The sequence below is a fragment of the Castor canadensis genome, chromosome 1 (assembly GCF_047511655.1).
Source record: "Castor canadensis chromosome 1, mCasCan1.hap1v2, whole genome shotgun sequence".
Classification (NCBI taxonomy): domain Eukaryota; kingdom Metazoa; phylum Chordata; class Mammalia; order Rodentia; family Castoridae; genus Castor; species Castor canadensis.
The window spans coordinates 197785690-197916630 of NC_133386.1; the positions used below are offsets into that span (position 1 = coordinate 197785690).

General features: G+C 49.1%; 7 protein-coding genes across 9 annotated transcripts; 4 read left to right on the top strand and 3 right to left on the bottom strand.

Moving 5' to 3' along the window:
- The first annotated feature begins 18741 nt into the window (after positions 1-18741).
- Ccdc86 (coiled-coil domain containing 86) lies at positions 18742-26024 on the top strand. The gene is made up of 4 exons (XM_020176185.2): positions 18742-20298; positions 23066-23195; positions 25057-25131; positions 25336-26024. The coding sequence occupies exons 1-4, from the start codon at positions 18914-18916 to the stop codon at positions 25453-25455; spliced, it is 1710 nt and encodes a 569-aa protein (XP_020031774.2). The 5' UTR covers positions 18742-18913; the 3' UTR covers positions 25456-26024.
- Positions 25929-30758, bottom strand: Ptgdr2 (prostaglandin D2 receptor 2). The gene is made up of 2 exons (XM_020176184.2): positions 30645-30758; positions 25929-28441 (listed from the first exon to the last, which is right to left on the bottom strand). The coding sequence occupies exon 2, from the start codon at positions 28430-28432 to the stop codon at positions 27221-27223; it is 1212 nt and encodes a 403-aa protein (XP_020031773.1). The 5' UTR covers positions 28433-28441; positions 30645-30758; the 3' UTR covers positions 25929-27220.
- Positions 30759-42167: 11409 nt separating this feature from the next.
- Zp1 (zona pellucida glycoprotein 1) lies at positions 42168-49487 on the top strand. The gene is made up of 12 exons (XM_020176187.2): positions 42168-42360; positions 43404-43525; positions 43765-44125; positions 44218-44361; positions 44846-45033; positions 45104-45201; positions 47090-47217; positions 47305-47494; positions 47591-47735; positions 48793-48874; positions 48968-49075; positions 49309-49487. Exons 1-12 carry the CDS (start codon positions 42189-42191, stop codon positions 49449-49451), a joined length of 1881 nt encoding a protein of 626 aa, XP_020031776.2. The 5' UTR covers positions 42168-42188; the 3' UTR covers positions 49452-49487.
- A 4068-nt stretch (positions 49488-53555) lies between these two features.
- Positions 53556-70388, bottom strand: Prpf19 (pre-mRNA processing factor 19). The gene is made up of 16 exons (XM_020176180.2): positions 70135-70388; positions 67620-67769; positions 67360-67436; positions 66421-66562; positions 66264-66337; positions 66083-66145; positions 65156-65197; positions 64951-65025; positions 64539-64614; positions 64296-64405; positions 62630-62785; positions 62460-62529; positions 62159-62244; positions 61709-61879; positions 61459-61564; positions 53556-59664 (listed from the first exon to the last, which is right to left on the bottom strand). Exons 1-16 carry the CDS (start codon positions 70151-70153, stop codon positions 59567-59569), a joined length of 1515 nt encoding a protein of 504 aa, XP_020031769.1. The 5' UTR covers positions 70154-70388; the 3' UTR covers positions 53556-59566.
- An 8305-nt stretch (positions 70389-78693) lies between these two features.
- Positions 78694-88577, top strand: Tmem109 (transmembrane protein 109). The gene is made up of 4 exons (XM_020176179.2): positions 78694-78851; positions 85345-85589; positions 86453-86555; positions 86980-88577. Exons 2-4 carry the CDS (start codon positions 85353-85355, stop codon positions 87369-87371), a joined length of 732 nt encoding a protein of 243 aa, XP_020031768.2. The 5' UTR covers positions 78694-78851; positions 85345-85352; the 3' UTR covers positions 87372-88577.
- A 938-nt stretch (positions 88578-89515) lies between these two features.
- Tmem132a (transmembrane protein 132A) lies at positions 89516-101043 on the top strand. Of its 2 annotated transcripts, none has more exons than XM_074046552.1 (11): positions 89516-89762; positions 92514-92728; positions 92847-93065; positions 93755-94086; positions 95385-95534; positions 95859-96057; positions 96147-96290; positions 97342-97544; positions 98425-98701; positions 99102-99293; positions 99724-101043. In XM_074046552.1, exons 1-11 carry the CDS (start codon positions 89663-89665, stop codon positions 100750-100752), a joined length of 3060 nt encoding a protein of 1019 aa, XP_073902653.1. In that variant the 5' UTR covers positions 89516-89662; the 3' UTR covers positions 100753-101043. The 2 variants fall into 2 exon arrangements, with proteins under 2 accessions (XP_073902653.1, XP_073902659.1); XM_074046558.1 differs by having other exon boundaries at positions 95862-96057.
- Positions 100984-113450, bottom strand: Slc15a3 (solute carrier family 15 member 3). 2 transcript variants are annotated; one of them, XM_020176178.2, is made up of 8 exons: positions 112238-113448; positions 109272-109561; positions 107300-107447; positions 105679-105789; positions 104700-104868; positions 103104-103262; positions 101691-101846; positions 100984-101258 (listed from the first exon to the last, which is right to left on the bottom strand). In XM_020176178.2, exons 1-8 carry the CDS (start codon positions 112793-112795, stop codon positions 101104-101106), a joined length of 1746 nt encoding a protein of 581 aa, XP_020031767.2. In that variant the 5' UTR covers positions 112796-113448; the 3' UTR covers positions 100984-101103. The 2 variants fall into 2 exon arrangements, with proteins under 2 accessions (XP_020031767.2, XP_073902665.1); XM_074046564.1 differs by lacking the exon at positions 103104-103262 and having other exon boundaries at positions 112238-113450.
- Positions 113451-130941: the final 17491 nt, after the last annotated feature.

Below are 130941 nucleotides of genomic sequence, written 5' to 3' on the forward strand. Positions count from 1 at the left end.
TTGGGAAGAGCAACGAAGAATGACACAATACCCAGGACCTCCAACTCAAGGGAACTGTTACCACTCCTAAGCCTGAAGAATCAAGGAGAGAGGAGAATTATCAAAACCCAGAGCAAGCTGTACAGAGAGGGTCCCCTGCCAGGAGCTGTGGCCCTTAAGAGGATGCAGCTGATCCACAATGACCTGGGAGAGAGGGAAGGAAGATGGAGTCTATACCTCAGCCTTGCTGTCCTCCCTCCTCTGAGATCTCCTTCCAGTATTTTCATTGGCTGAAACCACTGGCTGCAGTCCAAATGCATCAACCCTTTCCAGTCCAAGTGACTGGTTTTGAGCTCATCCGTTCTTTTCCAGGACCACTCAAAGAATTACAAGCCAAGAGCACAGGTGAGTGGCAAGGAAGAAAAGTTTATTGAAGTAAAGAAAGACAGACTGAACCATTGGACTCAGATGGAACAGTGACAACTGCATTGTCTAGGAGATTTTAATCTACTTTTTAGCACTCTTTTGAGGCAGACTTTGCAAGCCACTAGAGACAGCTTTCTGATAGATGGGCTCTTAGGGGGCCTTTATTCCCTCCTTATCCGGAGCCCACATTCATGTTTCAGGGCTGTCTGTGCTATCTCTGACTCTTGCCTAACATGTTTCTTGCTTACTTTAACTGCTTCTTTGTGGCCTCCAGCCCTGCCTAAGATCAAGCAAACTCCTAACACTAGTTCTGTAGGAGAATGGAGAAGGTAAAAGAGTGTATGACCCTCTGTGTGAGGGGCACACAGAGAATATGCAGCACAGACCCTCACATGGTGGCCTGGCTGTCAGCACACCAGCTGCCCAGATCACCTGCAGATTCTTCCCTTTGCTCTGGGAGGACCAGGCTCTCCACTCCTGCCAGTCCTGTGGTCTCTTATCATCAGTTAGGCCTGCCCAATCCTGTACCTTAATCCCCCAAGCTCCAGTTCAAAGAATCATAGACTGTGTGAGCCAGCAGGGACCTCAGATATCAGCTAGTCTACCTCCCTTTTATGCAGCACAGGAAACTGAGGCCAACAGAAATGACCAGGCTGAGGATTAGAAGGTCACTAAGAGGAAAAACTTAAACTATCCCTCAGGCTGCACACATGTGGCCCCAGCCATAACATCCTGCCAGCAGGCAGGACAAAGTGGACAAGCATCCATATTTTAGCAGCAAAACTTTGATAGCAAAATAATAAGACTAAAAGGAGTTTATTATTAGAAGTGTATTTTACAAGTTCAATTTTACAGCATGTATCTATTGTACAGTGAGTTAATAAGAACAATGAGGCAGTTTCAATGAACACAAAATTTAAAACATTACTTCTGAATTTGATTTGATTGCAGTGTCAAGAACAGCCCGAATCAAACAGACAAGTAATTGCAAATGATAATGTTTTTACCAGCCTGCCTGACAATCTTAGGGCACTGAGTTGACAAGAGAAATCTTTTCCTTTTTTTCTTTTTTTTTTTTTTGTTTGCAGTACTGGGATTTGAACTCAGGACCTACACCTTCAGCCATTTCATCAGCCCTTTTTTCTGGTGGTTTTTTCAAGATAGAGTCTCACAAACTATTTGCCTGGCCTGGCTTGGAACCGTGATCCTCCTGATCTCTGCCTCCTGAATAGCTAGGATTACAGGCATGAGCCACCAGCATCTGACTGACAAGAGAAATCTTAAGTCAGTCATTACAGGAGTGGGATGAACAAGTAGCTCAAATAAATACATTAATAGATCCCAACAGTCACATGTAGGATGCGACATATCTTTGAGTATTGCCTTTTTTAAAAGCCCAGACTAGAAGGGGAAAATCAGTCAAGTTGTCATTGCTCTGCCATTAGCTTGTTTTGTGACCTTGGGAATGGGGTGTTACAGTAGGAAGGGAGAACTTTTCTCTGGCTATAATTTCTCCCTCAATAAAATGAATAAACTGAATTAAAATACAATTTGTCAAAATCTGTGGAATATAGCTAAAGCAGTACTTGAAGGGAAATTTATAGCCTTAGATAATAAAGAAGCACTTAGAGAGAAATCTATAGCCTCAGAAACACGAGTAATCACAAATCAAAATGAGTAATTCTCCAATTCCTTCCCTCTATAAACCAAAATAGTCCCAGCATCATACAAGTGTAACTCCTGACTGGCCATAGTATACCAATCATCTAGCCTATGGCTTTTTACAGATGGGGAAACTGAGACCCAGGATGGCCCAACATCACAGGGAATGTCAGGACAGCTCCAGGATTTGAACTTCAGACCTATTATCACTTCTCCAACAAGTTCTTAAAGATCAGCGACTAGGGCTTATCTCCATGTATCACTGGGATGACACAGGAAGGAAACCCCAACAACTCTTTATTTGTAAACTTTTCTCAGCAAAGAAAGAATATTTTAGGTCGCCTCTCCAAACACTCCATCATGGTCCATTTCCTCATGCTGGATCCATGGAGGCATTCCCTCACAGTGCTCAGCTGTGCCCTGAGACCCCCCAAGATTCTCCACCCTATTTATTAATCACCTTTTGGAACTAATCCTTTCCTAAAATGTCCCTGGTTGGACAACCCCTTCCTTAAGCTGAGTCTGGTCAGTTTCTGCTATGTATGTGTGAATGCTGCTAGACTGAGACACTTGTAGAGTTCTTTTCCTGCTTCATAAACCCAGCAGGTGATAAATACATGCTGGAATTAAAATGGCATGGCTAATTTTGTCCTTCTCTTGGCATGTGGCTGGGAAGGACCCTAAAGGAAAAAACAGCCCTCTGGCTGGGGTCGAACTTGAACTCCCACTCCCCAACTAGGATGGACAAAGGAAGACAGTGGGCGAGACTTTACCAGACTCTGATTAGATCAAGAGGCTCCCACTGGAGGTCAGCGTGCTCAGGAGCCCAGACTCGCAGTCCTGCTATCTGCTCCCCCTTCACCGTGAAAAGTCCCTGCTGTCCTTGGCCTTGCAGTCTTCCCAATGCCCACGTTTCCCATATTCCATTAGAGGAGCACCTTGTTAGGAAGACAGTCTTTTTGTTTTTTGCACAATACTGAGGATTGAACTCAGAGTCTTGCTCCCTACCACTTGGGCTACGCCCCCAGCTGTAAGATGATCTTTACACCAGTATCAACAAAGGAAGAACTAGAGTCAAGGCAAGATCCCAGGCTGGAGCAGATCAGGCTGCACTTAATTGTCAAAGCAATTCAGCCTTGTTCCCTAGCCTGGCTTTGGCAATGGGGATAAGACGACATCTCTCAGTGGTTGTTTCCAGGATTAAATGGTGTGGGAGACCAGTAACTAAATAGACTGAGAAGAAACCTTGACAGGAGCAAGGTCACATCAAGGTCCTTTGTGCTGAGAAGGCAAGGCCCGGGCATGAAGGAAGTGAGCAAGGTTCAGCACAGCTGCCTTGCAAGAGGGGAGACTGAGGCAGTGGAAATAGACCTTGACATGAGCACAGCTATGTCAAGAGCCTCTTGGCTGATAGGCACTGGACCCAGCCAAGGGGAGGTAAGGTTCAACTAGGACACACTGACCTAGTCAGGATAGTCTGTACTAAATAACAACATACCACAGCTGCTCTGTTCCTGCCGCCTATGTGACTGGACCCATGAGAACTCAACCTGCTTTTCACCCCACTTTCCATACTTGCTGTATAAATAAGTGCACTTGGAGATGGAGGGGGTCACTGGCATCTCTCATCAGGAGGGTTGGATCCACCTGACCCCAGATTTCTCTATATCTGTGTTTGTGTCTTTTTCTTAATCCCAGTTGCTCCCAGTCAAGTCAAGGATACCTGCTCATGCTGGACATGAGAAAATGGTACATAAAAAAGCAGGTGCTGGTTCTTGGACCCACCCCTGGCTTCCCTCCTCTGTTGGCCTCCAGGCACTCACCTGTGTGTGGCCTCTGCTGGCACAGATCCTGAGGCTGGCACACAGTGAGCTGGCCAGATTTACCCCTGTGCTTATCTTCATCTTCTGGGAAGACCAGAGCACCACCACCGCCCAGCCAGCAGGGCAGGTGCTGGCTTCACATGCCATGTGCACTCCAGGCTTCCTTCATGGGCTTTAGATGGGGGAGGAACCTCCAGCCTGTTCCAGGCTATGGGAACCAATGACTGGACTTGAGAAGATAGCTCTATTCCAACTGCTGGAGCCCATGAGCCATGGAAGCTAAGGTAGCATCAAGAGCCAGAAGATGGGTCTGTGACAGTAGCCCAGACAGCACACATGTGGCCACTGCTGTCTCCTGTGCCCATGGCAGACAACATTAATCAACTTCAGAATCCATCAGAGTCAGCATTGATATACTTACTCTCTTTTAAGGATTGAGTTGGATTACCTCCAAAAGACGTGTTGCTACCCTAACCTCTTGTACCTATAAATGGGACCTATTTGGAAACAGGGTCTTTGCAGATGCAATCTAGTTAAGATGAGATGAAACTGGATTCTGATTGGTGTCCCTATCAGACGAGGGACACACAGGGAAGATGTCCTGTGACAATGGAGTAAAGTGTCTACTAGTCAAGGGATACCAAGGATTGCCTATAGCCATAGGCAACTGGGAAGCAGAAGGAAGGAGCCACTTCTAAGAGCCTTTAGAGAGAATGTGATCCTGCTAACACCTTGATTTTGGGCTTCTATTTCCAGGATCGTAGACTATGTTTCTGTTGCTTTAAGCCATCCAGTTTGTGGTCATTTGTACAGTAGCCTAGGAAATGAATACAATTCCCAGTTTCTAGATTAAACAAGAAGATGGCTCTGCCAGGGCTGCTCAGGTACTAAACAGATCCCCTTCTGAAGGTCTGACCCAGAAGGCCCAGCAAGGTCAATGCCACTTGGGTCTGCATCCCACCTATCTGGCTGGGGGCAACATGGTGGCCCCAGGAAGGTGTAGGCCTGGATGACAATGGGATTCAGGTAACTGTGGAAGGAAAATGAGGGGGCAGTGGAGGATGCTGGCTGATGCCTGTCACCTAGCATGCAATAGCAGAGGGTGGTTCAGAGGCTCACTTCAGCAAGGGGCTTCCTAAGCTCATTCCCTGATCCTCCAGACAGGCCGGGGAGGCAGAGATTGTGACACCCCCACATCACAGATGAGACCCATAGAACCAAGGTAACCTGCCCCAATCTGGCTCTAAATCCAGGTTTGTCTCCTGGACACCTTCTCCTCAGGGAAGTCATGGCTACAAGAAGGATTCAGCCCAAAGCATAGGGTCTGAGGCTCAAACCTCCACTCCCTGTTCAGCAAATAGGTATGGGCAAGTGGGGAGCCAGAGTCCCCAGGGAAAGCAGGAACTAGAAAATTCTGAAAGGATCATGGGATCCTGTGGGCTCCTGAGCTACCCAAGGCAGATCACCTGGCTCTTCCTTCCTCTCCCACCTCCAGTACCTGAACCCAGCAGTGTTCCTGCACATGGTGTCCCAAGAGCTCAGGACCAAGAGTGCAGAGGCCCCATCACCATCTGCTGCTCCTGAGACATGCATGCTTCCCCAGGTCTCTCCAGGACTCTGCTGTCTTCCCACTCCGGTCTTCACAGCCTCCACAGTTGGCCCTCTCTTTGTTACACACAGCTCTGTAGACCACTAATTCCCTCTCCCCCATGCACATGCACACACCCCAGCATGGAGATGGATCTGCTCTTTGTGTCTGAGAAATGTCCCTCGATGTGACTGTTTTCCTGTCAATGAAATCTTGGGTCACCAATTCTAACAATTATGCACAGTACTTTTAGAGCTAAGTTTCTATTACTAAATTTGCATTCCTGATTAGCCATCACTGTATTTTGTGATTTTATGTTATAATTTTTCATTGTTATAATTAATGTTCAACAAACCCATTCCTTATCTTAAAAAAATCTTGGGTCACATCTGTTTGGCTCCGGTCACATATGTCTGGATTTAGTGACTACAATTACATATTTATACGCATGCATGACCGGGGACCCTGGACATACCATATCCACAAGTGCAGCTAGATAAATGGGCAGAAGTTAAATAACAGTATTTTCATGAACATGAGTGGGGAAAGTTAGGATGCATTCCACCCATCCTGTCCCAAGGTACCCAAGCCACTTCCAGGGAGAAGAACGCTCAATGAGAGAAGTGTGTAGGGAGCGCGCGATGTTACTAAACAATGTTACTAAGCCAGAATCATTTCATTACATTCACAAGGGGGGATGTGTCAGGGAGGAAGTCCTTCCTTGGAAGGTTTGTTCCTTTTTTACCACCAGTTTTTGAACAGCCAGGGAGAGTTTCAAGCTTCCCTAAAAGTTCCAACACAGAAGCATTTAAAGCAAAGTGAAGGCTAAACTCCAGAACTGTTGGGCATGGGCCATAGTAGCACAGATGCCTGTGGGAAAGGACCATCCTGGAATCCACCTTAGGTTCTATTCCTTCCTGCCAGTGTGCCTGTCTTCTCCTCTGAAATGCAGCAGAGCAGAACCAGGTAGTCTTAACAGTCTCTTCAATTTGCACTACATGCATTCATTCACTCACTCATTCACACACTTGCTCATTCATTCATTCAATAAGTATAACTCAAGTGAGTGCTGGGATCCACCGAAAGGTCTGATTCTAAGACAGCTGAGGAATGAGGGAGTCTTCACTATGGGTTTTCTTAAGGGGACACCTCTAGGATTTCGCCCAGCTCTCCATGCAGAAAGCACCTAGAAACCTTCTGGGGGCCTCATCACCTCTCCCCAGTGTTTCACATCCACTAAATCCACCAAAGCACCCTGCTCCTGTTCCATTCAGGCTCCTACCTTGTGAGGCTTCTGTAACCCAACCCATCCTAGGCTGCCAGGAAACAGGGACCCCCTCCCTCAGCAGACCTCCACCATAGCTGTGGATACCCCAAAGTCCATCCTGGAGAGAAAGAAGAGACAGCTGACCCAACCCATCCTAGGCTGCCAGGAAACAGGGACCCCCTCCCTCAGCAGACCTCCACCATAGCTGTGGATACCCTAAAGTCCATCCTGGAGAGAAAGAAGAGACAGCAGGCAGCACTTCCCCTGACTGGTCCCTCCCTATCCTTTGGTAAAGCCAACCCAAAGTTGCCTGGGTTGTCCTGTTTTGTGACTGAAGGTACACTTGAAGGATGAGGAAACAAGTGTGTGCTGATGATGGGAACTTTGTATGGAGCCACTGACATCAGCAGTGTCACTGATGAAGCTGATGGCAATCTTGCTGACACTGCGTGCCTGTGTCCAATTTTTTTTGGTGGACTGGATTTTGAACTCGGGACTTTGCGCTTAAGCCACATCTCCAGTCCATTTTGTTCTGGTTATTCTTGGAGATGGGGGGGGTCTCATGAACTATTTGCCTGGGCCAGCCTCAAACCATGATCCTCCTGATCTCAACCTCCCAAATGGCTAGGACTACAGGTGTGAGCAACCTGGCTATACCAAAGTCTTTATGTGCAGATTTCAGTCTATCCCCAGGGCACAGCTGGAGCACAGCAGATATTGACAAAAGTCATCTGATGGAGGCTGGTACCACATCTCCCTGACTCCTGAAACATCCTCCCATCACCCTCTGATTCCTTTACCCTGGCCCCTGCAGGGTGAAATCCACACATGGAAGCATGGGGAACACTAAACACTCCAGGGCACTTACACAGGAAGAGCCTTCCAGGGCTACTTGTCTGCGGGGAGAGGGAGGGAAAGAAAAGGCTTACTATCTCCCTCCCTTGCAGCCCTTCCTCCCCCACCCACCAGAGAGGACCACCTCATCCACACCCTCAGCCCTAGAGGTGCACCATGGCCTGGAGAGACAGCAATTCCTCTGCCTCTCATTCACCCACTCACTCTACACCCCATCTCAGGCACTGGACACAGAGGATGCAGAGATCAGCCCAGACCGCCCTGCAAGTTTTGTACTAGTGGTTTGTGGAGTTTGCTTGAAACAGAGAGACTCTTTGTTAAAATGAAGTCTTACTCAGAAACCCAAACAATATTGGCTGGCAAACCAGTCATGCTCTCACCTATTAAAAGATGTGGAGGTCAGAGCTCTTCCTTGCTGCCAGGTGGCTGCACAGGCTGTGCACTGCACACCACAGGCAGCAGTTTTCACAGGCAGACAATATGAATGGTGTCCCCTTGAGTTGAACCATCAGCTCCCCTCAATTCATCCTAACCCCAGTCCTTGAAAGTTCCCCTGAGTAAGTTTTAACCATGGGAGACTGGTGTGGAAAACTCCCCACAAACAAACCCTGTGTGGCTTGAGGTGGGCAGAGACTGGCAATGGTTTTGGTGGAAGAGTGGAAACATCAGGGCCCCAGAAAGGACAGGACTTCACTTCCTCAGGGGTCTTCCTCATGTCACCCCCACCCTCAGGCCTGCCGGGCCCCTGGGACAAGTGTGCGCCACTTCACAAGTGTCCTGTCCCCTAGCACACAGTGCTAAATCCATTTCATCGCAGAACCTCTACAGCGTGCCTACCATGTAAGTGCTGCCCTCTCCATCCATACCTGCAGAAACCAAAGCCATGTGACCTCCCCCCAGACTTCCTACTAGTACGTCAACATAGGAGCCGAGTCCACAGCTGGCTTCCCCAGAGCCTGCCAGAGCCCTCCCCAGCCTTGCTACATCTTCACTTCCTTTCTGATGTTCACATTGAACACCTGGCACCCACACATGGTCCAGTGATGGCAGCAGAGGTAACACTGCAGCTCACAGATCACTCAGGTGGACCGGGTGCCCTGTGCAGCACTGGATAAATATGGCTTCAAATCCTTACAGTGTCCCCACAAGCTCTGTTTATATTACATTGATCTCATGTATGAGGAAACTGAGTCCCAGAAGCCAATTTCATATGATGGCTAAGGGCACAGACCGGTGCCCACTATCTAAGGCAATTCTCAGCTCTTCACTTCCCTGGCTGTGTGATCTTGAGCACGTTACTTAGCCTCTCTTCCTCATACGTAACATGGGGATGATCATTCCCACTTCACAGGGTTATGGTGACAACCATATGAGTATGTACACATGAATGAAGCACAGCTTTAGAACAGTCACTGCTTCTAGAAGGCACTGTGAAAGTGCTGCCTTGTTTGGTGTCCAGAGCGTCCCTGTAGTAAGAAGTGGACAATGCTATAACCCAGACGCCTCACCCTGGGGAAGGAAGGGTGCTACTGATCCCCTGATGGACAGGTGCCTCCCACACCTACCTCCATCACCTGAGCAGTGTGCAGAAGGCACATCTCAGCAGCTGGGAGACACCAAAACCAAGTGAACACATATTCCTGGCGTAGACCTTGTTTTCCTCTGTTGTCCCACTACACAGTCTAGGCAGAAGCTCTCATTTGGGAGCTTGTAAGATCACTGCAGACCATGGGAAAGTTGCTCTCTACACAGCCCCAGAGGCCAGCAGGGGGTGGTGTGGCATCAGACACTGAATTTGGTCCCCTGTCTTGGATCCCCAGGCTTCAACATGCCCGTGAATAGCTGAGACTGGTACCTGTCTGGCCAGGGGGGCTCATGAACTGCCCAGCAGGACCTGCCCTACTTAAGACTGCACCCACAACGGAAGTGATTTGCACAATGGAACAGAACTGGTGAAGGAGGGGATGTCCTGGGTTAGCGATGCCAAGCCTGTGTTTTAGTCTTCCACTGACACTCCACCCGTGTGTCACCCTGCACCCCTCACTCCAGGCACTAACTGTGATCTTTTGAGACAATTCTAAAATTATTCCATGAGTTCTTAGAATGTGACCTTCCAAGTTACTAAGCTTCCCCATATGTATCTAATGTTAGCTGAGTGAGGATGCAGAGAAACCATTTTTCCATTAACAAAAACCGTAGTCCTCGCTCTTTCTGTTCCACATGGGGCCACATCCCATGAGCCCACAGAGCACTTCCAGAATCGTCTTTCCTCTCCTGGTTCTTCCTGCCCCCCACCCTCAACTCATAAACCACAGAGATGAGGTACTGAGAGCAATAACAAGTCTTAGCCTGAAGATATTCATCACTTGTTTTCAGGTGCTGTGGTTTACTTTTCTTAGTTGCTATTCGGCTTTCTTTCTTTTGCTGCCAGACAACTTTTTAGATCTTTTAAAGGCCTATGTGGTGCATCTTTTGGTTTCAGGATCAGGACCGCCCAGCAAGGCAGCCCAGGCCAGAGGCTGCACACTAACTGGGCTCAGAGCCCAGCAGACCAGAATGCAGCGCCCATCACAAAAGGTAAACCCACAGAGGTAGACTGGTGCAGGAGTGCGGTTCCTCTTCCTATGTAAGGGAATTACCTACTCTGATAAAAATTTGTATGCTAATTAATATCCCTTTTAAAAAGGGCATGAATTTGCTTTCCAATGGCTGTGTTAGCTATGCAGGTTGTAACTGGGGTCACAGGGAACAAGTGTCTGGTGAATCCCTGTGGCTTTCTGAGATTCCTTGGGTTCAGCGGCTGAGTAAGCTGTTCCACCTCAACAGCCTATCAGTTCCTTCACCTTGCCTCTTCTTGGAGTGTCTCCAAGACACCAGGGGTTTCACCCTCTGGCCTTGCTTCTTTCCTGGGCTGGCTGACACAGACTTCAGCCTTCTCTCTCCAGTTGGACACACAATACATGCCAGCAACAAAGGTAAGTTTGCTTGAACTATTCTTATTTATTGACAATGCTAAATTCTTTTAGAGTGTCCAGGGACCAATTATTTGACCAAAATCCTTAGCACAGTTTTTTATTTTTAAAAAACAAAGAGGGAAGCAGATGTGGTGGCTAATGCATATAATCCCAGCTACTCAGGAGGCAGAGATCCAGAGGACTACAGCTCGAGGACAGCCCAGGCAAAAAAGTTACCAAGACCCAATTTCAACAAATAAGCCAGGTGTGGTGGTATGTGTATATAATCACAACTAAGCAGGAGGCGTAGATAGGAGGATCAAGGACCCAGGCTGGCCCAGGCAAAAACAAAAGACCCTATCTGAAAAGTAACCTAAAGTAAAAAAAGGGCTGGAGTTGTGGTTCAAGGGGTAGAGCAGTTGCCTAGCAAGTGCAAACCCAAGTGCAACCCCCCAGTACTTCCATAAAAAAAGTTGGGATTTTAACTGTTACTCTCAAGAAATCCCCACCACCATGTGAACTTGTCATTGTCCAGGAAGTAACTTTATATTAGTTTACAACTAGAACATGGTAATGTTAATAAAATTCTCCTGGGGGATCATTTTTAAGAACTCCCACCTATGTAATGTTTCATCTCTATCATTCAAAAAGTGTTCATTGAGTAATTATTAATTACCAAGTAAGAGTTTGGGTTTGGGAAACACAACAATAAAGAAAACAAAAAAACTACCCATAGCACTGACATTCTAGCCAGTGGGAAACAGATAATAAACAAAGAAGTGAGTAGAAGATGTTGATGTATTGTGACCAAAGAACAGGGAAGGGCTTGCCCATCCAGTGTGCCTCTGATAAAATAAAAGAGCCATGAGGGGATCATATTTACCCCCAAAAAGGGTACAAAAAGGCCACAGACTTTCCTCCTGGAAGTAGAGACAACTGATGGTAACCAATACCTTCTGTAACAGTTAGTACTGCTGCATAAAAAAAACACCCCATGAGTTTTGTGGCACAGAACTTGGACAGAGAGAGATTATCTCTGGTTCACAATTTCTGGGACTTCTGCTGATCCCAGACTCAAAGCTGGGAGTGACCTGATAAGTGAGGGGCTAGAACCATCTGCAAGCATCTTCACTCCTGCCTGGCAGAGTATCCACAGCCTCAGCTGGGCTGTCAGAGACCTCTCCACATGGTCTCTCCATGTGGGGCCATTTAGACTTCCTCAAAACATGGTGGCTGAGTTCCAAGAGCCAGCATCTGGGGAGAACCAAGCAGAAGTGCTTGGCATTCTTACAATCTGGCCTCGAGAGTCACACCATAATCATTCTGCCAGATTTGGCTAAGGGAACCATGAAGGTCCATCCAGTTTGTGGTGGGGAGGACATAAGAGAGGGGTGTCCAAGTCACAGAGAAAGAAGAACACATGGATGGGACTCACCATTAAGGTCAGCTTTGGGAAATACAATCTTCTACACCTCCTGTATCTAATATCCTAAAAAGTGAGGTTCTCGAGCTACCCAGCATCATCTTGAAAGCAGAGAACTGAAACCACTCATGCAGAAGTGATAAAATCTGGGCATTGTGCAATATCTTATCTTGAGTAAAAAACAAAGGAGAATAGCACCTCGGTTGATCAGTCCCTGTCCTGTATGATAGGTGCTCCAAATCATCTCAAATTTCTGGCTTATTTTCAAAAAAATCTTGATTCTGTATCAGGTGCCTAAAACACAGAGGCAGAGAAAGATGGGTGAAATTGCACACATTTCTAAAGGAGCAAGTTCTGGATTCAAACCTTCACTGTGCCACGTGCCAGCCACCTGTCCCTGGACAAGCTTCTGCACCTCTAAAAAAACAGGGCTACCATGTGCATCAAATGAGATAACACCTGCAAACACCCTTCAGATTTGGTAGCTACTCTGAACAGAATCCTGATCGTTAAAACTACCAGTGGAACTGGTACATTTTTATGGCTTTTTAAACCACTGCAGTAAGTCATGTTATCAATATCACTTGCCATCTTAGGTCCTGAAAATGAATCATACATGATATGCTTTTCAATCTTTAAGCATATAAATGGTGCTTTGAGAGGAAATGACCTGCTTGTTTCTGTAACCGTTCTTTGGTAGAGGAAGCCAAGGCATCTGAGATCCAAAAGATGGAGCCTCACTGAGCCAGTGGGTTTCTGGGGCAGCTGCTCCTCCTGCACCTTGGGCATTTGACGTTTGAGGCTCTGTGAAAACAGAGAAGCAAGACTCTGAACTAAGGGAAAAGTGCAGCTCACCCACCCAACATCATACATGCCAGCTGAGTCAGATCTGAGGCTGGCTTAAGTCACCACTCCAATGGGAGTTCGTGGAGAAAGAGAGATTCCCCCAACACAAGGTCAACAGATTCCCACCATTAAACCAAGATCAGGTTAGTCTGTGGTTTGGGGAAGGGGATCTCATAATTTGCCCCAGGATGCTCTTCTTTGGTCACCAAGACAAAGCCTTCAGGAGTGGCCGTGGAGATGAGGCCGCCATATTGATTGGAAGGACAACCATCTCTAAGGACCAAAGCTGTAGAGAAGCCAAATGTAGAGGAAATGAGATGGCAGGGATAAGTAACAGAGAGAGGGAAGGGGAAGTAAGTCATTATGAAACTCCATCATTGGCCAGGTCTTAGGAACTGAGAGTCTGTGTGTGTGTGGAGTGTGTGGACATGTTTACTGGTCTGTCTCTGTCAAGCTCTCCTCCCATCCACAAATATGAAGCCCTCAGCTGTCACCATCTGATGACATCTGTGCAGGATCTGCAGCTCTCCCATCTCAATCCAACTCCATGCATCTGAGGTGACTCTCAGTCCCCTAGGAGATGGGGACCAGATCTTTAGCAAAGGAGTCCTGAGTTGGAGTCCTGCCACTTCACACTTAGGTGACTTTCAGCAACTCCCATTAACTTCTCTGAAGTGCCATTTCCTGCCCTGGGAATTAGGGGAATCAATTCTGCACAAATGACATTGAGGGGCAATTGGGATAATGGTAAACTCAGCCCCTGCTCTTGTGGAAGGCAAAGAAAGGTCTTAGGAACCGAGAGTCATGTGTTGCTCATCCCTTCTTCCAGAGCACTAGTCTGCAGAGTGTGGTCCATGGACCAGCAGCATGCAGCAGCTTGTGAGAAATGCAAATCCATGGCCTCCCCTAACTTCTGGGCTTGGGGCTTGAACACACCCTCCATATGACTCCAATGCACAGTGAAGTTGGAGAAGCATTGCTGTTGAATACATTGGGGTGAGGTGGGGTGGGGTATGAGATACCCACCTCCTTCCTGGGGTCCCTATGCTCAGGTGTTCATTTCCCACCCCACCCTCTCCTTCCTTGGCCTGCTCAGGACAGGGAATGTAATGTGGAGGACGTCAGGGGCCTGAGAGAGAGAAGAGGGCTTGTCTCACACCCAAGCACCCCTGCCATCGGTGGAGGGGCAGATGTGCCCCCTTCTGTTTCAGCAAAACCTGCAGATGCTATGAGAAACAGGAGATAAGCTCTGCTCTCCTCAGCCCTAAGCAGAGGCAGGAATGTGTGAGCTTTGCAAAGGGCTCTTTCCTGTCCAAGTAGCTTCTCTGCATCTTGGTGATGCCCCATGGGGACACCTGGAAGACCTCACGACTGGGTCCCAGGGACTCCTATCCTTCTCCTCTACCCTCACCTTTTGCTGAGGTCTCCTCCCCACTTCTTCCAAGGATCTGATGCTCACAGGGAGCTGGTTCTAACACACAGCAAAGATGAGCTGTGTTCAGGATAAGAACTGGCAGATCAGCTGGGCATGGTGCATACCTGTAATCCCAGCACTCAGGAGGCTGAGGCAGGAGGATGGTGAATTCCAGGCCGGTCTATGCTACATAGCGAGTCCCTTTCTCTAAAGAAGAAAGAAAAAAACTGGCAGATCTCACTCTCCCTTCCTTTGTCTTGCTCCTCATTCTCACAAGGCCTGATACTAGGAAGCTGGAAGCAGCTGATCACACCTGCAAAACAGGAAAGCAAGTGTCAAAGGAGGGGAGCTGGACTCCCAGAGATGTCAAAACAAAATTCCACCAGCCAGGTGACAAATTCTGCTCTCTCCATAAAAGCAACAGCTCAGGTCCAAGGTCAGGAGGAACAGCATTGTAGCAGACTGAGGGTTTCCACTCAAGTCCACAGGAAAGAGGATGGAGGCCTGGCCACACCATTAGGAACTGTGAATCAGGGAGGTGACAAATCCACTGGGCTGAGGGCAGTCAAGCCTGGGGGTAAGAGGGAAGCCTGGGAACCACATCTGGAAGTGTCAAAAATGGACCTTTTAGGGTTGGTGGAGTGGCTACTTGAGCCAAGGTAGAGTGCCTGCCTTGCAAGTGTGAGACCCTGAGTTCAAACCCCAGTACCACCAAAAAAAAATAAAAATAAAAGAATGGGCGTCTTTTATTGTGTTGACATGGGAGGGACAGCTGGAGGAACAGGAGAGTACAGCCTGCTAAAGAACCATTCTGGAAAAGCTACAGGAAAACTGTGTCAATACATAAGATATTTCTGGATGGAAGAGAAAGCAGCCAGCCATCAAGTACCCTGTGTTAAACTCATTTACTCTCCACACCCACACCACGAGGCAGCTGTTATTACTACCATTTTACAGAATCAGAGGCACAGAGAGGCTAGGACACTGGTAAAGCTCACACAGCATGTAAGTGCTGAAGGTGGGATTCATGTCTGGGCTGCCTGACTCCAGAGCTACACCTCCTAACCATAAAACTCCTTGTTGTTGCCCAAAAGGAAACTAAGACATGGAAAGGCTACGGTGCTCGCTCAAAGTAAGAGAGCAACACAGCAAGGGACTAGGATTACAGTTCCAGTGCTGGCACGCTTAGCTGGCTGGCAGCTGCCCCTGCCCTAGGTCTTGTTTGCTTGCCCCCTGACTGCCCCAGTCCTTGCACTGGAGGTACTGGGTGTCGCCTACGCTGTGCAGTGCTGACTTGGCAACATCCGGCTTATTTATGTAACGTGAGATCTGCTGACTGAAGGAAACCAGCGCCCACAGATAGTCCCAAGATAGAGATCAGGTGTTCTTCTCTGAGCCATCCATCCTCCCCACTAGCCAAGGGGTGCTACAGCTTTGAGGGTATGAAAATTCTCAGGTGTCAAGGACCTCTACAGCCCTCTCTCAGCCCCAAAGTCAGAGATGAGCAGGGAGAAGTGGGCAGGGAGAGGCCCTAGCCATCACCAGCAGCACCAACAGCACATGGTACGTACTAGGCCCCTCCTGGAGCTCTTTCAGTCCCCTAGAGTGCCAGGCCAGGAGGGCGATTTTCAGCCCCGGCTCAGGGCTCCATAAATATTCTTTGAATGACAGATCCTCATCAGGAGTCCTCTGGGCAATTATTATCACCCCAACCAGGAAATCCAAGGCCCCCAGAGATTGTGATGTGATAACAGGTGACATGAGGACAGATGCAGGGTGAAGTCTGGAACTCGGGGCTTTCTGACTCCAAACCCAAACTCTTACCCTCCACATCCATGGGGCCCAGGGCTGGGGTCTGAGGGTGTGTAAGGACCTGCTCGGTTGCAGTGTCTCTGGAAACTGGGGCATTTCTGAGTGTAGCTGGGGAGAGGGCAGGAAAATGAGGCAGAGTGCCACCGGCCACACTGTGCTGCATCACAGTTCAGTCCTGCTGGCCATGGTGTTTTCGGCTGCTTCCTCCAGAAGCTGCCTCTGCAATAAGGATTTAAGAGCAAATAGTCTGTTTGGAAAATGACCTCAGTCTATAAACACCTATAAGCAGGTAGGAAAGTAAGACAGGGATGCCAGTGAGGGCATGAGTGACCAGGTTCCCTTCATGGCAGTTAGGACACACCCCTGCCAGGTGTCTTTGGGGGACTCAGAGAAACTTCTCTTTATCCTCCCACCTGATGCAAGGAAGCTGTGCAGCAGAAAGCAAAGGAGATAGGTGACTGCTACACACCAGCCTCCCCTGCAAACTTCAGGATCCTCCCCCCAGGCCCCTGAACATATGACAACGAAAAGCTGAGCTCCAGTGGGAGTAGGGCTTCAGGGTCAGAGCTCACCTGGTGCTGGGGTTGATTAAACATCTACACATGCACCAGAGTGACACCCAAAGACCTCCATCCAAAAACCACCTCCCTCTCTCACACCACTCTGGTGGGGGGACCTGAGATTACCTCTGAAGCCTTTTAAGCAGGACTGGGATATGATCCAATCAGCATTTGTAAGTGCTCCCTCTAGCTGGGGACAAGAGTCAGAAGGCAAGATAAGGGGGCCTGGAGGGCAGACATGCGTTCTCCTCCAGAAACCCTGGTAATCCACTATGGAGTATTGGACCATTTGGGTCTCCAGGCAGGAGCAGGAGCCCAGTCTTCTGAGAGTTGAGGGACTGGAAGAGGTGAATGAAGCTGAGTGAGTGGGCTGCAGGGAAGGCCTCCCTTCAGGGCTCTCCTTGGCTCAGGAACCCCAGGGCTCTGAGCCCACAGGCAGAGCATCTGCGAAAGGCCTAGCAGGCAGGAACTGACATGTGATTACTGCACAAGGGTGCAGCAGTTTCTGTAACATGGGGGAACATGGAGAAGCTGTGCCATTTTCCTCCCCTTAGAGAGGACCAGGCTGAATTCATTAGGATGCATTTGGGATGATGTGTGGCACTGGTAGTGGGGTAACAGGTCTTCAAAGATGCTTGATCCACTTTTCCATCCTCCCGCACCCTCTGTCTGGATGCTTTTCTTCCCTGCCATTCCTGACAAGACACCCTGGGTCCCAGTTGAACTTTAGTCCTGCTCCATTGTTGACAGAGTGGCTCAGCAAGTGGGGGGTATGCTTGGTGCTGAGCCCCCAGGGGCTGTCTGCCCTGGCCTTAATCCTCTAACCCCTGAGTATCCATGAAACTTCCCAGGCCTTCTGTCTCTCACACACATATACACCAGCTGGAGAAACAATGGTTTCTAAAAGAAGATACTAGAATGTGCTGGGCAGGGACCCTGGGATCCCTGAGGGCCATTCCCAGACAATTCAAAGACTAATACTGAAAAGAGCTGGGATGCACTTGGACTACTTCCAAGATCTTCTTCCTAAGCAGCAGCATGTTGTGAGTCACCAGAGCCCCCACTCCTGGGTCTCAATCAAAGTGACCCCAAGAAAGTCTTCTCTAGGCACTGGGAGGTCCAGAAGGTAATGCATGTGCACTGGTAAGGCCCTGAAGCTTAGTGAATAAAACCATTTACAAATAAGTGCAAAGGGAAGAGAGGGGCAGCAGGTCCTCACACAGGAAAATCTACTGTCTTGCCAGAGAGAAAGATTCCAGATGATCCAATCTGGTTCTAGAACAGAGACAAGAGGGGGACCCAAGAGAGTATGCAGCATGGCCATGGTCCAGGTGTGCCATAGGACAAAGGTGCATCCTACTGGTACTTCAACTTCATTTAGGAATGTTGAGAACGCTGAAAAAGGAGAACCACTGATTGCATACTTAAACACAGGATGGGACAAGAGTCAGCAAGAGTGTTAATATTTAACACAGGACTCAAGACTTAGATTTCCCACTGGGTGGAGGTGGGCCCTCAGGACCATCTATCTATATGCACTAAGCTAGCGCAAAATTAGCACATTACAAATGAGAAAAACTAAGGCCCTAGAGGGCAGGCCACCTGCCCAGCTGCACAGGAGTAAGTTAGTGAGTTTCCATCCAGCCCTGCCTATGGGCTCCCAGATCTTTTTCCAATCCTTTTCTCTCCAGAAAATAGGTTTCCCCTTTTCTCCTTTGCATACACAACTCTCTCCCAGGAAAAGATGTTTTACAAGAAAGGCAAATGGAAGGGCTGGGGGCCTGGCTCAAGTGGTAGAGTGCCTGCCTAGCAAGCCCTCAGTTCAAACCCCAGTGTCACCAAAAGAGTCTTTGTTCGAGGCCAGCCTGGTCAAAAAAAACCCCAGCTCTAGGAAAGAAATTAAAAAAAAAAAAACAAAAAACTGGGCGTGGTGTGGCGCACAAGTCATCTCGGCTCGATACAGGCCTGCCTGGGCAAAAAACGCGAGGCTGTACCTGAAAAATAAATAAAGCAAAAAGGGCTAGGGGTGTAGCTCAAGTAGTAGTACGTTAGACAAAAAAGAAGTAAAAGTCGATCCCGGGAGAAATCGCTCATCGATCGCACGTCACTGAGCCCACGCGCCTTGCGCATGCGTCTACTAAGCCCAGCCCCCGCCTTTCTGCCCCTCACCAACATGGCCGCCTCGGCAACTACCTTCCCTACGGATTAGAATGCGGCCACGTCTGACGTCATAAGGAGGCGCCGGTGTCTATTAGGTGGAGGGGTCGCACGTGTGCTGGGAATTGGACACTTTCAGGCTGCGCCATGAATACACCGCTAAGGCGCAGCAGGCGGCTGGAAGGCCTGAATCCAGAAACCGCAGAGAACGTCCCGGCTGCTTCGCAGGCGAGACGGGCCCTTGTGGAGTTCAAGCCTGGCACAGAAGAAACGAGGGAGCCCGGGTCCCCTGTGAGTGTGCGGCAACATGACCTAGGGTTTCCTTCATGTCAACCGGACTTAAGCCCGGGATCACCCACTCTGCGGCAGGATGCAGACTTGGAGTCCCCCCGAAGGCAGCCAGAGCAGAACCCAAAGTCCCTCCAGCGTCAGCAAGATCCACGCCTGGAGTTACTTCCAAGACAACCCGAGCCGAGTCCCGAGGCCCCCCGACGTGCGGAGTCACCAAAACTGTCCCAGGACCAAGAGCAACTGGACTCGGAGGGGGCCCAGGGTAAGGAGGAGCTGACCCCAGGGTCTCCCCAGAGTCACCAAGATGCAGGTTTGGAGTCACCTCCAGGACAGCCAGAGCTGAGTTCTGTTTCCCTCCTACGTGCGGAGTCACCAAAACTGTCCCAGGACCAAGAGCAACTGGACTCGGAAGGGGCCCTGGGTAAGGAGGAGCTGGCCCCAGGGTCTCCCCAGCGTCACCAAGATGCAGGCTTGGAGTCACCTCCAGGACAGCCAGAGCCGAGTTCTGTTTCCCTCCTACGTGCGGAGTCACCAAAACTGTCCCAGGACCAAGGAGAACTGGACTCGGAAGGGGCCTTGGGTAAGGAGGAGCTGGCCCCAGGGTCTCCCCAGCGTCACCAAGATGCAGGCTTGGAGTCACCTCCAGGACAGCCAGAGCCGAGTTCTGTTTCCCTCCTACGTGCGGAGTCACCAAAACTGTCCCAGGACCAAGGAGAACTGGACTCGGAAGGGGCCCTGGGTAAGGAGGAGCTGGCCCCAGGGTCTCCCCAGCATCAGCAAGATCCAGGCTTGGAGTCACCTCCAAGACAGCCAGAGCCGAGTTCTGTGGCCCCCCAGCGTGCGGAGTCACCAAAGCTCTCCCAGGATGAGGGAGAACTGGACCCTGAGAGGGCCCCGGGTAAGGAGGAGCTGACCCCGGAGTCTCCCCAGCGTCATTTGCAACCGGGCCCAGAATCCCCAGAGCCTCATCCAGTTCATCAAGCTCCGAGTCCCCAGCCCTCGAAACCACCAGAGGAGCTGACACCCCAGGCTCCCGGCTCCCCCGGGCGCCAGCAGGACCATAGCAAGACATCTAAGGCCAGGAAGACAGAGACAGGCAGCCTCTGTGCAAAGAGGCACAATGCATCTTCAACCCAGGCCCCACCGTCCAAGAAGTTAAAGAAGGAGGAAGAGAAGCTTCCTGAAATCCCTAAGGGAAAGCCCAAATCTGGACGTGTATGGAAGGACCGCTCCAAGAAAAGGTGAAGGGGGGCACAGTATGGCAGGGGTGGGGTTCTCTATGTGTTTGTATGCTGCCATTGTTTGGGTGCAGCTCTAGGGTTGGATGGAGCTCACTTTAGTGAGGGTGTCAGCCAACAGGTGATCATGGTCAGAATGGTAAAATGCCCTGGGATCCCAGAAGGAGGCCCCCAAAGGTCATTTTCTTGATGCTGGTCCACATGGACCTCCCCTCTATCACCTTAGGCCCTATTTAGTCAAAAAGCCTTTTACAGGCTCCTCTACTGAGAAGTAATGGCAAATAAATAAGCCATTGCTTGACAAAAACAAAGGTCTTCGCCCAGTATTATCTGTTACAGTTATTTGTCTTTATGATAAAAAGTATAGAACACTGATTATATGGAACACTTAAGTAAAGGACAGGCTGGAAAGAGAGCTGTTATATTTAATCTGCACCCCAACCTATGGAGCAGGTGTTAATGTTATTCCTGTTTCACATCTGAGGAAAACTAGGTTAAAGAAGGATGGGTGTGGTGGTGCATGCCTGTAATGCCAGCTACTCTGAGGCAGAAGTGGAAGGATCTTGAGTTTGAGGCAGCTCAGGCAAAGGTATCAAGACCCTATCTACTAAAGGAGGAAGAGGATCGAAGTACACTACATAGATAGGAAGGTTGTTGGATGACTGATAAATCGATAGGCAGCATAATGAAACCCAAACACTTTTTTAAGGGGGGAGGAGAAGGAAAATGGGAATATAATTGAGGGGGTGAACTTGTTCAAATTATCCTATATGCATGTATGGAATTACCACAATGCAACCCCCTCCTACTACTAATGAATTCTAATTCAAAGACAAAATTTAATTATAAAATAAAAACAAAAGGGTTGAGAGAGTGGCTCAAGTGATGGAGCACCTGCCTTACAAGCCCTTGTTGCCCCAAGGCTCACAAGCTGCCTTGCCCAAGGTCACACAGGCATTAGGTGATAGGCTCAAGACCTAGCACCTAGGCCTGTCTTCTCTCTCAGGTAGGACCAGCACTGCAGAACTGTGCTGCTTCAGTACTTTAGCCACGTGTGACTAATTAAAATTAAATTTAGATGAAATTTCTCATCACCAGTCACATTTCAAGTGGCCCCTGTGAGCATTGGGTCCCTTATGGGACAGCATGGATGTAGAGTATGTCCACCATCACAGAAAATTGTCTCAACACCACTGCTCTGGAAAGACATGGTATGGTGTCCTGTGACTGTAGGGAGACTTGGCATTGTGTCCTGTGACTCTAGTGCTCCAGGCTCCTGCTACACCATCCCTTCAGTGTTCTCACATCCCAGTTTGGGAAGCCTGGCTTGAAGGATGGAGAGTAAGTCCATGCAGCACCCACTCTTCTGTTTTTAGAAGGCTAGGTCTTCAGCAGGCCCTTGGGAACAGTGGCTAAAGGGGCGTGCTGAGATCAGAGGCCTACAGTTTGGTGGAGAGGGGCAGAACCAGCTGCCAATGGTGAGCCTGGGGTTATATTCCAGACTGTATGCCAGACACCCAGGAAGAGGTACAGAAGGGGCAGGAGGGGGCTCTGCCAGCATGACACAGACCTTCAGAGGCTGGGATGGTGGGATAAACAGACTGGGACATCTGTTTGGAAGTCAAGCCCCTGGCCTGGAGAGCACAGTGGCCACTGTAAGAATCTGCTGAGGAACCTGGCTTATAGGGAGATAAACAGAAAAAGAGCAGGCTTAAGGGAGCCTGTTGGGTTTGGCTGCTGACAGGACACAGTCTGAAGTGAGAGGCTTGCTTTCATTTTGTTTTGTTTTGCAGTACTGGGGATTGAACCCAGGACCCCACTCTTGGCCAGGCAAGCCTTCTACCACTTGAGCCACAATCTGAACCCTGTTTTTACTTTTGATTACAAAACAGAAAAGGAAAGAGCAGAAATTAATAAGCCCCACATTCCCACCACCAGATTCCATAGTTCTCAACATCTTACTGGCCTAGCTTCACTGTTGGTCCTTGGCATTTTTTTTTCCCCCAGTACTGGAGCTTCAACTCAGGATCTGCATCTTGAGTCACATCACCAGCCTTTTTTTGTGAAGGATTGTTTCCAGATAGGGTCTCATGGAACTGTTTGCCTGGGTTGGCTTCAATCCACAATCCTTCTGATCTCTGCCTCCTAAGTAGCTAGGATTACAGGCATGAGGCCACCGGGGCCCTTTTTTTCCTGGAATATTTTAAAGTGCATCGCAGATATATCATCCCACCCATAAATCCTTGCAGGATGCCTTTTTACAGAGGTCACCTCAATCCTGTAAGCCTGAAAGCATTGCCACTCCTCAAAATCCAGACATCCCTGCAATCCCTCCTGTCTACCCCACCTTCCCATCTCCCTAATAAGAGAAAGTCCGGATCATTACAGAGAAGGCCACCCATTCTCACTCCCCATACAGAGTGAGTACCCTGTCTCCAGAGGCACTCTCACCCAGGCCAACAGCAGAGGCCAAGTAGTCTGGACTCTGAGGGCACAGACAGGTTCAAGTCCTAACTGTCACTTAGAGACCAGGGGGCCTGGTAACTATTTAACCTCTCTAAGCCTTGACTTGCTCCTCTTTAAGATGGAGAGAACCAGAGTCCCCACCTCAGAGGCCTCCTTTCCAAGTGTCTGCAGACTAGAAGTCTGACTGTGAGACCAGTGGGAGGGGACTCCAACTTCCTTCTGAGGAGGAAGGTGCCAAGTCCAAGGAGAGCAGAGGGCACAAGCACCAACCCACAGGCCTCACAGCACCCCTTTCCCCAACCAGGTTCTCCCAGATGGTCCAGGACAAGCCCCTGCACACCTCCTGGCAACGGAAGATGAAGGAGCGGCAGGAGAGGAAGCTGACCAAGGACTTTGCCCGGCACCTGGTGGAAGAGAGGGAGAGGCGCCGGCAGGTGAGGAGCCAGTGGGCTGAACATAGGTCTGCTGTGACAGATGCAGGAGGCTGAGGGCCCTAGGGAGAAGCAGAGAGCCGTCTGTGTGGGGGTGTGGGGCAGGAGGTCCTTCTGGTGGCAGGAACAGTCAGTGAGATGGGGTTGGGCCCTTTCCTGACCTGCCCAGGTGGGAAAGGCTTACAGCCTGGAAAACTTTGCCCCTAGTTTTGCTGCTGTCATTCAAGAAATGGTGTCAGCTGAGCACCTATGGCCCACACCTGGGAGGATGGTGGTTGGAGGCCACCCCAGGCAAATAGTCCACGAGAACTCATCTCCAAAATAACCAGAGCAAAATGAGCTGGAGGTGTGGCTCAAGCAGTAAAGTGCCTGATTTGCATGTGGAAAACCCTGAATTTAAACCGCTGTCCCATCAGGAAAAAAAAAAAATGACTTCTACATACCAGCATGTGGATGGTTCCCCACACCTTTCCTTAGTTCTTTCCTGTCACCCATCCCTAAGCCAGAAATACCTCATTAGAGGCTGCACCTGCTGTAAAGGTTTTCAGCACTACCATGTTACCCAGGGCCTATGTTCAGTGGGAGGGAGGGTGGCTCTCAGCAGGTGGCACTCAGAGAAAGCAGTGTTGCTGCCCCAGGACCACAGATATCAGCAGACACTGCTTTTCTATTGACCCCAGGGTACAGGAGGCTCACTGAACCAGAGTCAAACTACCACAGAAAAAGGATGGGTGGGCTGGTCACTCAGTCACCCTAACCCTTACGTTTTTTTTTGGTTGCACTGGGGTTTGAACTTGGCCTCACACTTGCTAGGCAGGCACTCTTACCACTTGAGCCACTCCATCATCACCCACCTCTTGCTTTGAGTCATCCCAGAACAGCCCAGGTCTGAGGCCCTGGGGTCAGTATGGCTGCCCCATATGCTGAGGCCTTATCTCATTTCCATAATAGCCCTGGTTCCATCTTGGGCAAGGCAACTGCCTTCCCATCAGCCACTAGAGAGAGGCACCTGCCCATCCCCCACTCAGACCTTCCCCTGACCACACAGGACCCAGGCTCACTTCTCCTTTCTCCCTGGGGTCCCAGGCCACCCTTATGACCCCAAGGTGCCAAAGCCAGGTGAGGCCCCTGCCCATGTGCCCAGTGCTACCTGGGGACAAATGGAGCATAACTTTGGCTTCCATTACCAGACAGACTCCAGCTACATTCTGAGTGTTCCTGGAGAGTTGGAGCCATTCCGGGCCCTGTGTGTGCTCATTCACTTATTTCTTAATCTCATGACATAGGGACCATGGTCATCCTCACTTTAGAGACGGGGAAAATTGAGGCCCAGAAACTTAGCCACAGTTATCTGATTAGGAAGTAACAGAGGCAAGACTCAAACCTGGGCAAGAGCTGTCCAGAGTCTCTTCTGGGCAGGAACATGGCAGGAGCCCAGCCCCACCGTAGCCTTGCCTTCCTGGGTACACAGGCCTGGGGAGAGGGAGACTGGGCAGATAGGATGAGCAAGAGCCAGACCAGCCCTTCTCCCTTGACAGCTGATGTGCAAGGCAGTGCCAAGGGCCACATCTTATCCCACATGGTCCTCACTGAGCCCCTGTCCTCTGCTGCCTGTCCTTCTAATGTGGAGTCAAAGAATTCTCTGCCCCAGTGGGCCTCTGGGTACCAGGCCCAATACACAGCTCCCCTGGTCCTCCCCAGAAGTTCCCAGGCCTCCACACTCACACTAGCAGGAGCAACCTGGAGTCCAGATGGGAGGGCCTTTTCCCTCTTCCTGGGAATTACACCAACTCTCATTCTGTTGGGGCCTGAGAGGTCAGGGTCACCTCAGCAACCAGTTTAATTTCCCTCCTGTGCACTCCAGGAAAAGAAACAGCGCCGGGCTGAGAACCTCAAACGTCGCTTGGAGAATGAGCGGAAGGCTGAGATCGTCCAGGTGGTGAGTGTCCCCATCCCCACCCTCCACCTGAGGGATTCAGACCAATGCCAGGTGGATAAGGCCTCCAGATGTCTCTCCCCCTCCCTCACATGGCCTGATCTCTTGCCATGACTCTAAGCCCCTGAAGCATGCCTTGCCTTTCTCCAGGGAGCAGGGACAGAGGCTACAGCCACACTAATGTTCTCCCTTCTCCCCGGCCCCCAGATCCGGAACCCAGCCAAGCTCAAGCGCGCAAAGAAGCAGCAGCTGCGCTCCATTCAGAAGAGGGACACCCTGGCCCTGCTGCAGAAGCAGCCACCCCAACGGCCAGAAGCCCAAGTCTGAGCTGAGGACAGCCCTCCAGGGCCAGCGCTCCAACCCTGTGACCTCAGACAGGGCCCCAGCCTGGACAGGGCTCCTGGGCCTTGAAACTCTTGGGCAGGTCTCTGTGGGTCAGAGGCCCAAAGAGAGTCAGCTCCCTCTTTCCTTCCTCATCCTTCTCCAAGTGCCTTCAGACCAAGAACAGTACATTCTTGTTCCTCAGCTGGTGACTCACCAAAATATGTGGTCATGTCTCGGGGTCCTGGGTCCAACCCAGGCCTGGAGGCCAGCAGTCAGGAACCAGCTCCCTGCCACTTTCCCAAAGGTCACCTGGCCCCCAACCAACTGAATCCAGCTCTTCCCACCACAGCACCACAAGATTAAAATGGCGGGGGGGGGGGGGGGGTTGTTTACGAGAGCAGGGCTCCTCTCCAACAACTCCTTGCTCATACCAGACTGCAGAAGCCTGAGATCTGATAAATCCATGCCATCCAGTCTACAACAGAAATATTTATTGAATGCCTGTTGTATACAAGTCCAATTCTGGACACCAAGGAATACAGACAACAAATAAAAGTCCCTGCTCTCAAGGAGCTTCCATTCTGATGGAACCTATAATAAACAAGTAAAATACACAATGTGCCTGGAGTAAAGTGCTCTAAGGCAGGGGAGGGCAGGAGGGAGCGTGACTGACATCTTACATTCAGGTTGCCGAGCACCTGCTGTGGACTGAGCCGTGGCTAGCACTGAGAATCGTCAGTGAGCCCAGCCTTCTGTGGCGAGGATGCACCAAACCAAGATCGTAATTCTCACCCCTGCTCTTCCACTGTTTCAGCCACCAAAACAAATGAGTGCTGGCACTGTTGCTGTTCCCAGGGATGCAGAGCTGAAATACATCATGCTCTTCTCCAGTCCATAGTGGATGGAGGAAATAGACAAGGTATTCCTCCCACCTGCATGTCAGAAATGTCCTGGTGAGGCAGCTGCCCTTTAAAACATTGTGGGTAGGTCAGCGAATGTTCTTTCACTTACTGGGTGTAAATGAGTTTCACAGACCCTATCATCACCAGAAAGGTGATAGGCAGTAACCCCTTGAACCTGAATGAGCATTTATTAACCTTGAGGCTGACAGAAGCCAACATCTGATGCACAGGTTACCTTTGTGGTTAACATGAAGTGCTTCCTGACCCTTTCACTTTACTCCAAAAATAAAAAATACATAAGGTGGAATGTAAAGCTTCCTATCCTCCCTGCCACCCCATCATCTGGTAAAATTGGGCTCTGCAAAGTGGCACTCTTGGGACTCTGCTACCGTAGGAGTCTGTTGTGAGTTTAGCCATGTGTTATTCCAAGTGTCCACAGACATGCTGTTGTGGTCACCTGGGAGGTATCAGAAATACAGAACCAGCACCCCAGCCCAGCCTGCTCAATCAAACTGCGCTCTAACAGTATCCCTAGGTAATTAACACGCACATCAGTTTGGGAAGCTCTGCTTCAACTCATTGGTTTGGTTTGGTTTTTTTGGCGGTACTGGGATTTGAACTCAGGGCCTCATGCTTGCTAGGCCACTGGAGCCAATTCACCAGCTCCAACTCAGTTTCTGAAAAAGACCAACTTGAGTCACCCAGGGTGATTCCTGGGCACTGCCACGAGAACTAGCATCTCCCAGGCTGGAGTTCCCATATCTACACTTTCACAGCGTGTCCTAGAGATGCGATGGCGATTGCTTGCTGCCCTGCCTCTGCCTTCCGGGACAAAGGTCCGAGCCCAGCGATCTGGAGCTCGCCATCTAATCCGAGATGGTGCTCAGCTCGCGGTTCAGGGCGCCCCTCTCGTGGGATCGCACGCGGTCCCTTTGCGGGGGCGCTGCACCGCCACCCCGTAGCCAGCCGAGGAGGCGCGCAGGGCGGAGCGGGCTTGGGAGGCGTCTGCCGAGAGACAGGGTGGAGGCCAAGGTGGCAGAAGAGGAGGCCCGGCGGCGACGGCTGCTGGCCCCGCTGCCCGGCTCGCTGTCGTCCACCAGCACGCTCTCCAGCACCGCGCGCAGCGAGCGCTGCAGCTTGTGCACCACGTCGGGGCACGTGAGCACGTAGAGCAGCGGGTTGACCACGCTGTTGACGAAGGCCAGGCTGGTGACCAAGGGCAGCCCGCGCCACGCCAGCGGCCGCAGCGCGGGGACGGCGTGCGCACGCGCCTCCAGCAGGCTGAAGACGTGGTAGGGCCCCCAGCAGAGCACGAAGGCCGCCACGATGGCCGCCACCAGGCGCACGAAGCGGCCGGGCCGAGGGCGGCCGCGGTGGCGCAAGTGCACGCTCACCGCGGCGTGGCTCGAGGCGATGATCGCCAGCGGCACCACGAAGGCCAGCAGGAACTTGCTGACCGCCAGGGCTGTCTGGCGCGAGTTGCACGCGGCGTCGCGGTCAGGCCCCGGGTTCAGGAGCAGCATGTTGTAATAACACATGATGCGGCCATCCACCCGCGGAATGGTGTCCCGGAACACGAAATACGGCACGGTGTTGAGCACGGCCAGGACCCAGAGCACCAGGCACACTTTCTGGGCCGCAGCCACCGTGCGGTGGTTCTGTGCCCACACTGGCCGCACCACCTGCAGGCAGCGGTCCAGGCTGATGGCGCTGAGCAGAAAGCCACTGGCGAACATGTTAAGGAAGAAGATGGAGGAGTGCAGCTTGCAGAAGGTGGTGCCCAGCTCCCACGAGTGGCCCACCGCCAGGAAATAGGTGAAGAAGGGCAGGGAGGCTGCGGCCAGAAAGTCAGACAGCGCCAGGTGCAGCGCCCAGGTGGTGACCACCGTCTGGCGCATGCGGCAGCCCACCATGAAGAGGATGAGTCCGTTCTCCACCAGACCCAGCACGGAGGCCAACCCATGCAGCAACACTGACACGTGGTCGATGTAGCGGATGCTGGAGTTTTGGTGGCTTTGAAGGAGGCTCATCTGCTCCAAGATCGGGCAGAGCGGCTTCAGTGTGACATTGGCCGACATGGCGGGGCCCTGTGGTGGAGGGAAGGAGGGCTGAGCCTAGCAGTGCAGAGGCAATCAGGGAAGCAGGGAGCCCTGGGCAAGAGGGGATCCCAGCTCAGAGATGCCAACATGACCCAGGTATGTGATAGACGGGGCCACAGGGGGATTGGTGAAGTAGAACCAAGGCAGAGAGAGTAACAAACATCTCAGCTCCACCCTCCTGCTCCCTGGGCAACCTTGGGCAAATTGTTGAACCTTCCTGAGCTGTTTTCTCCCCTGTAACATGGGCTCCCTCATGACAGCCCCTACCTAGCACACAGCTCCTAGCACAAAGAGGCCTGGCACATAGCAAGTGCTGTATCAAGGTCATTGTGATTATTGAGCAAATGGTCCAACATCATTCAGGGAAGTCATTCAGGACTCCCTTTTCCCAGTCCCTAGACCACTAGGGGGGTGGATGTGGCATCACGTACTGGGTCAGGGGTTTCCAGCTTAAATGGGGAAGGAGTATGGAAGGAGTCTATACCGTCCCTTCCCACCCATGGCACCTCCAGGCCCTGCCTCTTTGCAGATCCTCAGGGCAGTGCAGGTCCCACAGAGATGGCTACTTGGGTGTGTTGACCTCAAATAGCAGAGCTGGCCTGTCCTCTGATAGTAGGAGAGGAAATAAGATAAGAGGACGGTGAGAGCTAGAGAGGAGGAACTCCCAGACTGGGGCTGTGGCAGCCCCATGGGGCCAAAAGTTCTCTTCTCTTGGGCGACCACAGCTGCCCTGCCTACCCCAGGAAACCCACCCCTGTTCATTCACTCACTCACACTGGCTCAACAAATACTTGTAGAGCAACTACTCAAGTGGCGCTAGGGAAGCCGGGCTCCAGCAGACTCACAGCAAGTAGCCATAGATGGTCACAGTCTTGAGAACCTACACCCCTTGCTGGTGAGAACCAGCAAGGGCTGGGGAATTGGTGTGGGGCTCCCGGCAGGAGGGAGGGCACAAACAGCAGGGTATGGAATCGCCAGGGATCCTGGTAGATCCTCTAGGTGAGTGCTCTCTTTCTCATGGCTCCAGAAGAAGGATGCTAGGATTCCCTATCCCATTTTACAGTTGAGGAAACTGAGACCCAGGTGTTTGAAGAGCTGGCCAAGGCACCCAACAATGCCACCATTTGGAAGAGCAGCAGTTTAGCGCTCAGCTGGTGTCCTGTCCTCTACCTCTGCTCTAAGCAAGAGATGATGGAGGAAGAAGAAGAGAAGGAAAAAGGAAGAGGGGAGAGAGCCTTCTGTACTCCTTTATCCAACAGATACATTCTTGGCCAGGGTCCTTCACAGGGCAGGTTCCTGGAACACCAAGCAAGAATTTCCCCAGCAGGGGAGTCCTTGTTGCTGGGATTGACACATAGGTGGGAGGGGCGGGTGGGTCCGTGCTTCCTGACAATGCTCCTAATTCCTCAGCTTTAGAGTTTGCAGACAAAGCGCTCACACTTGCACTAACCCTATGAGCCCCTACTTTTTAGAAGGTGACACTGAGGTTCAGAGAAACACAGCACTGGCCCAGTATTCCTCAGCTGCGAGGTGAGACTGGGACCTTACTTCCAGCAGACAGAGCCATGCCATTCCCTCTGCCCCAGACATTCCCTTCCACCAGTCACCACTTGTCTGAGTCCTATGGGATGCTCAGAGCACACAGTCCTGCTGCTATCATTGTCCCCACTCTCCCTCTCCCCCCCAGGTTGCTATGAACATTGAAAGACACAGTGAATGGCTCGCCACCATTGTACCTGACATCTAGTTAATTCCTAAGAATTAATTAATTAATTCCTAAGAAAGCTTAGCCCTGCTGGGTGCTGGTGGCTCACATCTGTAATCGGAACTACTCAGGAGGCAGAGATCAGGCTGATGATGGTTCAAGTACAGCCCAGGCAAATAGTTCATGAGACCCTATTGAATAAACCTGCACAAAAAGAGGGCTGGCAGAGTGGCTCAAGCGATAAGAGCATCTGCCTAGCTAGTGTGAGGCCCTGAGTGCAAAACCCAGTGCCACCAAACAAACAAACAAACGAAAAAAGCACAGTCCATCCCTCCTATGAGCAGCAAGAGTCCCTGCCAGGCCGGTGAATTCATCCCTCTGCCATCCTAGATGGTAACAACCCTCTGTCTGGTAAAACTGCCTTCTCCCCTGGGTCTAGAGAGACAAGTAGGCTGCTCAGCCCATGGGTCCCCCCCACCTCCTTACCTGGGCGCAGAAGGAACGGAGAATCCAGACCTAGAGGCAGTCACCTCTGTCAGCAGCTGGACAGGAGGCACCAGGCAGGCACAAGGAGGAGACTGAGCTAAGGGAGGAAATAGCTGACAGCCAGAATGTGGGGGCGGGGCTGGGGGGGAAGAGGCGGGGACAGCACAAAGAGTTGTCACTCTCATTCATCTCCATCCTCCTCCACAGCCCCCTCTGCCCTCTCCCCTTCATGGAGGAGACTGCAGCCCAGAACACTGCGCAAGTGAGTCTGGGAAGAAAGTAGGAACATGAGTGTGCCTCGGGGTGTGTGCAGGAGAGTGACCAATGTATATTATAAGAGCATGAGGAAAAGAATGTCTTGTCCCTTTTTTCCACTATCCCTGGACTGCCCTCCCCTGACATAACAGTCCTCTCAGAAAAAGCCCCTCCAGGTCTCCTGAGCTTCCTGGACAGCTTGGCCAAGCCACCCAAGGCCATGAGGGATTGGAGGAAGCAGGGCAGTGCTGTGGGATGCAGGCCCAGCTGCCTGCTAGGGTTGCTCATTGGGGCTCCTGGCCAGGAGGTCATTCCCCTCCCCCACTGAGCCACACCTTGTCATCTGTGAACAGGAGAAGTGTCTGTTCACAGTGGAGTGAGGTGGCTTTTCATGAAAGTCAACTTCTTCCCTGGCTGGGAAAAGGTGGGGGTAGGTGAAAGCGATCAGTTTTTATTGAACAGGCTCAGAGCCCTTGGGGTAAGAAAAAGTTGCATCTTACATGTTTTCATTTTATTCTTCCCTAACTTCTTACTCTCCTTTGCTTCATGAGGCCAGGGACCAGCAAGTCAACCTCAGCATTCCAGCACTGAGTGGATCAGTGAGTGCTTAACAAAACATGGGAAGAAATCCACAGACAAAATTCTCTCCAGGCCTAGGCTAATTCATGCCTGCACTTAACAAGTTCCAGGGCCTGCTGTCAGGTGGAGAGGGAACAAAAATGCTAGGTGGATCAGCAAGAGCACGATTACCTGGGTCACTAGCAACAAGAATTGTCTTCCTGTGGGTCAGGGGGTGTTCTGACTGCCAAACCCAATGCCTGCAGCCCTCCCTGGAAACCAGGTGTGTGTTTCTGCTCCATCTAGGGAAAAACAGCCCCATCCCGCCCAGCCCACTTGTTCACAGTTGAGACCAGGTAGGCAGTGCAAGGGTGGTGGTCAGGTCCAGGGACTCTGGGGCCAGGCTGACAGTGTTTACATCTGGCCCTGCCACTCCCTAGCTACGTGACCTTGGGCAAATAACACCACAACAGGAAAATATGAATTTGTAAAGGTTTTTCTTCTGTGTAGTCCCATCCAAAAAGTGGAGTAGAGTCTGCTCTTGGGACTAAGAATTACTCCTCTCCCATAGACACATCTCAGCACTAGGGGATAGGGTACAGCCCTTCCTCTGGATCTCAGTCCCCTCTTACCCCCTCCCCTGACTGCACTTGTGGCATAAACATCCTTCACAGCCTCTCAGGGCAACCATGCTAAGCTGCTGTATGTCTAGCTAAAATCTTTGCTCTTGTGACCTTTATCATTCTGTTTCCAATCCTGTAACCACTGTCAAGGCTTAATTCCCAGCCCTCCCTGAGGACAGCTTATTACCCAAAAAAAAAAAAAGAAAGAAAGAAAAGTTACTAAGCTTTACTAAACTTTAGTGGGGTGGTGGAGGGGTAGAATTCTAGACAAACCAGGCCCTGAGGTATTTGCTGAAGAAGGAAAGGGCAGGAACCCTCTTCCCCTTTTCTCCAGGGGCCTCCCCAGGAGCCTCTGAGCCCTGGCTGCCCTCCCGTATGGAAATGGACCTCTGTGCATTCACTCAGAGAGCTCTGAAAGATGCAGTCTCACAGCCTCAATGGCAGAGGGTGCCAGGGGTGGGATGTTGGATTGGCAAGATGCCAGCATGTGCCTAGGTTTCAGGAACTGAGAGTCAACACTGGCCTCTGCAAGAGGAAGAATCTCTCCAGGGCACTGGAGCCGAGGCAAGGGACCCATGCAGTCTGAGGCTAGAAAGAGAAAGGCCTGTCTGAGCGTTTGTGGACGCCACCAATAAATGGGTCAGACCTCCTCACTAGGGGCAAGAGGCCACCAAACCTGTCAGATAGGCCTTCTCAGAGCTCAGGGTATCTAGGGCCTCTCACAATGAGTGAACATAACACAGACCAGCAGTTTTCATCTCGATCATGAACCAGAGTTAGCTGGGGGACAGGTTAAATCCAAGTGGCTGGGTCCACTACCCAGCAGGTCTGACCCAGCAGGTCTGGGTGGAGACAGATAATTTGCATTTCTATCAAATGGAGGGCGGCCTTGGGCCTATATGCTGATAGCAGGGGAGTGGGCAGAGCGGCTCAGCTGAGGGCCCCTGTGAGCACCTCCCCTCTCTCTCTCAGCCTGGGTCCTAGTCCTCTGGTGAGGATTAAAGGAGCTCATAAACCAAGCATTCACCTCTGAACCTGACACAGAGGAAGGACATAAGTGTCGGCTGGTTTGGTTCTTATTTTTTGGTACTGTCTGCAATGCTGTGGTTTGAGCACATCGGTGGGGTTGGCCTGCCAGAAGGACAGCACCCAGAGCCGCCCTGGAGGACCCATAAGTTAGGAGGACAGAGCAGCCCATGTCTGGGTCCTCTGGACCTGAGGGGCATGAGGTTGGTGGCTACAGAGCCACATGCACCTGGCTTGTCTGAGAAACTAGGGGACTGGGTGGGGCCTGCAGTCCCACCACGCCCTGCCCTGCCCTAAGTCCAATGTCCGCCTAGACCTGGGGGGAAAACTCAGCCACGCCCAGGGCACAGGCCCTGGTCCCTGAAGCATAGTCCCATGGCTTGGCACCTAATGTCAAAGGAGGACCAGGCCCACCTCTGCACTTGTGCCATCTCCCGTCATCTTGTCACTTTTTGGCACACAGACCTTGGCTAGCTGCATCTATTGCCTGGGGTGCTGACCAGATGCCCACTGCAGGCATCCAAGCCGCTGAGTCCAGCACACTATCCCCAATCCCTGTGCCCCCTCTCCCTGCACCTTGCCCCCTTGTCACCTCCTGCCATTGCCCTGAGTTGCTGCTGCAACCTGAAATGCCTTCACCGTCCCGCACCACCCCCCCACCTAAGGTCAGTGTCTTGGCCTGAGGGGCTTTGTTGTCAGCTGTTTAACCCATAGTCAGGGAAGAGGCGTCTCCTCCCAGCTTGGCTGGCCTTTCTCCCTGGAGTCCTGCTTTAGCGAGCAGGTTTTTCAAGTTCCTTTCTGGCCATTTTAAAGAAGTCAGTCAAAGGGGAAGTGAGATGCGTGCAGGAAGCAACCTTCCCAGGAATCCTCCAGCCCCCAACTCAGGCCCTGGAGGTACCACACCCAGCAGAGGAACAGCCAGGCAAGTACCCACCCTACCTCTGGTTGGAGGCCCACCATCACCCACAGGGAGCAGCTGCCTCTCTGGCATGGCCAGAAGCCCCACTCATGCCTCCACCTTGGATTCTGCTACTCCTTAGTCCTATCCTATCCCTAGTCAGCATTTATCACTGTCCTGCTCTGAATACTCTGTACACACCCAGCTGCACCTGTGTCCTTGCTTATGCTATTCGCTCCCTGCTCCCGAATCTCAGTTCTTCCCTTAGCCTCTTGGTGAACTTCTACTCATCCTTTAAAACCTTGACCAGAGGTTGCCTCCTCAAGGAAGCCTTTGCTGATCCTCTCAGACAGACCTTACCTCTCACTCCATCCCCCTAATCTCTATCTACCTCACTTTACATAGAGCCACCCTTGTCCTCCAGTGTTCTCCATCCTCATGATGAGGAAGTTGAGGACAGAGACTCTTAAGGTAGCATGAACAGAAATGCAGAGCTGCCACGGGCTATCAGACACTGTTCTAAAAATCCCAGATTGCAAGCCTGGTACTGGTGGCTCACACCTATAATCTTAGCTACTCAGGAGGCAGAGACCAGGAGGATCACAGTTTAAAGCCAGCCCAGGCAAATACTTTGCAAGACCGTAGCTCCAAAAAACCCATCACAAAAAAAGGACTGATGGAGTGACTCAAGGTGTAGCCCCTGAGTTCAAACCCCAGTACAGAAAAATAAATAAATAATAAATAACCTACACTCAAATGGCTCACACCCTGGGGCAAGTATTAGGATAAGCTGGCCCTATGTACTCCTACGCAGCCTACTCCCCATATCAAGGTTAAACTGGGAAGGGCAAAGAGGAGCAAAAGCTCAGGTCTATGCCTCCCATACCCAGGCAACCTGTGCTCATTGGCCAAACCATTTAGGGAGGCCTCAGTTTCGCACCATTGGACAAAACCCCGAGCCCAGACAGCGGTGTGTACTTGGCCCTCAACAGCCGCCTCACCCCTTGAGGTATACTATTCTCAGTTAGGCAGTTGACTCTCACTCAGCTTCCCACCCCATAACCTCCTTGAGGTGTACTTTTGCTCTCCTGATAAATCACTCTTTTCTATGTCCTTACTCTTCCTGGTTCTTTCACTGCACCTGGGTAGTGTTGTAATCTTGGGCATTTTACTCAAGAACAAAGGAACAGGGCTGGGGGCGTAGATCAAGGTGGTAGTGGCCTGCCTAGGAAGCCAGAGGCCTATAAGGCTCACCCCAACCACCCATAACATTTATTTCTGTTTTTAGTCCTTGTTTCCAGAGCAGAGCAGAGGGCCTGGCATGTGAGAGGGGTCCCAACAAATGTTTACCAAACAGAATGAATCTCCAATGCTGGATTCCCCAAAAGCCTCCCAGTTCTTCCCAGTGAAGCACCCTGGACCCATTGCATGGTCTGAGCCCAGTCCATGTCCTGGTGCAATTCTCCCTGGCTGTTTTCACCAACACCAGGTGCAACCATGGGGACTAATGTCATTACAGAAGGAATGTTACCAGAAAACCGGTCCCCTAGCCTTAATGCCAATCCATAGTTTACATATAACAAGAGCAAGGTTTTGAGGAAAAGGAATAAGGTTTATTATTCGTCAAAGAAGAGGGCAGGCACAGTCAACCTGTCAAAGCTCTGTCATCCTACTTCTGAGAAAGTGTCCATCTTTTAAAGGGGAATCCAGGAGCTCAGCTTGACTGCCCGATGAGATGGTGTTCACTATGGCCACTGGCCTTGAGTCTCCAGGTGTCGAGAGTCACTCTCTGAAGCTGTTATTTCTTGGCTGGCAGGTTTACTGCTCTGGTAGTTTGTAAGAGATAAAGGGTAGAAGAATGCCTGATCTAATTGAAGAGCAAAGGGTGTTAATCTTGAAGTCTCCAGTGTGTAGACAAAGAGGAGAAAGATGTCAGTAATTAAGAAACACAGTAAACTGGGCAACATGCAAAGTGGTACACCAGGAGTTTTTCCCTTTTGTGGTCCTGGTTACATTTTTTCCCACTGTCTATTTCTTCCTTCCTTTTCCATGGAAACGAGTCATAGTAATCATCTAGCTGTTTCCTGCCTTTAGTTAATCCCTGGGCCCAAATAAGAAGTCAGTGCTCCTCAGCAAAAACAGCTTTTAAGCCCCCATTACAGGAAGAACAACAAGACACCATGATAGGCCAAGCCAGGCCCTGGACTGGGGTCAAGCCGCATACAGACTACTTAATCTATGCAAGGGTAACAAATAGTAGCATATTAGTTTCTAGGGACATCGTAACGAATTCCCACAAACGTCATGTCTTTGAACAGTATCTGTTTATTTCCATACAGTCTGGAAGCCAGAAGTCTGAATACAGCAGGGCCTCATTCTTTCCAAAGGTTCCAGGACCCTTTCTCGTGTCTGGTGGCTCCAGACCTTCCTTGGTGGGGGTTGCATAACTCCAGCCTCTCTCCCCCTGCGTCTCTCACAGGACACTTGTCATTGGATTTCTGGCCTACCTTGGATTCAAGACGGTCTCATCTTGAGAGCCTTAATTCACTTACATCTACAAAGCACTGTTTTTCCAAATAAGGTCACAGTCACCATGCCCAGGGATGGGATGTGGACATAGTTTTTGAGGGCCACCATTCAACACACTTCAGACAGCAAAAGCTAACATTTGTGGGGTACTTAGTGTCTGCAGACACCGAGCTAAGCACTTGACATACATTCGCTGATTTCACCCTCACACCTTCTGAGCCAGGCACTATTCCCATTTCCGCTCACAGAGGAGAAAACTGAGGCTCAGAGAGGCTAAGTGACACAGCCAAGCTGCTGAGCCCATGAGCAGAGTTGGTTAGCAAGCACAACTCTTCCCAGCTGCTGCCTTTTCCCAGGTTCTTGATTTCCTAAAGGAGGCACTGAGCTGCCTTTGCTGTTAACACACTCCCCTAGGCTTCTAGAAGCAACTCTACAGCAGACAGAGTTGCTTCCCTGGGTCACTCTGCAGGCCACCACGCAAAGTGGCCAGCTGCCTGCTGGCTTCCACAGACTTGAGCCCCCTCGGTGGAGTCCCTTCCATCTGACCCACCCTCCCCAACACTTAAAACAATAGTTTTAACATCACATCTAGATGTTCACCACGTGCAGACTGGGCTGCAGGCTTCAGATGGACTCACTCAGCCAAACCTCATAGCAAGGGCTGGGGCCATAGTTCTGCAGTAGAGCACTTGCCTAGCATGCATGTATGAGGCCTGGGTTCCTTCCCCAGCAGCCTGCCCTCCCCCCGAAAATGAACTCATTAAAAAAATTCATAACAACCCTGTGAGTTAGGTACTGTCACTAGCCCCATTTTACAGATGAGGAAAGCAAGTCACAGAGTAGGTAAGGGTCTGCCCTGAGGTCATTAGTGAGTGAGCAGAGAAGCTGGGACCCCTCCCAGGCCCACGAGCTCTGGCCCACAAGTGTTTGAAAGAATGCAGATTCATAATGGAGGACTCAGGGCTCTCGTTTCCAGATAGTTTGGCATCATTTTCTCAAAGGTGTCTGTATTTGTCAGTTTTCCTATGATGTGACAAAATATCTGAGAAAATCAACCTATAAAGAGAAAAGATGTACTTTGGCTTGTGGTTTCAGAGGTTTCAGAGGTTGGTTCCATTGTTTTGGGTCTGTCATGAGGCACTGAGGGAATGCCCTAGTGACTTGCTTCCTTACGCTAGGCCCTACCTCCTGAAGGTTCCACCACTTCCCAATCGTGGTCAGGATGCCAACTAAGCCTTTGGCACACGGCCTTTGGAGCACATTTAAAATCCAACCATTGCACTATCCTTCTGCCTTGGCCGTGCACAGGCTCTCTCCTTCCTTGCCATTTCCAGGGACTCTCCCCATGGGTCTCTGTGGGTCAGTCAGGAAATCCCTCTCTGTGTGTTATTTAATTCCATCCTGGCCATTACTATTCTCATCCCTGTTTTCCAAATAAGCATATAAGTAGCAGTGAACAGCAGACAAATCCAGGTGTCTCCACTACCCAGCTCATATCCTCATGGCCACCTAACCCCCACTGCAAAGAAAGCTCTCTCCACAATAGAAAGCAAACAGAGGGGCTGGCAGAGTGGCTCCAGTGGTAGAGCAAGGATGAGACCCTAATTTCAAACCCCAGTACTGACAAAAAGTAAAGATAAATAAATAAAAGAAAGCAAGCAAACAGAGGCAGAAGGAGAGGTGGAGCCAGGAATACCGCCTGGCAACCCCACATTTGGAATCAGTGTTGGATGAGAAGCAGGCTACTTATGTAGTGTTATGATATCCCCCCATGAGATTGTCGTAAGTTACAGAGAAACTCAATAGCTTTCCTATGGAGAACTACCTGGAAAACACCACCTTCTGCAAGTAACCTGAGTTGCAACACAGTTGTAGGACAAACCAGTGTGGCATTCCTCCTTGTAGGACACTACCTCACTTTGGGCTGTTCTGCCTGTTTGAGGATCCTCCAAATTCATATACTGAATCCCTTATCTCTGGTACCTCAGAATGTGACTGTATTTGGGTATAGGCCTTTACAAAAGTGGTTACGTAAGTTTAAATGAGGCCATATGGTGAGCTCTAATCCAATACGACTGGTGTCCTTAGAAGAAGAAATTTGGACACACACAGGGACACCCAGGGTTCATATGTACAGAGAAGAGACCACGGAGGCCATAGCAAGGAGACAGCCATTTACAAGACAAGGAGAGATGACTCAGAAGAGACCAGACCTACCACCACCTTGACCTTGGACTTCCAGCCTCCAGAACCATGGGAAAATAAATATTTGTGGGATTTTGTAGTGGCAGCTGGAGCTGGCTAAAACACTACCAAAAATATGTAATCTGAATCCAATCAGGGGAAATACTGGGCAAACCTACACTTTGAACCATTCTCAAAAAGCAAACCATCAAAAGTATCAAGGGCATGAAAAATAAGGAAGACAAAGGGACTGTTGCAGGTCAGAGGACCCATGGTATTGGATTGGAAGCCAGACTAGAAAAGCACTTTTCTCCTTCACTATAAAAGTCCTTATTAGGACAACTGCTGAATGGTGAGTAAGGTTTGTAGTTCAGAGAGGTGAGTTCATACCAGTGTTAATTTCCTGATTATGTTATTTTACTGTGGTTATTTGCTTTTTCTTATTTTAAGGAAATATACATTGAAATAATTATGGGTAAATGGGAACCAGTTTGCAAGTGACTCTCAAATGGTACAGAGGAGAATGTGTGTATGTGTGAGTGTGTGCATGCATGTGTGTGCACGTGTGTGTGTGTGTGTGTGTGTGTGTGATACTCAGAGAAAGAGAACTAGAGCAAATGTGAAAAGGTAAGGGTTAACATCAGAGGAAACTGGGAGAAAGTTATATAGAAATTCTTTTCTGTAAACCTAAAAAACCTGGCATTACTTTAAAGTAAAAAAAGTTTAGAGGCGGCCAGGCAGATAGTTCAAGAGACCCTACCTCAAAAATACCCAACACAAAACAGGGTGGTGGAGTGGCTCAGCAGTAGCATGCATAATTAGCAAGCATTAGTTCCTGAGTTCAAACCTCTGTACCAGCAAAAAAAAAAAAAAAAAGTGTGGGTCTGGGAGTGTGGCTCAGTGGCAGAGCACTGGCCTAACATGTTTGAGGTCCTGGGTTCAATCCCCAACTGTTCCCTCCCCCCTCAGCCCCCCCAAAAAAGTGCCAGGTACTGGCTTAAAAAAGTTTGAGACACTTTGTCCTTCCAGGAAAGCCCACCTCACCTTCTGACTTCATCTTTCCCCCTCCACTCCCAGCCCTTCTCCAGCACGCCCTCTTTTGTTTTTTTTTTCTTTTGGTGGCAATACCAGAGTTTGAACTCAGGGCCTCACACTTGCTAGACAGGCACTCTGCCACTTGAGCCACTCTGCCAGTCCTTTTTTTTGTTGGGTATTTTCAAGATAAGGTCTCATGAACTATTTGCCCAGGGTTGTCTTTGAACTACAGTCCTCCTAATCACTGCCTCCCAAGTAGCTAGGATTATAGGCATAAGCCATCGGCACCAGGCCAGCCCTCATTCTTGAAGTCATTTTCCTCCAGGAACACCTCCACAACCCCACCCTGGTCGTTGCCTCTATCCACTCTTCCCTGGGAGGCACCCACGTTCATCATTGTCAAGCACCAAATCACTGCCACATGCTAGTTAATATACCCATGATTGGCCTCTTTCAGACTTCCTGACCACCCTGCTAGGTAGGCAGCATCTACCATCTGCAACATGCAGAGGGGAAACCCAAAGCTCAGAAGCAATGATGCATCCCTGGTAGGGATGCTATAGGGGCTGGATTGGAACCAGCCTATAGCTACCAACCACGTGCTCTCCCAGCTGTTCCCAGCGCTAAGGACTCATGTTTCCAGAATTTGCTGAGCTCAGATTCTGCGGGGCTCCAGGTGAGGCACTTGCATGAATTAGTTTCCCAAAAGAAAGGATTGGGATAACCCTCAGAGGATGGGGGAGCTATGACAGCTGGTGCACTAAGGACTTGAAACAACCAGGCCTTAGTAAACATTGCAACCTGTGAGCCATCCTTGTGTTAATAGATGTTGTCTCTTAGAACTGTTCTAGATGAACAGGAAAACTAAGAAGACAGTAGAGTTCCAGTGGACCCCACACTGTTTTCCCTGTAATTAACAGCTTCCTTTCCCTCCTAACAACATCTTATTACAGTACATTTGTTACAATAGTGAATGGATTGGATACAATGGATACATTGTTGTTAGTTGAAGTCAATTTCTTTAGCTTTTCCCAATGTCTTTTTCTCTTCCACCATTCCATCCAGGATGACCCCTTAGTTCATTTGTCATTTTTAGCTTGAATGCCCCTTATCCAAAATGCTTGGAACCAGAAGTGTTTGGATATCGAGATTTTTTTTTGATTTTGAAATATTTGCATATTCACAATAAGATATCTTGGGGATGGGACCCAAGACTAAACTTGAAATTCATATACATTTTATGCACATAGCCTGGAGGTAATTTTGTTGTTTTTGTTTTGTTGTTTCTGAGACAGAGCCTCCCTTTGTAGCCCAGGCTGGCCTCCAACTCTAGATCCTCCTGCCTCAGCCTCCTGAGTGTTGGCATTACAGGCTTGTATCACCACGCCAAATTTTAAGTGTGTCTGTGTTTTGAATGTGACCCACTACAAGGACAGGTGTGGAATTCTCCACTTTTGCCATCATGTTGGAGCTCAAAAAAGGAGCGTTTTGGAGTTGGGATTTTCAGACTGAGGGTGCTCACCTGTAATAAATGGATTACCTGGCTTAGTTCTGGGGAGCCCTATTATTGTGGGAATCTCAAGCTGAGATATGGGATACTGAGGCAGTTTGGCAGGAAGCAACATTTATTGTGCCGGCACAGACTCAGCAGACTCGTGTCCAAAGGCTGAGCCCTGAGAACAAAGAGTTCTCCCTTTACATATCCTTGCAAGCAGGTTACAGAACAAAAAGCAAGGCTCAACCAACATATAGCTGCATGTGACTTCATTGGCTATTTTATTCCCCCAGTGCAATGTGACCTTCATGTTTGAATTCTTTAAGTTTTCTCTCTCTTGCTTTGCCATCCCTTCCCCCTGCCTCATTATCAAAACACAGCCTATCTGTTTCTCTTCTGGTCCTCCTCCCTGCTACACTCTAAGGTGCTAGCAGTCTGATTGCTCACCTTTCCCCCCCACCTGTTATCCATGGAGAGAGAGCCTTGCCCCAGGAACTGAAAGGAAGCTACCTAGCCTTCAGTTCCCTGTGGGTCTGAGCTCTAGGGCAAGCAGAAGGCCTTGGACTACTGTCTAGGCAGGAAGGAATGAGAAGGATAGTGGGAGAAGGGGTACCGATCCTGTCCCATAGCCCACTTGCAGCCTCCGCTTTTCTAGAAAGTTCCCTCCTCCCCCTAGGGAGCCACAAGCACTCAGGGAACAAGGTCAAGCTTTGGCTATAAGGCAGAAGCCAGTGATGGGCCCTGGGTTAGAGGCCTCCTTTTATGCCTCTGGGGTAGGAGTTTCACCATGGCCCCTGGTGGCCAGGCGGGCACTCCCCCAGGTGGACCTCCTTTGCCTTTTGAGGCTGCTGCTTGCTGCCTTCCCAATATAAGGCCTGGCCCTGGTCTGGTGGCAAGGTGGTAGGGGCTGTTGTGGGTGTTTGAGGACAGGAGATTTCATCATGGCCTGGGATCACTACATGACCCTGCTACTGCTGGTGGCAGCCACCCTGGGCCTGGGTCAGGGACCACATCCCGACTTTGGCCTCCAGCACAGATATGATTGTGGGGTCCGGGGCATGCAGCTACTGGTGTTCCCCAGACCAGGCCAGACCATCCTTTTCAAGGTGCTGGGTAAGTGCTGGCAGAAGGTCCGTCCCCTCCCAGGCCTAAGCTGCTGCAAGGATGGGGCTGGGCCTTCCTCTGGAGCAAGAGGAAGTGAGCAAGAAGAGCGAGAACAGGAGGGGAGGGGAGGCTTCTCACCTCCTCACCCCCTCTCGCCACACAAAGGGGTATCAAGGGAGGAGAGTTGCCCAGCTCAGTCTCCCTGGCCACCAGGGCAGTGTCTCCCACATCACCGTGCACCTGGCCATCTTGTTGAGAGGCAGGTCCTGACTCAGGCTCTGCATTTCGACCCACACCCCACTGAGGCGAGGCTGCTGGCCCACAAGCCACTGTCTGTGGCTGGGACCTAATGGATGTGGCCTGGTCTGAAAAAGAGGGGTGTGGTTTTGAAATGAGACTCAGATCTGCTGGTCCTAACCTGTGTGCTTTTGGGCAACTGACCTGACCTTGCTAAGCCTCATCTGCAAGGTGGAAAAGGTGACCCCCACCCCCACCACCAACAACCTTGCCATGTGCACTGAACAGGAATGCTGGCCCACCCCAGAGGGCACCCTAGCTGTTCAGGCTAACAAGGTAGGTGAGCACCTGGCAGGTGACTGTAACAGCCAATTAATGTGGCAAATGAGCTCAGTTGTTTCTACAGAAGTCAGGGCTGGAACCTTCTACCCCTCATTGTGTGCATCTAATAAAGCTCACACACCTTCAGACCGCAGCTGCCTCAGCCACAAGATGAGTACAACTAAGCTTAAAGAAATGTTGAGAAGTGCTCAGCCCATTCCTAAGACCTAAGGGTCCTCTTACACCACAGCTTTGTGCCAGCCTGCTACTGTGCTGCCCTCCAGAGCCCTAACTAGACTCACTTGTCCTCTTACAGAAGTAGAAATTGAGACGAGAATTGGAAAGAGATTTGCTCAGGACCACACATGGCAAGCTCATAGCCAAGCTAGGCCTGGAATGGGGTCTCCAGCCTTGTGCATGGGAAGTCTTTTCAGCTCTTCAGGAACCTCTAGCTCCAGCCTTCAGCACCCCTGTGCCTTCCTCCCCCTCCCCAGATGAATTTGGGAACCGATTTGAGGTGAATAACTGCTCCATCTGCTACCATTGGGTCACCTCTGAACCCCAGGAGCCCGCCGTCTTCTCTGCTGATTACAAAGGCTGCCATGTGCTGGAGAAGGTAGGTGCAGGTCGCTGCTCAGGGGCCAGCTGGGAGAACTTGTCCTAACACAGCCCCTCTTTGGCCAGGGGAACAGGAGCCCAAGATTGGCTGTGAGTGGGTGGGTGATGGAGGCTAAGTTCCAGGACCTACCACAAGTCCGGCTCCTTGCCTGTCAGCCCTCTCAGCTCTGGCCTACCCTCCCCTGCCCGAGGAGCCAGTTAACCTCACCAGTTTCTCTCTCTGACTCTCACCTGCAGGATGGACATTACTACCTGAGGGTATTCATAGAAGCTGTGCTGCCTGATGGCCGTGTGGATGTAGCACAAGCTGTCACTCTGATCTGCCCCAAACCTGACCACGCCTGGACTCTGGACCCTCCCCTAATACCACCTACCATGTCCTCATCTTCTACCCCTCATACTCTTCCCCTCCATTCCACCTCCAGCCACTCCTGGACTGACTCTGGCTATGCCTTTTCTAGTGCATTGTACCCAGAGCACAGCTTTGTCTACCCAACTCCTTCACCATTCCTGGAACCTGGACCTGCCCTCTCCACTCTGCCTCAACCCCAGTGGGGCACGACGGGACACTGGGAAGCAACAGAGCCTTATTACATAGGTATGTAGGGCTTCTCTGTGCACTTACCTTCTGCGTCTAGAGCCTTTGGGCCCTAAGAAGCCATTTCCTCACCTCCCTGTCACAAACTCTAGGTACCCATCTATCCCAGGAGCAGTGCCAGGTGGCCTCTGGGCACATCCCCTGCATGGTAAGAAGTAAATATAAGGAAGCCTGTCAGAAGGCCGGCTGCTGCTATGACAACACCAGAGAGGTACCCTGTTACTATGGCAACACAGGTACAATCTCCCACACCAAGTGCAATCCTGCTCCTCTGGATCCTGACTCAGCAGAAGAGGTGCCCCCTTCAACTGGCTGAGATCTCTCATGTCCAGTCCAGGAAAGCCAAAGTGGATCACAGATATCCTTAGATGGAGAACTGCCTGCCGCAACTTGTCTTCTAACACTTGTCCCAGGGAACTGTCACAGATCTATCTTCACATAAGCCCTGACCTTTAGATCTGAAACTTCCTGGTTTGGATGATAAATCATACAGTGACCTTATTTCTAAGGTGTATTTCAATCCTTTTGTTCCATGGAGGAGAAAAATCAGTCCATAGAAAAATCAGCCCAGGCCAACACTGGCCTTAAGTAGGGGCAAGAAAGTCCAGGACTTGTGATGCCTAGGCCAACTGGAAGCCACTCAGCTCATTACCCATCTCTGCTGGATGGACACTAAGCCCCAAGTCCCTGATCTACCTTTTGGTTCTGCCTTTGTTCCAGCCACCATCCAGTGTTTCAGAAGTGGCTACTTCATCCTGGTCATGTCCCAAGAAATGGCCTTGGCACACAGGATCACACTGGCTAATGTCCACCTGGCCTACGCCCCTACCCGCTGCTCTCCAACCCAGAAGACAAGAGATTTTGTGATTTTCCATGTCCCTCTCACCCACTGTGGTACCACTGTCCAGGTAGGAGCAGGACGTGGGCTAGCACCGAGTCCTTCTCCTGGGAGGGCCTCACCGCTGTCTCCTCCTGCAGGTGGTTGGCAACCAGCTCATCTATGAGAACCAGTTGGTGTCTGACATTCATGTCCAAGAGGGGCCACAGGGTTCCATCACTCGGGATAGCACCTTCCGGTGAGGAGGGGGAGCCCACCTGGGCCAGATGTGAGCCTGGGGTGTGGGGGAACACAGGATGGCTGAGGACAGGTTTTGGAGCCAGCTGGGACAAATCCACACTCTGCTCTTGCCTAATGTATGACCTTAAATGAGCTCCTTACCTCTTTTGGTCTCCCCTGCAAGGCTGGGGCAATGCCCATCTCAGGGCCGATGGGAGCACTCAGTGCTCTGTCTGTGCCTGGTGTGTGGGACACAGGAAGCGGCCAATAGTAGCTCCTGAGGGAGCTCTGCCTTTATCCCTCTGAGAACTGAGCTGGAACAACTGAAACATCCCCTTCCAGTCCCCTGGAAACAGCTGTTGTCACCTGCTGCTCTAGGGTCATGATGCCACAGATAAGGCAGAAGTTATCTCAGGCAGAGAATACCTTCTGAGAATGGTGGAGGAAGGAGCTGGGGAGAGACCCCCAGTGAAGAGGCTTCCTGGACCAGCTAGCTCAGGTGGCACAACTATCTAGGATACCAGTAGGAGGACACTAAGGGAAGCTTCTCTTGTCACACCTGGTTTTGAATTTCCATGCTACTGTGTGACCAGTGGCAAGGTGCCTAACTAAGCCTGTGTCCCCTGCTGGAGAGAGCCATGGGGTATATATATATATATGGACTTGGCACCATATAGACGCCCAGATTTCTATCCCCTTCTTCCCACCCTACTTTCCATGTGGGTATGAGGTGGGTGGATGGGTTTCAGGGTCTAAATGTCTTCTGCTTTTAAGCACAGAGGACTTACAGCCTGGGAACTGGGGGCACAGGTCCGTGTCCTGCTTTACACTCTTGGACTTAAGAGTTATGAGAGCAGTCAGAATTCAGCCTAGTAGCCAGGGATTCCCAGAGGGCCAGAGAAGGAAGAGGGAAACAGCTGTAGCCCATCAGGACTAAGCAGGAAGGCCCCAGAGACACAAGGAAGCAAAGGGCAAGAGGCCTTCAGACCTAGGAGCAATGGCTACAGCTACAAAGCACTGTGGCACCAGGCCTTCTGGGTTCAGGGTATGGGCTCCACAGGGAGTGTGTGTGAGTTGCTGCCATGGCCATGTAGCTAGTGAGGGAGCGAAACACTGTGTCAGGCCGGCTGCAGTGACAAGCAAGACCCTGATGTATCATCTTCTGGCCTCACACAATCCTGAGGGAGGAAACTGAGGCTTCTACTGAGTGACTTGCTCCTGCCCCCATACCTGTAAATACTAAGACTCAAGCCTAGGTCTGCCCACCAGACTCCAAGCACCTCAAAGGTCAGTACAGAGCAGACATCAGTGGGTCACCAGGACAGGCCCAACAAGGTGCCATACCCCAAGATCACTGTTGTCTTGATCCTGCGTGCATCCATACCTACAGCATGACCTGGCACAGTGAGCTGGAACTGCCCTGAGAAGACCAGGTGGGTAGAAGATGGGGCGAGCTATTTTCACCTTGGTGATAACAATCGCCCTAGTGACTGCTTGGGGAGTACCCTTCCATCCTCTGGAGGGTACCCCATTTGTTACATCATCCACAGAGTTGGTACCTCCTTTTTTTTTTTTTTCTTTGTGGGACTGGGATTTTGAATTTGGGACTTTGCACTCACAAAGTAGGTGCTCTACCATTGAGCCACAACTCCAGTCCATTTTGCTGTAGTTATTTTGCTAGGAAGGCGCTGCGCTCTACTGCTTGAGTCACCAGCCCACTGTGGTTATTTTGAAGATAGACACTCGAGAACAATTTGCCTGGGATGACCTTGAACCACAGTCGTCCCAAGTAGCTAGGGTTACAAACATGAGCCACCAGTGCCCAGCTGGTTTCTGCTTTATTAAGTATACCAATTGCTCTGATTCTGTGACTTTTCCCCCACCCTCTTGCTCTTGGATGACTTCAGGCTTCATGTCCGCTGTATCTTCAATGCTGGTGACTTCCTACCCATCCAGGCATCCATCTACCCACCCCCATCACCTGCCCCTGTGACACAGGTTGGTCCCCTGCGGCTGGAGATGCGAATTGCCAAAGGTAAGGCAATCCCTGCTGCTTTCTCTTCCTGTGCCCACTTCCTCCATGCACAGCCTGCCCTAGGCTCACAAGCCCCTCTCCCTGCAGACCAAACTTTTAGCACCTACTATGGGGAAAAGGACTATCCCCTCGTGAGGGTGCTTCAGGAGCCTGTCCATGTGGAAGTCCGTCTCCTGCAGAGAACAGACCCCAGTCTGGTCCTGGTGCTACACGAGTGCTGGGCCACTCCCAGCGCCAACCCCTTCCAGCAGCCTCAGTGGCCCATCCTGTCTGATGGGTGAGTAGAAGCAGGTGACTGAGCCACCTAGAGGGCCCCTCCTGCCCTGCTGCCTGCCTCACATCCCTGAGGAGGCCACATGACTCTCCTTCCTAGGTGTCCTTTCAGGGGTGACAGCTACAGAACCCAAATGGTAGCCTTGGACAGGGCAGAGCTGCCATTCAGTTCTCACTACCAACGCTTCACTGTTGCCACCTTCACCCTCCTGGACTCCAGCTCCCAGAGAGCCCTCAGGGGAGAGGTGAGGAGGACCCAGGTCCCTCGCGTCTGGCCCCATCTGTTGATTGGGTCACCAAATCCTTCCAGCACCCTTTGAGCTAATGTAAATATCCCAGAATGAGGGCTGGCTTTTACCAAGTGTCATGGACAGGAGCAGGTACAAAGTCTGTCAGAGAGACCTGTAAACAACTTGGGAAGGCGGAACGGAAGTACTGTGCCCAGCTACAATCAACCCTAAATCTAAATCAGTGGTTGTACTCTAGAGTGGCCTAGCTTCTGATTCTAAAAATGATAATGTGTTCAACTTCTGGTTTGAATTTTTTATAACCTCTCCAGACAGTAAAAGTGAACAAACCTAAGTGAAAACCTAAGATAGGCTTAGGTTTTCTACTTAACATACAAATGTCACCGTAGGCAACACACTATTGTACAAGTCTCGGTCAGTTGCACAATCAATCTGTTGCATAATGTACTCAGATCTATTTTTAAATCACTGTGTATTACTCCATCATATAGACCAATTCCACTAGTAAGGTACTGCTTAGGACACTTCGTTCTCATTGTCTGTGTGCTGTTTCCTGAGCCAAGAGACAGACACCCAAGGGTGGAACCTGCTGGTGCTATTATGTTAGGTCACAGCCTCCTGCTTCAAGTTTCTGGAAGCAGTAGTGACTTGTCTTCTCATCTGCCCCAGCCACTGATCTCTGGGGATTAGGAAGATGGCAGTCCTGCTGTCTGGTCAAGCCCTACCTCCAGAGAATGCCTTGTTGGCAGTGGAGGGGGAGGGAGTGGACGGCCTCCTGAGGCAGTGGTGGTGAGGCAGACTGAGGGCTGGGGCTCTCCCCAGTGCAGCAGTTCCTGCTCACAAGGTCTCCTCCTGCAGACATGGGCCCCAGATTGGGAGCACCTCTTATCTGGCAGTGTCCTTGTTCTCAAGTCAGCACTCCCAGGTTTCTTTTGCCGGCCTGGCTGACAGCAGCAGAGACTTGACCCTGCTCCCGGATCCCTCATCCCTACCTCAGTGCCTCCTGTCCTGAGGCACCAAGCCAGCCCTCTCCTTCATGTTCTTCTTCCCCCAGGTCTACTTCTTCTGCAATGCCTCTGCCTGCTACCCAGCAGGGTTGGAGATGTGCTCAACGGTGTGCAGTTCTGGGACTACACGTGAGTCTGGGATGGGGTGTTGTTTGTTCTCATTGGTCCTCGGGCTTCTGGGCCACAAGGAACTGAAAACAATGTATCACTCTTCCTGGTCAGGACGGCGACGATCTTCAGGGCACCACAACACCACTGGCAGGCCCCTGGACATCGTGAGCTCTCCAGGAGCTGTGGGCTTTGAGGACTCATATGAACTGCAGTCCCCAGGTACCAGGGCTTGTGGGTGAGCCCTTTAGGCCTTGGCCCCCTCTACGAGTAAAACAGGGACGCTTTGGCCATCATGAGAGCAGGAGACGGTGTAACCGCATTCAATGGGGAGCTAAGCAAAGATAGCCCTGGTCCCCTTATCTGCACAAAGGCAGCTTCCAGCCCGCTATGGTTGGAAGGTCAATTTGGAGGATAGTATGAGCCCAAGACCCTTCTATCCCCTTCTCTGGCAGGCTCCAACGGGAACTCCAACCTGAGGCCTCTGCTCTGGGTGCTCCTCTTGCTGCTGGCTATTGCCCTGGTCGTGGGGGTTGGTATTTTTGTGGGCCTAAGCCAGACCTGGGCCCAGAAGCTCTGGGAAGGCACCACTCGGTGAGTGGGCTCAATAAAACACTGTTCCAAACCCTGAAAACAGGTGTGGAAAAGTGATTTATGAAACCTAGAACAGAATTGCTTCTTGTCCAAGAAACTGGCTAGAGCCAGCTGTTATTTCAGAACTGTGACTTCTATTGCAAATAGTCACACATCCATAATGACTGTATACAGTGGTCCTGTAAGATGATAATGGAACTGAGAACTTCCTGCCACCTGTGATGCCATCACCACCATAACATAGAACAGTGCAACACATTACTCACGTGTGTGATGCTGGTGTGAACAAGCCGGAATTGCTATACGTGTGTGTACAGGACATACAGTCACACATGGTACATAGTACTTGGTAATGACTATGTTGCTAGTTTATGTATTTCCTGTACTATGCTTTTGACCACTAGTTTGGAATGTACTTTTCACTGTGAAATAGCTCAGTTATGCCACACATCTTGTTTATTAATCTTTTGTGTCAAGAGCAATTGATGCACTCCTCCTCGGTGTGTAAGGACTCCATGATATTCACCTAAGGAAGCAGCCTCAGCATTTTCTGACATCAGGCAACTCATCGCAGTACTTAATACATGTCCCAGCTTAGGTGGCATCTGTCTCCCAGAGCTGGATGGGGAGTCTTTGCCTCTTGGCAAGGAAAGTCCACATTCCAGGCTGAGGACCAGCACAGGCCAGGTGTGTGAGGGACAACTCATGGCACAAAGAACAGACACAGCTGGGAATCAAGAGCCTAGCAGGAACTAATACTCAGCAAGAGTTCTAGACTTTCCTCCCACGGAGGAGAGCACAGGAATTCCATTGTAGGGACTGTCTTGCAGGTAAGGGGAAGCCAAAGTGCCCAGGGGCAAAGAGGTGGACCCAAGTTCACTCTTCATGGTCCCACACTGTGCCTCACAGCCTACCACTAAAGGACACTGGGCTATACTGTGACCACCAGCCTTCCTCCCATGGTCTCCCTTCTAGTCAACTGGCACAACTGAATGGTGGCCTGCTGCCGCCTGTCTGTATGGCCATCAGACTGGGTAGCTCCAGTCTGGCTTTTTTGTTGGCAGAGGGGAGGGAGGGTCAGCACACTTGAGTTTGCTAGGCAGGCACTCTTACCATTTGAGCCATTCTGCCAGCCCTTGTTTTGTGATGGGTTTTTCCAGATAGTCTCGTGAACTAACTATATGCCAGTGCTGGGTTTGAACCACCATCCTGACCTCTGCCCCTGAACAGACTTACAGGCCCAGCCTGGCTTTATAGTTCAGTTTGCCATGTCTGACTTGGACTTTCATGTGACTCAGCAGAAAACTTTGCAGATGGACCCAGAAGGCTGAGAGAGCAGGATGTGGGGCTTAGCCCCAAGGGGGATAGGGAGAAGAATGTGGGAAAGAAGTCAGAACTCAAGATTCAGACACATTTCTGGGCCTCAAGTAGGGCATGAGTTTAAACAGCTGGTGCAAAGGGAACTAAGGTGTTCAGGTCAGGCCAGTGGACTTCACACACCACAGGGCTTCTCCACCCCACCCCTGGCTCTAATCAACTGGATCTTTTCTGTCTTCAGAGTATGGTCAGACAGACTCTCATGTCAGGCTGTTACAGTCTCTGCTGCTTACCCACTTTGTGATTTTAAGTGACTTACTGAACTTCTCTGGGTCTCAGCTTATAAAACTTATTCTCATTCTATAAATTTAGGAATATTAGATAAAATGAATTGATAAGGATGCTTAGACTAGTACACAAGAGCCAACATTTACTGAATGCTATCAACTACTAACTAGAATTTCTCTTCCTGCCCCAAACCTAATGTTTCCCTTGTTTTCGTTTGGTTGGTATGAAAAGCTTACAGGCCAAGATGAGGAGAGGCAGCAACTGTTGGCTTCAGGCTTTTCTAAGAGGCACACTGTGGCAGGGTGACCCAGGCACCTGACACAGAAGTCCTGCCTTCCATTTGTGGCTACCGATGGCTAGTTCTGCCCAGCTTCCTGCTTCTTACACAGGAGGGCATAGGAATATCCTGCAGGGTTTGTGGAATTAGGGGGTATTCGTAATGGGGCTGGCTGGAGGAATGAGGCTGACTTGCTCTTGGAGATAGGGGCTCCAGTTCCATGAACGTCCTCTTACTCCTAAGGTGGATCTAGGAGTGGCATCATCTCTGCTTGAACTAATTAGAGTCACATTGTGACTTTAGCCTTTTTAAAAAAAGAACACAGGGGTAGATATCTTGCATCATCTATCATTTTTAATAGGCATATTCCCTGTTTTAATCAAGACACATTTGCTATTTAGAAGCCTGTTGTTATGGATAACAAGCACTGAGCACAACTTGTTCAACATCTACTTCTTTGTATACTATTTTCTTAAGACTCACAGGTAGAACTACTGGGTCAAAAGCCACATCCTTCCGATGGCTGGGCTCTGGGACGATGGGTGCCTGTTCCCCCACAAACCAATATCACACTAAATCTTTGTCTATCTCAGTGGCAGAAGGCAAGCAGCATTAGTCTTCAAATGGATCTCCCTGATTAGAAGTTATGCACTTTCACAGCCACTTGTATCTTGCAAATTACCCTTCATGGTTTTAACCTGTCCTCCATTTATTTCCTTGTCTGTAAAGAGCTTTCACCAATCAAGGGATCAATATCTTCCAGGTTCCCATTGATCAGCAACTGGCTTTTGTGTTTGAGATAATTATGTCACTGAATTTTTTTCCCTGTCTTTGAATACAGCAAAGATCTTCCCCTGCCCTGCATAATCACAAAACTTGTGTTTGCTTTTTTAATGTTCCACCTGTGAGACGCAATTTTTTCTTTTCTGGTGGTACTGGGGTCTGAACTCGGAGCCTTGCACTCGCTAGGCAGGCATTTTACCACTTGGGCCCTCTCTCCTACTTTTAAATATATGTAGGTACATGATTTTTTATGGCAACTTTGTAACTGATGCTTAAATTATACAGAGGTTTTCTCAACACATATCAAAGGATTCTGTGTTCAGAAACAAATGTGAAAAACACATGAACCATTAAAGTAAGTTCACTGCAGCATGAGGTTCCCCATGCTTTCACTGGAGGAAGCAGTCTAAGCTTTCACTTTCCTAGATACCAAAATTTCACCTGAATTTTGCTCAGCTAAAACTTCTTCCCTGCTGGCGGGAGCAGGCAGCACTTGGATAATGTGACAAGCTGCATCAGACCTGATGGGGATGACAGCAACTCACTTCCACCCTGTGGCAGGAAGCAGAGCAAGCAGCTCATGCCCATCAGGTTTTGTCTCTTCCTGTCTTTTAGGCCACAGCTACGTGAGACCCAAAGGGATCCCTTACTCTCCACCTCCCACATACCCTGCGCACTAAGATCAAATTAATTTCACTGCAGGTGCTTTGCTCTAAATAAAGGGGGGTGAACACTGCAGAGCTTCAGTTTAGGAGTTAACTCCTTCAAGCGTGACTGCTACCTCAGCATTCCTGCGGCAGTGTTTCGTGTGAAAATGCCACTTGTGCTCCAACAGTGAAGACCAGACCCTAGGTCAGTCTTTGGAAGTAAACAACTGAGATGCCAGATTATAAATATTTTTAAATGTGCTTAAGTCACTGTTGAACTCACATGAGGGGGAAAAAAGGCATGTAGATAGGACAAAAATAAAAGCAAAAACTCTGGGAAGTAAAACTAGCTTCTATTCTGGGAACTTCTACAGAATCCTGGAGACCTTGACATTCGGCTTGGATGAGCACAGGGACTCCAAATCAAGCCCAGAGACTGCCAAAGGTGAAAAAGTCAGGGTGCGGCTCTTAAGAAAGCTGGGCCTCAAAGGGCTGTCCTCAGAGCAAGGTGAAGGGGAATTACAGCTATTGCATGAAAGGGACAGCACCATAAGGAATCTTACCTATCTTCATCTTCATGGACTAAAAAGGACCCCTTTCCCCTTTCCTCTGTGTGCAGTCCAAATTGTTAGTCTGAGGAGAAAGGGGAAACCCTCAAAAGTTCAATAAAACCTCAAGGGCTGAATTCAAATCCTGTTGGAAAGAATGTCATGGTCAGTCAGTCTCAAAACATTCTTACTGATACAGTTACAAGTCACAACCAGAAATCAGGGAGAAGACAAGGCACAAACTGGGACACTTTACAACACTTTATTGACAAAAGGATTGTTATGCAAAGCATACGTATTTTTTAAGTGCTACAAATCAGAAAAAGACAACACAAAGAAACAGGCCAGGGGTACAATAGGCATGTCACAGAATATAGACTCGAATGTTCTACACGTGGATGAAAAGATGCTCAACCTTGAGCCAGGGATATAGCTCAGTGGCATAGCACTTGTCTAGCTAGCATTGTGGGGAATGGGAGTACAGAGGAGGGGAGAAATGTTCAACCTCAACAATAATCATGGATGTGAAAATTAAACTGCAAGGTACTATGATACACCACTAAATTGGCAAAACTTAAAAGATCAGAAAATACCAAGCGTTAGTGAGGTCTGGAGACAGCAGCACTTGGTCACTATTAATCAGAATGTCAACAGGCACACCAATGTTGAAGCTAGATGTCATGACCTAATATTACAGTAAGTCCGCTCTTAGGTTGGTATCCTAGAGTAAACCTTACACCAGAATGTTCACAGACTTTGTTTATAATAGCCAAAAAATGATAAAACTAGAAACAATTCATCTGTCCATTATCAACAACAGAACATGTAAATGCATTGTAGTATATTGCTACAATGGATTTTTACAATGAACGAGGTAAGGGCTAACCTTACCTTACCTTATCCAAGGTTTTTCCCTTGCAGTCTGGCCTCCAGAAAGAGCTGACCTTTTACAAGGGCTCCATAGAATCCCGCCATTGCCAAGCACCCCCTGCAGGTATTACTGATCAAGTGTAAGGCTTGGTCCCCAACCCCCTAATTATGTCAGAGGAAGGTCTGGGCTTCTCCATGAACTTATTGCAGTGGATCCTGCTGTGGGTTGGCCACAACAAATAACTGCAACAGTAACATTTGGACCCCAGATCCCTGACCATATCAAGGGGGAAGAGCTTGTAAGTACCACAGGACACTGGTCCCAGCGAACACTGTCCTGGAATGCATGGACCAAGCAGAATCGCACCTCTAGGTGTTCCCATCTCCACAAAACACTTACCCAGCAGCCTGGTGTGAGATGTGTGGCCATTTGCCTTTGCTTACACAATGAATGAACTACACTACGTGTTAATACAGATAACTCAAACAGTATTGAGGCAAATAAAAAGATACTGAGGGGTGAAGAGGATGGAAGTGTTAATCAAACACACCAAATGCTGTTTGAAAAAGGGGGGAGGAAAATGGAAGGGTAAGGGAATACAATAGAAGAAGTGAACTTGTGCACACATCTATGGAATTATCACAACGAAACCCCCTCAAACTATCAATGTATGCTAGTTAAAAATTAAAGAACAGTACTGAGTAAAAGAAAGCAGACAGAATGATTTCATTTACACAAAGTTTAAAAATCAGCAAAAAACTATAGGAGGAAAATTATACCAAAAATCAAAGCAATTAGCAACACCAACTTCAGAATACTGGTTTTCTCTGTGTAGGAGAGGGAGGGTTATATTCAGGGAATATCACACCTAGAGCCTCACTGCGTTCTTTGGCTGGTGGATACAAGGGTGTTTCTATTCTTTGTATCCTATTCTTTTCTATTCGATTCCATTCTCAATGGTATTATTGGTATGTTTTAGATATTATATATGAATATTTCACAATTAAAAAGTTTTAACATGTTAAAAGATCTACAAATTTTGAAAACCTCAGAGCAGGAGGGATCTTAGACTTCACAAACCTGCCATCTCATCCCTCCTTGCTGCACCCCAGGTCACTGGCTCCTTTCTTACACCAGCCACCCCTAACTCCATTCCTCTGCTCTACCTCGGGAACCTCTACTTTTTCAAGATTGTCTTGTACCACTTCCCTCCAGATTTACTAGGTTTCAAACCAGCTGTACCCTCATGTCCTCTGTCTTGGCCCTTCTTAGAATTCCAGTGTCCTGGCTGTGTTCTGCACATTCCAGTCTCCCTGCCTAAATTTTGTTCCAGCTCTTTTGTGTCCCCACAGCTATAGGTTTATGGATAGAGAAGGCAGTCAGGCCAAACCTTTACATCACAGGTGTCAAGAACTGAGGTCACCAAGAAGCCAAGAAGTCAGTGTCACTGACTCCAGCATAGAGGAGCAGGGGAAAAGTAGCCAACATTTACTGAGTGCCTCCATGTGCTCTCTACACCTGAGTTCACCGACAGCCCTATCAAGTAGGCTTTATAAGCTCATTTTTCAGTACAGAAACTCAGAACAAAGACATGGCACAGAAAGCTGCAGAGCTGGGATCAAACCTGGGCTTCTGACTCAAGAGCCTGCGCTCACCATAACCCTATATCATAGAGCTATGGAGGGGGTAGCTACCATTTCTGTCTCAGCTGATGAGCTGGTAAAGCACCTTGGTCTCCTAAGGCCAGAAAGTTAAAAATCCCAGCTCCACGACTTAACAGGATGGCTTTAAGCCAAGGTGCTTGAGTGTTTGCTCATCTATGGAATGAGACTGACACCACCTACTTAGCAAGGTCATCTGTGGCACTGAGGAGCTCTCTCATGGTGCCAGGTTATTGGGGAGACTCCTGCAACTGTAATACCCCCAGGTGACCACCTGGGTTAGTGCTCCAAGTATAAGCAGAACAAAGTAGATGCTCTCTCAGCTGAACAGCAGCACTGGGACATGAGATTTGATCATCAAAAGGCACAAGTGCACATAGGACACAGGACAATTGATTCCACCACCAAATGACTTCCCTTTGGACACCTTGGCCTACTGACCACACCTGGCCCTAAATACAGGAACACTATGGTCACTGACGGCGTGGGTCCAGAAAGGACAGGCTCTTTTAAGATCCTTCCCAAGGATAACCTACCAAACACAATTGTGTTCAAACTCTGGAGATGTTTGGCAGAGGTGAAAGCTCTCAGTATATTCTCGCTGAACTAGCTGAGTCTACAGCCACCCGGCTTTTCTGCACCAAGGAAGGAGAAAACATGGCCGGGGTTTTGGACTGAGCACAGGGCTGAATCTCTCCATCTGTCATTTAGTAACAACGGGACATGAGGTAAGATGAATGTCAGCAGTGAATACATGGTCCTGCCCTTGAGATGACAATTTAGCTAAAACAGACAAATACATCAACACCTTCAAGGTAACATGGTGAGTTATGCTGAAGGTGTGAACCACGGCCTCATAGGGAGGTCACTCACCTGGCAGGGTAGGGATGGGCACTAAAGGCTTTCTGGAGGATTGGGAAGGCAAGACTCCAGGGAACATATAGCAGTAGCCACAATTTAAAAATATATAGCATTTATTATGTGCAGTCCCTGCTGTGAGCATTTCTCATATTCACTAAATCCTTATGCTGTCTCTTGTAAGTACAAGATCCCCATCTTATGAAGAAATGGAAAGAGAAAGTAATCTGCACAAGGTCCCACAGCTACTAAATGCCAGAGCCAGAATCCAAAGCCAGAGTGTAGTTCAAGTTCACAATCCCAATCCCACCCTGTGCACAAAGAGGGCATGAAGTCCCACGAGGTGTGCCTGGAACAAGAAGCTACTCAGAGTGCTGGACAGCCCACGGCAAGGATGCTTAGAATTAAATGTGGGGCTGGAGATGTAGCTCAGTGGCAGAGCACTTACCTAGCATGTACAAAGACCTGAGTTCAAATCCCAGCACCACATACACCAAAAAAAATTAAACTTGAGAATGTATGTAGTATCTGACACACAGATACTATGTGATGAGAGGTTGATGGCTTGGAACAGAGGTGATGTATTTCAGGGACTTCTAAACCAAACATCAGGCTGCCAGAGGCCAAGACAGTGACATTACACTCCCACTCTCCTGGGGCAATGACTCAGAACTAGCTGGGATCAGGGGTGGGATTCCAGTCCCTCGGGGTTGTGCTATGGCCCCTCCTTTCTATACACAGATCCACAATTCACTTCAGTTTTAGGTTGACCATAGTACCCATCAACCTAAGGATTCCCCCAAGAACCTCTGTCCTTCAGTATCACTTAGGCAGAGAATACATGGTAATATCAAACACCAGAAACCACTCCATGGCTTCAGTGCTGTGCCAGCCCTGGGGGCCAACTTAGCCCCAGGCCTTGCTTTTAACCCTCACCCAATTCCTATGACTGTGCTCCAGCAAATAGCTGTTACCTGCTCACTTTTAACTCAGTTGTTGTCCTAATTCCATTTTAAATTTGTCCTGCCTTGGCAAACTGTGTAACCTCTCTCTTATTAAAATCGACATTTAAAGCCAGGTGTGGTGACACATGCTTTAATCCTAGCTACCGGGGAGGCACAGATCAGGAGGACTAAGGCTCAAGGCCAGTCTGGGCAAAAAGTGACCAATACCCCATCTCAATCAATAGGCCAGACATGGCAGTGTGCACTTACAGTCTCAGCTTCAGGGAGGCCTAGGTAGAAGGATCAAGGTCTGGGCCAGCAGGGCCAAAAACTCAAGACCCTAATCAAAAAATAACTAAAGCAAAAAAGGACTGGGGGTGTAGCTTAAGTGGTAGAGCACTCGCCTAGCAAGAGAGAACTCAGCTAACCTTGAGTTCAAACACTAATACTGAAGGAAAAAAAAAGTAACTTAAAAATAATCATTCATTTTTCAAACTAGAATACCTACAACTGGCTGATATGTTAAACTAGTACAATCATACACTGAGCAACAGCTTCAATCACACAAAGCAGATGGGCAAATGATGGACTCAGAACTCAGATGTCCAATGAAGTGCCCTTTACAACAGTCAACACTAGCTGCACAAGGGGTGAGGTCCACGAACCATTAATAGGCACACACAGGTTAAGGCTTACCTACTCAAAAACATGAGGCAGCAGCTGGTCTTTACTGCAAGGCTTCCCAGGGCCTTCCCTAGCTACTAGGCACCCTGGTACCCAGGGAAGATATACCCCATTTATTTGCTCCCCTTCCTAGCACAATTTCTCAACAGTAACCACCTGTCTTCCCACCCACTCTGATCAGGCTCCCAACCCCAACATTCCAATGGACAGTAATTCTCAAGGGCACTGATGATCTTCCTGGGCCACATCCATGGTGACTCACCCTCAGCCACCATACTCCAACCACCCTGGTCTCCCTGTTCCACCACACACTTCACTTTTCCTAGCCTCAGACCCTTTCCTCCCTCTGCTTACAACTCTCCTTCCCATTGAGCTCCTTGTCCTTCCCTCACAAGCTTTTCGTGACCTCCTAATGTAAAGTAGGTACAGAACTCTACATTAATCCTCTCCACCTGACCTTTTATTATTTACTGTTCACTGGCATCTCCCCTGGAACCAGCTCTACCTCAACATATCAGCTGCCACAGCCAATAAAATCTCCTTTTTTATTTAAGCCAGTCAGGAACAGGTTTTCTATCACCTTGCAGCCAAAGAATCCTACTGACCTACTCACAGCTCCTCACCAGCAGGCCCATGCTAATCTTTCCTGCACTTTTCCTTCCCTTCTGGCCTTGTGGGATAAGTCAAGCACAAGTGCCTAGAGGCCCTGGAATCTGTCAAATGGCTTAGGGAGGGGAGTGAGAGAGGAGAGAGAGAACAGAACAATGAGCTTCCTGGCAGCCAGTATCCCACTGTATTCCCTCCCCTTGACCTTCCCTGCTCAGGTATAGACAGACACAGGAGGTGGCTAGATTTATTGTTTTCTTTTTTTAATGAAACTAGATCACTGCTTACAAAAACCTGCATAAGCCCTCATGCCCACCCCCTTCACAGTTCCCTTGGCTCAGCCTCCCTGTCTCACAGGAACTGAAACAAAGTGGGTATGGAACAGCCACCACCTCTGAACCTTTACAAGGTGACAGTTCTTCCCCGAATGTCCATTCCTATGGGGCCTGAAGGCTGCATGGATGAGGTGTTCCATGTCACCGTGGTTCTCAGGCCATCACCCAGACCAGAGTGAAATGAAGTGAATGTCCCAACCCATAGATCCCCCTCCCTCCCAGAAGACACCCCCCACCCCCTACCCCTAACTCTAACCCACTGCTGAGATGAGGCCCAGCTTCTGTGAGAAGGCACCGGACCTACAGGCTGTAGAACTTGAGGCTCCTGTCCATGCCAGTTGAAGCAATGAATTTGGCATGATGTCCAAAGGCCACCCCTGTGGTCAGGCCACTGTGCTCTGAGGAGAGATAAGAAACAGCTGTAAGATACCTTTTCCTCCTCTAGGGCTGAACACTGACCCTGAACACCATGGTTCTAATATACCCCAGTCGGTATTTATCACACTGCATGGTGCTACTTGTTTATGTTTTCCCATCAACTACACTCACAAGGGGCAGTGTTCTACTCCGAGCTGCTCACCACTTATCTCCAGCACCTCAGCACCTGCCACAAGACAGGTACTCCATTTCTCACTGGTGGGATGAATAAATAAAAGCATGTCAGTCCCTCTTCTCACCTGAGCTTTCTGAGCAACTGCAATTCAGTTCAGGTGGAAAATGGTGTTTTATTGGTATGTTTAGTTGTAACTTTTTTTTTTAAATCTGGTGGGAGTGGGATTTTAACTCAAGGCTTCTTGCTTGCAAAGCAGGCACGCTACTGCCTGAGCCACTCCGCCAGTCCATTTTGCTCAGATTATTTTGGAGATGGGGATCCATCTTGAACTATTTGCCCAGGCTGGCCTCCCAATCTTAAGTCTCCCAAGTAGCTAGGATTACAAGCTTTGAGCCACCATCACCCAGATTAGTTCTACCTTCTTGCTAGTAACTGGAGTGACCCATTAGCTAGTTCTAGCTCCAGGGATTTCAATTCCATGGGATGTGAACCACAGGTGGGGCAGGATCAAGGGCAGATAGGCTGACTGACCCTCCTCAGGACTCAAGATAACTCATGAACACCAGGGCAAATTGCTTCTAGATTTAGAATCACACCTAGAGCCCACAAGCTCCCCACAAAAGCCTACCCTGTGCCGCCACTGCTCTACCTAACTCAGATCCAAACCAAAACTCTGGGCCCAGTGTGGAGTTGAAACCAGTTGGCTACATAGTTAGGCCTTTACAAAGAGACACAGAGCAGGGCTCAGGAGAATACAGGGTGTGGAAGAAATACTTACAATCTTACTCGAAACTTGCTAATAAGGATGAGAATTTCATCAAAAGGACAAAATTCATCATCTAAGGGAGCACCAGGCACCCTACCATGCATGGCCACACACATCCACATCAGCAGCTGGCACACACTGCAAAGCAGTGCCAATACTTTTTCAGAGGGCAAGTCACACACCCAGAGTCACAAGACTAGTTCAAGACTAGAAATCCTCTTTGGTACTGTCTCAACCTCTCATACTTTTCTTCTTTAGCACTTCTAATTGCAATGAAATAAATGCTAGTGTTGGGACTGGAAGTGTAGCTCAGAGGTAGAAAATTTGTCTAGCATGCACAAGGCTCTGGGTTCTATCCCTAGCACTACAAAAAATGTTTTAAAAATGCTAAATCCCCCCAATATCTGACCTTCCTAACTAACCTGACAAAAATCTCCAACTGGTTCTGTATTATTCACTGCTCAAATCAAGTAAGACCCAATACTGAATGATGTCCATCCCTACTCGTACTGGACACTGCTCTAACCTGTGGGGATATTCTCATGCAAACCTCCAACAACCCCACGAGGTATGTAGTCATCATTCCCACTTTCCTGAGGCTCCAGAGAGATCATGTAACTTGCCCCTTACCATACAGCTTGGAGTGGGGGAGGAGTACCAGCACTTATAGGAAGCACTCTCACTCTCAAGGCCCTTTCTTTGGCCACAGTGCTCTAGCGCCCCAGGTAGTGAGCAAAAGCTTCCTGAGGAGCTGGGATGTGGCTCAGTGGTAGAGTGCCTGGCATCATGCATGAGGTCCTGGATTTTTTGCAAAAAAAAAAAAAAAAAAGGCAGCCTGGGAAAATGGCCTCAGGAGCCCAGGGATGGTGATACCTGTAAAGTGAAGAATCTCCGTCCACTGTTTGCAGATGTAGATCTGAACATCTGTGCCTCCAAGTGCCAGGTAAGTACCACTCTGATCAAAGATCAGTGATTTCACCTGCCAGAACCAGAAAGAGAGGTTTCCCAAAGAGAACAGAAACTATGGAGCAACTGGGGACAAACAGAAGCAGCTGAGATTAATTCAGTAAACAATCAAGAAACAGGAAAGAGAAGTGAGCAAGAGCAATGGGGAGGGGCACACCTCAAAATTGTTGTCCAGCTGCAATGTCTTAAAGTTTTTAAGCTTGCGCAGGTCCCACAGCTTGACAGAGGAGTCGTCAGCTGCTGTAGCCAAGTAGTACCCATTCTCAGAGAAGGCAATGCTGGTAATGGGACCTGAGTGGCCAGGGAAGTTGGCCACATTGGTGCGCTCCTACAGTTGGAAGACGGGTAGTAAAACAGGTCACCTACTGCTCAGGAGAGGAGAGGAAAAAAAGGGGGCTCACCAAACTTTTACTTCTGAGAGCTGGTCCTTGGGGAAGAACAACTAGCAGGAACAGCCCAACCCAGAGTCCCTAGCCCATTATCCAACACACCACACACACAGAGTCAATACCTCCCCACCCTCAGGACACCCCACTGGCCAGATGCCATCATCACATAATCAGCTCACCCAACCCTAGGCCTCAGATGGAGTTCTGCCATGCCCTACCTTTAAGTCCCAGATTTTGATCTGAGAGTCCATGGTTCCTGTTCCAAAAATGAGTCCATCAGGGTGGAACTGTGCACAGGTGAGAGCTGTGGAGAGGGTGAAATGGATGTGTGGTTAGACTCCACCAGGACAGACTAAGAGCAGCCAAGCCAAGCTCCTGTTCTTCACATTCCTCACTGTGCCCAGCACAAAGCCTGGCACTAGGCAGGTGCTAGTGATAAATGTAGTCTTTAGAAGAATAAGTAAATGACTTAAAAAAAAAAAACAAATAAAAGAGCCCAGCGACTCTGATGCAACTTACAGCAGCCAGAGGTCTCATCAGTCACCTTGGTGAGCACACGCCCTGTCTGGATGTCAGAGAAGGCCCAGTACTAAGAAAGAGAAGCAAAGGAGCCAGTGTGAAAGGGAGTCCCCAGAGCCTATGGCCTTCAGGAGAGACCATGATTCAGCAGACCCAGCCTGGGATCACACCTGGTCATCAGAGGAGCTCAGGAGATAGTCCCCAGTAGCATGGAGGCTGAGGCCTGTCACAGCGCTCTCATGGGCCCGAACAACCTGTACACAAGAGGTGTTCGGGACTGACCAAATTCTGATAGTGGCATCTGGAGAGGCAGAAAACACCAGTTCCTAGAAGAAAATACAAGAAGCAGGTATCAGAGACTGGGAAGAGACGGGCTGAACAAGTCTTTCACCTGGGGGCATGGGTGGCCACAACTACCAACAATTACTTCTCCTTTCAGCCCTTCCCTGCCTGGGTCACCCATCCAAACAATGATGCCTAACAAAGCCAACCTGTAATTATGGTCAGATGACATCAGGCCTTGGGGAGGCCTCGCCACCTGGTGGTAAAGAGAGTAAGAGCAACAGATACCTATTTCTCACCCTACTTCCTACACTCCTGATAAATGTGGCTAGTATAATTGAGGTACTGACTTTTTAATTTAATTTGCCACATGAAATAGCTACTGTACTGGATGATATGGGTCTGAACAGCACTGTGTCTGGAAAGGGCTGTAGGCTATGCTCCAATGTGCCCCACTCTTCTGGATTTCAGGGGTAAATCCCTTTTCCAAAGGACCTGGGGCAGAGGAGAAACCTCACATAGTATTCTAACAAATTATTTTGGTTAGTTAGGACCGTAACAGTCATAAGATAAACACAACTGCCATCTTTTATTAACACAATTTCATAAAATACAACTATTAACACCAAGTAAACAGGAAAACAGTGCTTTCGATTTGAATTAAGTTTAATTAAAAATGCCATGTTCACCGGGTGCCGATGGCTCATACCTATAATCCTAGTTACTTAAGAAACAGAGATAAAGAGTATAATGGTTAGAGGACAGGCTGAGCAAATAGTTCTTGAGACCCCCATCTCAAAAATACCCAACACAAAAAAGGGCTGGCAGAGTGGCTCAAGTGATAGAATGCCTGCCTAACAAACATGAGGCCCTAAGTTCAAGCCCCAGTATTGTCAAAAAACAACCAACCAAACAAAAAAGCCATTATTCTTCCCCAAGGTCAAGGGAGAGGCTAACTGCCAAGCACTATTGCTATCTTGTCCTGCAATCCCAGACCAAACCACCCTAGGCTTAAAACTGACCAAACCACCCTCGGCTTAAAACTCAAATCCCATGAGCCCTTTAATCTGGTCTGATAAGCTACCTTTATCCTGTAAACCAGAGGTTTTCACTTATTTGAACCCACAACACTTTCAACAGTCAACATCAACTTTTGATTCTCTACCCCAGAGGATCATGGAAACATGAATGTATCTTCCTTGAACACCTGTCAGTCAAGATTGTGTTGAGCTCTGTTTTCTGTAGTTTACTTTATAAAAGCTGTAAGATTTTTTTTTCTTTTTCTAATTAAAATGTCTTAGTCTTAGTGAGTATGTTTTATCAATATGCATTTCATTCCTCTACCTGGCTTCAAGACTGCTGCCCTAGGAGGCCTTCAAGAAGGGGAATGCCCCTGTTCCAAACACGCACAAAAAGGCCTACTCCTGAGAGCCAGAGCTTTCTCAACCCCACCACACCAAGGCAGCAGGGGATCAGGCACTAGTTACAGGCCCCTAAACCTCTGAAACAGGTCTCGGGACAAAAGGACTAAGGGTAGCCGTAAGAACTCCTTACCTGAGATGGGTGAAACACCACACTAGTGACCTTCTTGGTGTGGCCTTTGAGAGTAGCCAGGATTTGTTCAGAACTCTTATCGAAGACAACGACATTTTTATCTGCCCCACCTGGAGAAGACCCAAAGAAGACCAAAAATGAGTCAGGCCTACACAGAACCCTTTGTTGAAGAAGGTCCTTCTGACCCCAGTTTTATGAAATGGACCAGAGGCACCAGTGAGGATCTTGTTGGCCTAGACTCACCAGTGAGGATCTTGTTGGTGTCGGAGGGGCAGAGGTCCAGTGCAAGAATTCCAGGAATGCTGGCGCTGTGCAGCCCCTTTGCAGAGAAAGCCACACCAAAACCAATTATGGCTAAATCAAGGCAGGCCAGGAAGCCACATCAATCCCCAGTCATCCTCCCCAGCCAGAGAAACAAGACTGCCTTCTACTCCTTATCCTCTCAGCTTGCCTTTCTGCCTGGATGTGACAACTTGCTGACTGCATTACTAGGAAACCCAAAGCTAGGCAGAAGCCCTGACAACTTAGCAGCCAAGGCAATACATAGGACCAGAGCCCCAGGCAGCTTTCCACTAACTGCTCCCCATGCTAAGCCTCACTCCAGAAACCACTGTGGGGGGTCCTGTCTCTAAGTAAGAGGGACCCAGCCACTCACCACATGGGATGCCACCTGCCGGTATTTGCTAAGCTCTTCCGGCTTCACCAACTCCTCAGGCACAGTCTTCCCTCTCTGGGAAAACAAAAAGGCCCCCAAAGAAAAGCAGCAGTAAATGCAGGATTCAACTACCCCCATTTTCCCCAAGGAGCAAAGTGCCTCACACCAGGCCAACTCTGTCATCCACCTCTAGAAGAAGACTCACCTTCTTACGTTCCGTGGTAAGCACAGTGGCCTTGTCTTGCAGCTAGGGAAGAGAGGGAGAAGGTTTGATGTGAGATAAATGATCTTGCCAGGACAATACACACTGGATGTGGTCACATCCATGCTTTTACAAGCATCACCAAGAACATGCTATCTGCCAAGTTTATGCTAAAAGCTGACATGCTTATCTCTTTTACTTTCACCCCAACCCCATGAGGTGGGTGTTCATGACATTACACAGATGAGGAAACTCAGACCCAAAGAAGAGAAGTCACTTGCCAAGGTCACAGAAGTAATAAATGGCAAATGAAGACATGAACCAGGTCTGTGCTGTGCAGATGACAGCTTAGATGCTTGCTGACAACTTGAGCTGCTCGGTAAGATACTAACTATCAAACCCCACAAATTAAGATTCTGTGTGTGTACAACAGGGCCCTGGATTGGAACAGAACCCCGCTCTGCCTCTTTTCTGAGGTGTGTCTTTGAGTCTCAGTCTCAAATTCTTTATCTGTAAAATAAAGATGATTCCTATCCTATGTCTGGTAGGGAAAAACATGAAACATAATAAAGCAGTTTAATATCTGCAAAGAATTCCAATAACAGCAAGATCTAAACATTGCATTTATCAATAATTAAATCTTTCCTACAAGTCTACAAAGGACGTACCGTTATTCTCAGTTTAGAAGCAAGGGAAATGAGACGCAGAAGTATTGGCTAAGTGAGCCAAGGTCATAAAGCTTACAAGTGGCAGCACCAAAATACAAGTTCAGGCAATCTGGTCCCAGAGTTCATGCTCTACAGCACTCCCCGCTCCTCCCCTCCTCCCCACTCCTCCCCCATGTGTGGGATTCTTATTTGCACTGGATCCAAGGCAGATAGTAAAAAGTGAGGGCCCATCAGCATCCCCTCAAGTGAGAGCACAACTTACCTTCTGGATAATCTCGGGAGTCATTCCCACCAGCTCACCCAAATCCATGGGCTCGCCTGCACCCTACAGAAAAGAAAGATAAGGGTGAGAGAGACACAGACCACCAAAGACACCTGCATAAGGAAGGCTACATGGGCCACTGCCCACAAATGGGCTGCTGGCAAGGAAGGGGGACACCTACCACAACACTTGGTTGTGAGCTTGGCACTGCCTGGGGCACGATGAGACCAGCCTGTGGTTTCAGAGTAGCCAGAGCTGAGAGAAAAGATAATGTTAAAAATGGGACATTAGAGAACAGGGCCCACCCAGAGTAAGGGACAACAGGGAACAGGCTGCACCTTCTCGGGCAGCAGTGACCTCCTTGGTGAGACGGGCAATGACACGGCAGGCAGCATCATGCTGGTACAGCGCATGGGACAGCTCCTGGCGTGTTGTCTGCAGCTGCTGGCGCAGGGTGAAGCTGTGCAGCATGACTGCATCCTGGAAGAAGGAAAGGCCACTGTGAGGGGTGGGAGGGAGCAGAAGCATATGCAGTCAGCTCTTAAGAAGAGGGCACTGCCTTCTATCTTATGCTGAAATCAACCTGAGCTGCTCAGAGACTCAAGCAGACACCCCATACCAAATACCAGGCACAAAGAAAGGAGTGGGAGCCAGCTCTTTCCATCTCCTTCTCTAATATACCAGCAAACCATGGATGTAATGCCATCACCTCTCTAAAAGGCAAGAGTAACAATGCTGCTACCATTTATTACCTGCCCTTACTCTGTGAGGGAACATGTCAGACATTTCCTCAAGATTCATTCATTCATTCATATTTTAGATCACCTATGTACCAGGTGTTGCTCTCAGTGATGGAAAGAAGCCCTGGATGTGACAAGGCTTTTACTTTTACTCTATTTTTCATAAAACCTGGAGAAATAGCACTAATCTATGTTCTGTGGCCAGGAAAATAAGGACTAAAAAACTAAGCAACATGCCCAAAGTCACAAAGCTAATAAGCAACAGAGCAAAGTTTGGAACCTACATCTGCACGATTTCAACAACCAGGCCCCTCCTGTGCGACCATCCTGTCCCTTGAAAAAGAAAACAAGCCTGGATAGCTCAGCGGGAAAGCAATGGCCTGCCATGAGTGAGGGCCTGGGTTTGATTTCCAGCAGAAGGAAGGGAGGGAGGAAAAGAAGAGAGGGAAGAAACAATGCTCCATCCTTCCATCCCCTAGGTCCAGTGATACATTCTCCTGAAATGTAGAAGACACTGAGTCTGTTCCAGGAACTCACCCACTCATCCTGTAAGGCTTTCAGAATGGCCGGGATGCTAGTGGCTGAGGGAGGCTTTGGACGGATTGGGTGAGCAACTGCCAAGAGAGGAAAAGCAAGTATGAGGAACCATAACCCAGGGAACTCTTCCCTTTCCCCACCTCCATTCCCTTTAATCGTTAAGAGATGTCATCGTCATCATTCCTCCACCAGACTGACTACACCTCCTACTCTCTCAGGCTGAGCTAAGATGGCCCTGGGCTGAGGGCTTCAGCAGGCACCTTTGATGTCAATGAGTTGCTCCTCTGAGAGAGGCTGGTTGTTGATAGGGTCTGTTCCATTCTCTGCAATATACTTCTCAATGAGCCTCCGCTCGTACACATGATTAGAGACAGGGGATACACAGGGATGCTCTGGCACTTCATTGGAGACTGCAGAAGAAAAAAGCAGGCAGTGAGTGTGGAGAGAAAAGAAACCTTGGGCCTAGGAGATTCTTCACCCCATTGGCCTCAACAAGACCATGCACCCTCACACTCAACTATTAGGAAGTAAGACATATGACATCAAGCCAGTTCAGTATTGGTCCCAAAATGCTATATAACTGGTTTCTCCATTAGTCTCCTGACAGTAAAAGTCAACAAATAATTACTGCACAACTATGCATGAGGCACCTACAGAGCAGTCAATAATCCCTGCCCCCTTTTATCCTGGTGGCACTGGTGCTTGAACTCAGGACTGTGTGCTGCTAGGCAGGCACTCTATCACTTGAGCCACATTTCCACCCATTTTTACTCTGGTTATTTTGAAGACAGGGTGTCACTTTTTGCCCAGGGAAGCCTGGATCGTGATCCTATTTTATGCTTCCCAGTGTAGCTGGGATGACAGGCATGCTACCACACCTAGTTTTTTTCCACTGAGACAGTCTCACAAACTTTTTGACAGAGCTGGCCTCAAACCTCAGTCATCCTGATCCTAGCCTCCCAAGTAGCTAGGATTACAGGCATGAGCCACCACTGCCTGGCTTGCCCATCTCATTTTTGAACAAAAATGGCTAGGCACATGATGCCACTCAAATCTCTGCCATTCATCTCAGTCAGAAGTCTTAGACAGAGCATCAGACAGAGAAATTAGAAAGCGATGCAACAAACACTACAATAACAAACAACACTTACTGAGTGTTTACTATGTGCCAAGTCTAAGCACTTTGCAGAGATTAGATCCTGAACCCTTGAAGATAGAATTACAGCCTTTTCTCTGACCTCCAGTACAATGCACATGTCCGGCAGACATCCAACCAGATGAGAGAATGAGTGCATGAGTTCTGGGGCTCAGAAAACAACAGCCAAAGTGTATGATCTGCTGGGTACATTGAACTAACAAAGACTGGAAGAACTTTCTCCAGCCCTCCTGCCATTGGGGCTTTCTCTGAACTTCCCTCAACCATCAAAGATTGGCTCTTCCCAACAGGGGAGTGAAGGCCTCTTCCAAGCTCATTCTAACAATTTTTATTACCTGTAAGACTTTTTAATCGCCTAACAAGCCAACTTTCATTCACCACATAATTCTCTTCACACTCCCCTAAACTTGTGTGCCTCCTTAACTTATGTGTCACCATCCTGTCACCTCACCAAGCTCCTATTTTTTTCTGCAGGAGCAATATCAGCTTCCCTTCTTGAAGTCTCCTGTCTTTTAGAACTCCTGTGCATATGTAACTAAGGAGGTAATGAAACCTGGCTTTTCTCTAGTTAATCTGTCAGTTTGTCTCATAGGACTCAACTCCTTAGAGGTGATGTTTTCCCTTCCCTACAAGAGGAAGGATGGTGCTGAGACATATAAAAGTGAGCTTCCTCAAGACAAAAATGAAACAATGCATGTGAAAATACTTTGCAAGCTGTAATTTCTTCATTGTGCTATTCCTTTTTCTGTTTATCATTTCCTTTCCTTCGTTCACCTCTTTAGATTAATGGAAAAGAGAACAGAGAAAGGATCGGAAGCTAGTAAGATGAAACAGTAAGAAGGGAAATTCCTGCATGCCATAACAGAATACCAAAGGAAAGACAACATGTAGCATGGAGAAAGCACAGACTCAGGGTCAAAGAACCTAGCTCCGTCACCCAGCTCTGCCACTACCACACTCTTCCTGAGCTTTATGTCCTCCTCTGTAAAATCAGGGTCTGTATTTCTCCTTTAGAGAATTCTCGTGAGGATATAATGAGATCACAGACTTGGAAGTGCGTTGTAAAGCAGTAAGGGCATTATAAATGTGCGCTGTTTGTATTAGTCATACTGCGCGAGGCTGGGCGCCAGACACCTGGCTTTCAGCCCTGTCTCTGCCTCTAATTCATTGTGTGATCTTTGCAAATTGCAGAAATCCTGATCCTCAGCGAGACCTCACACAATACCTAGTGTAATGCTTTCAATTTCGCAGGTGGGGAAACTGAGGCCCAGACCCTGGAGCTAGATCACAATCGGAGGCGGATCCTCGGATTTCCTACACCAAAACCTATTTCCCCTGCACCAGGTCCCTCTGTTCGGCCCTTTTCCCATTCTGTAACACGAGGCGACTGGCCTCAAATGACCCCCGCGACCATCATTCTCCGGAGCCGTGTAAACTGCGCAGCACTGCGCAAATGCACCCCGCAATGAGCAGCACAGCGCTCTCAGGCTGACAGGCTGCCGCTTGGCCTCCCGGACGCCCATTCCCACCTCCGTTCCGACCCTGGCCCGCAACGGCCGCACACTATCCTGCTTGGCTCTGGGGCCTCCGATGGGCGACCGGCCGCAGCCAATACTCACTAGAACAGATCAGGGACATGGCGCCGTCGCAGCACTCCCAGTCGCCTCACAGCGGGCTCCCGGACTAGCTGCTGAGCTTCCGCGGACCACTTCCGGTCCCCCGCTGCTTCCGGGACGCTCCGCAGCTAGCAGGGAACGACCCCGCCAAGCAATGCTCGCGTAGCGCTTCACGTGGGAAGGTGGCCGGTGGCGCGCCTCAGTCTTCAGCACCTAACGGAAACTGCCCTTTCCCAGAATGCCACCGGGCAGGAAAAGCCCAGCCGAGGAAAACTCGGCTATTTCCGGATTTAATCGGCTCCTTCCGGACAGTGTTTGCGAGCAGGAGGCGGGAAAGAGAGCAGAAACTACATTTCCCATGATGCAGTCGGAATTGAAAGCTAAAACAAATCCTCAACGCTTATTTTGAGAACATTACTGCGTTGGACTAGGGCTCATTAGTCTTCCCCAAAACGTTTTTCGTGCCTGTAAGAATTTCCTTACGAGCCCGTAAAAATGCAGTTTCCTTGGATTTGTCTTAGAGTCTGTAGATAACCCCACGTGATTCTGTGGTAAGCATTTCTTCTCCACCTTTTGAGAGGCACTGCTAGGTGACCCCCTGCAGAAAGCGCAAATGAGAAGAGAAGCTAACACGGGCCACGAAAGTGTCCTGGTTCTGCCTCTACTATCAATTTGCTCTGCGAACTTGAGCAAGTCATTGGCTTCATTGCCTGCTATGTTTTAAAGATGATTTGTCTACCAGACTCACGCAGGAATTTAATCCCCAAAGTTTATGTGAATGGACTTAATAAAAAATTTAATTTGACTATGGTGTTTAGAGGTAGTGTCTGAGGAGCGTGATTAGATTAGGCCAATAGGGTTGAGTCTCCATGATGGAATCCTGGTGGCTTTATAAGAGAGAGCCACCAGGGAGGGGAGAGGAGGGGAGGGGACGGGAGGGGAGGGGAGGACAAGAACGGAAGCATACATTGCTAGCTGCCACATGATATGATATATCCAATGCAGGGCCTCTCATCAGAGCCTGCATTATTCTGCTTGGACCTTGGACCTTCAGAATTCTGAGTCAAAATAAGCATCTTTTCTCTATAAAGTAGCCTGCCCCAGGTATTTTATTATAGTGATGAGAAGCTGCCTAATACACTGCTCCTTTTTCTTCTGTAACAGTGGTTATTCCTTTAGGAGTTATCCTTTGCAGTTACTTTTGTTTATACATATATATATATATATATATATATATATAGATGTTTGTTTATTTATTTATTTGCATGTGCAGTTACTTTTGATTCCCTTCCCTTTTCCCTTAGCATTCTAAATGCTAAGGAAAGGCCAAACCTAAGTGATGCTATCCATTATATAATCTTTCTTTCCTCTTTTGTGTGTGTGTGTGTGTGTGTGTGTGTGTGTGTGTGTATGTGTAGTATGGGGCCTCACACTTGCTAAGCAGGCAATCTACCACTTGCACCACTCCACCAGACCCCTCCCTAATCTTTCTTTGAATGTGCAGAACCCAAAATATCTGGTGACCTGCAGACAGCATCAGAATAAGCCACATTCCTCCTTATTTTTTAATCCTGCACATCAACTAACACCAAGAATGTGAATTGCTATGAGTAATTTTTGTCTAAAGAAAAATGCAGAACTAGTCCCAGGAGGTCAATGTCCATTATGAAGTTCTGGACAAAGGTGAGAGGAAAAAAGGAGACATGTGCCCTAGGTGATGAAGACCTCTGTCTCAGCATACAGACTTCCTCCTCAATTACCCCTCTCATCTCCTTTCCTTCCCTATAAAAGCCATTTTGTGTACCTGAGCTCCCCAAGATGGGGCTTTGAGGCAATTGTACCTCCACACAATCTTCTCAAAATGCTGGCCCTTGAATAAACCTGACTTCCCACCCACTCTCATCTTTTGAGTATTGGCTTTTCAGTCGGACCTGGGTCTGGTAACACTTCTAGATCCTTTCCTGCTCAGACAGTGTATGATTCTTCATGAATATCTACAAGATAAGATGCTTTGGGAATCACATAAAGAGCACCCGTTGTGGCATAGAAGGTATCTGAACAAAACAGCAGATGGGTAAGCGCAGGCAATAAAATCTCCACTGAAGATGTGTAAATGACCAGAATTTTGACAGATAGGCAATATTCAGATCAAGAAGAGGGAGAATAAAGGGAATCCCAGGAGGAAGAACAGCATAAGCAAAGGGTTGGAAGTAACAATAAAAGTTCCAGGTATAAAGGGCAGTGTGGCTCAGGTGCCAAGAGCATGGACTGAGACTGAAGTCATATTTTGTGCCCAAATCTCGGCTCCAAATAGGTCGTCTACTTTGTCAGATTCTCTATACCTTAGTTTCCTCACTTGCAAAACAGATGGAGAAATACATGAGTAAATCAACAAAAATTACAAGAGGCCATCGTTTTAGACTAGGCTCCTGACTAGGTCTAAACAGACCAGACTAAAAATCAATATGGAGCGACTCATGCAAGGTTCCATGCTACTGAACCAAACTAAAGTTGGTATCTGACCCTTCAACAAATCAGAAGACAGATAATAGACAAGTTTCCTTACAAAGATCAATTTAAACCCCTAAAATAATGAATTTCTGTCTGCTTTAATTCTTACAAAAAATAAACTGAAGTAAAACTGTTTGATGTTAGCCAAACAGTTATTTTTTCTATTTTTCTGCATCCCTATCCCACTATTACAAGGAAAACAGATGGTCAACTCACTTTTTGTTCTGCTTCTGCTTTCTTCAGTCCTTTTCTATCTATAAAACTAACTTCCTCTGCTCAGCCTTTCAGAACACTTCGTATTTTGTGGAATGAAGTGTTGTTCAATTCTAAAATCACAAAAAAATGTGTCGGGTACAGTAGCAAGTATCTGTCATTACAGCTAATCAGGAGGCTGAGGTAGGAGTACAGGAGTTTGAGTCCAGCCTGAGTAACACAGTGAGACCCAAAGGAAGAAAAGAAAGGAAAGAAAAGAGAGAGAGAGAGAGAGAAGAAAAAGACCTTCAGCTAAATTGTACTTTTGTCATTTGACAGAACTTATTCACAAGGTTATTGTGAAGAGTTGCTGATAACTGGAGATTAAAAAAAAAAAAAGATGAATGAGACCAGCTTCCTGCTCTCTTGGAGCTTACATTATATAGTGGTGGTGGGGGGTGGCACACAGACAATCGATACACAAGAAGAAAATTCCAGAGAGCAGTAAATACTATAAATAAGAGAAGTCAGTGTAGGGTAGGTAGCAGGTTCTGGGGATTGGAGGAGCAGCTACTCTAGGCAGAGTATTCAAGGGATGCAACTCTAAGGAGGAAACATTTTTGCTGAGATCTAAATGAGGGTCAAGAGTCAGTCCTGAGACTACAAATGAGAGAAAGAGAGTTTCTGGCAGAGGAAAATTGCCCTGAAGTCATGTACCATCAGGCTCACGCCAACCTTCTCCACAGTCTCACCTAACTTTTCCAGCTATGTTGACCTTTCAATGCTTCAAACACACTCCCTCTGGCTGGTTCTAAAACCTTTGCTTGGAACACTTCCCTCCATCTTTCTCCTCCTCTTCCAAACCCTCCAATGTAAACTTCAGTCTCACCTTAAATGTTAAACGTTCCTTCCTCCGGAGTCCCTTCTTCCCTCCCTCCCTCCCTCCCTTCCCTCCCTCTTTTCTTTCTTTCTTTCTTTCTTTCTTTGTCCTTCCTCTCTCTCTCTTTCTTTCTTTCGAGAGTGAGGTTTGAACTGAGGGTTTTGCACTTGCAAAACACTTGAACCACACCTCCAGTCCACTTTGTTCTGGTTATTTAGCAGATGGGGTCTCACAAACTGTTAGTTGGGACTGGCTTCAAACAAAGATCCTGCAGATCTCAGCCTCCCAAGAAGCTAGGATTACAGGTGTGAGCCACTGACAACTAGCTGGAGACCCTTTCTTTACCTCTGACTGAGGTTTAGTCTCCACACACCCTGTAAGTCTCTTCCAACCCACTTTGAAAACCTATTGTCATTTGATTATTTATTCATCAAGAGCTGTTTGATATCTGGGTTCTCTGTTATGTATAAATTCTGTGATGGCAGGAGCTGTTGTTCTGGTTTACTCTTCCTCTCAGAGTCCAAGATTTTCACAGCGTCTGGCACATAGAAAGAACTTCCTCTTTATTGTTGGTTGAATGACAGGCTGCCAGACAGGCCAGGTATCTCAAGTGTTTGGATGTGAGGTAGGAAGTAAAATGAACCCGTTTAGATGGGGCCTTGAACCTAAGGTGGTTACACTAGATTGGGTTGGCAATAGAAGAGCATTTATTGCATTTGAACTAAGGAGTAATAACTATACATCCAGAGTTTTCTCTGGAAGATACTTACTGGATGGGTTTGCTGGAAATAAGACCCCCGACGACCATTGGGGTCACAACCCGGCACAGAAATGGAGACTTGTCTCGGCAAGACATGATTTACTTCTGAGAAGGGTGTGCAAGCACGCCGCCACAGCAAGCATTAGCTGTAGAGGTAGGTCCACAATTTTATTCCTGACGCAGTGGGGCCCCGCCTCCCTCACTCGGATTGGTTGATTGGGTGCACACACTGCTCACGATTGGCTAATGCTACACTTGGAATTTGGGGGTGGGATAGGTAGTAATTTCCACCAAAACAGAGCTCAGTGAACAAGAACCCAGAACTGCAAGTGGCTAAGATGGGGACACACTTGGATAGAAAAGACTGTTTTCAGCCCCGTTCCCCCCTCTTTTTATTTTGTTCTTTTTTTCAAACTCACTTAATATTATTTGACTCTATTTTAGCTGTACTCAACAATAATTGGTATGATATGTAAGTTTATTTAGTTAGGGCAGTTTCTATGAGTCTAAGAATTAGTCCCCATATATAGGATATAACACAACACCTAATTAAAGCCATTGCCCCAAATACAACAATGAGGGAATGTTAAGATTGAAGTTATCAGTCCCGTTTTTTTAAACCATTGTTTTAGCCAGTTAATAAGGGTGTCATTTATCCCTGAGTTCTTAGCCAGTTGGTGGACAGGGCTGTCAGACCTTGGAGAGCCTTGGTTATGGTCCCATCTGGAGCTGTATTGTTGGGGATGAATGTGCAACATTTGACCCCAATCAGGACACATCACCCCCTCCCCCCTTTTGTGCCAGAATCATGTGTAGAACAATCTGGTTCCCTCATGCCATCTTACTGATGGAGCCTAGGTGTTCTGCAATGCCCCTCATTGCACCCTAGTATAATTGACAAGTCTCTGTTGGTTATAATAGATATAGTTAATCTAATTTGCATTCTTATTAATAGTGGGCCACCAGAACAGTGCTGATTCAAATCCTGCTGCTATTTGCTTTTTGCTTTGAATTTATCAGGGACTCCCCATGGGACCCCAATGGCATCTATGTAGACATGGTTAGGGGAGGTTTGGGTTTTCAGAATGCTAGGGTGAAAGGGATAGCCAATTGTCCTAAAGTGCAAGTCCCACTCCATTTGACTGGAAGAGTCTCAAGTAAAGGTCCACCACAATACCACCAGACATCCACCCTGGCAACAGTTAGTGCAAATTTATTGCTCATCTCTTCAAAAGATCAGCCTTTCCCCCGCACCTAGAGAGGCAAAGTTAGAGCTTCGAGATGGGGGGGCTAATCGACAGAGGCTACTTTAGCCTCTCTTGGTCATTAATCACAGGAAACAGCAGTGACAAGGTCCTGTAAGACCCATTGCCCCAGGCTGTCCTTCTTGGAAGAGTGCAACCATGCATACCACACCAGCAGGGTCGGTGGTCCATCCCAGAGGGAAAGAGACAACTTGGGGTTCTGGTCTTCCTGTCACACATGTGTAGCAACTGATTTTGTTTAAAGTGCAGACAGAATATTTCATCCATTTCAACCATGTATTCATTTCCCCATAACCACTCTTAATAGCTATAGTCTGTCTTAGATCTTTGACTTCCACTACAGGTTGGAGCAGGACAGAATAAAAGGAAAGGAGACCTGGTGTGTTGGAAACTTGGTTCTCAATGCCACAGTATTGACCCATGAGACCTAAGGGTGGTAATTGGGTCATTGGGGCTCTGCCCTCAAGGATTAATGGCTTAACAGGTTAAAGGGTTATGAAGGGAATGGCTGTTTTAAAAGTTTGCTCTCTTTCTGGCACACTTGCTCTGCCCTCTGCCAAGCTATGAGGCAGTGCTCAACAGATGCTGGCACCATGTTCTTAGATTTTCCACAGTCCAGAAACATGAATTACATAAACATCTAGTCTTTATAAATAACCCAGGTTGGAGTATTCAGTTATAGTGATAGAAATAGACTAAGACACCCAGTAATTAATTATTGGTCCTGTGTGCCAGGCAGATACTGTACTGGGCAGCAGCAGAGGTGTCCCTATATTAGGGAGCTTATGGCTGTGACATAGCAGGGAATATCCCAAATGCAGGGAAAAGGGAGTCCCTTGAAGTCTTTTCAGTTCAATGGCCAGCCTATCCAGGTGTAGAAAGGATTTAGAGTACAGTCCAGGAAAAAACTTTGTACTGTCTGAAGGTTCAATAATTAAGTCTATGAAATTAACAGACAGTCAGTAAACAGGAGAGAAACCTTTTAAGTTACATATATACACACTGGAGTTCCACAAAATATGAGACTTGAAGGGTCAGATGAGTGAAGATTTTATAGCATTCTGAGCTATACAGAAGAGAATGGGGGCTTGGAGGCTCTGCAGCACACAGTGACAAGTGGTAAGAGGGTGAGGGGAGGAAATGGATGGTGGATACATAAGCTGTTTTTTTATGCAGATAAGAAGTCTCTCAGGTAATAACAGGTGCCCCCAAGCAGCCCTCAGAAGACTAATAGTCTGTGACAATGCCTGTCTTTTTCTTGACTTAATCTTTCCTGGTTGATGGGATTTCCCAGGCTCAGCACTCATGATCACTGGGTTCCTTTAATTGTGGGAGGGAGTCTATCTTTAGGGAGCTTCAGAGAAAGCCCCTCCCTGCACTTGGGGGAGTGGTGGGGTGGGGAGAAAAGGGGGCAAGAAGACAGGAGGGCCTGGAGAGAGTCAGGGAGACCTTGATCTAGAGCCTGCTTCTGAGGCCTCCCAGTGTCTTTTGCCAGAATTCCATACTTTGGGGATCATTTTTCTGAGTCCTAACAAGGATAACTAATTTTTGGAGTAAACAAGGAATCTTAGGAAGACAGACATATATGCATAGATGTTGGTAGTCCTCTGAGAAAGGAACTCTATGCCTTACCCCCTTACCCCTACTCCTAGAGCAAGGCTGCTGCTGAAAGTATGGGGATACAGAGCCAAAACCCTAGAGGCAGCTCCATTTCCCTGGGAAATCCAGTGATCACTGATGTGGACCAGTGATAGACATGATAGTGACTCCCTGGAATTGCCAACTGGAATAACCAACATTGTGGGTTAGTTAGATGAACTGAACCCCTTCCTTTGGCACTATGGTAGTTTTCCAAAAGGTACATGCAACCTAAAAATCCCGGGCAGAAGAACGTTGAAATGTCAGAGTTGGTTTCTACCACCCAGATGCATGCTGAAGTTGGAATGAGAAACTGCGTCACAAGTAAATGTAAAGTTTCAGCTGTTAAAGGATGGCGGTTAGGTCCAGGATTCTACCAGAGCAGGTTCTGGAAGAAAGACTTCCAGCTGAGAGGCAGGCAGTGATCAGGGTTCAGATGAAGATGGATGAGTCTGAGAAACATCCGAGGGACAGAATCAAATGGGTGAGGTGACAGATCAGAGCCACTGGGAGTGTAGTCTGGGAAGAAGGCAGAATTGGAAGGCTGATTCTCAAGGGTATAGAGGGAGTGTGAGTCTGAGAAGTGGGCTTTAACATTAAAGGAAGCTATCCTGTGGCAGTCAGTAATGGTGATAAACATTTGGACAGTTGGAAAATGCTTGCTCTCATTAACTTCATTGAAACTTCACAACTGCTACGAAAAGATATTTTTAGTATCTTACAGTTCTTCAAAGTCAAGAAACTGACACCTTTTTCTCTCTAGATATATCTCTCCCTCCCTCCTCCTTTCTCTCTCTCTCTCTCTCTCTGGTACTGAGGTTTGAACTCAAGACCTCACGCTTATAAAGCAGGCACTCTACCACTCGAGTCACACCTGGTTATTTTGGAGATGGGGAGTCTCGCGAACTATTTGCCAGGGACTCGAACCGCATTCCTCCCAAGTGGCCGGGATTACAGGCTTGAACCACAGGCGCCAAGGTCTTTCCTTTGTGTTTTTTAGCGCGAAAAGTTTTTTAAACCACCAGATGCTCTGGAGCGCCTGCTAACGTTAGAACTACATTTCCCACGATGCCCTAGGAGGCAGCATTTTTAGCTCGAAAACTACGTTGTGCTAAATGCCGAGCGGTTGCAGGCGCGCATCAGCTTACACACCCACTGCAAAGAGCGAGGCTAACCATTCTACAGCCCAGCTACAATCACTTCTTTTCCCTTTCCCGCTTGAGACTTCGGTTCTCAGAGGAACATCAGATTCCATTCTTCTCTTGGGAACGCTTGGATTCAATGTAACAGTGCGAGAATGGCGCATGCGCCTACGGCTCCCCGCTCCGGGCCACAAGGGACACCTTCCAGTCTCCGCGCCGAGCCAGCTCTCGCGCATGCGCACACCATAAACCAACGCCCGGGTGTTGAGGCGCGGGTTTGGTGGCGCGTTTTAGCAAAGTCGCACGTGAAGGATAGCGGTTACCGGAGCCTGGTGAGTGCGAGCCCAGATCAGGGCTGGGAGGCCATACGCGGGATGGGGAGGCGGCAGCCGTGCCAGTGGAACCAGAGCGCAGCCGCGAGGCCTTGCGAGCTCGAGTGGGAGGGGGGTAGACGTCCATCCGCGGGTGAAGCAAACTAGGGACCTGGATCCTCGTTGCTATGCAACCGGGGGCGTCGTTACTAGGTAACATGAGAGGTGCAAGTTTTCTGGGAGAAGAGGGTTCGAGCCTCTGCTTCAAGGTTCGGTGCCAGAGGAATAGCTGCTAGGCTGGGGGATGAGGTCAGCATTGACCCCCACCCCCCGATCCCTAACCCAAGGGCCAGCCTTCCGCGACCTCGGTTCGGACCCCGCCTGGGAACCCTGAACTCATGGGCCACGCCGCATCCCCAGCCGGCGACGCCACTGTGCTGCGCTTGGCAGGGGACCCGCTGTTCGAAATAGCACATGCCACCGACACCCAGTCTCTCGGAGTCTGGGCCCTCGGGAGGGTGCGGTAGAGCTGCCCCTTTGCAGTCACCCTGCCCCCAAACAGTTGCTGGGCAGCTGCTGTCGGGTTTAGCGGGGACCTGCCAGGACACTGACTTCATTCTCTTCAGTGGTGGCTTCGCCTAGTTTAGGATCTTCCTTTTCACTTCAGCTGTGCTTCTCCCTCGGGTGGCCGTTATATATTTGGATCAACTATGAAAATAACTTCTCCCCCCACTCCCCATGTCTGTCTGTGTTCTACCCTCGTGGCTTCTTGGTGTGCCTCTAATACTCACTTAAGCATTTATTAGTCATTATGTGCTAAGCACTGGGAATCCAAGAAAAGTTAGATGTCAAGTCAGACTGGGAGATGCTAGGAGGCTGGCAGAGAAACTGCTACACCATGCAACATAGTGAGTGGTATAGTGGCTATCTGTGTGCAGCAAAATCCTACAATCCTACAGACGTCTACAGAATGCTTGCAGTCTTAACTCCTTGCAACAACTCAAACCAGCATCAACCGGTTTTACATTTGAGGAGACCGAAACTCAGGTTAAGTAACTGGCATAAAGGTAGTAGCTTCTTGCTTGTAGCAGAATTGGGCCAGTGATGAAAGTCCAGGGTCCTTTGTTACATTTTGGGGCTTTGCCTAAAGTAGATTTTTTCCTAGGTTACTGCCTGCTTTATGCATCAAGAATCCCTGGGGAGCTTTAAAAACAAAAGGTTGAGCTGGTCTCTGGGAGAGTCGGTAGCCCTGGGTGGGGCAGACATCCTTGTTTAACAGGCTGTGCAGGCAGTTCAGATGGGTGACCAGAGAGTTCATAGGAACAGCTATGAGCAGAGATGGGACAACCAGGACCGGCAGAGGGCACCAAGTCAGCTTTCTCTTCTGCCCTATAATGATTCATAGCCTGAAAGGAAAGAGGAGAGGAAGGAGTGTTGGCAGGGGTTGTGTGGCCAGCCCTATCCCCTCCTAATTGAGCAAAGCACAGCTGAACATATAGAGCCTTCTCCCTACCTAAGCCACTTTGAGCTTGTTGGTATTTAGCAGAATTTTGAGTGTCTGTAGGCAGGAACAAATCTTACCCAGGTGGTGTTAGGGATGCACAAGCAAAAGGGCAAGACTGAGATCCTGGGATCTGGAATCAAGTCCCAATTCTGCTGTGTGATGATGGATATCAAAAGCCATACTTTTAAAATGGGAAGAATAGTGTTAACTTAAAAGATTATTACAGAGGCTGGCACATAGCTCAACAGTACAGCACTTACCTAGCATGTGGAAGGCTCTGGATTACATCCCCAGCACTGCAAAAAAAAGAAAAAAGATTGTTGTAAAAGCTAAGTAAGCCGGACACCAGTGGTTCACACCTGTAATCCTAGCTACTCAGGAGGATTGTGGTTCGAGGCCAGCCCAGGAAAATAGTTCTCGAGACCCTATCTCAAAAAAACCCAATACAAAAAAAGTCTGGTGGAGTGGTTCAAGGTGTAGACCCTGAGTTCAAGCCCCAGTACTGCAAAAAAAAAAAAAGAGTTAAGTAAGATAGTGAAGTAATAAGCACCACACAAGATTTCTTTATATTTACACACATTATTATTATTTATTACTGAGTGCCTTCTGTTTGTCTGAGGTCAGTCATTGCAGGAGGTGGAAAAGCTTAAGACATGCTTCTACCTCTCAGAGGTACAGACTGCTTCAGCTCTTGAGTACCATGGCATCTTTCTTTATTAAAGTATTTGAAAGGGCTGGGGATGTGGCTTGGTGGTAGGGTACCATCCCCAACATCATAAAAAGACACACATTGAAGTATTTAGTCAGGCCAAAGTGAGAGAGCATAGTGGTGATAGGTAGATTTATATCACCTGGACTTAACCTGGAAGAAATGAGAAGGAATCCTGGAAAAGAAACCAAGTTCAAGAAACAGACCAGGCAGCCTGGCACCGATGGCTCACACCCGTAATCCTAGCTACTTGAGAGGCTGAGACGGGAAAGATCATTGTTCGAGACCAGCCTGAAAAGGGAAAATAGTTCACGAGACCCTTTCTCCAAAATAACCAGAACAAAATGAACTGAAAGTGTGGCTGAAAAGGTAGAGTGCCTGCTTTGCAGGCACAAAGCCCTGAGTTCAAAACCCAGTCCCAGCCAAAAGAAAAAAAGAAACAGACCAGGCAGTCATATGTACTTAATATCTCTGAACATTATACTCCAAAATCCTGTTAGATTTCGTTTCTGGCATACTTGAAAAGGTCACCTGGCAGGGCAGTGCTGGCCTTGCTCTGTAGGGTTTATTTCAAGGTCCTCCAGACCAGGGCAGATGGCCACTTGAAGTTGAGGCTGGCACTGAACACAGCAGGCTGTCGTGGAAGGAGCAGTTTACATCACCCTGACCTTCTAGTCGAGGAGAGGTGGACATCTGATTCCTCCTGGTGGAGGTCCTGGGATATAGGATCCAACCCAAGATAGCAACCCTGGTCTCTAAGTCCCCAACATGATTATGACCCAAATAGCTTAGGGACTAACCTGTGCTTTCTTCATCTTGATGGCAGGAACCATCTGGTTCTTGATTTGTGCCAAGAGTAGAAGGCTTTCCCAGCCTGAAGCTTTTCCATATGAATTGTGCTTTGCACCCTGCTTAACCCTCCAGGTCTGGGGAGGGGTTTCAGGCAGTGGTTTCAAGGCCAGAAGTTACCCTGAGTGTAGTATTTTTAGAAGACTTTTTTGGAGCCTTCTCCTTCCCTCCCTTCTCTTCTCCTTCCCTCCTTTCTCTTCTCCTTGAATGGCTCCATATTTCTGGCCAACTCTCTGAATGCCTTGGTAACTGCAATATAAACTCGGGTGTTTGGAAGGGCTTGTTGTAAATAAAAAACCAAAACTTTCACCTTCATCCTCTGAAGATATTTTAGGAAGTTAGGCCAAAGGGCCAAATTCAAACACTTCAAAATCTGTCTGCTTCTGCCTTAGAGGCTTGTCCTAGCCTCTGGTCATCATGTCTGAATCATGGAGATTTCTAGTAGCTTCATGTGCACTTCTGAGCCTCTAGGAGTATAGGGGATTTGCTGATGTTGTTTGACAGTTCTCCAGCCTGGTGACAAATAGAAGGTGGATCTGCAAACTTTTTTTTTTTTTTTTTTGGCTGATCCTCACCTACTTCAATAAGTCGGTACTTGTTGGGCTTTAGCTTGGGTATGGTATCAAGTTACAGAGGAGCTCAGAGCACAAAGTGCAAAGTTGCTTAGGTGAGTTTTGACCAGTAATTCACTAAGGTGAATGGTAGACGCCAAGTTTATTTTAACTCATGAATAATCTTTTGTATGGTTCTCTAAATCTTCTGAGTTGGAGATGTTACAGACAAGTCCAATGTATTTATCCTTCCTCAATTTTTTAAGTTAGGGATCAATAGCAATACCTGCCTGATGGGCAGTTGTGAGATTGAGATAAGTAGTCCATGGTAAGACCAGCTAAATGTTGACTTTTTAATCCATAGTAATATGTCTCCCTAAAGGTTGTTCTTTAAGCCTTCGCCCGTTTGGGCTTGGGAGATGAAGTCATTCTGTGTCAGTAGTTGTGATATTGTATATATATACACAGCAGTTTGGTTTTCATCCACACTTTCTAGCTCAGAGCTCACATGCTCACATAGACCTTGTAATTTCCTAAGTGATCAGAGCAATAAGAATATATATATATATATATATATATATTTTTTTTTTAGCAGCACTGGAGTTTGAGCACTTGCTAAGCAGGTGCTTTACCACTTGAGCCATACCCCCAGCCCAAGGATATCTTTTGTTAAAATATTTGACCTTTTGGCTTGGCTTCCTGCAACATCTTCAGAGGATGAAGGAGAAAGACAGGGATGCTGTTTTTGTTTGTGATTTCTAACAAGTCCTTTCAAACACACCTAAGTTTATGTTAAGGAAGCCATTTTTGGAAGATTCCCTAGATACCACAGGAAGCCTTTATTGCCAGGGGAACCAGCCATATGGTGGGAGGACCTCTGGGGAGGGTGGATGCTGAGGATTGAGTTGGTCACCAATGACCAGTTATTTGGTTGAAACTTCCATGGAAACCCAAAAGGACAGTTTGGAGAGCCTCTGGATAACCGAGCTCACAGAGGCTCCTGGGATGGTATGGAAACTCCACATTCCTTCCTCCACACCTGCCCTACCCTTCTTTTCATCTGACGTTCACAGTATCTTTTGTAATATCCTTTAGAATAAGCCAGTAAGCCTAAGCGTTTCCCTGAATTCTGTGAGTCTCTGTAGCAAATTCATCAAACCTGAGGAGGGGGTTTTGGGAGCACTGATTTATACCCAGTTTGTCAGAAGCACAGATAAAGCAACCCAGGACTTGTGAATGGCATCTGAAGTTGTGACTGGACCCTGCTTGAAAGCCAATACAAGGAGATAGAGTTGGTGGGGAGGAAGTCGGACTTATTCAAGGACTGGTCCTGAGAAGATGGAGGGGCTGTTACTCACAAAACTCCAGCTTAGGTATCTCAGACATGTGAAAGGGATTTTATAAGGAGGAAAAGAGGCTTGGGAGACTGTGCCAAGTTGGGGGCAGGCGTCTTCTCATCCAGGGCACACATCTCCTTTTTTTCTTTTTCTTTAGCTGGGACATAGGAATATTGCAATGGACTTGACCTCCTAGGGCAACTTCCTGTAGTTCTATAGACAGACACACTGCTTTTCTACAAGCTAAACCACATAGTAATGTACAGGCTTTGTGTTAGTTGATGCACAGTATTAAAGAATAAAGAGGGTGTTAGGTGTTCTGAGGGATCTGAGGTCACCAGATGTTGTAGGGTCTGTAAATATAAAGAAAGGTTATTTATCGGTTAACATCTTCATCATTTAGGTGCAGCTTCTCTTTAGAATTTAACATGCTGGGCAAAGGGAGCGCAAAGGACAATCTGCACAGAAATATCTACTATTCCAAGTCTTGGGGACTGGGCCATCAACCTGTGGATGTGACTCTCCCTCGACTAGATGGTCTCAGAACTGAATTGAGTCAGAGGACACCCAGATGGTGTCCAGTGTGGATTGGGTTGCTTGCTTTGTGTGTGGGTAACACACACACACACACACACACACACACACACAAATCTCACACAGAAGTCTTGTTGATTGTTGAGTGGGAGGATAGGAGAACCTGAGTTTGTTTTTTTTCCCCATCTCTTCAGAGTGGTTCTCAACTTTGCACAGCAGAATTATCTGGGGAGCTTTCGCCTAAGCTTAGGTCATACCCATATAATGCCAGCAGAACCTCTGTGCTTGGGATACAGATGGTAGTACGTCATGGTGCTCCCAGGTGATTCTTTGAGAAGCCCTCGTTGAGAGCCACTGTACACCCTGCCTCCCAACAATTATAGAATTTGGAGGCAGAGGCTTGAGTTCACATCCTGGCCTTTCTGCTTCTTAGTCCAGTGACCTTGCACAAAGAAACTGAGGCAGAGTCTCAGATTCTTCTCATCTGTTCCAAGAGGGACCAGGAGAAGAATAGTCACCTTGCACAATGGTCCTGCAGAGCCAGTGGCACAAAGGTAGTCATTCTTGTTTGAGCACATAACTAAGCACTTTTCTTCACATCACCCTATGGTGGTAATCCTACTTGTGTGCTATTTTAAAGTTGCTTTTTATATCAGCTTTACCTGAAGTCAATTATAAGCTTCTTCGGGCACAGCCTTAGAGTCTTATCATTCTTTGATGTCCGTGGCACATGTGACACAGCGGCAGGCCTTCAGGTTTAGGGAGCCTGGCCACAGTAAGGCATGGAATAATTCTTGTTGACTTGTTTCTGTGGAGTGGTAAAGGATGCAGAGGAACCAGTAAACTAGGTAGCTTGTACCCAGCTTGAGTTGCACATCCCAGTTCGTTCTTTCTTACCAAACAGCTCTTTTTAGGTTAGCTGGGTGCTTCCTGGGAGGCAGGGGTAGAAGGTGTGTTGGCAGATCAGCTGGCATAGTAGGTGTGGCTATAGATCTGAACCTCAGCTTACTCTGCGCTTCTCTCCTGACAGACCCAGCCATGGCAGGCTCAGGCAGCAGTTCTCCGTGGGGCACGCACCTGTTCAAGGCCATCCTGATGGTTCTAGTGGGCCTTGTCCTCCTCCACTCAGCATCATCCCAGTCCCAGCGAGACTTTGCCCCACCAGGCCAGCAGAAAAGGGAGGCCTCGGCTGACCTTTTGACCCAGATTGGACGATCTCTGCGGGGCACGCTGGATACCTGGCTGGGGCCAGAGACCATGCACTTGGTTTCAGAGGTAAGGAGTAGTTCCTGCTTTGGCAAGGAAAAGAAGCATTATTAATGGCCACCTCATCTTGGCATCACATCTTCTCTGCGTCATAATTCCAGGTGCACAGGGCCCCGGAATCCACAAAAAAGTTGCCTGGCAGTACCTACTTTTTTGCTTCCCCATTGTTTGATTCCTACCCTAGGGCCTTTTAGCCCCACCCCTGTCTTTCCCTGGCTGCTTCCTTTTCTTTGCCCAAAAGGCTGGGAAATGAGCCATTCTTACAAATCTGTATTAGTCACTACGTAATCTTGAACTGGCAAAATAGGGAGGTCTGTTCTTCACCTGTAGAAGTGAGGGGCTTGTGGCAGGGCTGTCTCTTGTACCCAGTGCCATTCCAAGCATGCTGTTCTGTCCTTTTGATGGGTTGCACTGAAGGACTGAGACAATCATTTTTAGTAGGTAGTCTCCTTTTTCATGGCAGCATCCCAGCCCTCGGCTGATGTTTTTTCACACACTTTCATGATTTGCTGGGAGGCTTGGAAGACTCCAGTTTTATAGGGTGCCTACTAAAGGAAATGGATATTCCCCATTCCCATACAAGTACATCCACTACTACCTCCAGAGCATCCCAGCTGATCAGTTGAACTGGGTCCCAGATATCCTGGTTTCTAAGTCAGGAAGGAGAAGTGACCTGTCATTCATCCTTATATGCTGGGAAGTGGACAGGGAAGTGCCTCAGCCAGGCCCAAGGTCCCCAGACTTTGACCCAGGTCCATTACCACAGAATGTCTCTGAAGGCCACTCCTGGGCCTTCAGGTGGTGACCAGGAGTAGATTAATGACCAGGAGTCATTAGTTATGGACTCATCTGCCCTGATGCTTTCTTCACAGACCCTGTCGCAGGTGATATGGGCCATCTCCTCTGCTGGCTCTGTGGCCTGCTTTGCCTTGTCTGGGATTGCTGCGCAGCTGCTAAGTGCCTTAGGGCTGGATGGTGAGTGGCAGAGAACTGGTTAGCTGGTTAGAGCTTCACCTCTACCTTCCTGTTGGTGGGAATTTATCTTTATCAGAGTTTAGACTTTACCCCAACTGCTTGACATTCTTGGAGATGTGGCAAGAGCAAGCTAGTAGCTCCTACCCCCATATCAGGTCTTTACTTGTGTAAGGCCTCCTGTGAGGCCGAGTATCTCTGTATGGTTAACCATAGCCCAGTGAGGCAGGCAGAATTGTTTTCATTTAGTAAACAGAACAGACACTCGACAAAGGGAGTAGCCTGCCCAGGGCCCACAGACACGACTCTTGAGGCTATGAAAACAGTTCCTTTGCGAGGGGGCCAGCCCTTCTGCTCCTTTGGTTCTTGGCCCCTCTTTGCCCTCACCACTTCCCCAGATTGCTGACTCTGTCACTCTCCCTTCCAGGTGACCACCTCACACAGGGCTTGAAACTCAGCCCTAGCCAAGTCCAAACCTTCCTGCTGTGGGGAGCAGCAGCCATGATCATCTACTGGCTGCTGTCCTTGCTCCTCGGCTTGGTCTTGGCCTTGCTGGGGCGGATCATGGGGGGCCTGAAGCTTTTCATCCTCCTGGCGGGCTTTGTGGCTCTGGTGAGGTCAGTGCCTGATCCTTCCACCCGGGCCTTGCTACTCCTGGCCCTGCTGACTCTGTACGCCTTGCTGAGCCGGCTCACTGGCTCCCGGGCCTCAGGGACCCAACTGGAGGCCAAGGTGCGAGGCCTGGAGCGCCAGGTGGAGGAGCTGCGCTGGCGGCAGAGGCGAGCCGCCAAGGCACCCCGGAGTGTGGAGGAAGAGTGACAAGGATGCCCCCAAATGCTACCTTCACCATACCAAAGAGCTGAGTTGCTTCTGGGTTGCACAGCCCTCCTTGCAGCCCCTTGCCCTTTCCTTGCCCTGTTTCTGAGCCTTCAGAACCTTTATCCCTGCCCCAGCCCCTAGCTGAGGGAGAGGAGGACCACTCCACACTGGTCCTTGGGCCTGAGGCTGACTGTCTGGGATGGTTCTCTGCCCTTTCTCTACTCCCAGCCTGTCTCAGTCACAGCGGGTTGGAATGCCTCTGCTCCTAATTCTGCATCTCCTTTAGCCAACCCCACTGCCACTGTCCCCTGTGACTTACCTGGCTCCCCTCTGCTGCTGCCTGGCTTCCTCCCAAAGTTTGGGCTCTCCTGCCCTGCAGCTCCTCCTCAGCCAAGCCTCCAGATCCCTTTTCCTTTCAGCCCTGACTCCCACCAAACCACAGCCCCTTGAGGCCTGCCCTGTCCTTCTCATTGCCCAGCTGTAGGAAGAGGCAAGGGACATGGGACCTAAGGATAAGGGAGGAGGAAACGGGTCCTTGAAGGTCTGGGACAGGGGTGGGTGGAAGATGTATCTTCAGTCTGTTACAAGTGCCTTAATCCAAGCCAGCAGGGCCCGCTGCTGGCTTGCTGCCATACTGAATGTAGGAAAGTGTGCTGTGGCTGCTTTGTCCAGAAGACAGTAGTCCCTTGAATCTTGATTCCTTTTCAGCCAAAGCAAAAGGCAGCAGCTGCTCTATAAGCTTGTTTGCAGGTAGGGCCCTGTGGGGATTTCAGAGCTCCTGAAGGAGGCAGGATCCTCATCTGCCCAGCTGCAAGTGGTTCTCTCCCCCTGTCCCTCCACTGCCTGTCACCAAGGAGCCCTTGCTGATCAGCGCCCACTCCAGCAGCTGGGAAGAGCACATAGCAGCCCTTTTCCTGCTTGTGCTCTTACGGGATGACAGGATGCAGAGCTCCACCAGGGTGTTCACTTGGTCTTGGGCTTTTGATCATTAAGTGGCCTCTTGCTCCTCTGAGACCCTGGTGGAGGTAGGTGTCCTCTGCCAGGTCTGGCACATGATGTGAAGAATAAACACCCAGTTCTTACTGTTAAGGTTTGATGTGGAATCATGGCTGCAGTGATATATATTTTTGTCAGCGCTTGGTTGGTTTTAAATAAAGTGCACGCTATTTTATTATCTTGTTCTGAATAAAATGTATTTACTCAAAAGTCTGGATTGCTTGAATGTCTCCCTCTACTGCCAGACCCCTTTCTGTGGGGCAGCCCTGCCCTCCTGACTTCTCCCATAGGGGCAGCACAAAGCTGCCAGGAGGGAGGGGGCAGAAAAGGCAACTGGTACCAGGTACCCTCCTGTAGGCTCTGTTGCAAAGCTCCCAGGGCTGGCCAGCACTGTGGGAAGGGCATGTTTGTTGGGGTGAGGGAAGTAACTCTCCCTTGGTGCTGGAATGCTGCTGGCACTGGTAGTCTGGAGAAGACTTGCCTGCTCTTCCCTTCTCACCAGAGGGAGGGGTTACTTACACCCAGGTCACCTGTGTCTACAGGTGTTTTGTGGAGGGGACAGGCTTTCTCCCCTTCTCTTTAAGCTGCCCAGGAGATGCTAATGTGCTCTGGACCTCTCCCAACACCATCTGACAGGTAAGGCTGGGCTGGGCCAGGACCTGAGGCAGACCTCTCTGACCAGGGTTGACCAGCCTTCACCCTTTATCCTTTGGGCTTCTCCTTGGGTGGGGCTAGGCATGAAACTGGAGGTGCCAGCACTTGGAGAACTTCCTCTGCGGGGGTGGCCAGGGCTCTGTCGGGGCAGGCCCAGGCGGTTGTCATCTGGCCCTGTTTGGCCTCTTTCCTTTTCTGTCCCTGAATTTTGGTTCTGATTCAGGTGAGATGCCTTCACAGGTGAGATGCTTGTGAGGCAGAGGAAGAGGCTTTTTCCACTGGTCAGCAGCCTCTGAGAAGGAGCCCAGCAGAACACACCATGTGTTTTCCGGTAGAGGCCATCAGTCCCTATTCAGTCTCCTGGGAAGTGGCTTTCTTCCCGACTTCAAGCACCGGGACGCTCTGGGGATGGGATCTGTAGGGCACTAGGACCCGGCAGGGCGGAGGGGGCAGCCCATGTGCTGCGCTGCGCTCTCTCCCACCCCACTGCTCCCGCTCCATTGTCTGCGAACTGCAGCCGCGGGCGGGCGGCGGCAGGGACCCAGCCGGCCACCAGGGCCGGCGCGGAGCGGGCGCTGGAGATGCGGGGCCGGACCGCGGCCACCTGAGCCGCCAGCCTAGTCCCGCCTTCAGTGGGGAGGATGGGCGCCCGGATGGCTGGGCGCGCGGCAGCGGACCCCCGGGGGCTCCCTGGTCCCTGGCTCTGCCTCCTGGTGGCCCTCGCCCTGGACGTCGTGAGAGGTCAGCGGGAGGGGAGGGGTGGGGCGGGGCGAGGGGCGGCTGGGCCCCTGCCGAGGCCGGGCGCGAAGGATGCCTGGGAACCAGGAGCCGTCGGTTCTCGAACTTAAACCAGCTCGCAGCGTGCCCTGAGGGCTGGGGAGGTCCCACCCCCAGGAGCCTACCCCAGCCACCGGCCCTCATCGCCTCCTTCACGGTGCACCATCGGGCAACTCCTTCCTGATCCAGGACCGGCCTGGCCCTGGGGCTCTGCCCTCATCCTCATCCACCCGGTCCCTCCACCCGTCTGCCACCGTCTCCACCAGTCCCTAATCTGCGGTCTATGGAGCTGCACTCTAGTGGTTACTGGCCTCTTGTCCCTACCATCAACCCGCTTCCAACCAGTGGAAATGGAAAGCAGCCCCTTTGCTGGGTCCTGCGAGATACTCAGCCCCCTCCCCCGCCCGGAGGAGCTCTCTGACTTTGGGGTCTTCAGGGACAGACCTATCCTTGTCTTGCTGAGCCCTTGCAGGGATATTCATCACTGGGTAGGAGCAGCGGCTCCACTGTGCCTGGGGGTGGCAGTTGCACGGCCCTTGGCATGGGCTGGGGCTAGGGGCTGCAGGTGAACGATGCCACAGAAGAGTGGGAGATAGGGAAGAGAGGCACTCTCCACCCTCCTTCCCCCATGGAGGGAGCTGAGCTCCAGGTGATGGAAGTCCAAGGGAGTCTGCTACTGAGCATTGTGTAATTATGGAGGTAATGGAGTAGGAGGTGGACTGGAGTCCAGGAGCTACCCCAGGGGGCAACAGTCATTCATCTGTTACCCTTGGGAGTTGGGACTTCAGGGAAGGCAGGAGAAGCATCTCTGACACATGTTCCTTGGTAGGAAAGACCAGAAAAGAGGCTGAAACCAAGCCCCCCACGGCCAGTCCAACTGTGGGGCTGAGAGGCAGCTGGCTCTGGGGCTGCTTTCAGCCACCTGCTCCCCATCCTGAGGGACCCAGTGGGAATCCTAATAGCCCCTTCCACAGAAAGAGGAGGGAAGCTTTGTCACATCCATTATGCAGCACCAAGAATCCAGCTTCCAGACAGCACTCCACAGCTTACAAAGTCTTCCCTCATCCCACAGGGTTAGTAAATGCTCCTCCCCATTCTTCAGGCAAGGAAACTGAGTTTCTGGGATGTTCACAATTGGCCCAATTCTCATTGAGGTAGAGCTAGGATGTAAAGTCAGGTCTCCAAACTCCCAGGAAGCTTCTCTAGGGAAAGTGTCCCAATTTGGGGGATATTCCAGGATGAGTTAGACAAAGTTTTAAACAGGAAAATAACTAATTCAGAGGAGGCAACCAGAGCTGGGAGCTGTGGTACACACTTGTGGTGCAGCTACTAAAAGAGATGAGGCAGGAGGATTGCTTGAGCCCAGGAGTTCAAGACTAGCCAGAAGAGACTGGTGGAAGGGCAAATGACCAAAAAAGACTTCCTTAAGAAAGAGGCAACATTCCCTCTTGGTCCTGATGAAGGAGGTGCCACTAAGTAGAGGAGGGGGATGCATTTCAGGAGCAAAGTCCACAGAGCCTGTTGTGGCATCCTAAAGTGGAGGAAGAGGTGGTAGAGGGAGAGGCAAGATTGTCTAGTGGTTAATGCCTCTGGTGGACTCCTGGCTCCACTACTCCTGTGGGACCACAGGCATGGACCTTAGTCTCTCCACCTCATTTTCTAAATCCACAAAATGGGATTTTTTTTTTTTTATTTATTCACATGTGCATACATTGTTTGGGTCATTTCTCCACCCTGTCCCCCTCCCCCACCCTTCCCCCCTCCCCCCTCAGTTCCAGGCAGGTCCTGTTCTGCCTTTATCACTAGTTTTGTTGAAGAACAGAGACAAGCTTAATAAGGGAGACAAAGCGTTTTTTGCTAGTTGAGTCAAGGATAGCTATACAGAAATATTCCTAGTATTGCACAAAATGGGATTTGTCTCAGAATTATTATGAAAACTGAAATAATAATACAGGTAAAACATTTGAAATAGTACCTGTGTAGGATTGGTGTTAATTACTACTATACAAACCAATATAACCTTAGTGGTCCTTTGTTTCTTTGACAATTGAATAGTCTATCTCCCTGGGCATGTGATTGCTACCACCAGGGCACGCAAGTGAACTTCTCTGACACTCTTCCCACCTCCTATGCTCCCCAGTCCCACTCTTGCACTCCAATACCCAGTTGGGACAGGGAAGAAGGGAACAAGCTTGGAAAGATGGTGTGAGTATCATGGTAGTGATGGTGGGATGCCCAGCCAGGTCTTGTCGAGGATTCAGAGACAGAGAAAGGGTCTCTCTACTTCTACGAATCTCATCCCAGCACCACCTTTTACAGCAGAGGCCTCATGTAGGGAACCATGCCCCCAACACGTCCTGAAATCACAGGCAAGCCAGTAGTGAGCAAGAGTGTGGGAGGAGATATGGAGAAGGCACTCTGAGAGAGGAAGTCAAGATCTACGGAAGGTGGAAGGAATGACTGGGAAGCTGGCATTCGTTCCTGGACTTGGATTCAAATCCTGTTTTTGTTATATGCTACCTGCGTGAGGCTATTTGTGTCTGTTACCTCATCCGTGAAGTGGGGAGATGCCTCCCACACACATCCTCAGGGAATGGGCTATTTGTAGCCCAGTTCCTCCTCCACTGTCCACCACCACTGTGCCCACGATGAAGCTCAGTTTGGCCCATGCCAGCTCTGGAGTCATCACCATCTCTACCCCTTATTCCTCTTCAGTGGGCTGTGACCCAGCTCGCCTGGACCCCACCTATCTGCCAGCATCCCTGGAGCTCTTGGATGCCCCTGAGCACTTTCGTGTGCAGCAGGTGGGCCACTACCCCCCTGCCAACTCCTCTCTGGGCTCCCGATCTGAGACCTTTTTGATCCTGCAGCCCTGGCCCAGGGCCCAGCCACTTCTCCGGGCCTCCTACCCGCCTTTTGCCACTCAGCAGGTAAGGGGAGACCCCCAAGGACGTCCAGGCAACAGGACTCAGCCTGAGGTCTGCTGTGTGTGGCTCGGGGGCTTTCTCCAGCCTCCTGCTTTGCTGAGTGTCCTCATTCTTCCTTAAGGTGGTCCCTCCTCGAGTCACTGAGCTCCACCAACGGCCAGTCCCATGGGACGTGCGGGCTGTTTCAGTGGAAGCAACTGTGACTCCAGCAGAGCCTCATGCCCGTGTCCTCTTCCACCTCAAAGGGCAGGATTGGCCACCGGGGCCTGGCAGCCTGCCCTGTGCCCGGCTGCATGCCACACACCCTGCAGGCACTGCCCACCGAGCCTGCCGCTTCCAGGTGACTGAGCTGTCCCCCCAACCCCCACACCAGCCAGTGGTGGCCCAGGGTAGAAAGGAAAGGGTTTGCTACTTTTGGGGAGTCTGAGGTCATGGGCCATCTGAGTCCATTCCTGCTCCACGAGCTTTCAGTCCTAAGAAAGGTTTTTTAGGGCCCCTTAAGGAGTTTGGTCTATTGTGTATGAGTTTAGACAGATAATCTAATCTCTCTGAGACTCAGTTCCCTCATCTGTAAAATGTAGTTACAATTCCCCACCTCATAATGGAGTTGGAGAAGGAATAAATGAATACAAGAGTTGCTTATGGCAAAGCAATCACTCAGCTGGTTACATTACATTATTGTTTGTATTACTTTTAAATTTTTATTTGCACTCATTAGCCATAGGAACCCATTGGAGAGAGCTGTTTCTCAGGTATTAGGATTCAGAGTAGAAATCTGAGCTGTAGGCAGGGCAGTCCTGGGCATGGTCAGGGGAGGCATTGGGACTGGTTCATTGGAATGAGTGTGTGTGTTTCCAGGGGTGGAAGAGTGGCCTGTGAATGTGTTCTGAGACCTAGGCCTGGTGTCAAGCCCTAGCATGTCCCTAGTTTGTTCTATCACCTGTGACGTGTCCCTGGCCCTGCCTTTCCATGGTGTAGGTATTGTCCCCTGACCTCACCCTGGGCCAACCACAGCTGTTATCTTCACAGCCATCCCTGGGCGCCTGCGTTGTGGAGCTGGAATTCCCCTTGCAGTGGTTCTTCCAGGGCTCCACCACACGGGCCGAGCTGGCCTACACACTGGAGCCTGCAGCTGAGGGCCCTGGGGGCTGTGGCCTCGGTGGGGATGAGAACCCTGGGGAGCAGGCCCTCCCTGTGGGTGGAGTGGAGCTGCACCCAGCAGACCCCCCACAGTACCAGGAGGTACCTCTGGATGAGGCAGTGACTCTACGAGTGCCAGATGTGCCAGTGCGACCTGGTCAGCTCTTCAGTGCCACCCTCCTGCTTCGGCACAACTTCACAGCCAGTCTCCTGACCCTGAGGTAAGCACCAGGCCCCTGGGGAAGACAATACAAGAAGATGAATGGGTACTTACTGTTCTTGGGGTCCTTACTGGAAACCTTAGCTTCAGCAAAAATGGGTCCACCAAAATCTCCAGGCAGAGAGCTGCAGGATCCCGTAATGGGTATGGCCCAGAAGTGGGATGCCTCTGCTCCCTGGCACCTTTCTGAGACTCCCTTAGCTAGTGGGGCTCACATTGCCCTGTTCCAGGGCAGTTGCAAGGCTCCAGGAAGGAGGAACAGGAGAGGGCTCAGAACCTAGAAAGTATGAGCTACTGCTCTGACACTGTAGGAAGGGGCGTCTGTCTAGTCACATTCATCTGTGTTCTCCCTGCTGGTCACACCTCCCAAGGGGCCCTAATGTTCATACAGAGCCCACTCCTCCCTATAAAGGATGCATTCTGTGCATCCTTTCCTGCAGGAAGTTCCCCTCCCAATGCATCTGACCCTGCCCCCAGTGCATCTGACCAGGATTTGCAGTGTAATCTCTCACTTGTGCACTCCATAAACAGACCTTATTATACAGCGCATGCCTAACCCTGTGCCTCCATTCTGGAGGAGTAAGACACAGGCCCCATTTGACACTGAGGGGGCCCCCAGTGGTAGGAAAGGGAGCTAGATGGATGTGAACTCGAGTCTATGCTCCAGTGAAGGTATGATGTGCAGTGAGGGCTTGGGCCAGTGGGTGGAGCAAGGGGGAAATTCATTTACCACCTGAAAAGCCTCCTAAAGGAAATGGTATTTGATTTATTGGGGGCTTAAAGAATCAGCAGATGAAGAAAGGAGGGCAGGCCAGGCTGAAGAGACAGCCTGCACAAAGGCTTGGGGCCATGAATGTGCACTGTGTGTGGGGGGAAGAATGTTTTGGTATGTCTAAAGCAGACAGTGGGACTGGCTGAGTGACTCAGGCAGTAAGAGTGCCTGCCTAGCAAGTGTGAGGCCCTGAGTTCAAACCCTAGGATGGCCAAAAATAAATAAATAAATAAAAACTTTCCTAAAGCAGACAATGCATGGAGAGATGACATGGCCCCAGATAAGGTTGGACCTGGAGAGCCTCAAATGTCAGGCCCAGGCTTCAGGCTGTGGGCAGTTAGGAGTCATAAGTGGTCTTTGCGGGGCAGAGGCAGAGCCCCTCTGGTAAGGATGGGAGGAAGAGATTCAGACTGGAGTTGGGAGGCCAGACAGGAGGCTGATGTCTCTAGCTCCATGTCGTTCTCCTGGGGTCCTGTCCTCAGTTCAGCCTCTTACCTTGACAAACTGGACCTATAATCTCTTTCCAGGATCAAAGTGAAGAAAGGGCTGCATGTAACAGCTGCTCGCCCAGCCCAGCCCACTCTCTGGACTGCCAAGCTGGACCGCTTCAAGGGTTCAAAGCACCACAGCACCCTGATCACCTGTCACCGTGTGGAGCCTACAGGGCCGGACTCCAGGTAGGCCGAGGAAGGAGGCCTGGCCCTAGTGCCAGCGGGCACATTTAGGGGCCCAGGGAGGGGCAGGAAGGCAGGGGAGCCAGTGAGTATTCTAGGAGGTAGTGGTTAAAAGGCTCTGTGGATCTTAAGAGAGGCCAGGAGTGGATAAGAGTTTGGGCTAGGATGCTTGGGGCTTTAGATCTCAGTCCTGCCACTTTTCACTGTGTGATAACCTTGGTACCTCGGTTTCCTCATCTGTAAAGTGGGGAGAATCATGGTGCCTACGTCATGAATACAGGAAGTGCCTGGCACCTAATGTACTCAGTTCCTCTTTCTTTTGGCCAGCAGTCCCCTTGAACTGTCTGAGTTCCTGTGGGTGGACTTTGTGGTGGAAAATGGCACTGGTGGGGGTGTGGCAGTCACTCGTCCCGTCACATGGCAGCTGGAATACCCAGGCCAGGCCCCCGAAGCTGAGAAGGACAAAATGGTGTGGGAACTCCTGGTGTCGGAGCGGGACATAAGAGCCCTTGTCCCACTGGCAAAGGTAAGGGGTCTCCACCTGTATCCGGCCAGGCTAGGAGCCAGGTCCCAGGAGCTGCAGGTCCTGGGACTAAACAGCGCCTGCACCCCCAGGCTGAGGAGCTAGTGAACACAGCACCATTGACTGGAGTGCCTCAGCGTGTCCCCGTGCGCCTTGTCACTGTGGATGCTGGAGGAACACTGGTGGAGGTGACAGAGCACATTGGCTGTGAGTCAGCCAACACGCAGGTCCTGCAGGTGAGTGGCAGGTGCCCATGTTGTCTGAGTATGCATTTTTTGGGGGCACAGTCATGCATACGCAGCTCTCCTCCTACCCCAGAGGGTCCCCAAGAGAACAGCTTCTCACTCCAAACCTCATGAGCAGAACCACAGCTTCAACTTTTTGTTCCATCCCTCTCTCTCTAGAGTGAAGTGGGTGCTATATAACTCCAACCTTAGGGCTTTCATGGCCATTCTTGGATGGCAAATGAGCTGAGCTGAGCCAAGAGCATGTACTTTGAAGTCAGAAGTTTTAGCAGAGACCCGTCTTTGTTATCAACTAGCTGTGTGACCATGGGCAACTCTCTTAACCTCCCTGAGCCTGTTTCCTAAACTTCAACATGGCACTATATCTTTGGGTTGTTGCAAGAATTAAAAGCACCTAATATAGTCTCCAGCTACTGCTGTTATAACATGACCTTATATGATGATGACGATATTGTTATTGGAACCTTGTAATGACCTGGGAAGTTAAAAAGTGGAGGAGGCAGGACAGCATTCTCCATCTTGAGGTTTGGAGAGGGAAGCATGGAGCCTGATTTACACAAATCCCGGCCACCTGCACAGAGAAGGTGTTTTTTCCACCTGTGGCAATACTTTTCTCTTGTGTGTGGTTATTACCTGGGGGCTCTCAGGTGGGTGCGTCTATCTTGTCCCTCTACCTCCATTCTCTTAGCTATAGCTAGTTGTCTTGTGACTCCAGCACCAATGTCTGTGGCTGGCACTAATGAGGAACCTGCTCTGCCAGAAGGAAGGCTCCGTTGTATGTAATTGGCCACTGTCTCTGGCTGAGCCCCTGGAGAACCCAAGGCATGGCCCAGTGCCTCTGGGGGCGGGTAGTGCTGCCGGTTGGAGGTTGGTTGCACACTAAGGAAAGAGAGTAGCCCTACAAACCAACCCATCACAACACACATTTTAGTTAAATTACAGAACTGAATTTCAGCCACAGCCCTGTGCATGGCTGGGGTCAGGGATATTTTACCTGTCATTTGTGTCTTTTTCCCTACCGCCTAACTCTGCCCTCCCACAGGTATCTGAGGCCTGCGATGCCGTATTTGTGGCTGGTAAGGAGAGCCGAGGTGCCAAGGAAGTGCGTGTAGACTTCTGGTGGCGCCGGCTCCGGGCCTCACTGCAACTGACCGTGTGGGCCCCGCTGCTGCCCTTGCGCATCGAGCTGACCGACACCACCCTGGAGCAGGTCCGTGGCTGGAGGGTCCCTGGCCCAGCTGAAGGGTGAGTGCAGGCCTGCAGGAGCTGACAGGCCTTGGCAAAGTCATTCTAGGACTGAGTGGGCACAGGGGACACAGCCATGGACCCAAGCTGGGGGTTGAAACACTGCTCATTGTTTCCAGTTCCTTCTGCCCATCCCACCTTGGGCCACCTGAACTCTGGTTGACACTGCCCAACTCCATACTCCCTCTCCTCTGTCTCCCCGGACTTGCTTCCATATCTTTTGTTGTTGCTGTTATTGCTATTTTCTGTTTTGTTGTGTTTTGATTTTTGGCAGTACTGAGGTTTGAACTTAGGGCCTTGCCCTAATAGGCAGGCTTTGTACCACTTGAGCCATACTCCCAGTCCTTTATGTTTTGATCGTTGTCTGTACCCCTTCTATACTACCCTCGAGAATGTAAGCCCCTGAAGGTAGGCAGGGCTTGGTAAATGTAAATATGGAATATACTTGGGGTCCTAGCGGGTGGGGTGTGGGGTGGCCTCAAGAATGAGGGCGCCTGAACTGGAAGGAGTCCTCTGTCCTCCCCCCTCCGCCCGCCCCAGGCACCAACCCCCAAGTAAAAGCACCTGGATAGGTAGGCACATACACTAATCAGGTCCAGGCCTAGGGCAACCCCGAGTGGACGAACTTGATCTCAAGAGAGCTGGTGTTTGCCAAACAGGACCGATACACCATCAGGAGCCTCTTTTCCCCCCACCCCCCCTTTTAATGGTGCTGGGGCTTGAACCTGGAAGCTCAAGCATCATAAGGAGCCTCCTGTTGGGCAGGACCATGCTCTGGTTAGGAGCTGGGTGATGAGGTGTGGTCTCCAGTGGGCAGGGCCTGAATGCTGGGCTGGAGCCGAGCTGATGCCCTGCTTTGTCCATCCGCCCCTCCCCGTAGGGCACCTGAGCATGAGGCTGGGTTGGCAGAGGAGGTGGAGCAGCGCTCCCGCAGCTGCCGCCTGCAGTACCAGCGTGCAGGTGTGCGCTTCCTGGTGCCCTTTGCGGCCCACCCTCTGGACGGTGGCCGCCGTCTCACCCACTTGCTTGGCCCTGACTGGCTGCTAGACGTGACCCACCTTGTGGCACCCCACGCCCATGTGCAGGACCCACGTGTGGCCTCACTGGAGGGTGGTCTCATCCTGGTGGGCCGGGAGCCTGGTGTCACCTCCATAGAGGTGAGCTAGCAGGAGATGCTGGAAAGCAGGGCCCCTCCCCACCAGAAGGTTGTGGGTATCCCCAGAATGTTCCTGGGCAGGTGTGAAGCGTGTAGGAGAGGCATAGAGGTAGGAGTACCCTGAGATTGGAGGTTGGGTGAGAATGAGGCGGTCTTATAAAGGGGGAAGTCCTTTAGGTATGGAAGGCTGAGGTTTGGGTGTATGTGGGCCAGGTCTTACAGGAGGAGGGAGCTGTCTCCTAGGTGTGGGATTGGAGTCCAGGTATGTATACTGCATGTAGTTGGGGTGTACAGGGTGGAAAAGAGCAGCCTGAGAGGATGCTGGAAGCAGAATCCAGATCTCTTTGGGTGGGGACCTGTCTGTAGGAGGCCCCCTATCTTCAGCTCCTTCCCACCCTCAGGTGCGTTCCCCGCTGTCTGACTCCATCCTGGGGGAGCAGGCGCTGGCTGTGACGGATGACAAGGTCTCAGTGTTGGAGCTGCGAGTGCAGCCGGTGATGGGCATCTCACTGGCCGTGAGCCGGGGCACTGCCCACCCTGGGGAGGTCACAGCCACATGCTGGGCACAGTCAGCCCTTCCCGCCCCAAAGCAGGTGACGGCTGGGGACAGGGGGATGAGGTCAACACCTATCAATGGGGGCTGATGGTAGAAGAGGATGGGAGGAAGAGGGCCCTGGTACCTGGACCCCCTCCTCCCCTTAGGGTTTGCACAGCGATGATTGATTTCTTTGTGAGGTAGTGAGCGCTCTGCAGCTGGAGGTGACCAAGCAGTAGCTGGCTAGAGTGTGGGAGTGGGAGGTTGATTAGATAGCTCTGAGGATCCTCAGGAAGATTCAGACCCTGGGCTGAGCGGCAGACAGGTGATTGACACACATCCCCTCTCTCCCTGTGTTTTGTCCATCTGCCCGTGTCTCTGTGTTTTCTCTTGATCTCCTCCCCGTGTGGCCTGTCTCTGTGGGAGTGGTCTCTGTGTGCATGCATTCTGCCCTCGCGTGTCTCTGCCTGTGTCCGTGTGCCCCGCAGGAAATGACCCTCTCCCTATGGCTGTCCTTCTCTGACCACACCTTGGCCCCTGCGGAGCTCTACGATCGCCATGACCTGGGACTGTCTGTCTCAGCCGAGGAGCCCAGTGCTGTGCTGCCAGCCGAGGAGCAGGGTGCCCAGCTCAGGGTTGTGGTGAGTGGAGCTGGTGCCGAGGGGCTACCTCTGCACGTTGCTCTGCACCCGCCTGAGCCCTGCCGCCGAGGCCGACACCGTGTGCCCCTGGCCTCTGGCACCGCCTGGCTTGGGGTGCCCCCTTCCCCCACTGGGGCCCCTGCCTTACCATCCAGCCCTGCCTGGAGCCCACTAGCTACAGAGGCCAGTGTGGGAGGTGAGCGGCAGGTGGTGGGCAGTGTAGGGGGCAGCGTGGGTGTGAGGGGCAAATTTGAGCAGGCAGAGGAGGTCGAGAAAGAGGAGACTGAGGCCAGGGAGGATGAGGATGAGGAAGAAGAAGAGATGGTGCCCACCCCTCAGCGTGTCACTGAGCTAGAGCTGGGCATGTACGCCCTGCTGGGCATCTTCTGTACGGCCATCCTCATCTTCCTGGTCAATGGCGTGGTCTTCGTGCTTCGCTACCAGCGCAAAGAACCTCCTGACAGTGCCGCTGACCCTACCTCCCCCCAACCCCACAACTGGGTCTGGCTGGGCACTGACCAGGAGGAACTGAGCCGCCAGCTGGACCGGCGGTCCCCTGGGCCACCCAAGGGAGACGGGGGTTGCCCCTGTGAAAGCGGGGCAGGAGGAGAGACCCCAAACCTGGCCCCTGGCCCTCCGGGGGGCACCACCAGCTCCACCAGCACCCTGGCCCGCAAGGAGGCTGGGGGACGGCGGAAGCGCGTAGAGTTTGTGACGTTTGCACCAGCGCCTCCAGCCCAGCCCGCAGGGGCCCCTGCAGTGCAGTCCATCCTGGTGGCTGGTGAGGAAGACATCCGCTGGGTGTGTGAGGACATGGGGCTAAAGGACCCCGAGGAGCTTCGTAACTACATGGAGAGGATCCGGGGCAGCTCCTGACCCTCCCCCACCCACACTGACCCAGCATTGTTGGTCATCAGCCTGGGCAGCAGGGGCAGATTGGCGGGGGTCCCACCATGCCTCTTGTCTGCCCCTCCTGCTCATCCTCTGGTGCTTGTTGATCTAAGTCCCCTGCCTGGTCCCCTGCAAGGACTTCCCCTCCCCCAAGACTCCCTCTGCCCTGCCCCTTGCCATGGACCATGGTCATGAGGAAGAGCTTATGCCTGTTATTTATGGGAACCACTTCACTTTAATGTTGGTACAGAATAAACTGAGAAGGAAACTGCCACAGCTGGGCCTGCTTTGCTGTCTGTCTGGTGGAGAGACGCCTGGGGTGGGATGGGAGCAAGGTCAGCCCCTGTCTCTGCTGGAACAGTTTTGGGAGGCTGCATCTTGCCGTGTCCTCTCATAGCGGTGAGCAATCCAGATGAATAGGAAGGCTGTAGTGGCCTGGATGCCAGCCAGCAAGAAGAAGTAGTTGTCCATCTGGCAATTGTTGATGTTCCCTGGGAAAGGGAGTTGACATTCCGATCAGAGGAGTGCTCCCTGTCCCTGCTGCAGCCTGGCCCTAGGCTGGTAGCTGAGGTGATATAGGCAGTGGGTTGGGATCCAAAGACACTAGGTGGAGAGCCCTCAAGGATCTGGTGTCTGCAATTCCTCTATTTATTTGGGGGCTTGAAACAAACACCATGAGAAAAGTGACCACTTGGCCAGAAGGGTGGAATTCTAGAAGCCTGAAGGAGTCTTGGAGAGTCACTGAGTCCAATGCTTCTTTTATGACAGCTGGGGAAACTAAGGTTCCAAGAAGGGAGGCCATACTGTGAGTGACTGGCCAAGTTTGGGTGACAGCCCACTACAGTCTGCCTAGGGTCAAAGCATATAGCAGTCGCCACCCCCTTCCTAAGCCTCCCTCCACTCCGGAAGGCCCCCACACTCACCGAAGTCCTTAGGGCAGTACATCCAGCCACCTGGCAAGGACAGTAGGGCCACCAGGCTGGAACCCAACAGTGAGCCCACCCCTGACAGGCAGAAGAAGATGCCCATAATGGCGCCCTGCATGGAGCGTGGTGCCTCCGAGTAGGCGAACTCCAGACCTGCAGGGAGGGAGCATGGAGTGTCTCCGAGACCAGCTGAGGAGCCACCCAGTGGGCTACACTCCCCAACCTGCCCTCTCCAAGTCTCCATTCTAGCTCCCTTTGTTGACTGTCACAACCCTGCTGCACATCCTCTCAGCTCTGCTCATCTGCCTGGCTGATTCCTCCCCACACACTGCTCAGAGTTCCAACTCTAACCCTCTGAGCCCTTTCTTCCTGAGCTTCCCCCAGCCAGCTCCATCCTCACCCTCTCTCCCCAACCTTCTTGGCCCACTTCCCACATCATCATCAAATCATTTTGATTTAACCTTCAAAATCTCTTCTAAATATATGCCCGCCTCCCTGTTCTTTTCTCCCAGGGCCAAACGCCAGCCCTGGTCACTTCTTCCCCATCCACTGACCGCTAGCCTATTCAGACAGCTGGATGGGTGTGTCTGGACCATCTCTGCCAAACTCTTTGGAGAATGGAAGGGGCTCTGTTGCCCTCAGAGGAAATCCCACCACCCAGGCTCAGCCCACAAGATCCTGTGTGACCTTCTCCCCACCTTGTTCCTCTCCAGCCCTGTCCCCCTCACTCTGCATCTGGCGAGGGACTTTCTAATGCTGTTCACTCTGCCTCAAGTCCTTCCTGCACCTGCTGAATTTTGCCTCCCCTGGAAGCCTTGCTCATTTGCTCCTCCCCACCTTGCCCAAGGATGCTCCACACTCTACAGGTCCCCCTGCAGCACTGCCTGGATTTACTGTGTGCAAGACTATGTTCTCCATAGCCCTGAGTGAGCTCACGGGAGTTCTTTTATCATAAAGACATAAAAATCCCACTCTAGCCTAGTGGAAGAGCCCGCCCAGGCATGCACCTCTATCTCTGCCCAGTTTGGGAAGGAAACAGGCATATAATGCACTAGAACTGTTTAGAGTGCCATGTGTGGGAAGAGAGGACCTCCTCTGCCCAGGAGCCTTGTCACTGAGGCTCTAAGCTAAGGCAAAGGACATAGCAACTGCAAAAACACAGAGGGTGGGGACCACGGCAAGGGAGACATGGAAAGTGAGTGTGGGAAGAACCCCTTCACCTCCATCCCCAGGGTCTATTGTAGGACCTCGCTGAACCAGTTCCCACTGAGAGGTTGCAGCCCTACTCAGAAACCCTGCTTCCCACCATGCTGCAGCCCTGGAGGCTGTGTCCATGGGCCCGTGACCTGAAGGCACCACTACGCAGAGCCCAGCCTTGGTACAAGAATAGGGGAGGAGGCTCCAGGGTACCTGGGATGCTGGCAAAAATCTCACTAATCCCGATGAGCAGGTACTGAGGGATCTGCCACCAGATGGACAGTGGGGCCGCATAGTATACATCCTTCCCGATAAGCTGGGACACTGTCTTGTTGGCAGAGATGTACTGTAAGCGCTCCCTCTCCAGGAATCCTGGTGGGGAGGGGAAGAGGTTGAATACAGCCAGGCCCATCTGAGGCAGCTTAGCTCAAGGCAGAGTTTAGTACATGATAGGGGTTATGAAGAAGCCGATGATTGACTGGGCAGCAGCAGGTAAGGAAAAGAATACTCGTGTCTGGAGTATGGTGATCAAGATTTAAATTCCAATTTCTCCCTTTTTGCCTCGGCTGCCAGGATATTCAGCTAGGTTTTATGCTTAGTTGCAACTCTCATTAGTCAAGAGCCTGTAATGACATTCTTGCAAATGAAGAAAGTAAAATTTAGATTGAACAATCAGCCCAGGATTACACACCTAATAAGCAAGCAGTCAGGGCTGGGTCTGAGCCCAGTATATCTGGTTTCAAAACTGGCCTACTTTCCTGATATCACGTGACTTCTCTATGGCAACATCAAATAGTGTAGCAGTGTTTCCAACCTGCCTTTCAAGTTTATTTTACCTGTTCCTTTCATTGCTTGGAAGATAGCATTGCTCTCTAATAAATGCTGGACAATGAGGTAGAGGACTTAGGTTACAATCCTGCCCCTACCACTGGCTTGCTGTATGACCTTGGGCAAATCATTTCACTTCTCTGAGAAGTTCCTTTACGTAAAAAGTAGAAGTACAATTCCCAGGGTTATTATGAGGATGAAATAAAAGAAAATGCATTAAAGCATGTAACTGAAAGAGAATCTAGTTTGATTCTCACACATTGGACAAAACACTACTCACTGGGCTTTAGTCAACTCTTAGTTGTGATCCAGGCACATTACGGGGTCCTCTACAGACTTCATCTCCTTTAATGCTCACAACAGTCCCCTTGAGACGATGCTGCATGAGGGCTGAGCCTGACCACCTTCAGTGTCTGAATGAATTACTATCCCTGCAGTAAAGACATAGCTGGGAGACCTGAAGTAAACTCAGGATCACAGAACCACTAATGAAAAGGGCTCAGGTTTATGCAACAGCATGAAAGCCTTCCATAGCTGATCCCTATTTTATACAAATGGCTTCAAATCCTTTTGAAATGGAAGAAACAAGAGAATCTTTTAAAAAGTCCTCATTTACCACCACAATGGTTGTGCTTCTTTGGGAAATGTATCCTAACTCATTGACTGAGGGTTCACGTACATATATTCACAGCAGCGAAGAAAAAAGAAAAAAACTCCCTGCCTGTAAGGAGCTTCTGTCCCACTGAGGAAACTATCTGTTCCTCTTGGCCTGAGTTTCCTCATCTGTCAAAACAAAGGGAGGCTGGATTCCACAAGGAAGGTTTCCTTCAGCTTGCACCTTCTGAGAGGCGAAGGGTGACATCTACTCGTCTGGGGTGCACTTGGACTGTGCCAGACTTCAGCACCTGCCTATAGTAGGGTCAGCCTCCCCAACCCCAGACAGACAAAGGCCAGTTCTTGGCCTCATGCCCCTTCACGCACCTGCCACAATGACTGAGGTAAAACCAAAGAACATCCCCAGGGCCATCTTCTGAAGAGCCGAGGGCAGCAGCTTGCACCGCAGCAGCAAAGGGTCGATCAAGTGGTCCTTCACAGGGACCAGAATCAACACAACCACTACATTGGCGAGGAGGAGCCAGGCTTCTGGGATCTGGGTAGGAGGGAGTGAAGAGAGGCAGGCTAGCAAAATGGAAGGAGCTCTAGGCTGAAGTTGCAACACCTGGACTCCAGAATGTCCCTGAGTGACCCAGGGGCAGCCCCCTCTCCTCTCTGGAACTCACACTCCTCAGCTGTGTAACTAGGGGATGGGATTAGAGCAGGGATGTGAACAGGTTCTTCTTGTATTCTAACTTCTATCAATTGGTAGCAATGGCTTAGAACATTTGTGAGCTCAGCATGGAAACATGTAGATTGGTTAGTGATGTCTGCCGTGGGCAAGGAAAGACAGTAGAGTGGCATATATGTCATTTATCTGCCAGGTCTGAAGAGATTTAATTTTACAGTCTGTGCAGGCAGCTTTTTTTTTTTTTTATGGTGCTGGTGGAGTTCAAACTCAGGGCCTTGTGCTTGCTAGGCAGACACTCTACCACTTGAGTCATGCCCCCAGCCTATGCATCTCTGCAATGCCAAGGAACTAAGTTTAGAAAGTTCTGGTGGAAATCAGGGTTCCAGGAAAGAGGGAACAAGGTACAATTGAACAGGGGCCTTAGTATGCTCTGGCTGAGGGTGCAAACTGGTCAGTGGGGCCCACTACAGAGCAGCGGCATGGGAGAGGCCTGGCCTGAGTTCTTATGAGCAGTTGAGCATCTTGGCAAAGTGCCTGGGTTGTGGCACACATTTGCCCACCCTCCAGGTACTGCTCTTGTATCCTGAGGGTTCCCTGCAGCTGGGGAGTGTGAAGGTGTCTTCAATTCCTCCTCCTCGCCCAATCCCGGAGCTGAGCTTCTGCTTTGTTTCTCACCCTGTAGTTGCTGCCCTGGGCTCTCAAAGCTGAGGACCTGTTGGTAGGGTTGGCCGGGAAGATGTTTGGGATGTGGAGGTGGAGACCTTGCAGGACATAGGTGGACTGCATCTGCAGAGAGAGACGGAAGTGGCTGGTAGAACAGGCTCCTGGCCTCCTCCCCGGGAGGCTCCAGGCTCCTCAGCAGCAGCCCAGGGAGACTGGCACCTCCTCCAGTCAAGGGAAGTCACCCCCGCTCCTTGAGAGCCAGCCTTTGCAAGCCTCCTCTGCCCTACTCTCAGTCTTATCCCAGAGCCTGGGCTCAGCTGATCTGCCTTGGATTTCTGTCTCCAGTGCCTCATAACAGAATGGGGGTGGATAAATGTTTGTTGACATGGGAAAGATAATGACAGGCCTGTGACCATAGGGAGTTCTCATCTGACACTGAAGCCAAGCTGAATCCCATAGGCTGACACAGCCAGGAACTGCATAGGCACTGACCTGCCAGAGTGGCTCTGGGCACAGCTGCAGGAGTGGGGCCTGGGTACCCTGCCACCCACCATACCAGGCATTGCCTCTTTTATTGCCCGATAACGGAGGATCCAGAAAACTCCCACAGGAGGGCCTATGGTAGGGGAGCGTTCTGTGGTCATTCATGGCTGTATGGAAGGACATCAGTGTTCTGACAGCTGGATGACTAAGAGTTGGCCACAGACATCAACTCCTTGTCCCTAGCTCATCAGGGATCTTACTGTGCTACTCTGGAGTTCCAGGCTGGCCCTGCACGACCCTAGCTGTTCCAACCAAGTTGGAGGGTATGGGAGGCAATGCCTATGGCCTGGGGGTTAGGCCCAGGTTAGACCGCTGTCCCTACTCCATATGCACACATGTATGCACACTTGCAAGCATGCACATGCAAATCGTACAAACACTCGCACAGGCACATGCACACACATGTATGCACACAAACACACAGGTATGCATGCACCACACACAAATAGCTGCTCACATGTGTGCATACACAGATGCTTACATGCATGTGTCTACACATGCACACACACAAACATGCTGCAAACACATGCACTGACAACCTCCCCCCCAAGGAAGCAGTAGCTCTCAAGCCTGAGTACCAGCATCATCTGAGACATTTTTAAATGCAACGATTTCCCCAGCGATTCTGAGGCCTGGGGTGGGGCAAGGGAATCTACATCTTTTTAAATCTCTGCAGGTGATTCTGAGGCACAGCCAGGTAGGGAAGCATTGTTGCAATGTGCTCAATGCACCAAATCTGCCACCAACGTGCTGTGGGGCCATGGGCCTCTCCTGCCAACTCAGATCTGCACACTATAGAACTGGAGGAGTCTCTGGTTTGAGCCACCCATTGCACACCTGAGGAAACTGAGGCCCAGAGAGGTGAGGGTCCTATCAAGGAGCTGGGCCACAGACTCTTCTCCAGAGTTACTCCTGCAGTCACCAGGGGCTGATCACAGGATTGGTGTTGTGCCAGGCCCACATCAGCTGGTGCACAGTGGTAACTCACTCTGCTCCTGCCTTTCTGCATGCCCTTGGCTTCCAGGACGAGAACTGAGACCAGTGAAGGGTGGAGAGCAAGGCCCTCAGAACAAAAGGCAGAGGTGCCCACCTGGAAATACACCATCCAATAGGGCACTAGGGTCACCATGACGGGCAAGATCTTCACCAGCACCTGGAAGTTGGCAACGTCCTCCTGAGGGGAAGGACCAGGCTGGGGAGACCTCTGGTCAGGCAGTAGGTGGGCACCTTGAGGGTCTCTGTGGGGCCACAAGGACAGGAGATAAAAGGCAGCCATCATCATCTCCTCACCATGGCCACTGTTTTCACCTGTACCATTATTCCCTAAGATCACCACTTATCACAGCCACTGTCTCTGAAGTCACCCTGTCACTCCTCACTCCACTGTGCACACCACCAGCCCCACTAGCACCAAGGCCATCATCCTTCCTGTCATTAGAACTAGTAAGTGATGCATCATCAACACTGTCACCAACACCATCCTCTCCACAGAGGTTTGGTTTCTCTCTCCATCACTTTTTCTAGTGTTGGCACTGCCATTGTCAATATTATCACTACCATCTCCTAATCAGACTTAGGCCACTTTAGCGCTGTGGTCCCTTTGGGTCCCGTGGAAAGTCAGACCAGAGACTGGTGAGCAGAGTCTTCAGGAGTTTTTGGCTCATGGCATTGATTTTCCACTAGAATCAGAGGAGGCCCAGTCCGAGCCACAGAGGCTGCTCACCCCAAGTCCATCCTCAATGGACTTCACAACCCTCTCCCTGCACAAGGAGGTGGGGAGAAGAGGAACAGGATGGAGGGACTGTCATTAGGAGACAGGATAGATCAACTACCACAAACAATCTTTACCCTTTGTCCTCAGAGTTTCTGAGGACATGCGAGACTCCAAAAAGGGACATCATCAGTGTGGTCATCTCCAAAGACACCTGTACCAACTCCTCCCCTCCAAATATATAATGCCATCCTCCACCAGTGCTGAGGTTTCTTTCTCCTGCCATTGATTTGAGGCCAGCCTTGTGACACTGACCAACAAAGTGAGGGTGAAGCAATGCTCTGGGATGTCCAGGCCGCTCAAGGGCCTGAGGAAGACCCATAGCTTCCACTTCCTGCCCTCTGGAACATTTGTTCTTGGAATGCTCCCACGAAGGGGAAATGAGGTTCTTGTCAACCGAGGTTCTCTTAGCCCATCACCAGCTTCCAGCCATGTATGTGAGATGTTCTAGTCCTTTCAAGCTCCCAAATAATGGCAGCCCTGGTGACATCAGGAGTAGCAGAAGACCTGCTCACCCAGCCCAGTCACCCACAGACTTAGAGAGGAGAGAAATGTTTGCTTTTTAAGACAAACTTTTTTTTAAGGCAGCAACAAAAATTAAAACAACCAGACTCCTTGACACCTGACAACCACCCCTGACATTACCTCTAGCAATACACCAGGTTGGGGGAAGCCTGCTCTTCACCTTTTCCATCTAGATTCTATTAATTAGAGCTCCAAGGTCTGGAGTCAGATTTGCTTAGCATAAGTAGTCAATTAAAGTAGGAAGGAGGACAAAAGGAAGCCACTGTGCATATGGAAGGCCATTCAGAATCTTCCCCCTACACAAACACACCTGGATGTCAGTTAATGGAAGAGGGAGCAAGGCTGGATGATTTCTTAAGACTCTTTATACTTAATAACAGGACACTGGAGAATTATTCATATTGTATCCTGATGACCTTCATTGGTGCCATCATCTCCATCATTATCGCCTCCACTATAATTGTCATCATAACCGGGGTTTATCATCATCACAGGTAGTAACACATCGTTCCCACCTGTTTCGCTGCTATCACTGCCAAGACCATAACCATCCTCATTGTTTCTACAGTTAGAGAATCACCAATAACACCACTGGCACCACTGTGACCTTCACCAGCATCCTCAGTCATAGTGAGCAGCCCACTGGAAGACAGCCATTGCTCCAGCGGCTCCAGGGCAGTTGCTGGAGCTGAACCAGAATGTCTACAAGTAGGACTAACCCTCCCAGGAGACTTAGCAGCCTCCTTAACCCAAAGCCCCCCCTTACCTGGCAGAATGTCGTTGCCACAGCCGAGGGCAGCAGTTTTGGAAAGCAAGCTTAAGCATTGAGGACACTTGGCTGCCCATGGGTGGCTTGGTGATGAAGACAGGGGTGGCAAAGAGGAAGATGAAGAATGCCAGGCCCACACAGCCCACGATGATACTGTAGCCCAGCAGGAAGTTGATGTTCTGCTGGATGAAGGCCACCACCAGCAGTGACAGCACAGCACCCAGGTTGATGCTCCAATAGAACCAGTTGAAGAAGCGGCGCGTGGCATCGCGGCCAAGATCCATCACCTGCCAGCCAGCCAGGGGTGAGAGTGAGGCCCAGGAGCACTCTGGACCTGTACTCATCCCTCCCACAGGGACACTTCTTGGGTCAGTGGGTGGGCACTTCTCTAATCGCTAATCACTAAATAAATGATCAATAAATATTGGTTGGATGAATGAATAAACCTTTCTCCTGGGAGCCGCTGTTAATGATCAGAACATTTTGGCACACCTGTTTTTACGTGCTCATGACACACATTACTTTTTTATTGTCACCAAGTAGGGCACACAACAGATGCCTGTGAGGCCATGCGGCTCACTTCTGGCTGATTTAATCTCTTTGTCTTCGACTGAGCAGCCTACACTATACATTACTTTTATAATCAGCAAAAAGCCCATAAAAATCTCAATTATGTTCCACACTATTAAATATGATCTATGCATACGACTGAAAGAACAGTTAGAAGTCTGGTTGAGAATTTCCTTTTCAGTGCGGAGATGCAAACAGAATATTGTATCATGGCCCGTCCTTTCCCCAAACTTGCCTTCCTCTGCTATATTCCTGATCAAACAAGGCTGGAAGCATCAGGAAAGGTAGAGGGGAACCTGAGAGCAGACCCTGACCTCGTGGAAAAAAATTTTTTTCAAGGGCATATAGACTGAAAATCTTTTCCCAGGATTTGGGTCAACCTATAAGAGTCAGGTCTCAAGCTTTTTTTCGCCTGCTGGCCATAAATCAGCTGCGTTGGCTGTTTCCCTTCCCCAGGTCTGGGACAGGGCCCAAGCATCTGCATTTCTTAAGAGCAATGAGAACTGGGGGTCATTTCTTGAGTTAAATGAATCTCTACCTCATTCAGCCAGCCACATTTTCAGTAACTCCCCAAATCTCAAAATGCCTTTATTGCCTTTCTGTCCTTTCACTCAAAGATATATATTCCCACTTGCTACAAAGATTTGGTCAAGCTTTCCTTTCTGTTGTTGTGTTGGGGAAAAGCTTAAAATATTTCACTCCTTGTCTAGAGGTAGACTAATCATCCATACAGATGTGCTTACAATTTCATTCCCTTGGTGATGGAGAAGGAGGGGGCATGTCACCTCACTCACTAAGAATCCTTGCTCTGGACTTTCAAGCAGAAAATTGGATAAGTCCCATTATGAACAGCCACTTCCATTTATTAATTGCAAGTAAATGAATATGACAATTGTAACTCTAAGGGGAAGACCAGGCAGCCCATTCAGGATATAAATGAGTTCTTCTAGACACTTTGTTGAGAGTGATGGATGGCCCTTTATGAAATCAGCAAGTGTGTAAAACACTGGGTAGGGCTGTCTGCCAGATGGTGCCAGCCTGTCCACTGCGGCAGCCTCCCCCGTGCTCTGGTGCACCCTCTCTTGTTAGCTCATCAGTCTCTACGCTGCAGTGAGCCATTTTCAAAGAACTGAAATCCAGTGATGTCAGCATTTCCACACCATCCTAGGGCTCAGATCTTGAGTTCTTAAGACAGCCTTCCAGTCCAGCCCTGCTCTGCCCAAAGTAAATGGGGAATGCAGAGGAGGGACTGTCCCTGTGGATCCCATGGAGGCTCTTCTCAGTGACCTGGCCTTGGGGAGACTAGTTCTCTCACCAGGAGGAAGGAGAGACAGGGGGCACTGGATTGCTGCCTTTGGAGGTCATGGGGTCAAGGGCACAGGTCAAGGCAGTTGGAAGTGGTTGGGTAGTGGAAGGTCAATAAAAAAGTAGTGTTAAAGGAAGATGGAAGATTCCTTTTGGCAAATATTGGAGATCTGCTGGTCAATGCCAGGCGGAAGAGGAAAAGGGCTGTCCTGAGGGTACCAAGTCCCCCATTACCAAAAGAATCTAAGCAGGTTGGATAAGCGACTCCTTGGCAGGGACACTGGACACTGTGATGCGTACTGGATTGTGAATGCCAGCTGGATGAAGTGATTCATTCAAAAAATGTTGCCTTTATGAATGCAATATATGCAATTAACATTTGAAAAACAAAGTCGGATGGGGGGTACATAATTAGCCCAGTGTTTCCTGTTCCCCCTCTCCCATTTGAAACCTCATCTTTCCACAAGGCTGCTCAATGGTCTGTATGCAGTTCTACATCCTGCTTTGTGCTCATTCATACTGCTTGAGGTTGCTTTAAAAATATAGTACATTAGCTTCAATTATTGTGTAATATCCCACGGTGTACAGCTGTCAAACCATGCCATGTTATTAGGAATTTGCTCATTCATTTAGCAAATGTTTGTTGAACTTTTCCCACGTGCCACACTCTGTCCAATGGGACTGGAGAAAGGCTCAGAGGTGGACATACATGCTCAGCTGTCCCCACTGGTGAGAGATAAGGCCCAGATTTGAACAAATCCACCCTCAGCATCTGGTGCTGCTGGTAGAAGAGACTGGCTGGGATCGTTATGAGGGTCGAGTTAAAAGTGAAAATGTTTGGCATGGGCCTGGGACATGGCTCAGAGAAGGCCCACTGTGGTTATTCATACTGTCGGTGTCATTGATCTTGGTAGGGCTAGTAGCCCTTCTTCTTTCAAATAAAGAAACTGGAGAGGGAAGTGGTTTATCCGAGGTCACGCTGGGGGCCACTGCCTCCTGACTCTGGCTGGGTCTCCATCCTACCTGGCTTTGCTTTCTCTCCACTCCCCCTGGGTCACCGTTGGGCCAGACCTCCCTGCCACACTCACCTGATCGGCCCCAAAAGAGGTGAGGTTGCTCCTCACCGAGCTGGCGGCCAGCGCGAGGAGTAGCAGGCCTACATAGAGGGTGGGCGCGCAGTAGGGGCTGGCCCAGGTGTGCTGGCAGTCGGAAGACGGGCAGGGTGGCTCCAGAGGCGACTCAGGCATCTCGCCGCAGAAAGAGCGGCGGCCATCGGGGAAGGAGGTGGCGAGCAGCAGGCCGGAGGCGGCCAGGTAGAGTACTAGGCTGATCGCGATGGCGCGGTAGCGGCCCAGGTACACGTCTGCCAGCCAGCCGCCCACGGGCGCCAGCAGGTAGGAGGCGCCCAGGAAGACGAGCGCGGCGCGCGACGCCTGCTCGCCGGCCCAGTTGAAATTCAAGCTGTTGAGGTAGAGCACGAGGTTGGCGGCGACGCCGAAGAAGGCGGCGCGCTCCAGCATCTCCACCACCAGCACCGCGGCACCCGCCGTCCGCCGCCACGCTCGGGGGCCCCGCGCGCCGCGCGCCAGCAGTGGCCGCCGCTCGCCACCCCTCCGGGGCTGCTCCGGGGCGCGCGGCGCGGGCATCGTGGGCTGCCCTGCCTCAGCCTAGCCCTAGTGGCCCTCTTCCGCCCTACTCCGCCCTCTACCTCTGCCCTGGCCTCGCCCTCCCCTTCTTAACTCTTCCCCAGTCTGACTCGACTCTCCTTTCTCACCCTTTTGCGCCCTCTTCTCCCCTGTCCCCTCTCACTTTCCTTTTCTGCCCCTTACCCTGCCTCCTCCACCCTAATTTTAACTCCTTCCTCTTCCCTCCTTCCACCCGTATCCCTTCCTCCCTGTTTGTCCCCCTCCCCAGTGTTTCTCCCCAGCCTCTCCGCTCTCCTTCCTCCACCCTGACCCTGGGGTCCCACTCTTGTCTGTCACTTGCACAGTCTTCCTCGCTCCACTTCTCTGCCCCTCCCCCTCTTTTCCTTCTTTGGCTGCCCTTTTTTCACCGTTGTCCCCTTCCTTATGACACCTGGGCTGCACTGGCCCCCTACCAGCCCTGCTGTTCGGTTCCCAGGCTGCGTCCCCTCCCCTCACAGTCCCCACCGACTCTCCCTCCCAACTCAGCCTCTGTCCCTCTCCCTGCTTCTTGAGAAACCCCGGGCTTCCCCTTTCACTGGCCCTGTGGCTGCCTGAATCACATGATATTTAGGAGAAATGAAAGCCTCAGTCACAGGGCTCCTCCCCACCCAGCTTTCTAAAAATCTTCCCCCCCACCCCCCACACCACCACCACCACTACCACCATCACCACTACCTATCATCCACCACCTCCGCCAGCCTCCCCAGAGCCTGGAGGAATAATTTCTTTCAGTTTCATTTCTCCCCAGAATCCCACATTTGCTCTTCCAATCAGAATCCAAGCCTAGACCACAGACTTCCAAAGGCCAAACAGCATTTGGCAGCACTGGCTCACTTCATAGATACAAAGACTGAGCCCCAGTAGGAAGCAAGGGAGGGAGGTAGGAGCTGACTAGATGCTGGTAACTGAAGGGGAGAAACCACAGCCAGGATTCCTGAGTGTCAGGGGAAGCGCCTCACAATGCAATTCAGATTGTGCAAACACTGCTGAGGAAGGAAGTGGGGCACCCTCAAGACTTATGGCATTATATGGGACCACAGCACGTGGAGATTGAGAGGGGCACTGACCTCAGGCTCAATCACAGTCACTCAGAACCTTCTGATGCACTGAGAACAAGCGCCAATGTCACCTAGACTGCCCAGCGGGATCTGGCCCTGCCCTCCTCTGAGGTCATCTCTGCCCAATGTCACAGATTCCAGGCTTCCTTCTATTCCCCTCCTAGGCTGAGCCCCTTCCTGCCTCAGGGCCTTTGTGCTGTTCCCTCTCCAGAAAGCTTCTTTCTGCAGACCTTTGTATGGCTGGTTTTGGCTGAAAGGTCTCTTTTTCCTAGGGACCTTCCACTGAATTCTCAATATCCTCTCTAACGAAGTGCTCTGTTTTTGCTGTTGTTTTATTGTTTTTTGAGACAGGGTCTCACTTTGTAGCCCCAGCTAGTCTGGAACTTGCAATATAGCCCAGGCACACACCACTGTGCCTGGCCACATGTCCTATCTTAATGTCTTTTGAGCACAATTACAGTTTATTGTTTCCCCCATAGAATAGACTCTCTACTGAATAAAACACTTTGTCAGACATTTTCTGATTCAGTGACCTCCTTGTGCTTGGCAAATAGCAGCTGCTCAGTAAGTATTCATTGAATACATGAATGGAAGTGAAGAGTGTTCCAAGGCTTGATTTGTAAGAATAACATCAGGAAAGCTAAAAGCTTAAATAAACCGAGTTTTTCCAAAAGAATTTTTTTTGTTGTTTTGGAGTTCTGTTTGTGTGTTTGTTTTTGCATCTCGTATTGAGTAAGAAGCCCAGCTGTGGTGGATGGGATAAATCCATAAAGGTATGAGGCTGGGTATGATGATAAGAAAGCAGGGCTCTCCACAAGATTCTGCTTGTCACTATAGCCAGGAGCAATGTGCTTTGGAGGCAGGTAGAGATTGAGGGACAGATGGAGATGCTTCAAGTGAGCTGCCTCTGCTTCTCTTGGAGGAAGTTCTCACCCGTTGTCACCAGGTGTGGTAATGAAAGGCAGGTCACATCAAAGCCAGCTCCTTCCCCTCTTGGTAAAGTCACTAGTCTGGCAGAGGTGACAAATGGCATTCTACAGGACTGAGCCTTATAAATAATAATGATGATTTGCCATCAGTGATCTTCAGAGAGCAATGGATAAAGAGCAAGATTTCTCTTCTGCAGAGAGAAACTAGAAGAAGAAAGCAGCAAAGGAAAGTGTGGAGGTGAGGTGTGGAGGCACATGCCTGTAATCACAGCACTTAGGAGGCTGAGGCAGGAGGATGAAGAGTTGGAGGCCAGTCTGGGCTACACAGTGAGAGACCCTGTCAGAGAGGGGGAGGGGGAGGAAAGGGGAAAGGGGAACTGGCATGAGGCAGTTTCTTCCTTTCTGCCCAGCCTCCACCAGTGACGTAGGCAGGGACAGGTACTGCTGTGGCACACTGGGGAAATACATGGGGACATGATGAGCTGGAAAGAAGGAAGGGGTGATTTGCATCTTACACAGATGGGAAGTATTGTTCTGAAAGGAGACTAATTGTCAGTCAGGACACAAGTTACAGCACTGAATTTAGAACCAGAGCTGGTGGCTGCAGTTGTGACCCATAAACCTATGTGGTTTGGTCCAGATAGAGTTTTGTCATGTGGTATCAAGATTTTACTTTTTTTTCTTTTGTTACTGCTTTTTTAAAATTTAAATTTAAATTAGTTACCGCCTTAAAAATTAAAAAAAAAATTTTTGCATAGAAATCCAGACCTTTGGCTACTAGAACTTGCAGAGAGTCTGGCAATGCTGGGCTTGCTCAACAGACAGCGGAGTGGCAGCTGCCCCATGGACGGCAGTGACTGGTGACATGCTAAAGTGCACTGTGGGGCCTTGGTTGAAGGCTGGTGAAAATGACCTTTTCGCCTATGTATGTAGCTACAGTGACTGTTGAAGGTGAGGAGCAGAAAGGCCAGTTGCTGAGGGATCACCCTGAGGTGGGTGTGGATTCTCTAGTCTCCTGGTTCCTCTTTATAACACTTTGCCAGGCCAGGGTGAGAGTTTCCAGGCAGTTTTTTCCTTTCCTTTCCTTTCCTTTTATTTTGGTAACACCCAGGGCTGCCCTGCTGCTTCTCCCATGGGTGAGATAGTCACAGGTAAGCATCAACTGTGCACCGCCTCATTGCAACTAGGATGGCTAGGATGTGGTCTAGCAGTGGGCAAGTTTCTCTCAGATCTGTCACATGCAACTGGGACTTCTCTTAGACCTAGCTAACCTACTCCCTGTACCTGGGGGGAGATCCTGGCCTGGAGAATAGATGGAAAGGGAAAACATTGAGCCACACGAATGAAAGCATCATAGCCATGGTACAAGGAGGGACAGGGAAGGACATCCATCTACAGAAGATTCTTACACTGGTGTGGTCCATCCCAACACCTTGTTCACACCAGCAGTGGTCCATCCCAACACCCTGCTTATGCCAGGTATGCTGATCCAAGCCCCTGCTTATGGCAGGGGCAGTCAGTGCCAACACGCCCTGCTGTGTAGCAGGTGCATCAGGAGTTGCACTTTACCTGCAGTCTCACGGTCCATACAGCCACAGCTGAGGATGGGACACAGACTGTGGACCGGCCTGTGGAAGATGGTGGTAGAGGATGAATCCCCATAGTGCTTTCCCCATCCCTTTAGCAGGCAGGAGTGAGACTAGCCACAAATCGGGAGGAAGCAGGGCAACACCATTTTACCAGCTGCCTTAGCTTTCCATAACTGTGACAAGATACCAAGATAAGCCAATTTAAGGAAGAAAGGTTTACACAGTTTCAGCCATTTCAGTCCAGATTGCTTGGCCCCATTGCATTTGGGCCTGTGGTGGCGTAGGACATCATGGTGGGGAGTGGAACAAGGTATTTACTTCATGAAAGCTGAGAAGCAAGGCGACAAACAGGAAAGGAAGAGTCCCAATATCCTTTTCAAGATCTCTTCCCCAATTAACTTACTTAGTTCCAGTAGGTTCCATTTTTGGGGGGAAGGGGAAGGTGCTACTGGGATTTGAACTCAGAGTCTTACTCTTGATAGTCAGGCACGCTACTGCATGAGCCATTCCACCAGACCTTTTTGCTCTAGTTATTTATTTATTTATTGGCGGGTCCGGGGTTTGAACTCAAGGGCTTCATGCTTGCTAGGCCGGCACTCTATCACGTGAGCCACTCTGCTAGCACTTTTTTTATGTGTGTTGGGTATTTTTCGAGATAGGGTCTCATGAACTGCTTGCTTGGACTGGCTTCAAACTACAGTCCTCCTGATCTCCGCCTCCTGAGTAGCTAGGAGAATAGATGTGAACCTCCAGTGTTCAGCAGGCCCCACTTCTTAAAGGTTCCATCGCCTCCCAATAGCTCCAAGTCTACAACACATGGTCAGACTACGCAGAGCACGTCACATTGAGGCAGCCAGGGCTGGGGGTGTGGCGCTTGTCCAGCAAGTGGGAGGTCCTGAGTTCAAACCCTAGTACCCCCATAAAAAATGGGCAGGGGGAGAGGCCCACATTAAGGCAACCAGCATTCCCTGGCTGGATCACATGGCAGTAGTACCTTTCCACTCATGTTCAGTCCTAGGCCAATATGCTGGAACGCTTGCAAATTCCCTCCTTTGTCCAACCTTGAAGGCCTGCCAGGACTAACCCTCCCACACCAATTCCCAAGCTTCATCATTTGTAGCCCTTTACTTTTATTTATTCATTTATTTATTTATGGTGGCACTGAGGTTTGAACTACAGTCCTCACTCTTGCTAGGCAGGCGCTCTTCTACTTGAACCACTCTGCCAGCCCTCTTGCAACTCCTGCCCCACTCTGCTTTTTGCTCACCTTCACACAAGCTATTCCTCCAGCCTAGAACTTTCCATGACTCACTAATATTGGTTCCTGAGGACTTGAAACAGATGTCACCTGTCCCAATAAGTCTCCCCTGGGAGGTTGGGTTGCCCCTGTGGTTATTCATGTCATAACTGCTTGTATGTGCCTGTTTCTTCAGTGGACTAGAGGCTTGTGGAGAACAGGGGTTGCATTTTCTTCATTTCTGTGCTTTGACATCTGGCCTCATGCCTGGTACATAGTAGATACATCCTCTTCAAGAGGGTAAACTGTGGAGTTGAACCACCTGGAAAAGTCACTATTTGGATGTCTAAAGAGTTTACCTAATCTCGTCCTTTCCTTTGCCTTAGAAATGGAGAATCATAATATTTGCCCTAGAGTTTTTTGTGAGCATCAAAATGAGATAACCCAGTACTGTGGCCGTCATGTAATAAGGAATATCTGTACCTTAAATAATAAATGAATTAAATAAATACATAGAGATTGCTTATTATGTGCTGGGTACCATCCAAGGTGCTAAGAATATAACAGTGAATGAAACATAAAAACCTCTGTCCTCACTAAACTGACATTCTGGGAGGGGCTGGGGTGATAGACAACAAGTAACTGAATGGAACAGAATGGAATAGAATAGAATAGAATAGAATAGAATGTACTTAATGCCACATATAATAAAAGCATCAATGAAAACGAAAGTTGGATAAAAGAGCAATAACATATAGTGTATAACACAATAATAATTTGATATTGTAAATCAGGGTTTCTCAACTTTGACATTATTGGCGCTTTGGGCTGAATAATGTTTGTAATGGTACTGAGGTTTGAACTCAGGGCCTCACATTTACAAGGCAGACTATCTCTTGAGCCACTCCACCAGCAGCCCTGCATATATGGTGTTTAATAGTATTCTACTCACAAGATGCTAGATACACCCTGTGTTTGTCAGCTTTCTGTTACTGTAGCAAAATATCTGTGATAATTAATTTATAAAGAGGAAAGGTTTAGTTTGGCTTATGGTTTTGGAGGGTTCATTGCTTTGTCCTGTGATGAGTAGCACATCATGGTACAGCAAACCATTCACCTCAGGGTGGGGAAGCAAAAAGAAACAGGTGGAGTCCTCTTCACAGGCACATTCCTAATAACAAGATCTCCCACTAGAACCAACCTCTTAAGTTTCTGTCACCTCCTAATAGTGCCATGGCTTGGGACCAAGCCTTTAATACATGAGCCTTGGGGGACATTTAAGATCCAAACTGTAGCAACTCCCCCTCAGGTAAGACAATTAAAAATGTCTCTAGACATTATCAAATGGCCCCTGGGAATAAAACTATCCCTGGTTGAGAACTTCTGGAATAAATAAAAGTCTGCTTAATGGTGCCAATTATGGTTGGGATCTTAAATGTTCCCCAAAGGCTCATGTGTTGATGGCGTGGTTGCCAGCTGGTGACACATTTGGGAGGTGGGGGAAACTTTAGGGGGTGGGGCCTAGTTGGAGGAAATAGGTCATTGAAGGTGGATTAGTCACTTTCATTGTTGTAACAAAATGCCTGAGAAAACCAATTTAGGAAACCAACAAGATTAATTTTGGTTCACAGTTCTAGAGGTTTCAGTCCATAGTCAGCTTACTCCATTGCTGTGGACCTGTAGTGAGGCAAAACATCATGATAGCAACAGTGTGATGGAGCAAAGTTGCTACCTCATGGTGGCCAAGAAACAGAGAGGGAGAGAGGAAAGGGCCAGGGACAAGATTCCCTTCAAAAAGCACACCTCCAATGACATACTTCTCCAAGCAGGCCGCCTCCCACACCTCCCAACAATGCCATCAAATTATGAGTTCATACAGCTGGAGGAGTGGCTCAAGTGGTAGAGCACCTGCCTAGCAACCATGAAGCCCTGAGTTCAAACCCCAGTACCACCAAAAAAGAAAAAAGAAATTATGAACCCATTAATGGATTAATCCATGAATGAAGGGAGAATTCCCATGGTCCAATGACCTCTCAGTGATTGGATCCACCAGCTGGGACAGAGTCTTCAAAACATGAGCCTTTGGGGGTGTATCATATTCCAACCACAACAGGGGTGTGGTCACACTGGCACTCTATTTTCTTTCTCTCACTTTCTGCTTTCTGGCCAACATGAGGACAGCAAGTTTTGCTCTACTATACACTCCTGCCACAATGTTCTGCCCACAGCAATGGGGTCAAGTGATCTCTGAAACCATGAACCAGAATATCTTTCTTTGATTTGTCACAGCAACAGAAAGCTGACTGACACAGTGCCCCCTGCCCCACCAATTATATGTCCACATCCTGACCCCTGGAACCTGTGAATATTACCTTTTAAGGCAAAAGAATTGATTAAATTAAGGATCTTGAGCTTATTCTAAATTATCTGGGTGGGACCTCATTGTCATCACATGTCCTTATAAGAAAAAGGCAGAAGTTGGGTGCCAGTGACTCACTCCTGTAATTCTAGCTACTTGGGAGACTGAGATCAGGATGACTTCATTTTGAGGACAGCTGAGGGAAATAGTTTACAAGAACCCCACCCCCCCACCCAACCAATAATTTGGTGCAGCGGCAGGCACCTGCCATCCCAAGCTACATGAGAGGCTGAGATTGGGAGGATCTTGGTTCCAGGCCAGCCCAGCCAAGAAAGTTCAAGAGACTACCCCTCAATGGAAAAAAGCTGGACATGGTGGTGTGCACTTGTCATCTCAGTGATGGTGGGAAGCTTAAAATAGAAGGCTGGTGGTCCAAACAGGCCTGGGAAAAACATGAGTCCCTATCTCCAAAATAACCAGAGCAAAAAGGTCTGTAGGTGTGACAGTAGAGTGCCCTCCTAGCAAGCTCAAAGCCCTGAGTTCAAACCCCAGTACCTGCCTCTTCCCCTCCAAAAAAAAACCAACCAAACAAAAAAAAGCTGAGGGAGATTAGATCGACCCACACAGGAAAGAAGGCGCTCTATAAAGACACAGCAGCCACAAGCCAAGAAATGACAAGGAGCTAGGTGCAGTGGCTCACACCTGTAATTCTAGCTACTCAGGAGGTAGAGATCAGGAGGATTGAGGTTTGCATCCAGCTGGAGCAAATAGTTCACAAGACCCTATCTTTAAAAAAACCATCACAGAAAGATCCCAAATCAATGACCTAATGATACATCTCAAACTCCTAGAAAAACAAGAACAAGCAAATCCCAAAACAAATAGAAGGAGAGAAATAATAAAAATAAGAGCTGAAATCAATGAAATAGAAACCAAAAAAACTATACAAAGAATTAATGAAACAAAAAGTTGGTTCTTTGAAAAAATAAACAAGATCGATAGACCCCTGGCAAACCTGACTAAAATGAGGAGAGAAAAAACCCAAATTAGTAGAATTAGGAATGCAAAAGGGGAGATAACAACAAACACCATGGAAGTCCAGGAAATCATCAGAGACTACTTTGAGAACCTATATTCAAATAAATTTGAAAATCTAAAAGAAATGGACAGATTTCTAGATACATATGATCATCCAAAACTGAATCAAGAGGAAATTAATCACCTGAATAGATCTAAAACACAAAATGAAATTGAAGCAGCAATCAAGAGTCTCCCCAAAAAGAAAAGTCCAGGACCTGATGGATTCTCTGCTGAATTCTATCAGACCTTTAAAGAAGAACTGATACCAACCCTCCTTAAACTGTTCCACAAAATAGAAAGGGAAGGAAAACTGCCTAACACATTTTATGAAGCCAGTATTACACTTATCCCAAAACCAGGCAAAGACACCTCCAAAAAGGAGAACTATAGGCCAATCTCCTTAATGAACATTGATGCAAAAATTCTCAACAAAATAATGGCAAACCGAATTCAACAACACATCAAAAAGATTATTCACCACGACCAAGTAGGCTTCATCCCAGGGATGCAGGGGTGGTTCAACATACGAAAATCAATAAACGTAATAAACCACATTAACAGAAGCAAAGACAAAAACCACTTGATCATCTCAATAGATGCAGAAAAAGCCTTTGATAAGATCCAACATCATTTCATGATAAAAGCTCTAAGAAAATTAGGAATAGAAGGAAAGTTCCTCAACATTATAAAAGCTATATATGACAAACCTACGGCCAGCATTATACTTAATGGAGAAAAATTAAAACCATTCCCTCTACAATCAGGAACCAGACAAGGATGCCCACTATCTCCACTCCTATTCAACATAGTACTGGAATTCCTAGCCAGAGCAATTAGGCAAGAAGAAGGAATAAAAGGAATACAAATAGGTAAAGAAACTGTCAAAATATCCCTATTTGCAGACGACATGATCCTATACCTTAAAGACCCAAAAAAACTCTACTCAGAAGCTTCTAGACATCATCAATAGCTATAGCAAGGTAGCAGGATATAAAATCAACATAGAAAAATCATTAGCATTTCTATACACTAACAATGAGCAAACGGAAAAAGAATGTATGAAAACAATTCCATTTACAATAGCCTCAAAAAAAATCAAATACCTAGGTGTAAACCTAACAAAAATGTGAAAGACCTCTACAAGGAAAACTATACACTTCTAAAGAAAGAGATTGAGGAAGACTATAGAAAGTGGAGACATCTCCCATGCTCATGGATTGGTAGAATCAACATAGTAAAAATGTCTATACTCCCCAAAGTAATCTACATGTTTAATGCAATTCCCATCAAAATTCCAATGACATTCATTAAAGAGATTGAAAAATCTACCGTTAAATTTATATGGAAACACAAGAGGCCACGAATAGCCAAGGCAATACTCAGTCAAAAGAACAATGCAGGAGGTATCACAATACCTGACTTCAAACTATATTACAAAGCAGTAACAATAAAAACAACATGGTACTGGCACAAAAACAGACATGAAGACCAGTGGAACAGAATAGAGGATCCAGATATGAAGCCACACAACTATAACCAACTTATCTTTGACAAAGGAGCTGAAAATATACGATGGAGAAATAGCAGCCTCTTCAACAAAAACTGCTGGGAAAACTGGTTAGCAGTCTGCAAAAAACTGAAAGTAGATCCATGTATATCACCCTATACCAAGATTAACTCAAAATGGATCAAGGATCTTAATATCAGACCCCAAACTCTTAAGTTGATACAAGAAAGAGTAGGAAATACTCTGGAGTTAGTAGGTATAGGTAAGAACTTTCTCAATGAAACCTCAGCAGCACAGCAACTAAGACATAGCATAGATAAATGGGACCTCATAAAACTAAAAAGCTTCTGCTAATCAAAAGAAATGGTCTCTAAACTGAAGAGAACACCCACAGAGTGGGAGAAAATATTTGCCAACTATACATCAGACAAAGGACTGATAACCAGAATATACAGGGAACTTAAAAAACTAAATTCTCCCAAAACTAATGAACCAATAAAGAAATGGGCAAGTGAACTAAACAGAACTTTCTCAAAAGAAGAAATTCAAATGGCCAGAAAACACATGAAAAAATGCTCACCATCTCTAGCAATAAAGGAAATGCAAATTAAAACCACGCTAAGATTCCACCTCACCCCTGTTAGAATAGCCATCATCAGCAACACAACCAACAACAGGTGTTGGCGAGGATGCGGGGAAAAAGAAACCCTCTTACACTGTTGGTGGGAATGGAGGCTAGTACAACCACTCTGGAAAAAAATTTGGAGGCTACTTAAAAAGCTAAACATTGATCCACCATTTGATCCAGCAATACCACTCTTGGGGATATACCCAAAAGACTGTTACTCCAGAGGCACCTGCACATCCATGTTTATTGCGGCACTATTCACAAGAGCCAAGTTATGGAAACAGCCAAGATGCCCCACCACTGACGAATGGATTAAGAAAATGTGGTATCTATACACAATGGAATTTTATGCAGCCATGAAGAAGAACGAAATGTTATCATTCGCTGGTAAATGGATGGAATTGGAGAACATCATTCTGAGTGAGGTTAGCCTGGCTCAAAAAACCAAAAATCGTATGTTCTCCCTCATATGTGGACATTAGATCAAGGGCAAACACAACAAGGGGATTGGACTATGAGCACATGATAAAAGCGAGAGCACACAAGGGAGGGGTGAGGATAGGTAAGACACCTAAAAAACTAGCTAGCATTTGTTGCCCTTAACGCAGAGAAACTAAAGCAGATACCTTAAAGCAACTGAGGCCAATAGGAAAAGGGGACCAGGAACTAGAGAAAAGGTTAGATCAAAAAGAATTAACCTAGAAGGTAACACCCACGCACAGGAAATCAATGTGAGTCAATGCCCTGTATAGCTATCCTTATCTCAACCAGCAAAAACCCTTGTTCCTTCCTATTATTGCTTATACTCTCTCTACAACAAAATTAGAAATAAGGGCAAAATAGTTTCTGCTGGGTATTGAGGGGGGGGTGAGGGAGGGGGAGGAGTGGGTGGTAAGGGAGGGGGTGGGGGTAGGGGGAGAAATGAACCAAGCCTTGTATGCACATATGAATAATAAAAGAAAAATGAAAAAAAAAAACCATCACAAAAATAGGGCTGGTGGAGTGACTCAAGGTGAAAGTCCTGAGTTCAAATCCCACTAACACACACACACACACACACACACACACACACACACACACACACAAAGACAAGGATCTCCTGTCACCAGTAGGCGGTGGAAGAAACAAAGGACATATTGTCCTTTAGAGACTCTAGAAGGAGCTCAGCCCTACGATGCCTTGATTTCTAGCTGAAAACTGGCAGAACTGTCAGAGAATGGATTCATATTGTTTTAAGTCATCAGCTTTGTGGTAATTTGTTACCACAGCCTAGAAAAGGGATACATGGGTGTGGTTTCACCATGGAAAGTTGTGAACCAAGATTCAAATTCTTATAGGGGAACTTATGGCAAGGCCATTGACAAGGGTAAGGCTGACCCCCATGTGCAGATCACAAGAACCTGGAAGGGTTAATTAAACCTTTAGGCAATGGGCTCCAGCCCCCGGATGTTGATAGGGTGGCTCTATCTGGATGAAGTGGGCAGATCTGAGTGTCAGGCCTTCTTCTCAGGGGCTCAGACCCATCCTGGCCTAGCCAGGATGTTGTGGTTTAGCAGCAGCAGGACAAAAACAACCTCGGGGATTTTCATTAGTGTAAATTCAGGATGAGTCAATGTTATCTGGGGACACCCAAGACCACAACATAGTAGTGGTTGTCAAGGTGGTGTGACTCTAGGTAATTTTCTTCTTTCCATAGCTTTTCAGAGTTTCTCTACCATGACTCCGAGGCTTGGATTATTGCACAAACTTGGCATCAGGAGGTATCACCTTCCTCACCCCAGGCTGCCCAGGCTCTATACAAAATGCTGGTTTCAGTGAGCACCACACTTAAAGGTTCAGTGAGAGGTGATCAGGAGGGAAAAGGGCCTTGAAATGCTCCACAGGGGACAGAAGTGACACCAGGCCGCCTCTCAAACAGGATTTTCTTGTCTCAGGCAATGCCCAGCAGAGGAACTGGGATACTGGAGATGCCAACTTTCATCTTTGACCACCACGGCTCTTGCCTTAGAACCAGCAGTTGTCAACGTGGGTCCTAAGGATCCCTGAGACCCTTGAAGTTATTCATGAGGCCAAAATTATTTTCATAGCAATGTTAAGAAGTAGTTTGCCTTTTTCACTGGCATAATTTGCTGGCTTTAGAAGCAATGGTAGGGAAAGCTGCCAGTGACCTGGCATGAATCAAACCAAAAGTGTGCCAGTAGTCATTGGATTCTTCACTCCCAGGCACTGAGAGCAAAAGTACGGTGGGCGGCCATGCCCTGTAATCCCAGTTAATTGCGAGGTGCAGGTAGAAGGACTGAGGTTCAAGACTAACCTGAGCAAAAGTGTAAGACCCTATGTGAAAAACAAACTAAAGCAAAAAGGGCTGGGGACATGGCTCAGATGGTAGAGCACTTCAAGACTCTGAGTTCAAATCCCAAGACTGCCAAAAATCGGGGAGGATTGCTTGTTTTACTTGAGAGTGTCCTCAGTGAAGCAGTTAACATGGAGGATATTAAGTCACAACCCTTGGGTACAGGTCTTTTTTAATATTCTGTGTGACAATATGGGAAGGAGACACAAAGCACTCTGAATACTGCTGTGTAATTGTTGCCTTGGGGAAAAGAGCTTGCACTGGCTGTTCTTCGATTTGCCAGCTGAATTAGCTGGATTTTTTTTTTTCATGGAGCACCATATTTACTTGGACCCACCGTTATTCAGACAACAATTTGACAGACAATTTTTTTGCAAATGAACAAAGTGAGCCTGTCACTTTAAAGAAAGCAGCTGGTGGTACTTGTTGCCAGTGATGAAACTGAAGCTTTTAAGTGTAAAGTTTGAATTTTGGACAACTCTGCCAGAACGATACTGATAACTTTCCAATGCTTAATTTTTTGATAGGATCAGAGAGTATATTAGTAAACGTGATTTCTTTCTTTCCTTCTTTCTTTTTGTAGGGTTGGGTTTTGAATTCAGGGCTTTGTGCTTGCAAAGCAGGCGTTCAGGCAGGCACTGTACAGTTTGAGCCACTTCTCCAATCTGTTTTGCTCTGGTTATTTTGGAGATAGGATCTCTCGAACTACTTGCCCAGAGCTGGCCTTGAACCATGGTCCTCCTGATCTCAGCTTCCCAAGTAGCTAGAATTATAGGTGTGAGCCACTGGCATCCAGCTAGATTTCTTGTCATTATGCAATGAAATGCGTCACCCTTTGGAAGATTTTCATAATTCTGTGAACCAGCGTGTCCCCACACGATCGATGAATGGACCATGCTAAGAGGTCCATCCAAAGGGCAAGATAGATCAATAGACTTAAACTTAACACTGTATGAAGCCCTTGATGTGATTTCAGATTCTGTATTGCAACCACCTTTAGATACGATTGCCTGTCACGTTTGTTGCAGTATCAGAGAAGGATATCTACCACAATTATCTTCAAAACTGTTATTAAAATACTCCTCCTTTTACCCACTGCATACTGTGGATGGGGAGAGGGCGTGGGCTCTGTGTTTATTTATGTTCATGCCCAACAGACAAGGTCAGCCACAAGAGAGACCTACGGCAGTCAAGTGGACTGGATGCCTTTTGGTGTAGATAGTAGCCAGTTTGTCTCCCAGCCACACCATCCTGCAATGGGTGACAGGAGGGGAGCTACAGGGGGCAGACAGTTCTGAAAACCATTTTGTAAGTCTTTGATTGAACCCTAGTTGCAAAGTGGGGCAACCCAACGAGATGCCCCCTTTTTTTGACTTGCCTTCTCTTCCCCATTTGTTTCCTATTTCTCATGTCGGTCCCCGGGATCGAATTCCCAAATAACCTATCTACAAGCAAGCCCTTGTCCCAGGCTCTATTTGAGGAAGAGGCCGGGCTAAGATACTACCCTATTTCAAATGGACCCCCCTCCAGCCTCCTGACCCTCAGTTTTACTTCTTTTCTCACATAACTTACTAAGTCAGTCATTTGTTACAAACCTCTTCCAGTAAAATGTAAGTGCTATAAAAGCAGGAATATTTGTGTTTTGGTCAGCATGGTGTCCCCAGCACCTAAAATACACGATAGAGATGTGTCAGATGAGTGACTAGATGATTAGAGGTAGAGAATGTATATTTAGGTGCTGAATATTTAGACCCTGGTAGAAAACTCTGGGCCTCAGAGCAGGCAAGGCTTGGATGTTTGGGGACCGTGGAGAGGACTGAGGAGTTTTACATCCTAGAGTAGACTTGACCGCCACAGTGTTTGAGTCTGGTAGAACCAGAGTCTTCACTTGTAGAGGTGCTGTGTTTCAGCCAAAACCTTTGTGCTTAGACACCCCATCTCCTCCCTGCAAGAAAGCTGAATTGCTCATGGGTGAGAGTTCAGGATACTGGTCACATAGACCTGAGTTCAGAGCCCAGCCCTGGAAGGTTCTTACTCTTTTTTAACTGTGGGATTTTTTTTTGGGGGGGGTTGGACTGGGGTTTGAACTCAGAGCTTCACGCCTTCCAAACAGGCACCCTACTGCCTGAGCCACAATTCCAGTCCATTTTGCTCTGGTTATTTTGGAGATGGAAGTCTCATTAACTATTTGACAAATTGCAATCCTCCTGAAAGTAGCTAGGATTACAGGCACGAGACACTGGTGCCTGGCTGGGATCTTGAGCAAACCACCCCTCTAACTTCAGTGTCCTTATGCAAGGATACATGTTGAAAAGTGAGGGGGAGAATTCTGATCATTGGTGGCATTAAGCCTTCCGCTGGGCCACACGGAAGACGGATAGAGTTGGAGGTCTTCTCTTCCTTCTAGTTAGAGATGCAAGCTTCTCTCAATAATGCCACTTATTTCAGTTTTGCTAGGCCAAGGTCAAGAGAGAGATAGAGTCAGGATGAAAAAATGCCTGGCTCTTTAAAGATGGAGAGTCACCAGGTGTCCTTTGCAAAATGAGATCAAAAGGTCCTGGTTCCAAGAGTTATAAATAAATACAAGTTCATTAATTGAACATCCAGTTGTGTACATCTTCTGACTTCCTGTTCAGTCCTGGACTGTTTGTCCCACTCTTTCTAGCCAGTTTTCCTTTGGATTTATAGCAGGCTTCCTCCCTCCATTTAATTTAATTTAATTTAATTTAACAGAGTCAAGAACTAGTCCACATTTTTCCTTCCCACCAAGTAATGCAGCTTCTCCACCCTGACCATCTCATACTAATTTGTCTGTTGGTTTTCTGGTTCTTTAGTTTTGTGTGGGTTTTTTCCTAACTTAAATTAGGTATTATTATAATTGTTTTATACAATCAGTGTTTATTTAACCTATCTCGGTGATTACACATTTCTTTGCCACTATCCTTATTTGAATCTTGAACTTTCTTTCTGGATTATTTTCCATGTTCTTAAAGAATACTTTCTAGAATTCCCTTGGGTAAAGTCTGTTAGTTGTAGGTGTTCTCTGTTTTTATCAGAAAGGATATCTGTCTCAGTCCATTTTGTGTGGCTGTAACAAAATATCATGGGCTGGGTAAAAACTAATCTATTTCTCATGACTGTGGAGGCTGGGAAGTTAATATCAAGATGCTGGGACCTGGTGAGCACCTTCTTGATGTGTCACAACATGGTGGAGGGTGTCCTATGGTAAAAGCCAGGGAGCACAAGAGCATGGCGAGCTCGGCTCTCTCTTCCTCTCCTTATAAAGCCACTAACCCCTTTCTGTGTGGCCCACCCCCAGCACCTTACATAACCCTAATCAATTTCCAACCTCCAAACGCCATCAGCATATGGATGCAGAGATTAAGTTTCCAATATTTAATCAACTTTGGGGACACATTCAAATCATAGCAGTATCTTTTCAACTTCATTTTTGTTTTGTTTTTTTTTTTGAAACAGAGCCTGCCCAGGCAAGTATCAAACTTGAGATCCTCCTGCCTCACTCTAGGGTTACAGGCATGCATCCCTACACCTGGTTTCATTCTTGAAAGATATTTGAGGCTGATGGTTATTTTCTCCTAGCACTTCTAGATGCTATTTGTCTGTCTTCTGGCTTCAGCCAGAAGTTAGCTGACAGTCTACTTCATAGTTCTTCCATCTTCTCTCTAAGCAAACAGCAGGTTTGCTATTTTCCAGATCCCTAATTCTCTCTTCAGCTAAGTCAATCTACTGCTTAATCTGTCTATTGGGATTTTAGTTTCAAATATTTTTTTTTCATTTATGCACATGCTGCCTCATTTTTTTCAAATCTCCCTGGTCATTTTCAACACTCTTAATCACTATCTAAACCTTCACTTATCAACTTGTATTTCTCTAAGTACACAAAGCATTCTTACTTTATGTGGTATACAACATAATTCCAGTATCTAAAGTTCTTGAAGGTCTGAGTTTACTGTCAACTACTTTGTGACACTCTCACTCAAAGTAGCTCTATCTTGTGTTTTGCAATTTTTTTTTCAAGAGCTCATGTTTTGGAGCTTTTTCTGTGGGAATTCCTTGAGGCCTAAGCTTAAGGTAAGTAATTCAAGGGAGGAAATTCTACCACCATCCCCCCTAAGAACCTAGGGCACTCTTGTCTACTTTAAGTTCTAATCTTGTTGTTAGTTTGTTATGGTATTGTGAATTCCACCTCCAGACACATTTGGGGGCCAGTCGGTGCTTTGGACCATTGGGATAGACCATCCTTTTTTCCTCCACTCAGAGTCAACGCTGACCCAAGCCAGCTCCGTGTCACCTCCCTGTGAGCATTCTTTCCAACTCTGGGTGTGCTGTTTTGGTGTGCTCTGCTTTGGGTGGAGGATTCTGATTTTGTGTTTCACTCTGCTCAGCTCTAGGTTTTGTTAAGGACCTTTAAACTGAAGTTCTTGGCCATCTGAGGTCAGTACTGCCTCAGGACAACCTCTGCTCTTGCTTCTTTCCCTTGTGTTTGTTGGCATTTTTGACCTTTGGTGATTTCCTTTCATTTCTTGCCACTTCAGCTATGCTTTTGAAAATAGTGGAAAATATTTTTTCCTGGTGCTTTGTATCAGGACAATTTCTGAGCATATCTTATCTACCATATTGTCAGAAATGGAATTCACCATCCTTCCAGGCCTGTTTTAAATGGCTTTTTCTCAGAACTAGGAGACCTTGAGTTGCGTTAATCTTCTCCTGGCCTGTGTTTGGTTACTTGTGTTTGTGAACCATACACTACTTTAGGGCAGGGGGGTGGTTCCTCTCTTACCCTTCCAACCCGTCTGTTCTACAAGTCCACACACCCAAGGCTCTGGAGTGGACTTGAATCACAAGCTGGACGGGCCCATAGGCCCCCAGTGCTACCAAGGACTCTCCACTAGAGGGCAGTCTCAGCTGGTGCCAGAGCTGTTTCCGCCCCACCCTCCCAAGGCTGCTAGGGGTGGGGTCTCTGGTGGGATGGGCCTGGCTCACTGTGACTCCCAAACGTCCCATCATTTGGCACCCAGGGGAGGAGGAATCCTTTACAATCCACAGGTGAAGAAATGAAGACAAGAGATGATGCAGGAAGTGGAGGGCCAGAAGATGGGATCCTTCAGCAGGACTAGGATTGAGAACCAACCCCTTCCGGACTCAGGATTCTGCTTGGAGAGCCAAATGATCTATTCCTTCATCCTCTCAACAAACATTTATTTAGCACCTACTGCATGCTCCCCAGGGGACACATGTTGAATTGAACACACTTGGTTTCTTTCTGCCTCCTCCTTATTGGCGTCATTGGCTGCAGTCTGATTGGGTAACTCAGCATTTCCCAGGCAGTCCCACGCCTCCCTCCTC

Coding starts and splice junctions, on each gene's coding strand:
- Ccdc86 (XM_020176185.2), top strand. CDS start 18,914: ATGAATACACCGCTAAGGCGCAGCAGGCGGCTGGAAGGCCTGAATCCA. Junction 20,299..23,065: donor AAGGACCGCTCCAAGAAAAG/GTGAAGGGGGGC, acceptor TTCCCCAACCAG/GTTCTCCCAGATGGTCCAGG. Junction 25,132..25,335: donor AGGCTGAGATCGTCCAGGTG/GTGAGTGTCCCC, acceptor CCCGGCCCCCAG/ATCCGGAACCCAGCCAAGCT.
- Ptgdr2 (XM_020176184.2), bottom strand. CDS start 28,432: ATGTCGGCCAATGTCACACTGAAGCCGCTCTGCCCGATCTTGGAGCAG.
- Zp1 (XM_020176187.2), top strand. CDS start 42,189: ATGGCCTGGGATCACTACATGACCCTGCTACTGCTGGTGGCAGCCACC. Junction 45,034..45,103: donor ACTGTGGTACCACTGTCCAG/GTAGGAGCAGGA, acceptor CTCCTCCTGCAG/GTGGTTGGCAACCAGCTCAT. Junction 47,218..47,304: donor GGAGATGCGAATTGCCAAAG/GTAAGGCAATCC, acceptor CTCTCCCTGCAG/ACCAAACTTTTAGCACCTAC.
- Prpf19 (XM_020176180.2), bottom strand. Junction 62,530..62,629: donor TGAGCTCCTCTGATGACCAG/GTGTGATCCCAG, acceptor TCTCTTTCTTAG/TACTGGGCCTTCTCTGACAT. Junction 61,565..61,708: donor AGCTGGACAACAATTTTGAG/GTGTGCCCCTCC, acceptor TGGTTCTGGCAG/GTGAAATCACTGATCTTTGA.
- Tmem109 (XM_020176179.2), top strand. CDS start 85,353: ATGGCAGGCTCAGGCAGCAGTTCTCCGTGGGGCACGCACCTGTTCAAG. Junction 85,590..86,452: donor CCATGCACTTGGTTTCAGAG/GTAAGGAGTAGT, acceptor CTTTCTTCACAG/ACCCTGTCGCAGGTGATATG. Junction 86,556..86,979: donor AAGTGCCTTAGGGCTGGATG/GTGAGTGGCAGA, acceptor TCTCCCTTCCAG/GTGACCACCTCACACAGGGC.
- Tmem132a (XM_074046552.1), top strand. CDS start 89,663: ATGGGCGCCCGGATGGCTGGGCGCGCGGCAGCGGACCCCCGGGGGCTC. Junction 96,058..96,146: donor CCCTTGTCCCACTGGCAAAG/GTAAGGGGTCTC, acceptor CTGCACCCCCAG/GCTGAGGAGCTAGTGAACAC. Junction 97,545..98,424: donor GTCCCTGGCCCAGCTGAAGG/GTGAGTGCAGGC, acceptor CCCTCCCCGTAG/GGCACCTGAGCATGAGGCTG.
- Slc15a3 (XM_020176178.2), bottom strand. CDS start 112,795: ATGCCCGCGCCGCGCGCCCCGGAGCAGCCCCGGAGGGGTGGCGAGCGG. Junction 109,562..112,237: donor CCTCTTTTGGGGCCGATCAG/GTGAGTGTGGCA, acceptor GCTGGCTGGCAG/GTGATGGATCTTGGCCGCGA. Junction 105,790..107,299: donor ATTGGATGGTGTATTTCCAG/GTGGGCACCTCT, acceptor CTCTCTCTGCAG/ATGCAGTCCACCTATGTCCT.